This window comes from Mesoplodon bidens (assembly GCF_964165515.1).
Source record: "Mesoplodon bidens genome assembly, chromosome: 13".
Lineage (NCBI taxonomy): Eukaryota > Metazoa > Chordata > Mammalia > Artiodactyla > Ziphiidae > Mesoplodon > Mesoplodon bidens.
Genome location: NC_138169.1, coordinates 26551897 through 26688823, shown reverse-complemented (window position 1 = coordinate 26688823; position 136927 = coordinate 26551897). Strand labels below are relative to the sequence as shown.

Here is a 136927-nt window from a genome sequence, read left to right as displayed (position 1 = left end):
CCTGGGCCTGCCCCTCCCTCTTCCCACCTCAGCCCGGGGGACAGCACAGTGGAAACTTCTGGACCCCATTCACCAACTCCCCAGAGAACCTGCCCTTGGCTCCAATCCTTCTGGCCTGATGTTTCCAATCGGTTCCCCCTGCCCCCAGGGAAGGTGGTGCCCTTTCTCTGACAGCAGTGGGGACATGGGGAAAAGTGGAGCATCAAATAGAAGCAGAGAAGAATGAAGACCACCCTTGGTCCCCACCTTCTGGAGTGGGAGCCCCCAGAGGACCATGGGAGGAAGCAGCTCCGCAGCCCTGTGACCTGAGACAAAGGGACCCTCTGAGTCTCAGTGACTCTTCTGTATATGGGGTGAGTGTGGATACGCCCTCCCAGGGAGGCCCCTCAGAAGTGAGAAGCGCTGGGGAAAGATACAGAGGGGGACCCCCAGCTGGGATGCACCGACCCCACCCTCCACAAAGGGCTGACCCCAGGGACACAGTCCGCCTGCAGGGACACCCTGTGGGGCCCTGCTTCTCAGCCCTGGCTCTTCGCTGGACCCTCCGTGGCCCTGCCAGCCGACGCTGAGTTAAGCCTCCCTAAAGGGTTCGCACCCTCCCCCCGCCAGCCAGGGAAACGTCTGCAGAGGGAGGAGAGGCGGGCTTGGCTCCTTGGTTGTGCTTCCACTTCTAAAATATCCGTTTTCTTGTTTCTATGAACACTTTAATGAGGAGTTGAACAAAAGATAGAAAAAATAACATTCTGATGGCTTTTTTTTTTTTTTTAAGAGGCAGGCTTTTCTTGAGACTTTCATACAAGGCAATGGGTGAGTAAGGCTAAACTCCTAAAGAAAACGCGTACTGATGATGGAGCAGAAAAAGGCAGTTCTCCCAAAACCTGCTGGTTACCAGCCTGTCAGCCTCTCGGGGGCTACTTGCTCTGCTTTCTTCTGGAAACAGGTCCATTCAGACCTAAGCCCTGCTGCCCTCGAGGCCAGGAGGACTGGGACGGCCAAGTGTTCCGAGCATTGGCGCATGGAGCAGGCGCTGCGCACAAAGTGAGGAGGGCTTGGTGGTGGGTCCGCATGTGGGGCACAGGCGGCCAGAGGCCACCACCCCAGCAGGGAGCTGCACTCACTCTCCCTGGAGGGACATGTGATCCAGCAGGTGGACTGGGACAAGGCCTCTGTGGCCACCCGACTCCCCATAGTAGTATCCCTTGTTATCCTCAGGCCCATAGACAGTGACCACATCCCCCACCCTCAGTGACAGCTTGCCCTTCACCAGGCCCCCTGCCGGCCCATCCCTGGGGTCATAGTCCAGAGCTGCCACCATGGTCTTTGGAGTCCACAGTGAGGGCCTTCTGGGGCTCCCCTGCGGCAGGGGGAAGGAGTCCTGGGGGCCTCCAAGCCCCCCAAAGTCATCGAGGTGGGCCACGGAGGGCAGGTACTCTTGCCCCGGCAAATGCCACCTCCCACCAGTCCACTCCGTGCCCGTGTCCACCTTGTCCACCAGGTGCCCGGGGATGTTGCCCACTTGCCCATCGTGTTCGCCACGATAGAAGCCGTGGGTGTCCTGAGAGCCCCACACTCTCAGCAACTGCCCTTTCCGGAAGGCCAGCTCCTCCTCTGCAGCCTCAGGGGTGGCAGACATCACCAGGGGGATGTAATCAGAGAGGGCCACAAAGACCTTGGCTGGAGGGTCCAACCTCGTTCCCAGCGGTGGGGCGCCACTCCTGGACATCCTGATGACCCTGCTGGATGGAGCAGGACACAGCGCCAAGCTGGGATCCTGGAACCAGCCCTCTCTCTTGCCCCCCAGAGCCTGACCTGGCCCGCTCTGTCTCCTGAGCTCCTTCCTCTGCTCTCGCCCCTCTGTGCCCCACAGACCGAAGCGCCCTGCCTTCTCCTGCAGAATGTCACAGAAGTCAGACACGTATCGCTGGCTGGTGCCCAGCTGGGGAGGGGTGAATGCTGGGGCATCTTGCTTTTGTCTGAGGACCTTCTCAAGGGCAGCCTTCTCCTGACACGGCTCTTTCCTGGGTCCACACTCAGGGGACGGACAGATGACTCCTGCAGCAGGGCTTTGGCTGGTGCCCACGTGTCGGTACTGGTTCTCTTCCCCCCGAGACTGGCCCTGAGGCAGAGGTGATCTGTGGTTCCGGGGACTCTTCTGGAAGAGCTGGTCCTTTCCGGAGAGCTCCCGGGCCTCTGTGGGCCTCTGGGCTTGGCTGCCTGACCCTGCACTTGGAAATTCTCCGTCTGAACTCAGTCTGGGCGTCGGGGACTGCCTCCTTGGGGGTTCTTCAGGGAATGCTTCTAGAAACTTGGCCTTGGGCTCCCCACAGCTTCCGGAGCTGTGGGGACTGGCCTTGGCCTTCAGGGGAGTCAGCACCAGCCTCTGAGGGCAGATGGGGAAGGTCACTCTGCCGGTGGACGGGTCCCCACAGGTGCAGCTAAAGGGAGACATCTCTGGCAATGGGAGATAGGTGACGCAGTTGTGAGGGATCTGAGCCGGCACCGAATCCAGGGATTCTCCACAGAACAACATGGTTTTCACCGAGATCTTCTGGCACATCAGTGGCAGCTGGAGCTGGGAAAATTCCAACAGGATGCTCCCGGCGGTGGCATCGGCCACCTCTGCTACCTTGAGCCCGTCGGCATACACAGCATAGCCGGTGACCTGAACTCCGTTGGAGGACCCAGCTGAGTCGATGGTCACGGGGAGCCAGCTGACCACCAGGCCAGGTGAGGCGTGGCGCTCCACCAGCACGTCCAGAGGAGGGTCAGGGGGGCCCGCCAAGGGTGTGTTGAAGGTGATGGTGGAGGACATTGTTTCCCAGCGCACCGGCAGCGAGTCCCACGGTGGGTGCACTTCCACCCTCACCTGGTAACTCGTGCCGGGATGCAGGTGGTGGAAGGTGTAGCAGCTCACGCCCGCTAGGGTCAGGGCACACTCCAGGTCATCCAGGTACACCATGTGGGGGTGGCTGCTGCCAACCCAGGTGATCTCGGCCGACGTGGCTGCAACACTCTTCAGGTAAAGTTGCGTAGGGGCCACACAAAAGACACTGTTGGTCCCCAGAAGAGGTCTGGAGAAGCCCCGCTTGCCCATGCTCTGCTGAGAGCCCAGCCGACCATCTTCCATCTTGGCATCTGAGATTTCTATTGCCACTTCGGTCTTGGAGCCCACTCTCACCGTCATCGCGTGTGGCCCCCTGTCCACTGTCCCCTGGGCTTTCCCAGGTACTAAGCTGTGACCAGTGTCTTCCTTCGAAGCTTTGCCCTGCCCAGCCAGGAGCCGAGTGGGGCCAAGGTCAGAGAACTCATGGGGCAGGCAGCCCAGGATGTCACTATCTGGAATCTGCTCCACCAGGTTGGACGGCACCAGCCCCTGCCGGCCGTCCTCAAGCTCCCCTTTGTAGAAGCCATCCTCATCCATGTCCCCAAAGACATAAACGTAATCCCCAGCTGTGAGCAGCAGCTTGTTCTCGGGGTGCTCATTGGGCCCTTCAAATGGGTTGTAGCTATACCGAGCCAGGAAGACTTTGAGCTTGGGGGTGGTGGGGGCCTCCAAACCCCCCACTTCCAGGGTCGAGGACATGCTATAGGGCTCCAGATCCTCCAGCTCGCTGGCTGTGTCCATGTCCAGAGTAGGGCAGGATGGCACAGGGGCCCACATGGACTCCACCTCAGAGGAGGAGTTCCACTGGGAGCTGGTTTTCTTGGCCTGGGGCCTGGAGTCCAGAGGTCGGCTGCTTGGGACTCTGTCTGGTACTTTGGGGGCACTGGCTGACTCCCCGAGGGCAACTGGGTTCTCCAGCAGGGAGTCTTCCTTCTTCCCCTGTTTGGCTCTGCTAGGCTGAGACGATGCTTGGTCCTCAGGCCCTACCTGCAGCTTGGTTCTTCCACTGCTTCTCAATTGGGACTCCGGGGCTGGCGGGGCCTCGCGGGGTTCCTGGGGAGGGTGACCAGGCTGACACTGCAGTGCCCGCATCTCCTCCCAGGCCGTCTGGTGATCACACAGGGCCTTCTGCTGGTCGTGCTGCAGCTGTTGCTGCCTGTCCTGCCCTCGTGCCGCCTGCTGCAACAGCTGCCCCGCCAGCAAGCCGGCGGCGTTGCGCTCCGGGCACGCGAGGCCCAGCTGCCTGCGCACGTCTTTGTTCTCGGCCGCCACCTTTCCCGTCCAGTCGGCCTGGGCCTGCAGCCGCGCGTTCTCCTTCGCCAGCCAGGCGCCCTCGCGGAGCGCCGCCTGCAGTCTCGCCTCGGCCTCCTCGCCGCGTCGCCGCGCCGCCGCCGCCTGCGCGCCCAGCTCCGCGCACTCTCGCCGCTGAGCGCTCAGTTCGCGCTCCAGCGCCTGTACTTGGCTCCGCGCCTCCTCGCATGGCGCGCTCTGGCCGCCCGCCTCCGCCCGGGCGCTGCTGGTGGCCTGCTGCAGGGTCAACTGCCTCTGAAGGCGCAGCACCTCCCGCTGGGACTCGCGTTGCAGCCGGTACAGGTCGCTGACATTGAGCCACCGGGCGCAGGCGGCGCCCCCCGCAGCGAGCGGGGCGCTGCTGAGGCCTGAGGCGATGCGCGCCTGCAGTAGGTGGCACTCCTGCCGCAGCTCTTCGATCTGCTTGTCCTTGGCCAGCAGCACGCTAGCCTGCTCCGACAAGTCCCGCGCACGCTGGCCGGCGAAGGCCTGGCACAGCTCCAGGCCCGCGCGGCTCTCGCCGGGCACAGGCGCGCTCACAGCACGCTGGTTGGTCTCCTGCAGCTTGCTGGCCCGGTCCTCCAGGCGCCGCGCGAGGCCAGTCACCTCGGCGTGCTTCACCTTGAGCCGCTTCACCTTCTCGTCCGCCTTGTCGGAGAAGCCCGCGCGCCGCAGCTGCAGGTTCTCTTCGCGCAGTCCGGAGCAGCGGCACGCCAGCACCTGCAGCGCCTCGGACAGCTCCGAGTTCTGCTTCAGCAGCTCGCGGTAGTCCGGGCCCGGCGGCAGGGGGTTCAGGGCTTCGCAGGGCTGACTACCGGACTCTTCCCCTACTCGCGGGTCGCTAGGTCTCCTGCGCTCCGATAGTGGCGGCGGGGGTCTCAGGGACCCCGGGATGGAGGCGTCTGGAGAGGAGGATTCGGGGGCCTTGGGGCGACTCAGGGTGCTGTCGAACGAGAGGGAACGCGCTGGTGCCAAGGAATCGAGGGAGCTGGCGCGCGCGGGGAGCACGCTGTCCGGGGAGTTGGAGCACGCCGCGGGCACCCGGTCGAGGGAGCGGGAGCGCGCGCGGGCGCCCGCGCTCATGCCGTCAAGGGGTTCTAGTCGACATGAGGACTTGGCGGCGGCCTCAGGGGGTGGCTCTTCTGAAGAATGCGCGGCGTGGGGGTCGGGGGTGCCGGACAAGGCGGGGTGCCAGCGGAAGTGCTCCAGAATGTACTTGAGGAAGAGCTGGCGCTCCACGTCGAGTGCCGCCTGCAGGTGGCGGATGCGCGAGGCCTGCTCTCCGTCCGTTTCCCAGCGGAGCTGCGCCAGCACTTCCTGCAGGCGACAGCGGCACTGCGCTGCGGCGTCTTCGGGCCCCCCCGCACGGCCGCAGTAGCCGCGGTTCACCAGCTCCTCTGCCAGCTGGCGCTGCAGCTCCCGGGCCTCGCGCACCACGCCATCGCGCTCGCGGTGCAGCAGCTGCTGCAGCTGTCGCATCTCGGCCTCCTTCCAGCGCAGCAGCTGCCGGATCTCGGCTTCGCGCTCCCGCAGCACCTTCTCCTGCAGCTGCCGCAGCTCCCGGCTGCGCTGCGCCTCCCACTTGGAGCGCAGGTGATCAACCAGCTGTTGCCGCTCCTGTTCGGCCTCCTCCCGCAGCTGCCGCGCTTGGGCAGCGAAGCGCCGCCGCTCCTCCCTCCCGCGCACCCGCTCCGCCTCCAGCTCGGCCCGCAGCTTCTCCAGCTCATGCCTCTGCTCCTCCAGCGCCGCCGCCGCTGGGCCTGGAGTAGCCGGCTTCTTGGGTGTGACGCGGCCGCCGCCAGAAGGGCTGGGCGAGTCTTTGGTCATGGTGGTGGCGGCCGGGCAAGACGCCTGACCTCGCCTGGCCCAGGCCGCCGTTCGCCAACGGCCGCTGCCCTGGCCGCGGCCAACCGTCCCGCGCGCCCCTTCCGGAGTCCCTGAGGGTTCCGCGCGCCCCTTCCGCCTCTGGGCGCGTTCTCCCACCCTCTGCAGCGGGTGTGGCTGGCCGGGCTCCTCTCCCGGCTGCCTATGTTGGTGCTGAGCTCTAGACACCCAGGCTGGACACAGCCCCTGTCCTTCCCAGGATGCCCACGAGTCTCGCTGGCCCCAGGCCTCTCCCTGATCCTGGCACCATATCCCTTACGACCCACCCCGGCCCTCTTCCAGGCACTGGACAATCCCTTTCAGGCCAAGGAACCCGTGGGAAGCCTGAGCTGCTTCTCTGGGCCTAGAGAAAGGGGGCTCAGTGTTTGGCTGGAGATCACCAATGGATTCAGGTGGTGTGGTGGCTGGAAACTTCAACAGGATATGCCCAGACTTGGGGGTGTGCTCTGGGCTCACCCAGAGGAGGGGGCATCTGGCTCCTGCACCTCCACTGTGCCTACCCATCCAAAGACCCCTTCCGAGGACTTGCGTGCATTATCTGTTTAAACCTCCTATACCCATTTTACAGAGAAGTCTCGAGCCCATGGCCTGGGCATGGTGCCAGCCGAGACAGGAGACAAGTGCTCCTTCGAGGACCATAGCCCTGACCTGTGATTTCTTGGTTCATTTTCACAATCATCCCACAAGGACGCTCGGAGAGATAAGGGCCTCTCCACAGTCACACGGCCCAGAAGTAGCTAAGTTGGAATTCAAACTTGCAAAATTCTACCTCCAGATTCCATGGGCACTCTGATGCCATCTGGTCAATCTCAGGGTCGCAGGTGGGAGGACCCCTACCCAGTCTTTCTCTCAGTGGGGAGCCTTACATTTCACATCTGCAGAAAGATAAGAGGGTCAAGTGGAACCCGGAGTCTGGGAAGGCCAGTTGGAGAGGCAGGGAGGGAGGTGAAGGATGGGGCCACCATGAGGGCCCAACCTGCCCTTTGGTCAGGCTCAGGAGTGCCCGGGGCTACCTGCTTTCCCAAAATGTAAAGCCAAAGGCCCGTATGGGCCCTGCCCCTGCTGGATCCCCACACCACCTCCCTGGATACACAAGATCAGAGAACTTTCCATGGCTCTCCAAGGGGCAGTGTGTCAGATGGTTAGGGCTGGTGGGACTTGGGAAGCAAATAGTCCTTAAGCTTTCTGAGCTGCTCCCATGTTCTCATCTGTAAAATGGGCTAATAATACAGCTCCCTCCCTTGTTGTGTGACCTCCCAGAGTTTCCTGACCTCTCTGAACATCCATTTCCTCTGTGAGGTTTCAAGGAAGTAAGAGTATACAGTGCCCAGAGCAAGGCTCTCTAGTAGCTCACTGATTTTAATTCTAGTCCCTCTTTCACAGCTAGGGAAACTGAGGTCTGCAAGGTAGAATTTGGCTGAAGTCAGGCAGGGCATCCATGCTGGAGGCAGCCCAGGTACTCTCTGAGTTCCCTGGGACTCACTCCATATACCTCAGGGCAGGTGGGAAGCCTCAGAGTCTGGGGCGTCCATCCAGGCTTTGCCACTTTTTGGCTGAGGGACCACTGATGACTACACCTCTCAGCCTCTTCACAATGGGTATTGGTAGCACCAGCCTCCCAGGGTTGGAGGCACACCAGGACTCTGTTGGCCGAGCGCTGGGTGTATAGTAGGAGCTGCACTGAGGTCTGTGCAAGTTCTTGTCTCCCCATCTAGGGCTTGGCCTGGACCTTCACGATCTTCTTCCAGGAGTCTGAAGAATTCCCCGGCTCAAAGGCCTCTGGGCCTTTGCATCTGTTGTTACCCCTGCTGGGATGCCAACCTGGCCCGACACAAAAATAACATGTGCCATGCTCCATGCTAATGCTTGCCATTCGGTATTTATTTATTTGTTTGTTTGTTTGTTTGCCATGCCACCATGAGGCTTGCGGGATCTTAGTTCCCCAATCAGGGATTGAACCTGCACCCTCAGGAGTGAAAGCGTGGTGTCCTAGCCACTGTACTGCCAGAGAATTCCCTGCCATACAGTATTCAAACCACCCATTTCACAGATGAGAAGTCCCAAGCCCCAGTGGGTTAAGAGTTCTGCTCAAGGTGATAGGCTGATTAGTGGGTCCCACACAACCCTAGTTTTGTCCACTCACTTATTACTAACCTTATCTTATCCTTTGGCCTCTGCTTAGCAGTTTCTCCTCCAGGAAGCCTTCCCTGACTCTCCAGGCTGGGCTTGGGCAACCCAGGACTCTGCAGCTCAGATCACACCACATGGTGCCTCTCCTTTTGGAGCAGGAACATGTGTAATACACATGTGTCTCTGCCCAGAGTGGGCTCAGAGGAGGGGTAAGAAAGTCCCTCCCCAGAAAGGAGGTACCCAGGGCCAGGCAGGCAGGCAGGGCATGAAGGGCACATCCTCACCTGGCCACCTGGCCTGTCTGCCTCCCCCATTCAGGTACCACCTGGCAGCAAGGGTGAAGACCACAGGCTCAAGGCTACCCACTGGGGCCTTGGGCAGAGGCATCAGGCTGGGTCGGGAGTGAGGCTCAGGTCTCAGGAGAGGTGTTGGCAGGATCGTAAGCTGTGGAACATGCGCGTGCACGCACGCGTGCGCGCGCACACACACACAGAGCTTCCCTTAGCCTGGCCACCTGTGTGGTTGGGAGCTTGGGACCCCTACTTAAGTCCAGCTCTTCCCTGCCCTTCCTGCTGTGGTACCACACAGCTCCTGGAAAATGCGGATGGACATCTGGTACCCGGCCATTTGCATCCGGTCTTTAATGCTGTGATCCCATTAGCAACACCTCTGCTTCTCAGGGTATGGTGCCAACCTGGCCCGGTGGCACCTGGGCCTTCTCACAGCTCAGGCTCTGCTGCTCTGAGGATGGCTGTCTAGCCACGAGCCACCCACCGGACCCTTGGAGTGAATTTCCCACCTGCCCTCCCTAGCCTCTCTTCTGTGACTGACCTTCCTGGCTTGCTCCTGGTGCAGGACAGACAGACGGCCCTCTCACTTACACAGTACTTGCCTCAGGTAAGCAGGTAGATGACCTTGAACCCATCTCGCAGGTGGGAAAACCGAGGCTCAGAGAAGCACTTTCTGTGTTCGTTCAGCACTTGGCTCTATGGGCTCCACCCTTTTTGTTGTACTCATGTTTTTCTTTTTTGTTGTTGTTGTTTTTTGTTTTGTTTTCTTTTTTGGGGCCACGCTGCGAGGCTTGTGGGATCTCAGTTTCCTGACCAGGGATTGAACCCAGGCCCTGGGCAGTGAAAGCATGGAGTCCTAACACTAAGCCTCCAGGGAACTCCTAATACTCAAGTTTTTCAAACTAGGTTCCCTTGAACCCTGATGCACCATGGGAGATGCCACTGGGCAGTGGCAAGTGGCAAGAACACAGGGAATTTTGGTTCCAGATGTTCTCTGTGAAAGGAGAGGTGGATGGGGCGGAGCAGGGAGGTGAGACACAGGGACAGTCCAGGTGGTCGTGGAGCCATGGAGAGCATGTCTTCACGGGACCCTCAGCACTGCTCTGTTTGACAGAGGCCGAGGCCGCGAGGCTCAACAGGGGCAGGTGGCTTGCCAGGGCACGTGGGCAGCTGTGGCAAAGCTGGACGGTCGCCTCGGGGCACTGGGCGGGGCGCCACAGCCTGAACGTCCTGCTGCAGCCCCAAGCAAGGCTGCCAACAGTCAGGGCAGGAGGGCAGGCTGCAACCGAGGAGGCAGACCCCAGCCTGAGTCCCCGGGAGCCCCACAGTGCCATCCAAGGCCCATCGGAGGCATTCTGGAATGTGGCTGAGTGGAGGAGCAAACTGTGCTGCCCCGGTGCCCGGCTCCTGCCATCCCACACTTGTCACGTTGTGCACTGATTGTCCAGTGACCTGCCTGCCACCCCCATGGACTCTGAGCTCGGGGAACTTGACTGCTTTCTCTGGTCTCAGCTTTCTTCCCTAAAACATGAATGGGGTATATTATATGGGTAGTTTTCAAACTGGGCTCCTTTAGGTTCTGGGGCTCCTGGAAAATACTGTAGGGGTGGGAAGGATATGCCAGAGCTGAAGGGGAGACACTGCCCCTACAGGACACGGGCACTAATTCATGTCATTTGTCAGGTTCTAAGGAGGACTTTGGTTGAATAGTGTTTTTTAATAGTGTTTAAAGAGGTATGCTGGGAATTCCCTGGCAGTCCAGTGGTTAGGACTCAGCGGTGCTGCCACTGCAGGGGGCACGCGTTTGAGCCCTGGTCGGAGAACTAAGATCCCACAAGCCTCACGGTGCAGCCAAAAACAAAAACAAAAACAAAAGGTGTGCTGCTGGCAACAAGTTTGAGAACCTCTGGGTTAGAGAGCCTCCTGTCTATTATGGGCAGAGACACCACTGCCCCAACACCCCATGATTCCACTGATCCTGAGAGGGGGCACGTGCCCCTCACGTCTGGCTTCACCCCATGTCACCAGCCCTGTGCTCCATGTGTGACCTCTGGGTCGTGTGGGGTGCTGGGATGCTGATCTGCATCCCTCCTTTGCCACCCACACCCTGCGTTTTGCAGAGCTTGAGGCCTTGGTGAGGGCCCTGGGCTCCATCCTGAGAGCCCCCTGGAGGGTTTTAAGCCCCCAACCTCTGTGGCCACAGTAGCCCCAGCTTTCCAGCCCACTTCTCTTATGTGTGAGTCATCAATGTGTTTTCTGTCTGTTCTCTGATACCTCCTCGGCGTCTAGAACAGTGCCCAGTACATGGTCCACACTCAGTGAATACACGACTAAAGACGGAGGCAGGCTGACCAGATGTGGCCTCTGTCCTCGTGGAGTTTACAGTCCAAGGGCAGACACAGGCATTAAACACAAATATGGCAAAGGGACATAGTGAACTCGGAGTGTGGGCCAGTGCTGGGGGCTGAGGGTGGTGCTAACGGGGAGAAGACCCCAGCTGAGCTGAGGCAGGAGAGCAAGGGCTGCCCAGAGCTGAGACTGGATCTCGGGCGGAGAGACCTGCCAAGCTCCTGGCTTCTCTCAGTCTGTCATAGTCCTTGTGTGCCTGAGGAGGGACTGGGGCTCAGAGGGGAAGGGTCACTCAGCCGTAGCCCACACAGAGCTTCCTGCTCCAGGTCGTGGGAGGCCTGGCACCCCCAGCACCAGCCCTTCCTGGATGGATATATTCTCTGCCGCCACTCCTGGGCCCTGCTGCCTGCTCTGGCCAGTCCACACCCTCCCGGGCAGGCAGGGACAGCGTGTGCCAGCTTCCAGCTCTCCGGCTGGGGCTCTCTGGCCTGCTAGGCTGGCCTCTCACCTGGCAGCCTCAGCCTCACTCCCCACACGTGTGCCCCGTGGGTGGCCAGCCCCCCCCCCCCCCGCACATGACAGGCCTGACACCTGAGGTCCCACCACAGCTGGGGAGGCTGGCACTGTCCTCTTCAGAGGAGGAAACTGCCTTGGCCCGTGCGACCCAAGTCTGGGCTCTGAACTGGTGCCGTCAGAGCCTGCCCATGGGCTCTGGCCACCCGGGTGCCATCGTAATCCCCAAGCTGCTGCCTCCCGAGGACCCCGCGGGGCTGCCAGCAGCATCTTGACTTGCAGCTGCCCGCTGTTGCCAGGACAGAGCCATCATCCGTCTTCTGCATCTGCATTCCTCCCCACTCTGGGCCTATTCCGATCACGCTTCTCTCTCCATAGCCTGAAGCTCGAGGCCTTGTCCATCTCCCACTGACACTAGTGGCAAGACCTTTCGTCCAGTCATTTGGCCATTGCTCTAGGTCAGGGGATGGTCTTTCCTTCAAAAAAGGAGCACCCAGTCTGGCTGAGCACCCAGTCTGGTCTGGGCAGAGGGTGGGGGGCAGGTGCCATGTTAATTCCTTCATTCACTAAACAGAAGTCCTCCAATGGGGTTTGTGAAGGAAGGGAGGAAGGAAGGATGGAAGGATGGAAGGAAGGAGGGAGAGTAGGGGGGCGTAGCAGGGAAGGAGGGAAAGAGGGAGCCCTTTGGGTTGGCTGAGTCTCCCAGCCCTTACTTTACCCCACACAGTCCAGGAGCAGACTTGGACTGGACCCTTAGATGGCCAGGGGGCTGAGAAAAGCTTGATTGACCCCTTGAGCCTCAGTTTCTTCCTCTCAATGGGTCTGGTAACAGTTCTGACCTCAGAGGATGGTTGGGGGCGTCAAAGGAAGGCTTGTGCGTCGGCACCGGCAGGACCCAGCACACTGCAGGCCATCAAGTTCCCCAAGCAGGGTGGCAAGTCATGTGCTGAGGCCTGACTGGCACTTGCAGAGGGACAAGGCGGTGTTGGGGGAGGGAAGGACAAAGGCACCTTGGGCAGTGGGGGCAGCGTGGGCAGAGGCCAGGGCACAGGCTGTGGGCAGGTAGGGATGCGGGACTCGAGGGTTTGGGCCGGCAGAGGGAGGTCAAGGCAGAGCCTCACCACATGGACCACATCCGGGTCTACTCCTGGAGCCCTCTTCCTAGCTGGGCGAGGCAGGGCAAGCTACTTCTCAGGGTCTCAGCTTCCTCCCCTGTGAGACAGAACATCTAAGCGCACGGCCCTGTGGTGCCGATGAGCTCAGTGGAGGGTGTAGATGTCCGGCCCAGGGCCTGGCACCCCTTTGGCCCTATGGAGTGTGAATACCATTGCCAAGTCCCTGCCTTGCCAGAGACACTTCCTTCTTGCTGCAATGCCTCCTCCCTTTCCTGGACCCTCCCCTGTCCTCTGAAGGGCCCCTGTCTGAGCCTCAACAAACCCTCACACCTCTGTCATTTTCCTTGGTGCCTCCCCAGGGTGTAACAAGCCCCTTGAGGGCAGGGACCTGAATCTCCTCCCTGAACCTAGAGGTGAGCACCCAGGACCTGTGCTGACTGGAGAAAGGAGCAGCAGGTGGTGAGTTTGAGCAGAAGGGCCTGGAACCCAGAAGGAGGAGGGAGAGGAGGAAGAGGTCACTCTTTTTTTTTTTTTTTTTTTAATTAATTATATTTTTGGCTGCACTGGATCTTCATTGTTGCGCGTGGGCTTTCTCTAGTTGCGGTGAGCAGGGCTACTCTTCGTTACAGTGCACGGGCTTCTCATTGTGATGGCTTCTCTTGTTGAGGAGCACAGGCTCTAGGCGCCCGGGCTTCAGTAGTTGTGGCACATGGGCTTAGTTGCTCTGCAGCATGTGGAATCTTCCTGGATCAGGTCTCAAAGCCGTGTCCCCTGCACTGACAGGTGGATTCTTAACCACTGCGCCACCAGGGAAGTCCCGAAGAGGTCACTCTTGATGGGAGGCTTGGGGAGGTAGCACAGAAAAGTCAGGTCTGGATGAACAGGATGGCTGAGTAGAGGGGAGCTGGTGTGACCAGAAGCCAGGACTGCTATGCAGAACAATGAAGGTTTAAGACCCAGAGAAGGGTCCCAAAGTCCAGGCGGCTTTCCCACCGGGACTGTGTGCTTGTTTATGGCCTTCCGCTTTCCAGGGCCTGTGCCCACTTGCAAAGTGGGTGCCAGGGAGCCATCTTGCCATGGGGTTGAGGATACAGGAGATGCTGCAGCAAAGGTTAGCTCTTGGCACTCGGCCTCTTCCAATCCCACCCCTCTCTTCCTGGTTTAGCACGTCAAGGTGAAGGGTATGCACTGTACTTCCTCAGCTGGCTTGGGATTTCTTCAGGGCAGGGTCCCCTTCCCTCTGAGGAAGCAGTTCCCAATAGAACTGTGTTCTTTCATTGACCTGGGCCCACTAAGCACCAGGCCCAGTGCACAGGAGGACCATAGAGTCATTTCCCAGGCCAGGCTCCCAGGTCCCCTGTGGCTCTAGGGAGTAACTGATGGAGTCCCTCATACATTTGCCAAATGTGTCTTGTTGTTGTTTTTATTTATTTATTTGGTTGCACCAGGTCTTAGTTGCAGCATGTGGGCTCCTTAGTTGTGGCATGTGAACCCTTAGTTGTGGCATGCATGTGGGATCTAGTTCCCTCACCATGGATAGAACCCGGGTCCCCTGAATTGGGAGCGTGGAGTCCTAACCACTGTGCCACCAGGGAAGTCCCTTGTTGTTTTTTGTTTTTGGCCACTCTGTGCAGCATGTGGGATCTTAGTTCCCCAACCAGGGATCGAACCCGCACCCCCTGCAGTGGAAAGGGGGAGTCTTAACCACTGGACCTCCAGGGAAGTCCCACATTTGCCAAATGTTTAGGGGCACCCACTGTGTGCCAGCCCTGGGGGGAGATAAAGGACAGGCAGGGTCCTCATTGCATGAGGCTTATCATCTAGTTTCTTCCCCACTCTCTCCCTGTGTTAAGCCTGGGCTCTCAGGTCTCTGGGTGGGAGGCCGGCTCTATTCCAGGCTATCCATCTCCAGTGCTCTTTTCCTCTGTCTTCTAGTGGGAAACCAACTGCTCTCAGAATGGAGAAAAACTCCTTCACAAGGCCTGAATGATCTGAAGCTGCACCCTCCACTTTGCCTGCACTGTCACCGAGGTCCAAACCGCCATCACCTCTTTGCCTGGATGGCCACAAACAGCTTGTACATGGCCCTGCTCCCCTTCTTACCCCCTACCTACCTCATCCTCCATTCTCCAACCAGAGTCTTCTCCTTACACGCATGCATCTGACCATGGGCTTGCCCTTCCGTCCTCAGAGCTGCTTGTCCCCACCCTTCAGGTCCCAGTGGTGGCTGTGGAGCCAGCAGCCCCGTCTGGAACAGAATTGGGCTCTGCTCCTTGCCGGTTGCATGACCTTGGGCAAACCCTTGGCCTCCACTATGCTTCTGTTTCCTGTGAAATGGGGCTGTTCGTGGTGAATGTTGGCTATAATTACACTATTTCCTCAGTGAGGCTCCCTGACCCCACCCCCACCCCCCACCGCCACCCATGAGAAGCAGGTTCCCACAGTCACTTTCCCCTCACCTCGGCGCTGATTGGTGCCTGAAATAATCCTGCCCCTTCACCCATCTCCCGCGGCCAGTATCACTGTGCCCCTACTATGTGCCAGGCCCTGTTTCCCAGTGCCACCTCACTGGGCGCCCCGCAAAGGCAGGGTCCCTGCGCCCCGGCGCTCCCAGGCCGCCGGCGCCGTGCCCACACCGCGCCCGCACACAGTAGGCGCCTCGCCCGCCCGCGCCGCCGCCCTCCCCCGCTTCAGGAAGTGCGGGGGCTCCGGCGCCGGCCGCCGCGATGCATTCTGGGCCAGCAGCAGCACCAGAGCCAAGATGGCGGCCAGCAGGAGGCTGATGAAGGTAAAGACTATTCTCCGGCGCCGGCGGGCGGACTGGGAGTGGCGTCGGCCGGGGCCGCGCGGCCGCCCGGACCCCTCGGGGCGCTGCCGCCGCCCCCCGCCCCGCGTGGCGCCGCCGCCCAGGGCCGTGTGATGAGGGAGCTAAGGCGGCCGCTAGGCCACAGCCCAGGAGGGAGCGCCAGGCCGCGCCGCCCCGGCCCTTCGCCGCCCGTCCGGCTGCCCCGCCCGGCCCGCGGGCTCCCTCCGCGCGGCGGCGGAGGCAGCGGGAGGCCCACCGGGCGCCTGCGGAAGGCCCGAGCACCGATCCCGCGCCGCGGAGCTGCCCCGCCCTGGGCCATAGCGCACTGGGCTGGAAGCCGCCGGGACGGGCGGGCTGGGGGCTCGGGGCGGGGGCCGGCGGGCGAAAGTTAGGCCGGGCTGCCGCGGGCGATCGGGGTGCGCGGGGGCCGGCAGACTGTCGCTGCGACTGCTGGCAGACTGTCGCTGCGACTGCAGAGTCACACAGCGGCAAGTTCGGCCCCGGGGTGCAGGAGAGCGGGAGGGCGGAGAGCGGGGGGCGGCCGGCCGCGGCGCGGGCCTCCTGTCCCGTCCTCGTCATCCGTGCTCCGGGCCCTGCTGGAGCAAAGTGCCATTTTGGGGGTGGGGGTGGGAGTCAAAACCGACCAAAGTTTATAAAAATAACTTGGTACTTTGTATCTTGAACGCGGCGGGGTGCATTCTTGCTCGCTGGCTCCCCGGGTGAGGAGCACAGATGCCACCCGGGCCCAGTCCTTTCTCGAGTGTGTTTGCCGGCGTCCCCCAGAGCCGATCTCGCCTAGGTTTGCGAGTCGGCCGCCCTGCCGGTGGTGCTGCCGGGCTGCACCGGGCCGAAAATCAAAAGGGCCCAAGAGCTGGCTTCCTGGGGGGAGATAAAGGGCTGGGGTTCCTCCTGGGCAGAGCAGTGCTCCGGAGAGCCAAACGTTGAGTTTGGAGTCCCAGCCTCCGGGCCCTCCCTCCCTGGGAACGTTTCCTTTCTTTTGTTCCCTAAGGACTAGACACGACATTGAACTTCATAAGACTGGATTGGAAGTGGGCACAAAAGAAGAGTCAGCAGAGTCCAGACTTCTCTCTTCTCTGTCAGTGACACCACCGTCCACACAGTCGTCCGGATGGGAAGACTGTTATTCATTTATTTCCCTGCTCTACTTCCCAGAGGCAGTCATCCTTGCTGCCTTTCGTATTTTACTTTAAAGGTTTCTTGAGTTCCTGACTTCTTCTCTAATCTTACTGAGATTACTTGAATCCATACCCTCACCTCTCAGGTGCCTTTCTGAGTTCTCTCCTTCTCTGACTCGCCTTCTTGGCCACCACAGTTCCTTTTCTAAAGCAGATATTTAATCCTTTCATGCTCCTGACCTAACCTCCGTGATTTTATTGTCCTAACTTAATCCTAACTTCCTGGCAGCAAGACCCTTAGGCTGCTGGAAAGTAATCTGTTCAGCCACACCTCCTGCTCCTTGGTTCGACATCACTCTTGCACCTGATCACCGTAGCTGCCATTTTCCTTAGCCTTGACTTTGTGCAGCTCTGTACTTCATGTTCATGATGGTGTGTAATTTTCCCTATGAAGTAGACCCTATTATTCCCATTTTGTAGGTGAGAAAATGGAATGCAGGGAGAATCGCTGGCTTGCCCCAGTTTTCTAGCTAGGGAGAGAGTGAGCTGTGATGTGACTAGTTCTGTCTGACCCGAGAGCCCCCGGCCCTTAGGTGGCTTTTGCACTCGCTGTTTGCTCTCCCTGAGAAAAGCTACCTTCCCCTTGCCTTTCATCCCCTTCCAGGGAAGTCCTGGGTTCAACTCCGAGGCCAGCTACTCTGAGGCCTTGCCTCCCCCATCAGAATGAGTTGTTTCCGCCTTTGTGTGACCACAGCACTTTCTTTATGTTTCTCTTTGAGCACTTGTCACAATCGGATTTGTGTTAGACTTGCCTTTCCTACCAGGGTCTGAGTTCCTCAAGGGCAGGGATCTTGACCTAATTCATCCTGGTATCCCTTAGTCTAGGCCAGCTGACCCAGTTTGGGGCTCCCAGACTCCCAGGGGTCTGAGAGGGGAGTTACTATGGTTTTTCAATTATTTTTGTGTTTCAAAAAAATTAGAGTTTAGGAAAAAATATGTAACATTAACTGAGTACTTGTTAAGTGCTAGATCGTTTACGTAAGTTTTTTTTAATGTTTTCAATAACTCTTAAAGGTAGTGTGTTGTCATCTTTATTTTACCAACGAGGAGGTTGTGAGGCTTAGCAGACCATCCTGGAGAGAGATGAGATGCTACATCTCCCTGGCTCCCTATCCCAAGTTCCATGCCCCTTGTCACATGGCCTCCTTTCTTATTCCAAGGATGCATGGAGGAGTATGTTGATTCCTGACTCTTGCCTGGAGATTCTTTCAGTTTAGTAGGGGATGCTCGTTACAAGATGGTAATCATTGGCTCTGAGAGTCAGTGTTTAGGCCTGGTTAATTAAAAAAAAAAATTTATTGAATGAGGTTGATCAGTACATGGGCTGGATAATAAAAAGGATTTTCAGTGGTGAAAAGTAAACACGTTGAATAATCAAATGGATTACATCTTAACTGAAAATTTCCTCAAAAACCATTTTCTGAGACACTTGGAGTCAAAGATTTCTTTGTAACAATGGACTATCTGCAGATAGTGTAAAATACATTATTAAAAGTAGAGTGATTTGCATATATCAGGCTGAGAAGTTATTTTAGGCAAAGTGAATATGATAAAGTCTTTAATTTAAAAAGCAATTGCCAAAAGGATTAGCCTTTTTCAGAACACTTTAGGAATTACAATGTTAATAAAACATTAAATACATTTTAATTTGCAAGCAGCTAATCCAGCATGGATGGCAACTGCCAGATTGTAACCATTGCTTCAGTCAGGAGGGGAAATAGCTACAAAAGTGAAACCTGTAGGTGTGGCTGAGGGAAATTGATTGCAGTCTGTTCATTTCTTTTTAGCCTCTCAATTGCAGGCATCTCCTGGAAGGGCCCTCCAGCTGGGTATCTTCCCAGAAGGGCTTTTCTCAGTGGGGAAATTTGTAGATTTAAAAGAGGAGTGACATTTTATTATTTATTATGGCATAACTCTTGAGATAAGAAATTGAGATGTGTAGCAACCTGTTAATGCTCTTTAAATACTGCTCACTCAGAGCTCCATGTTGGTGTACTTTCAGCCCATAATCACATGTGAATGAGTAGGAGGAGTTGCTAAATAATAGTTCATTGGAATTCATTGTACTAAACAGTGAACTAGTTTGCTCTTGAGTGCAGGTGTAGTACTCCCTGAGGTTGGGTAATGAACACAAGGAGCGGTGAGTGTGTCTGGTGGGTGTGTTGTGCATGAGGGGAGTTTTACAGATGGTGTCAGTGTTCTGAATCCACTGGGTTTTTGGGACTCGAGGAAAGCACAGCATTTTTTACCCTAAATTCATGCATCGCAATGAGTTGGACTATTTTAGCCTCCCTTAATGATATTCTTTGTAAATGTTTCTCTCTTAAGAGGTAATTGGGACAGGCCCTGGGAAAGAGAGTATGCTCATTATTGCAATATTGGAACCTTTTCTTGAGGTGTACACGAGAACAAAAACACTTGTCTCAGGGTACTTAGACCTATTCAGATTTTGCTACAACTCTGAGTTAAGAGGCTGTTGATTTAGTGTTTTATTACATCAGGTCACTTGAAAGTATTCTCACTCTTGGAAAGTATCACTAAATGTTCTAGAGATAACTTCTCTTTTCTTTGATGCAACAGTAAGTTGGGAATTAAAGCTTACAGAACCATCCCTCCTTGGGCCTTGACTCCCCCCACCCCCACCCCACCCCTCCTCAGGAGTTTCCTTTGAATGGTGCTGGACCTGCAGGCCTCCGGGTCTGAGCCCCGCCTGTGCCCCCACGTCTCTCTTGCCTCCCTTAGTTAATGGACCACTTGTCTACTCCATCACCAAGGAAGAACCTGGGGGAACCTGCCTCACCCCTTCCTTCCACATTGAGCCACTTGCCAGATTTTGCTGAACTAGGCCTTTATCTCCTTTCTCCGCCTGTCTTTTCTGCATCTCCGCTGCCATGCCCTTCATGCAGGCCGTCCCTGTTGTGGTGGACACCTGCCTGGGATCGCTGAGTGGGTTCTTTGTGCTTGTCCCCAGTCAGCTCCTCACTCCCACGTCATCCCTAAGCGGCAGTGCATTGGAGAGAAGTGCTCACGCCCAGGCCTTGCCCCTAGAAACCGGATCCAGGTTCGGTAGGGCAGGACCCACACTCCTCAGCGTGTCCTGTCGGGGGTTGGGCTCGTCAGCCTCATCTCCCCCGCTTGCCCTGGGATCCCCTGGGCCCGTGAGCTCTGCACTCCCCGGCCTCCAGGGGCCACCCGGCTCGTCTCTCTGCACCAGGGCGACTCCTTGACTCAGCTCCGGGGGGGGGGTCCTCCTCTGGGCTGTGCCCTCAAGGAGTTGAAGGAGGGAGAAGAACGGCCCAGCCTAGAACAAAGGTCCTGGGCTGCCCGTGTGTGCTGGACACCTGCCAGCTGAGGAGTTGGGGGGGGGGGGTAAGCCCCTCTGGCGGGAGGAGGCCGAACTTGGTCTGGCCCTTCACTCTGAGCAGGGCTTTGGTAGCTTACTGGGCAGCTGGTGAGGGTGAGGAGCTTTCATCCTTCAGAACAGATGTAGTAACCCCTGGCCATGTGCTTCTGACCTTGCTCGGTCCCCTCTTTGAATTTTAGGGAGGCCACCCCTGTGGCGCTTTCCAGAAGCACTGGGGACTGACCTGGTTTTACCCTCCTCAGCATGCCCAGCGTGCCTGGCCCTCCAGGACAAGCCCTCCCTCCCTCGGCTCGGCCGCTGGCAGAGCTGCCTCTGCACGAGGGAGGCCAGCGCGGGTGGGTTTCAGGACAGGTGGCAGAGAGACGCTGTGCCTTTCAATTGAGGATCCAGTGGAGCCCCAGGTGCGGCGTCCAGAAGCGGCCGCTCGCTGGTGAGGGCTCTGCTGGCATGTGTCTCCTGTCCAGACTCCTTCTGTGTGTTCTCCAGGGCTTGGGTGAGCCTCACCCTCGCCCGGGAGAAAGGGGGAGGAAAGGGTCTTCCATTCAGGGCAGAGCTATTGAGAGTGGAATACTGCAGAGCGATTAAGAGCTCAGGTGCTGGAGCATGTGTCCTGATCTGCCGCGTCTTAGCTGAGTGAACCCAGGCAAGTTGCTTAACCTCTCTGTGCATTAGTCATGTCATCTGTGTGAAGATTGAGTTACTACATATCAAGCGCTCAGAAGAGCGCCTGGCATGTACTAAGTGTGGGTGTCAGCACGGGAGCCAGGAGAGTGGCCTGGCGGGAGGGAGGGAGGGAGGGTTTGGAGGAGATGGTGCTGCCCTCGGGGGTCATGGGTTGGGGCAGGGAGGACAGGAAGCCCCCCTCTCCACACGCCCTCCCGACTCTTGAAGTCACCTGTTCCTGAGGGTTAGTGAGAGGTTTCCTGAGACAGCTGTGCGAACGTGTCTTTGTTTAAAGATGTTTACTTTTTCCAGCAAAATTACACAGCTTTTGAATTCAAAATCAGTGTCTCAGAATCTCACCTGTGTGTTTTCTCTTCCTGTGCTGAGTGTGTGGGCCAATGAGGCCGCTGAGCTGGGCTGGCGGTCCCGTCAAGGATGCTGTGCCTTTGGTCTCCTGCTCCAGGTCCTCCAGGCCTTGGCCGCAGTCTCTAGCGTCCAGAGATGCAGGGCCCTGACAGGTGGGAGGCTGAGGCCCAGCCACCACCCACGGGCCACCACCCATGGGTGAGGCCAGCCAGGCGCTCCCTGCTCTCAGGGTTTCTCTCCTGCTTTTCACATGGCTGCCTGTAAGAAGGGACGGGATGGAGAGTAAAGTTCGTCTCAGGTTAGGTGGTGGTGGGGTTTGTGCTGTTTTGAACAGTTCCAGGCCTGTATCAGTTGGAGTTTTCCGTACTCCTTATCTTGCCAGATTTTGTTTCTGCTTCTCACTAGCAAGTTCGGCAAAGGGGTGAAGTGTGCCGGACAGCCCCTGGCCCAGTGGACACATGTGCAGCCAAAGCAGGGACTGGCATCAGGTCCAGTGCTTCTGCTGGTGCTCCCTGTCTGAGTGGACTGGGCAGTGGCTGTAGCTCCGAAGTCAGATGGCCCCTGAGCCCTTCCTGAAATGGTCTGTGAATGTGTGCGTCCGCCCCCCGCCCCCGTGCCAGTCATTGGAAAACTCAGCACAGGAAAGCCACTTTACAGGTGGATCTGCTGCATGGTCCACATGACTGTCCCTGTCTCCATTCCGGGATGCTGAACTCCAGAGTGTGATGCAGGTCAGAGTGCCAGGCCCACCCCCGTTCAGTTGGAGGCACATGTGCATCCCGGAGTGAGGCCACCGTGCAGAGTGGGCCAGAGCGTGTGGGCAGCGCTGAGTGTCCCCTGCAGCCGTGTCCTGTTGGCACGACCGTGCGCGGGCGGCCTGCTCCCTGGAGCAGCGTGCTGTGGTTGAGTTCTCCAAGACCTGGTTCAGATCCTCATCTCTGCCGTGGGCTCATCTGTGTCCTCGCCCTGAGCCTCAGTGTCCTGATTTTTCCAAAGGGACAGTGACACTCCCTCATAGAGTGAGGACCATCGCTGTGTGTGTCCATCCTGGCAGTAACTGAGTGTGACATAGCTGGCACGCCACTGGCTCGCTGTGGAGACGTGGTGGTGGGGGCCCCTTGGCTGAGCAATCACTGAAATAAGAGACTCATGTCCTGGAGCTTTGAAGCCTTATGTTTTAGATTTACAGTGTATTGAATTACATTAAGGTCATAATTGAGTGTCATTGCCACTGTTTCCTTTGTGCAAGCTTGGAAAGTGCATTTCTGTCAAAATTAGTCACTTTGATATAGTCCCACAAGCAGGAAGTAGCTCTTTCAAATTACTAACGTCCCACCAGTTGCGTGGCTGATTTGACAGGGATCTCGTACTTTCCCTTGAACGTCGGGCTCTACCTGCCGGGTTTCATTTTGCCTGGATGGGAGAGCCTAGAAGTGTTCCTGGCACAGAAGAAACAGTCGCGGGGTGACTTGCCGTAAATGGAGGGCTCAGGTGAAGGCTGCGTGTGTTCGTCCTTTTGTCATCCAGAGTCTGGGAAAGTGCAGTTCCAGGGCCGCCAGGCCCCCCAGGATCCTGACCAGGGAATGGGAGCCCCCACCCCCCTTGCCCACTGCTCTGTGGCTGGACATCCATGGAACAACAGCTCTGGCTCAGGCTCTAGTCCTGGCTCTGCCCTGTCCAAGGTCTGTCTGTGACTAGGTCCCTCTCAGCCTCTCTCCAGCTTTCCCTCCTGTCAAATAAAGCTGACGGGTTGGCCTGGCCCCCCTCAGGGGCATCGTGAGGCTCTGGTCTCTGCTTCTCACTCAGGGTCTGGCTCCTGCTGTTCACGTGGCTGGGTGGGGTGTGCGCCTCTTGCACAAATGCCCACATCTTCCCTAGCATGCCTCCTCCTGTTCTGCTTTGTTGGGATTTTGAAGGTGACAATGCCCTGTGGAGGGGAGTGTGATGCGCCATTGGCAGGCCCCTGTCTTATGCTTCTTTGTCTTTTTCTTTTTAATTGGATCAGGTCATTTCTGAAAGCTTTGTACTAACAACCGTAAACATCTTCATTTCTCCTTTAAGGCCCCTGTGAGCTCTGGTCATAGGCTGTCAACACCAATGTCATGTCATGTGTATGTCCTGTTATATAGAACAGATAGAGTATGTACGTTGGTGCCCTGACACTCTTAGATTTTAAGAAGTGTGGTGACACAGTTGTGGAGGGGAATGAACCAAACCCTAATTGAGTACCTCCTGCCAGCTTCAGCACCATCCAGCGTTTCTTGTAATTCTCAGCAGGGCCCTGAGGAGTAAGCTTCCTACCGTAAGACTAGACTCCTAGACTCGAGCTTCAGGTGGCGTGAAGGGTGGGGCTGGGTTGAGCCCGGGCCTGTCTGACTCCAGAGTCCTCTGCTCTTCCTGGTCCACTGATGATTTGTTGAAAAAACCACCTACCAAATCAAAATATTGTTTCTGTGTATTATATATAAAATAAGTGTTGAAGAGAATGGTTGGGGATTGAAATATTCTGCTTTTATCGCCCATAGGAAGGTTCAGCAGAGAAGGTTCAACAGTAGAATAAGCAATATAAGTCACAGACAGCATGCACCTTCTAAGAAAAGTTCAGACCGGTTTCCGGGTTTCTGTCGGCGCAGACTTGTTGCTGTCAGAGGGACTCCTCGCCTTGCTTCTGTGTGCCTGGCCCAGTGGGAGGCCTTTGCTCTGGTAGGAGCTTGTTTGCAGATGTGGAAGTGACACTGAGTCAGGGACTTGGTCTCTTCTTTGCTGGAAGGCTGGGTTGTTCTCAAGGAGGGGTGCCCCTCACTGTGGCCTGGGACCCCTGGCCCAGGTGCCTGGTGCTCTCTGGAGGTTCTCAGTCTGTGGGTCCACGGGAGTCAGGCACCCCTCACTCCCCCCTGCGCCTGGGACCCACACCCTGGCCGAGTCCCCAGAATTAGTAGCCTTTCCAGCCAAGCTCTGTTCCTGTTGCTTCCCTAACCACCCGGGGGTTCCTTCCTTCTACGGCTCTGCCTGCGTCTCCCACGGGGACACCTATTCTCCTCTCCACCCCAGGGTCCATCCTCCCCCTCCCTCAGGGCTGGTGTCAGCCTCTCCCGTGAAGCTGTTGGCCGCTGCTGTAGGCCCCCCACACACCCCCGCAGGTCCCCAGAGCAGCTCCTCTCTCTTAACCCAGCTTCAACAGCCAGGAAGACCTTCAGCTTTACTTTCTGTAGTTCTTTAGGGGCGCATTGTGCTTTTTTCCGTTTAGCAAATAGGAAATTACACCATGATATTAAATATGTCTTTTTTAAAAACTGTACCAGCGTCCCCTACCTTGACACTCGCCATCCACAGCATTGATTTGACATCTGAAGCAGCCGTGACTCAGACAGCTGATTTTTCCTTTCCTTTCTGGATTTCATTTTTCATTTTTCTTTTTTGTTGAAGTATGGTTGATTTACCGTGTTGTGTTTCAGGTGTACAGCACAGTGATGCAGTTATATATACACACACATATATATAAGTTCTTTTCCAGCTTCTTTTTTCTTATATGTTTTTATAAAATACTGAGTATAGTTCCCTGTGTTATACAATAGGTCCTTGTTGGTTATCTGTTTTACACATAGTATGTCTGGATTTCTTAAAGAGGACCATGGCCTCACACTGATTAGGAACCACTGGCTCCTGAGGGCTTCTCAGTGTGTGAGGATTACCCAGGGAGATTGTAAACAGTCGAATATCAAAGAAGGAAAGAAACAGAGACTTTGTTAATTCTTCCCCAGCTCAGATGTGTTCACTGCGTTGTGAGACGAGGGCGTGCTGTGTATAACGTGTCCTGCTCCCTGTCTCTGCTCAGGGACCAGCGAGTCTCCTGCTAGGGCCGGGCCGTGTCCCCTGCTGGTGCCCACGGGGCTGTCGGGCAGTGGTCGCTTGTGCCCGATGCCACGCTTTGGCCTGGAGTGTCGGCGACGTGCCGAGGTCCCCCTCTGGGCTTTGAGGAGTGCAGCCCTCTCTCTCCCTCGCCACTCACCCTGCCCAGGAAGCCCACTCCCCACCAGGAGGGGGACGTGTGAGTGTCTGGTTCTCCTTCCCTGGTGTCTCTCTCGGCCTGTCAGCATCGTCCCATCTGCCTGAAGCAGCTGATCGACTGCTCTTACACAACTGTCGCAGACATTTGTGGGGCATGTTTTGTCAGTCCCTGTGGTTCTTGGCTTTGGTCTTCCCAACTCCGTTCTGGAGCTGGGCCCCTCTTTCTCCCACCATCCGGCGGACGTTCCAACTCTGAATCTACGTGGCCTCCTTGCCATTCCTTCCCCCGTTCTTCATCTTCAGTTACAGGCTGCAGTCACGCTGGAGGGTTTGTCAGGCCTTCAGATGAACCGGTCTCTCTTTTTTTGTTCCTATAAATTTATTTGTTTAATTTATTTATTTTTGGCTGCATTGGGTCTGTTGCTGCACGTGGGCTTTCTCTTGGTTGTGGTCCGCGGGCTTCTCATTCTCTTTTCTTGTCGCAGAGCACAGGCTCTAGGCGCGCGGGCTTCAGTAGTTGTGGCTCGCGGGCTCTAGAGCACAGGCTCAGTAGTTGTGGTGCACGGGCTTAGTTGCTCCACGGCATGTGGGATCTTCCCAGACCAGGGTTCGAACCCGTGCCCCCTGCATTGGCAGGCGGATTCTTAACCACTGCACCACCAGGGAAACCCCCGTCTCTTCTCTGAATGACTTGAGTCGGTCTTCAGCTTGTTCTTGGTGGAGGCGTGATTGGTATTTCGGGCTGAACAGTTCATGTCTGCGGGACTGTCTTGCGCATCTCAGGACTTTCAGCGTCCCGGCCCCCAAGAGTGTCAGTGGTTCTCAGCAGCTGCGGCTCTGGAGGGCGTTGGGAAGCTGGGTGGAGCAGTGTCACAGGCCTGGCATCTAGTGGGCAGGGCTCAGCGCCATCCTGTTGAGAAACTCCCAGGGGCTGCCTGGCATTCCCTGGAGATGACAGGACTGGATGGCTGGCTTGTTTGTCTTGGTTTCTCTTACTTCTGCCTTATACCCACTTGTTGTTCTTTAGAACTATGCAAAGGCGCCTGCCTCGTCATTTTTGCTGAGCGTCACTTGACAGCAAGCTGGCTTGAGCTTACCCGGTAACCATGCTCCGGGCTTCCCAAGCATCCCAGCTCTGCTGTCACAGCATCGCCGTCTTCTCCTGCGGGTAGGGGGGGCAGGGTTGCTGTCCTTCGCGCACCGAGCGGAGCGGCTCCCGTCTTTGTTCCCGTGTCTCTTGATATCAGAGCATGATAGTTGCCCACCCTGCACCCCTGCCAACATGCCCACTCGCCCCTGTTTCTTGAGAAGGTTCAGTTTCTCACTGCCAAGTTACGGTGGACAGTCCTACCTGCCACGTTTTTGTAATTTCCTTTGAAATGTACCTTCTTGTGTTTATTACCCATACCTCGTGTTGTTAGTGTGTGGATTTCTGAAGCTGTAAAGTATATTTATAGATTATTTTAAAATTTATTTTGTCCTATGAATATTGCATCTATTCTCTGTTGTTTCTTCTTTCTTACTCTTTTTTTTTTTTTAATTTTTAAAAAATTTTTTGGCCTTGCTGCGCGGCATACGGGATGCAGGATCTTCCTGAGCAGGGATTGAACCCGTGCCCCCTGCAGTGGTAGCATGGAGTCTTAACCACTGGACCACCAGAGAAATCCCTGTTTGACTGTCTAATTTCACAATTCTATCTGGAATTTTTTCCCGTCTGTATTTGGTTTAAACATTTTTTAGCTTGGTAGGACTCAGCGCTACGGGACGTGGTCTCTTCTGTTTCTAGACAAGAATCTTACTCTAGTGCCTTGAGCCAAGGGCCGGAAGGTCACAGCACATAGAGAGCCCTGTTTACCCCAGAGCCTCGCCCCTCTCCAATCCCCTGCTTCCCATCCGATCACTCACCGGATCACTAAGCAGATATTGTATTTGCATGTGACCATGGGCTCCTGGGCTTTCTGACCCCTGCCGTGCGCCTCTTCTTTTGGAGCTTACGTTCTGTTTGGGGAGTGGACCAGAGTGGGAGTGTGGGTGTGAGATTTGTTTCTTCCCCTTCCTGAATGTGCCCAGGCTTCATAATCCCCAGGAGAGCCTTTCCGATGAGCCCTGGGCATTAGTAGGAGGACCAGCTGACAGCTGGCAGGTCGGGTGGTCTCTCAGGTTCCATGATTCCCCTCCTGCGGGTTCAGGAAGAGGAGCCAGGCCACCCCTTCCCCCACTGCTGGGGCCATGGCCACTAGCATCTTCCTCGTGGAAGCTGAGCATTGCTTAGAAATGGAGCTCATCCTCTCACTGTGCAGCTTGCTAAAAATCCCCATTTCTCTCCATCCCACACCTGCTAGACCAGAGTTTCTGGCCCTGGGGCCCAGGCCGACGAGTGTGGTGGGCAGCTAGGGCTGGCAAGCAGCAGTCTTCCCTGTGGGAAGAGACTCAGCCTGGCCCCTGCCACCAAGCAGCAGCGTGTCCCACCTGTCTCCTCTGTGTGGTCACTTGGCGTGCTGTCCTCCTCATCCTGCCGCGTGCCAGGCACACCTGTAACATTGGCTCAGCCCCTTTTCTCGGGACTCTTCTCCTTCCTTATCTCGTATCCCCCAAGGTGCCTTGTACACTGGCTGTTTGATGGGAATGTGGGGCGCAGAGGATGGGGGCGCTGGTTCAGAGCCTCCGTGCCATCCTGCGCCACGGCACCAAACATGAAGGGGCTTCCTGGTTCTAGAGGGCTGTGGGGGCTGGACCAGCGAGGAGGAAGCCCGGGCTGTGGGACGCCATCCTGTGGGCCCCGCGGAGGAGGCAGGGCTGGGCCAGGTGGTGCCGTGGGGTTGCAGAGAGAGGCATCCAGGAGATGCGGAGGACGCTGTTGTGTCGTGGATGAGAGCCGGGTCGGGGCGTGGTGAGGGAGCGCCTCACTCTAGGCTCTGATGATGGAGGAGCATGGGGGACCCAGGTGGGTGGGTGGCTGTGCAGTGGGTGGCTTGGGCCATAACGCCTATTGGACGGTCACTCGAGTTGTCAGGGAAGCGGTGGGAAATGTCAGGCTAGTGCAGGGTTGAAAAACAAGTGACAGACAATTCTAGGCTAGAGACAGGACAGGGCCCTGATGTCGCCTGGCCGGCCGTGCTTCCTGGATGAAGTGGAGTTTGTATGATAACAACCCCTCATATATTTGCAAGGCGTTCTCTTGCTCATAGCATGGTTCCCCCTCCTTGTCTACATCTTTGGGTCTCAATGCCCTTCTTTTGCAGCAGAGGAAACCGAGGCTTAGTGAAGGTTTCCATCCTCCCTCACCCCCGATCCAGCCCCAGCCTGGGTCGTCGTGCCCCAGCCATGTGCCCTGTGGAGGGAGAGCCCTTCTGAAACTGCACTCCGGCGTTGGGTGGAAAACTGTGGATTTGTTTGCTTCTCTTCCCCAGTTCCATTCACCTTTACACAGAGGCAGCGCTTCATAGATCTGGGTTGGAAGGAGTCAGGTCTGCAGCACCTGGCCTGTGCCCCTGCTGCGTGGGGACAGCCCATAGGGGAGGGGATCGTCCACTGGGGCTGTGGGTTCACCAAAGTGGTTGCTTGTCTTGGTCTGGGGTACGGGTCAAGGGGGCCACTGCGGCTCCAGGCCTCTTAACCAGGCCAGGGCATCCAGCCATGCTCTGAGATGGCCTTGGTGGCGGTGTTGGCACTTGGTTTAATTTGAGGGAGTCAGGAGGGTTCTAATGTGTGGTGCTTTCCCCTATTTGACACCCCTTTATGCTTTGTCAATCAACAGGAGCTTGAAGAAATCCGCAAATGTGGGATGAAAAACTTCCGTAACATCCAGGTTGATGAAGCTAATTTATTGACTTGGCAAGGGCTTATTGTTCCTGTGAGTATTGAACACCTCCACTTCTTACCAGATTATTCTTTACGCTGATGTGTGTGCTGCGGGCTTCTCTCTCTGCTCCCAAGGCGGCTATGACTCTAGGCGGCCAGCAGGTGCCCAAGGCGGCTGTCGCGGAGGCTCACAGGGCAGGGCCGTGAAGGGGAGCCCATCTAGGCTCTGGTCTCCTGACATTCTGGGGTCCGAGCCTTCCAGGCCTGTGGGGGTCAGCCCGGAAAGGACGTGTGTCTGTGCTCGTGCTCTTCCCTGGCTCCTCTCTGCCTGGCCGCATTTGTCCAGACGGCCGCTTTCTCCGACCTCTCTTGGGAGGTAGTAGGTGTTTCCATCCACGTCTTCTCTTGGCTCTCCTGCCTGGGTTTGCGTCTGTGTCTCTAACCCTCTGGACACCTGTGTTCCAGGTTTTATTCTTGGGACCCTCCAGTCTGTGCCTCCCATTGGTCTCAAGTCCCTTTGCCTAGTGGCCCCCCAGTGTTTCTCTGGGGCATCTGCCCCCACGCCCCACTCCCTGTTGCCCAGACTTCCTTTGGGCGCTCTGGCCCCCTCCTCACCACAGCTTCCTGTGGCCTCCCTGCCCTCTGGATTCCGCATCTGCTCTTTCTGCAGCCCTTCATCTCCCCCTCCAGAGGCTTGTCCCACGCTGACTCCAGCTGTGACCCCGGTTTCCCTGCCCTCCCAGAACTGCTTCTGGCAGCACCTGGCCCACGTCCTCAGCCCTGGCTCGGCAGGTCCAGCCCCGGCCCTGAGGTCCTCACTCCTGTCCTGCCACTTCCTCTCAACTCTTAGCCATGGCTCTTGTCCAGCCTCTTGCCTTTCTTTTGCTCTGTTTTGTCTCTTGGGGACCTTGCTTCTTCCAGTGTCAGGTCACTGGGTTCTTGCTGGACGTGGAGGGGTGCGTCTTGGCCTCTGCTCCTGCCCGCTTGCCAGAGGCAGCCTTACTTGGACGTCACGTGCCTTCCGTGTCCCCGGCTTGCGACAGAGACCCTCTGTGCCAGTGACCCCCGTTCCTTCCTGTTCTTCCCACCCCCCCGCCGCCTCCTTTCATCCCCCCTGCCCTGTGCCTCTCCCCCTCCCCCCGCGCCCCCCATGCCCACCCCACCGCCCAATGTAAAATCTCTCCTTATGAAGAGATGGGTCACTTTGCCAGAGCCGAGCAGAGGGCACGCTGACCGGAGATGCTTCCTTCTTGACACTGGTTCTAGGTCATGCTTTTTTAACAGTCCCTGGAACTTGAACAGCAAATATTGGATTTGTAGTTTATTTTTATAATCATTTGGATAACTAAGGAAAGATATGCTTTGTAGTGTTTCAGTGCACACCAAAAATTATAAACCTGGCAGCGTCCAGCCTGGTTTTGCCCCCAGCGCTTGCCCACTATGGGGACCTATTAGATGTTGAGTGGAAGGATGGCCAAGACCATCTGACCCCTGGCACTTTCCTAATTGAGATTTTGTTTCCTACTGATAAAAAATAGGTAAATAGTTAAGATGTGGATCTTTTGAAAAATGATAAGAACGACCGGGACAGTTTTAAGCGGTCAGGCTGGGCAGCCTACTGTGGGAGCTTAGTAGCCAGCTCCAAGGGTAGGTGGCTCTCTGGCAGGAGCCTCCCTGGTGTCGCATCGGCAGAGCCTGTGGAACGGGCGACTTCTCATTGAGCCCCGCATGGAGATGGCTGGTAGAGTCCCAGTGGCCTGGGCCAAGCCTCCAGGCAGTGTCTGGAGCATCTGGGGAAGCTGTGCCTGGAGACAGTGCTGTGGCCAGGGCTCCTCTCGCCCTGCTCACGCTGCCTCTTCCTACTTCTCTGGCTTCCTTCCTGTGAGCACGGCCTGGGCCCCTGGGTTGGCGTGAGGAGAGTTTCAAGGAGAAGGTTGGCAACTACTCTGTCCAGGGTCCCCACTAGTACCCCACACCTGGGCCTCGGGTCTTCCTGCTCTGTAGGGGCTGGGTCAGCAAGGGGTCTTCTCCCCAAACTCACCTGCGATCCATCCAGCTGGAGTGAAAGCAGGGCCAAGCTGATAAAGATGTGGCCCCTGGGAAGTGGGCCTTTACAGCAGGGTACTTGCTGGTCCTGGGGAAGCCACCTGGCAAATCCACCCTGGTTGCAGTTCAGAGAGAGGGCAGGCCCAGACCCCAGGGGGCGATGGCAGGGGCACTTCATTGTTACCATGGCAGTTCAGGTTGATTCCCTTTAAACACTTGTGTTTTTTTTGTTCGTTTTTTTTTTTTTTTTTTTTTTTTGCGGTACGCGGGCCTCTCACTGTTGTGGCTTCTCCCGTTGCGGAGCACAGGCTCTGGACGCGCAGGCTCAGCGGCCATGGCTCACGGGCCTAGCCGCTCCGCGGCATGTGGGATCTTCCCGGACCGGGGCACGAACCCGTGTCCCCTGCATTGGCAGGCGGACTCCCAACCACTGTGCCACCAGGGAAGTCCTAAACACTTGTTTTTATATAACATTTTTCCATTTAAAATTCAGATGTAAGGTCTAAGGAAGAAAAGAATCCCATAATTCCATTATGAAGAAATTCAGTTTAGTGAGTTTTTGGCACCTGCCCTTCAGGAACAGAGGCCTAGTAGTGAACCTTCTTGAGGCTTCTCTCCCAGTGGGCGTGTCCACCCCTAACCAGGTGCTCACACCCCTTTTAATGGGCCAGTTGCTAATGTCATAATTTTATCATTATTTGGTCATTGCCTTGAAACTCTTCATGAACATAAGTTTTAGTAACTATCCAATAGCCCATGTTTTATAAGTTATAGGTGTACAATATAGTCATCTTTATTTTAGATTCTGATCTTAAGATACAGTATTCTGTATTATATATTCCATTAGGGTCAGGGTTGTACTATATATAAGGAAAAACCATCTGTAGGGCTATATATGTTGTCAAATAATTTTCCGGAAAGGTTGTGCTACTTTATACTCCTACGGGTACTGTCTGCACAAGTGCCCACAAGTGCCCACACGTGTCCTTGGCTGTGGTGGAGGTTGCTGAGCATTCTTAAAGGGGGTTCTGAGTGGCACGTGCTTCAGCACCCAGGCTGTGGGGTCCCGCTGCCCAAGGGGAGAGCCCCAGCCCTGCCCCTGACTGGAGGGGTGGTGATCTTGGGCCAGCTACACAGTTAGTCCCAGCGTCCTCACCTCTAAAAGGAGCACTTCCCTTCTGGCTGTTGTAAAAGTTCAGTAAGTGCACATGTTAAATGCTTAGTCTCACTTGGGGGCTCTCTGGAACTCTGTTTACCCTAACAGAGGGTCCATGAAACAACGCGCAGAAAGAAATTCTTGTCAGTTTGATAGGTGCAAAAGTTCTCAGCTTGATTTGTGTCTTTGTCCCATTTGGGCTGTTGTATAACAAAATACTAGACAGCTGAGCTTATAAGCAACAGAAATTTATTTCTCACAGTCCTGGAAGCTGTAGGTCTGAGATCAGTGCTGGTTGGGTGAGGGCCTTCTTCTCACGAGTCACAGGCTGTTCCTCGCATGGCAGAAGGGGCACCAGTCCCATTCGTGAGGGCTCTGCCCTGGTGGTCTAATCCCCTCCCAGAGGCACCACCTCCCCACACCATCACCTTGCGGGGGTAGGTTATTGTTTTTGTTTTTCTGGCTGTGTTGGGTCTTCGTTGCTGCACACAGGCTTTCTCTGGTTGTGGTGAGTGGGGGCTACTCTTTGTTGCAGTGTGTGGGCTTCTTGTTATGGTGCCTTCTCTTGTTGTGGAGCACGGGCTCTAGGTGTGCAGGCTTCAGTATCTGTGGCCCACGGGCTTAGCTGCTTTGCGGCATGTGGGATCTTCCCTGACCAGAGCTTGAACCCATGTCCCCTGCATTGGCAGACAGACTCTTAGCCACTGCGCCACCAGGGAAGTCCGGGGCGGTAGGTTTTTTTTTTTTTGCGGTACGCGGACCTCTCACTGTTGTGGCCTCTCCCGTTGCGGAGCACAGGCTCCAGACGCGCAGGCTCAGTGGCCATGGCTCACGGGCCTAGCCGCTCCGTGGCATGCGGGATCTTCCCGGACCGGGGCATGAACCCGTGTCTCCTGCATCGGCAGGCGGACTCTCACCCACTGTGCCACCAGGGAAGCCCTTGGGGGGTGGTAGGTTTTGACATAGGAATTTGGGGGGGACACAAACATTCGGACCATAGTAATTTGCATTTAAACTTTTGTTTTTGCAGTTGAAGGTTTTTTCACTTATCTATTGACTGTTTATGTCTCTACTGTCTATTATCTAATAAGGTTTTAGTATGTTTTTCGAATTGCAGGAATTCTGTGTATTAATCCTTTGTGTCTGGGACAAATAATTTTCAGCTTAGTGTTTTCTTTTAAATTTTGTTTATTCAAACTTCCTAATTTTAAAGCTTCTCTTTTAAAAAATTTAAAAATTTTGCTTCATCAGTCTTTTTTATTGTGGTAAAATATATATGACATAAAATTTGCCATTATAGTACTTTTTAAGTGTACAATTCAGTGACATTAATTACAGTCAAAATGTTTTGCAGCCATCATCACTGTATTTCCAAAACTTATCACTCAAACAGAAGTTCTGTAGCCATGAAGTAATAACACTCCGCTCTCCTGCCCCCCAACCCCTAGTACTCCCTAATCTACTCTCTATGTCAATGAATTGGCTTATTGTAGATATTTCACATAAATGAATCATATAAAATTTGTCCTTTTTTATCTGGCTTATTTCACTCAGCATAATTTTTTCAAGGTTCATGTACATCATACCATGTATCAGAACATCAGTTTTATGGATAAATAATAATTTAATTTTCTTTTATATGTCTGCACCACCTTTTTTTTTTTTTTTTTTTTTTGGCCTCGCCTTGCAGCATGCAGGATCTTAGTTTCCTGACAGGGATCGAACCCGTGCACCCTGCAGTGGGAGTGTGGGGTCTTAACCCCTGGACTACCAGGGATGTCCCACTGTACACCACCTTTTGTTTATCCATCTGTTGATGGGCACTAGGGTCGTTTGCACCTTTGGCTGTTGTGGGTGATGCTGCTGTGAGCATTGGTATGCAGGTATCTGCCTGAGTCCCCATCTTCAGTTTTTCAGGTGTATATATGTAGAAGTGGAATTGCTGGATCACATGGTAACTCTGTGTTTAACTCTTTGAGGAACTGCCAGACTGATTTCCACAGTGGCTGCACCATCTTACATTCCCACCAGCAGTGCACAAGGATTCCAGTTTTTCCACATCCTCACCAACAATTATTTTCCTTTTTTTTTTTTTAAGTTATAACCATTCTAGTAGATGTGAATTGGTATCTCATGGTGGTTTCGATTTGCATTTTCCTCATGATTAAGGATGTTGAGCATTGTTTCATGTTTTTACTGGCCATTTATATATCTTTGGGGGAATGTCTAAAGTTCTTTAACCCCCCCTTTAAAAAAATTTTTATTTATATATTTATTTTTGACTGCATTGGGTCTTCATTGCTGCTCGCGGGCTTTCTCTAGTTATGGAGAGTGGGGGCTACTCTTCAGTGCAGTGCACGGGCTTCTCGTTGTGGTGGCTTCTCTTTGTTGTGGAGCATAGGCTCTAGGCACGTGGGCTTCAGTGGTTGTGGCACACGGCCTCAGTAGTTGTGGCTCGCAGGCTCTAGAGCACAGGCTCAGTAGTTGTGGCGCACGGGCTTCGTTGCTCTGCGGCATGTGGGATCTTCCTGGAGGGCTCAAACCTGTGTGCCCTGCATTGGCAGGCGGATTCTTAACCACTGCACCACCAGGGAAATCCCTTAAAGACTTTTTTTTTAAGAGCAGTGTTAGGTTTGCAGCAAAATTAAGAGGAAGGACAGATATTTCAGGTATACCCCCTCCCCCCCTCCCCCACATAGTCTCCCCCATTATCAACATCCCCCACCAGAGCCGGGCATTTGTTATAACTGATGAACCTATGTTGGCACACCATAATCATCTAAAGGGCACAGTTTACATCGGAGTCACTCTTGGTGGTGTACATTCTGTGAGTTTGAACAATGTATAATGACATGTATCCACCATTAGAGTATCATGTAGAGTAGTTTCACTGCCTCAGATCCTATGTGCTCTGTCTGTTCAATCCTTCCCCACTCCTGGCAAATACTGATTTTTTTTTTTAAACTGTCTTCATAGTTTGGACGTTCAAGACTGTCGTATGGTTGGAATCATACAGAAGCTTTTCAGATTGGCTTCTTTCGTTTAGTAATGTGCAATTAAGATTTCGTTGTGTTTTGATAAGCTCATTTCTTTTTAGCACCAAATAATATTCTGTTGTCTGAATGTACACAGTTTGTTTATCCATTCACCTCCTGAAGGACATTTTGATTGCTTCCACAATTGGCAGTCCTGAATAAAGCTGCTATATACATTCTGAGTTGGGTTGTTTGTCTCTTTGTCTTTGAGTTAAAGGAGTTCGTTATATATTCTACATATTAAACCCTTACTAGATATATAATTTGCAGATATTTTCTCCCATTCAGTTGTTGTCTTTTTACTCTCTTGACTGTGTCCTTTGATGCACAAAGATTTTAATATTCATGAAGTCCATTTTATCTATTTTTCCTATTGTTACCTGTGCTTTCAGTGTCATATTTGAGAAACCATTGCTAAATCCAAGGTCATGCAGGTTTTGCCCTATGTTTTCTTCTGAGAATTTTTATAGTTTTAACTCTTGAACTTAGCTCTTTGTTCCATTTTGAGTTTTTTTTAATGGTATAGGGTAAGGGTCCAGCTTCATTCTATTGCATGTGGATGTACAATTTTCCCAGGACCGTTTGTTGAAAAGACTGCTTTTTCCCGTTGAATGATTCTGGCATCCTTGTCAAAAATTAATAGAGCTAGATAACTAATAAGGACCTACAGTGTAGCACAGGGAGCTCTACTCAGTACTCTGTAATGGCCCGTATGAGGAAAGAATCTAAAAAAGAGTGGATATACATATAACTGATTCACTTTGCTGTACAGCAGAAACTAACACAACATTGTAAATCAACTATACTCCAATAAAAATTAAAAAAATAATAGAACATATATGTGAGGGTTTAATTCTGGACTCTCAATTCTGTTCCTTTTTATATTTATTTATTTATTTATTTGGTTGCACTGGGTCTTAGTTGCAGCAGGTGAGCTCCTTAGTTGCAGCTTGCAGGCTCCTTAGTTGTGGCACGTGGGCTCCTTTAGTTGAGGCAGGTGGGCTCCTTAGTTGTGGCTCCAGGGCTCCTTAGTTGTGGCTCACGGGCTCTTTAATTGCGGCATGTATGTGGTATCTAGTTCCCGGACCAGGGGTCAAACCCGGGCCCTCTGCATTGGGAACATGGAGTCTTATCCACTGTACCACCAGGGATGTCCCTCAATTCTGTTCTGTTGGTCTGAATGTCTGTCCTTATGCCAGTACCACACTGTTTTGATTACTGTAGCTTTGTAGTAAGTTTTTGAAATCAGGAAATGTGAGTTCTCCAACTGTGATCTTTTTCAAGATTGTTTTGACTATTCAGGGCCCCTGTGTAACTGGGCAGGACCCTATGGGGCCTTCCCGGAACAGACTGCTCCCCCATATCCTCTGCTTTAGCTCCTCCCTGAAGTACCTAGATAAAAGTATCTGATGCACATTTCTTGAGTTGTTTTACAGTTGCTAAAACCACCACCAAATGGAAGAAATTAACTACTTGATGACCATGAGTAAGTAGCTCCCAGACCTACTGGCGCCTAAGGATTGATAATGTTAACCCCTGTGACACTACCCTGTTACCTCACCATCAACCAATCAGAATTGTGCACAAGCTGATTACATACCCTGGGACTTCCCTCCCTCACCTGGCCTTTAAAAATGCTTTCCTGAAACCCATTGGGGAGTTCGGGTGTTTTGAGCACTAGCTGCCCTGGACTCCTTGCTTGGCACCCTGCACTTTCCTTCACTACAACTCAGTGTCAGTAGATTGGTTTTACTGAGCATGGGCAAACAGACCTAAGTTTGGTTCAGTAACACCTTGAGATCCCATATGAATTTTAGGATGGGTTTTTCCATTTGAGAAAAAAAATATTGAGGTTTTGATAGAGATTATATTGAATCTTTAGATCACTTTGGGTAGTATTGTCATCTTTACAATAGCAAGACTTGCAGTCCAGGAACCCAAGATGTCTTTCCATTTATTTAGGTTTTCTTTAACTTCTTTCAGCAGTGTTTTGTAATTTTTGGTGTACAAGTTTTACACCTCTGTATTTTTCAGCTCAGGATGAAAAAGCAAAACCGAAACAAAATCATAGCCTGGGTCACTTGAAACAACAATTCAATTTTCTCACAGTTCTGGAGGCCAGAAGTCCCAGATCAAGGTCTGGCAGTAATCAGTAATCAAAAACCTCCCAAAAAGTAAAGTTCTGAATTGGATGACTTTTCTTGGTGAATTCTACCAAACATTTAAAAAATTCGGTTGGTTTCTGATGAGGACTCTTCCATAGCCTTCTTGCTGTGTCCTCATGTGGCCTTTTCTCAGTGCACAGGGAGAGAGAGCAAGGATGCTGTCTTTTTTTTTTTGGCCGTGCCACGCAGCCTGCAGGATCTTAGTTCCCCGACCAGGGATTGAACCTGTCCCCTCAGCAGTGAAAGCATGGAGTCTTAACCACTGGACCACCAGGGGAGTCCTGGGAGCTCTCTTCTTTTTAGGATACTAATGCTGTCAGATCAGGACTCTACCCTGTGACATCATTTAACCTTAATTACTTCCTTACTCTCTAGCCACACTGAGGTTAGGATTTCAATATAAGAATTCAGAGGGGACTCAGACATTCAGTCTGTAACAGCCACCTCGGTTAAATTTATTCCTAGATATTTTACTCTTTTCAGTGTTACTGTAAGTGGAATTGTTTCCTTAATTTCCTTTTCGGATTCATTGTTGTTTACTGTTAGTGTACAGAAATGCAACTGATGTTGGCGTGTTGATTTTGTATCCAGGAACGTTGCTAAATTCATTTTTTCTAACAGTTTGTGTATGAATAATCTTTAGTTTTCTATGTATGAGATCAATTCATCTCTGAATAGAGGTAGTTTTATTTCTCCCTTTCCAATCTGGATGCCTTTTATTTCTTTTTCTTGCCTGATTGCCCTGGCTAGAACTACCACATATTGTATTGAATATAAGTGGCAAAAGTGGGCATCCTTGGGACTTCCCTGGTGGTCTAGTGGTAAAGAATCTGCCTTCCAATGCAGGGGACGTGGGTTTGATCCCTGGTTGGGGAACTAAGATCCCACATGCCACGGGGCAGCTCAGCCTGCATGCCACAACTACTGAGCCCATGCACCTTGACTAGAGAGCCTGCATGCTGCAAACTACAGGGCCCACGCGCCGCAACAAAAGATCCTGTGTGCCACAACTAAGACCTGACGCAGCCAAAAAAATAAAAAGCGGGCATCCTTGGGAATTCCCTGGCAGTCCAGTGATTAGGACTCGGGGCTTTCACCGCCGGGGCCCAAGTTTGATCCTTGGTTGGGGAACTAAGATCCCGCAAGCTGTGCAGTGCAGCCAAAAAATAAAAATAAAAAATGTTGGCATACTTGTCTTGTTACTAATTTTAGGAGAAAAGCTTTCAGCCTTTCACCATTCAGTGTGACGTTGGCTGTAGGTTTTTCATGTTGGCTGTAGGCTTTTTTCATGTTGAAATTTCTTTCTGTTCCTAGTTTATTGAGTGTTTTCATCACAAAAGTGTATTAGATTTTGTCAAATGCTTTTTCTGCATCAATTGAGATGATCTTTTTTCCTCCTTCATTCTATTAACATGGTGTGTTGATTGATTGATTTTTGTATGTTGAACTGTCCTTGCATACCTGGGATAAATACTACTTGGTCATGGTGTATGATCCTTTTAATATGCTGCTGAATTTCAGTTTGCTAGTATTTTGTTGAGGATTTTTGCATCAAAATTCATATACTTTTCTAATAGTGTCTTTGACTTTGATATCAGGGTTATGCTAGACTTGTAGAATGAGTTAGAAAGTGTTCCCACCTCTTCAGTTTTTTGGAAGAGTTCAAGAATGATTGATGTTAATTTTTTTAATGTTTGGTAGAATTCACCAAGAAAAGCCGTCCAATTCAGAACTTTACTTTGTTGAGAGGTTTTTGATTACTGGATTACTGATTCAGTTTCTTTACTACTTATAGGTCTATTTAGATATTTTCTCAATTCAGTTTTGGTAGATTGTGTGTTTCTATGAATTTGTCCATTTCATCTAGGTTATCCAATTTTTTGGTGTACAACTGTTCATAGTATTCTCTTGTAATCTCTTTCTATTTCTATAATAAATGTAATGTTCCCACTTTCATTTCTGATTTTAGTAATATGGATTTCCTCTTTTTTCCTTAGTCTAGCTAAAAGTTTGTCACTTTTGTTGATCTCTTCAAAGAACCAACTTGTTTTCATTGATTTTTTGTTTTCTCTATTTTTTTCCTGCACTGTTTATCTCCTCGGTAATTGTTATTACTTATTTCTTTCTTCTGGTTTTGGGTTCAGTTTGTTCTCTTCTCACTTTTTAAGGTATTCAGTTAGATTATTGATTTGAGATCCTTCTTTTTTGTTGTAGGCATTTACAGCTGTAAATTTTCCTCTGGGCACTAGTTTTGCTGCATCCTTAAGTTTTGATGTCTTGTGTTTATCATCTCAAGGTATTTTCTAATTTCCCATGTGATTTCCTTTTTGACCAATTGGTTGTTTGTGTTTAATTTCCTCATACTTGTGAGTTTTCCAGCTTTCCTTCCATTATTGATTTCTAGTTGTATTCCATAGTGGTCAGAAAGATATTTGTTGATCTGTCTTGTTCTGTTATTGAAAGTGGGGTATTGAAATCTCCAACTATTATTTTATAACATATTTCTCCCTTCAGTGCCATCAATTTTTGCTTCATGTGTTTTGGTTCATAATTTGTTAGTTGCATATAGGTGTATAATTGTCATATCTTCTTGATGGATTGAACCTTTTACCAATATATAATGTCCTTTGTGTCTTGTACTTTTTCCGTCATTTACTTCTAACCTCTTTGTGTCTTTGTATGTAAAGTGAATCGCTTATAGTCAGCATATGGGTGGATTGTGTTTTCTTATCCATTCAGGCAATTTCCATCTTTTAAGTGGAGAGTTTATTACATTCACATTTCAAGTAATTACTGATAAGAAAGTATTTGCTTCTGTTATCTGTTTTCTGGATGTCATGTATGCACTTTGTTCCTAAATTCTTCCATTATTGCCTTTTTGGGTATTTAGTTGATTTTTTTGTAGCGTATTATTTTGATTCCATTCTTCTTTTCTTTTCTGTATGCCTGTTAGTTATTTTCTTAGAGGTTACCTTGGGGATTACAATTAACATCTTAATCTTTTAACAACCTAGTTTGAATAATTCCAACTTAATTTCAGTAGTTACAAACACTCTGGTCCTATATATTTCCATTACCCAGCCCCTCATATTGTTACTGTCGCAAAGAGAAGTTACAAACCCAAAGTATAATAACCAATAATGTTGGGTTTTATATTATCTTGTATAGTTTCTTAACCATTTTTCTTTATTTCTTTTTATGGCTTCAAGTTACTGTCTAGTATCTTTTTGTTTAGCCTGAAGACTCCCTTTTGTATTCCCTTACAGAACATCTACTAGTGATGAATTCATTCCCTCTTTTTCTTTTAGATTTTTTAAATCTGGGAATATCTTAATTTTGGCTTCATTTTTTTTTTCTTTAAATTTTTTTCTGGCTGTGCCACACAGCATGTGGGATCTTAGTTCCTTGACCAGGGCTCGAACCCACTCCCCCTGCAGTGGGAGTGTGGAGTCTTACCACTGTACCACCAGGGAAGTCCCTCACCTTCTTCTTCTTTTTTTTTTTTTAATTATTTATTTATTTACTTATTTTTGGCTGCATTGGGTCTTCGTTGCTCCACGTGGGCTTTCTCTAGTTGCATTGAGTGGGGGCTACTCCTTGTTGTGGTGCTAGGGCTCCTCATTGCAGTGGCTTCTCTTGTTGTGGAGCAGGGCTTTAGGTGCACAGGCTTTAGTAGTTGTGGCACGTGGGCTCAGTAGTTGTGGCTCACGGGCTCTAGAGAGCAGGCTCAGTAGTTGTGGCATACAGGCTTAGTTGCTCTGAGGCATGTGGGATCTTCCCGGACCAGGGCTCAAACATGTGTCCCCTGCATTGACAGGCGGATCTTAACCACTGCACTGCCAGAGAAGTCCCTCGCCTTCGTTTTTGAAGGATATTTTTTGCTGACAGTCTTTTCCTTTTAGCACCTTGAATGTGTCCTCCCACTGCCTTCTGGCCTCCATGGTGTCTGGTTAGAAATCAGTTGTTTGCTGCTTTCAAGTTACTTCTCTTGCTGCTTTCAAGATCATCTCTTTGTCCTTTGATGATTTGACTATGTATCTTGGTATGATCTCTCTGAGTTGATCCTGCTTGCAGTTCCTTGAGCTTCTTGGATGTGTAGATTCATATCCTTTATGGAATTTTGAATGTTTGGGGTCATTGTTTTTTAAAATATTCTTTCTGCCCCTTTTCTCCTTCTTATCCGTTTGTGGGCCCCCATATTATGTGTGTTGGTGCGCTAGGTGATGTCCCATATGTCCCTACGCTCTGTTCACTTTTCTTCATTTTTCTGCTCCTTAGATGGGATAATTTCAATTATCCTAACTTCAGGTTTGCTGACTCCTTCTTTTGCTTGCTCAAGTCTACTACTGAATTGCTCTAGTGAGTTTTTCATTTCAGTTATTGTATTATTCTCCAGAATTTTTGTTGAGTCCCTTTTTATAATTTCTATGTCTTTATTGGTATTCTCATTTTGTTTAGACATTATTTTCCTAGCTTTGTTCAGTTTTTTTTTTTTGGCTGTGTTGGGTCTTAGTTGTGGTGTGCTGGCTCTTCGTTGTGGTAAGCGGGCTTCTCTCTAGTTGTGGCGTGTGGGTTTTCTCTTCTCTAGTTGTAGTGCGTGGGCTCTGTAGTTTGCAGCACTCGGGCTCTCTAGTTGAGGCTTGTGGGCTCAGGAGTTGTGTGCGGGCTTAGTTGCCCCACGACATGTGGGATCTTAGTTCCCCGACCAGGGATCGAACCTACATCCCCTGCATTGGAAGGCAGATTCTTTACCACTGGACCACCAGGGAAGTCCCTGGTTTTGTTTAGTTTTTTGCCCATGACTTTTTTTTACCTCTTTGAGCACTTTTTTTGGGGGGGTGGGTTTGGCCACACAGCTTGCAGGATCTTAGTTCCCCAACCAGGGATCAAATCCGGACCCATGGCAGTGAAAGCGCCGAGTCCCAATCACTGGACTGCCAAGGAATTCCCTCTTTGAGCATTTTTAAGACAGTTGATTTTAATTCTTTGTCTGGTAAGTCTAATGTCTGGGCTTACTCAGAGATAGTTTTTGTCAGTTTTTTTTTTTTTCCTTTAAATGGGCCATACTTTTCTGTTTCTTTGTATGCTTTGTGATTTTGTTGCTGCTGTTGAAAATTGGACATTTGAATATTATAACGCGGAAATCAGATTCTCCCCCTCCCTGCAGGGTTTGCTGTTCTTGAGTGTTGAAGGCTTTGCTTGTGTTCCACCAGTGTTTTGACTGAAATTTCCTTGAATGCCAGGAGCTTAAAAAAAGTCTCTCAGTCTTTGCAGGTTGGCTCTGTGCTAGGGAACTTCTTGAACATGTAGCCAGGCCAGTTACATTTCTGCCTTCTTCACTTCCTGCTTTTCTTGAGCCTATGGTTAGCTGGTGGTGAAAGCTTCAGATTTTCTCCGTTCTTTTCTTAGCGTGTATCCTGTCCTAGGCATATGTGTGACTTTCTCAGCTCCCCAGTGTACCTGGGTACTTCTGAATGCCCTGATATCCCTGGGTTTCTCTGTGGCTTTTCCTCCTTGGCTTTATGCAATCTGTTGTGTCTCACCTGCCATCCTTTGCTGTAGGCAGCTGTGAGTTTTTCATGGCCTTACAGTCTTTTATTTATTTGGCTGCTCTGGGTCTTAGTTGTAGCACATGGGATCTTTGTTGCAGCATACAGGATCTTTAGTTGCAGCGTGCGGGATCTAGTTCCCTGACCAGGGATCGAACCTGGGCCCCCTGCATTTGGAGTGCTGAGTGTTAACCACTAGACCATCAGGGAAGTCCCCTACAGTCTTCTTGAGCAGTTCCTGTGCTTTTCCCATGCTCTGTGGGTTTTGAGCGAGGCAAAACAGATGAGCACCTGTGTCAGCCCTCCAGGTAGCCCTGGACCGGTTAGAACAGACAGACAGTAATAAGGTCTGCTCTGCTTCTCTGGAATGGAGGGCCCGGGTCCCACATGGTGGTCATAGGTGGCCATCATTCACCCGTCTTCAAGATGCCTGTCGCCCAGCCAGGGAGCGGCCAGGCTAAGGGCAAGTAAAGTCGACACAAAGCTTTCCTACTGTGTTTTAGTTGCCTTTTTCTTGATTCTGCATTCACAGCCAAAGGTTGCTGTAAACCTTTGACTGTTTTCCAGAGTTCTGACAAAGTTGGTTCTGATGGTTTCTGCAGTATTTTGTTTGTTTGTTTCTACGGAGGGATGGGAGTTTGGAGCTGCCTGCTTTGCCATTTTGCTGATGTCACACCCTAAATTTTTCTCTTTTAATCAGGAATGAGTGGATTTCATTAAAGGCCATATTACTGTCAATTAGGTTTTGTGGTGCGGGTTTTCAAAGTGGCCTGTTAATTAAGCCCCTCATTGCTTTCTGGATTAATTCCCCCTTCAGTACAATGGACTGTTTTTAAATATTCCAGTGTATTAAATTTCCTAGTCTTTAGTGTGTTTGCCTCTGTGGTCATATGTGAGATTGGATTGTGTTTTCTGTGTTTAGTGGATTTTGATAGATGGTTATACTGACTTCATGTATCAAGAAGTAGAAATTCCATTCTTTTTTCTGTGTTCTGATTTGCTAATTTTTGCTTTTATGGTAATTTCTGCTTTTATGTTATGTCTTTTGTTTTCCTTGGTATTTGTTTGCTCTTTGCTCTTTTTTAAAATTTATTTTTAATTTATTTATTTTTGGCTGCATTGGGTCTTCATTGCTGTGCGTGGGCTTTTTCTAGTTGCAGTGAGCTGGGGGCTATTCTTTGTTGCAGTACACAGGCTTCTTATTGCGGTGGGTGCTCGTTGAGGAGCACGGGCTCTAGGCACGCAGGTTCCGTAGTTGTGGTGCGTGGGCTCAGTAGTTGTGGCTCGCGGTCTCTAGAGCACAGGCTCAGTAGTTGTGGCACATGGGCTTAGTTGCTCCGTGGCAGGTGTGGTCTTACCGGATCTGGGCTTGAACCCGTGTCCCCTGCATTGGCAGGCAGATTCTTAACCACTGCGCCACCAGGGAAGTCCCTCTTTGTTCTTTTCTAACTTGATGATTTGAGTGCTTAGTTCTTTGTGTGTGGGGGTGTTCATCCCCAGTTGAGTTCCTTTCTTGCCTGGGCTGCTCCCTACCCATGTCATTGTCACCCTGGACTTACAGGGGTGCTGCTGCTGGTTTTACCTTTTATTGAGAAGGTAAGACATGCACACGTGACAACGTTTCAACAACGACAGTGTCTTCTGTCTGTGCCCCTGTCCCTCATTTGTAAAAGGAGCTGGTAAATGCCTGCCTCTCGTCAGTGTGTAGTCAGACTGTCCTGGATTTCTTTGCCTTTGGGCTTCAGAAGCACAGACTTGGGAGTCAGCTTTGTACTCCTGAGGCCTTGCATCTCCAAAACTGTGTCAATAATTGTTTTTAAAATGAAATTGAGTTTCGTGGAGAGGCCTCGTACCGCCCTGGTGGTCACTCCACCAGCCTGTTGGGAGAGGACACAGTCTTTCTGCCATCACAGTGTCTCTGGCCTCTGCACTAGCCCCGAGGCTCGCGCACCAGGTTCTGCTGAGCAGAGTGTTTTTGGGAATGAGCCTCAGGTACACCGATCACATCCCGTTGCAGAAGCTGCAACTGCCTTTGCCTCTGTGCAGGCCATTCCGTCTCACAGGTTCTTTGAGCACCTCGCAGGCCCTGGCTCCCCGACCTGGGCTCGGGCCCCAGCCTCTTTCGAGGAGCTTTTGCTCCCCTGTCCTGGGGCTGGGCTGCTCAAAACTGACAATTGTTGAGGTAAATACCTGTTTGTTAACTTTCAGAGAGAGAGGCCTCCTATTCTGCTTGTGAAGCCGTGTGTGCCCCTTCCAACTGGCTCATCCTCCTGCACCTGCGTCTTTCTGGTGCTCTCCATTCCCTGGTCTCAGTGAATCACTCCCTCCTCTCTGTTCCCTCCACTCACCATTCATAGTAGTGAGGTCGCTTTTGACTGCAAGTAAGGAAACCCCCTACTTAGTGTGGCTTTGAAAAGGGAGAGTTGCTGCCCCTGACAGAGTCCTGTGGCAGGGGCTCTGGGCTGGCCATCCAGTGGCTCAGCGAGGGGAGAGCACAGACCTGCCTGGGCTTCACGGTTTCCCGGAAGGAAGAGACCATCTCTTCTTTTCTCTCTCTCTCCTTGAACTTTTTATTTTGAGATAATTGTAGCTTTTCATGCAATTGTAGGAAATAACACACAGATTCCCCAGTAGCCTTCACCTGTTGTGCAACTGTAGTGCAGTGCTGTAACCAGGAAGTGGACCCTGATCAGTCCACCAACCCCATTCAGACTTCTCCAGCTGTGACACGTGTGTGTGTGTAGTTTGGTGTGACCAAAAACAAAGACGCCCATCCCAGGGGCCCACCACAGACCCCTCACTCCTCATTATCCAGAACCAGGACGTATGGCCACCCCTGGTCTGTCACTGGCCGAGGTGTAGGCAGTACCATGATGGACTGTGCTGTCCAAAAGGAGTATACTGCAAGCCACAGCCATGCTTTTAAATTTTACAGAACTCCCATTAAAAATGAAAATGAGGGAATTCCCCGGTGGTCCAATGGTTGGGACTCCACGCTTTCACTGCTGAAGGCCCGAGGAGGGTGTGGGTTGAATCCCTGGTCGGGGAACTAACATCAAAGGAAGGAAAGAAGGAAGGAAGGAAGGAGGGAAGAAGGGAGAAAGGAAGGAAGGAAGGGAATGAAACAGGTGGAATTCACTTTGGTAAGTATTTTACTTAATACAGTATATTAAAAATATTCTTCTACATGTAATCAATATAAATAATTATTAACTAGTTTATTCTTTTTTTTTGCACAAAGTCTCAAATCCAGGTGGTATTTTATGCTTATGGCACATCTAAATTCGGAAGAGTCCTGTTTCAAGTACACAATAGGCACTTGGGCTGCTGGCCACCATATTGGGCGGGACAGGTGTAGACCAGTCAGGATTTACCCCTGGTTCACAATGAGGGGGCAACATGGACGGAAACAAAACTGGGATTTTGCCAGCAAGGAGACAGCAGGGAGCAGCCGTTGGCTGGACAGTCCGTTGGGGTCAGCTGTGGTCCAGCCCCCCTCTCTTTGGGGCTCCTCAGAGGGCTAATTCTGCTTTATAACTGGTGGTGTGGGTGTCGTCTCAGCGAGTTCTGGTTCAGGCAGAGACCTTTATCTGTTTCCCTCCCACTTCCTGTCCCTAGCACTGTGCATTACAGAGTAGGCGCCTCACAAACAGTCTGTAAGTTATTGAATTTGTAGTTCTCAGAGAGCCTTGGAAACTACATTTTGGTGTGTGCGGGTGGATTATTCGTACAGGGTTGTCTCTGTTTCTTGTTCATTAGATGCCAGTAGCCACCTTTGTCACTGGGACAACCTCAGGCATTTCTAAACCTCTCCAGGAGGGACAACACTGTCCTCAGTCGAAAACCCTGTTTCTGAGTTAGCTTTGATTTCCTTTTTAACAGTTTCATTGAGAGTCACAAACCCTGCATTTCATGCATTTAAAGTGTACAATTATTCAATGGCTATTAGTATATTTGCAGAGTTGTTTCTCCATCACCACAATTTTAGAACATTTTTTATTACTCCTCAAAGAAACCTCCCCTTGTTAGCATCACCCCCAGTCCCCCAGGCGTAGCCAACCACAGATCTACTTTGTAGATTTAGCTATCCTGTATATTTCATATAAATGGAATCATATAATACGTGATGTTTTGTGTCTGGCTTCTTTCCTTAACATAATATTTTCAAGGTTTATCTATGTTGTAGCATGTATTCATACTTCATTCCTTTTTATTGCCAAATAATATTCTGTTGTAATGGATATATCATAGTTTACTTATCCGTTCACCAGTTGATAGGTATTTGGGTTGCTTCCACTGTTTGGCTATTATGAATGATGTTGCTGTGAACATTCGTGAACAGGATTTTATGTCGACATGTGTTTTCATTTCTTTAGGATATTTAGGAGTGGGGTTGTGGGTCCTGTGGTCGCTTTATGTTTTTGGTAAGGAAGCGTTTGGGTCCAGACACTCTTCACGAGTGCAGCAAGTTCTCGCCCGGCAACGGGGAGGAGGTAAGGAAATTGTGCTGCGTCTGATGGTGGAATATGCTGCAGCCCTAGTGAAGGTGTGGGCGCGCCGAGGGCGGGCGAGTGGGTGCTGCCAGCAGCAAACCACATGCGTGTGTGCAGGGGCGCCGCGTGCCAGGGTGCTGGCCCACACCGCACGTTTTCTACAACAGACAAGGAATTCTCCCATGTTAGTAGCTCTGCGGCTGGGTCTTAGAAAGGGAAGTGTGATCTGCCCCACGCGTGGGCGGGCACAGGCTGTGTAGCCAAGAGCACTGCCCTCCCAGAATCCGGGTCCCTTGACCAAAGGGTGTGCTGACTGCTGTGCGCCGCAGGCTGTGTCGTGGACACGCTCAGCCCTTATCCTGGGGCGGAATGTCTAGTACTACTTTTTTGGTGTGAATGTTATATTTCGATGAGAAATAACAATAAAGCTACTTTTTTTTTTTTTTTTAGATGTTGGGGGTAGGAGTTTATTTATTTATTTATTTTTGCTGTGTTGGGTCTTCGTTTCTGTACGAGGGCTTTCTCTAGTTGTGGCGGGGGGGGCCACTCTTTATCGCGGTGCGCGGGCCTCTCACTATCGCGGCCTCTCTTGTTGCGGAGCACAGGCTCCAGGCATGCAGGCTCAGTAGTTGTGGCTCACGGGCCTAGTTGCTCCGCAGCATGTGGGATCCTCCCAGACCAGGGCTCGAACCGTTGTCCCCTGCATTAGCAGGCAGATTCTCAACCACTGCGCCACCAGGGAAGCCCCAATAAAGCTACTTCTTTTCTTGAAGGGAAGGTGAATCATGCCGTGAAAGGTGCCCATGAGTTCAGAGGAGGGAAAGTTTCTGTGGAATTCCGTTTTATTGGAGACGGTGATTTTTTTTTTTTTTGCAATATTCAGCGTGCTTTATTGGGTTTTTAAGAAATCATTTTGAAACTTAGTGACCAACCTAATTTCTTTAGTTTTTTTCTTTGTAATTTATTTTACGGAAGTGTAGTTGATTTGCAATGTTGTGTTAGCTTCTGGTGTACAGTAAAGTGATTCAGTTATATACATGTATGTATTCTTTTTCCTATTCTTTTCCATTATGGTTTAGAGATTGTGATTTTAAATTTAGGTGTAATTCAGAGGGTAGTTTGGTCATGAAAGATTGGAAAATCTGTTCTAAAAATACTTCCACAAATGTTTATTTTCAAAGAGAAAACGATGGAATTTTTTAATGTCAGAGTATTCATTGATAAAGAGCTGTACTGTGAAAAGTCCTGCGAACCCAATTGTTGGAAACAGTACAAAGAGGTCATCTTCAGAAAGCAAAGTTAGCAGACGATGACTCTGTTCACTGCGCAGACTTGGTAATTCAGGCAACCACGGAGAGATAAGAGAGAATGAACACTTAACAGTTACAGGGGGTGAGAAGACACAGTCTGTGCTCAGAGGCCAGGAGCTTTTCCTGCCTTTCGACCAGGCCCTCTAGTGGACTGTGAAGGTTAGAACGCAAGGAAGCCCACCTTCCCGTCCCTCTGTAACTGGACCCCGGGGCAAGCAGCCTGAGGGTGGGTCTGGGCCAGGCCTGGGTAGACGTCCTCAGGGCAGCCAGGCCGGGCTGTGTTCCTTGTGGGTGAAGGGTTACCCCGCGGAAAGGACACTGCTGAGGGTTCTCCACCGGTCGACACACGTGGTCGATCATCAGTGGATCCATCTAGGAGCTGCCTGTCCACATCAATCCAGCCACGAGTCCCGTGTTGTGTCAGATTGCCAGTTGGGCATGCACCACGGGGACTTGGTGTCGCTGCTGTCCAGGTCAGGGAGTGGCTGCCAGAGAGCTGTGTGGTGTCCTCCCTGAGCCCCAGGGAAAGCTGCCACAATGGTGACACAAAACTGTGACTGATGTACGATGGTGGAAGGACTCTGGGTCTTCAGTGGATTAAGAGATGCATGGGGTGTGGTGGGGTCTCGGGGTTCCTGAAGGTTGCCCTGGGGAGGAAAGGGCCGGCTTGCCTGCAGGCCAGGAGTGGACCCGTGGGGGAAAGGCCCAAGGGGTTTGGAGGAGCCTCCTCTTGGTCTTAGTTGCTCCAAAGTGGCTTTGTGCCTGGGGAGGGTGGGGTGAGAGCCAGGAGGGGCGAGAGGAGGCAGGGTTTGCACTGTCCTTGCCGGTATCCCTCCATGGCTTGTGGAGAGGACCGTCTGAGGCAAATTCCTGAAATTTTGAATACTATTTTTCTACCACAAAGCTGTGTTTTCTCATTGAGGCCCCTTCTAGTTTCTGAGCTGCCTTCCCACAGAATAAGTTTAACTCTAATGTGTGGAAAACTCACGTGTGGCACTTAGGCCTTTATCCACAGGGTAGGTCCTGTGTTGAATTTTTGCACACCCCCTTCCACACAAATCCCTGGGGTTTTGGAGCCACTCCTTTGGTCACCCCGAGCCCTGGACGGGGACAGAGTCTCCGAGGAGTTAAGACACGTTCTCTGTGCAGCGAGAGGTTCGGCCTGTCCTGTGTCCTGTAGTGAGAGAGCTGCTTCTCCTGACTTTTTGCCCATGTGCAGCATGCAACGTGGGTGGCTCCTACCTCCGGGTCACCCCCACATGACAGATGTTGGGGAATGTCCTGGGCTTGCCTGGCTGGCCTGGCTCGTCCTTGTCTCCAGCTCCTGGCACGTGGCCCAGCACGCGGCGGGCCCCAGGTGGGGTTGGTCAGTCCTGGGTGATGGTCGAACATACCTGGTGGGTCTCAGCAGCCAGGGTCATCCAGGAAGGCTCTTTCCGTGGCTGAAGCAGGTCCCTTCTTAAAACCCTGAAGCAAAATCTCCGCGTCCCCGTGGGCTCGTTGGTAATGGTGAGTCTAGCTCTCCTAGATAGTGAGCAGTCAGGACAAGGCCTGGGAGGAGTCCGCTGCCACTTTAACTTCTGGACAGTGTTCTAGACAATTCTGTGTTCCCTAAAGAAGGGATTAGGGAAGGTTTTGTTAGGGTGAAAATGATTTCCCGGTCCAGCCATGGCCCACCCCCTCCGGATGTGCGTGGGTCTGTCTCCTCACCCAGGTGCAGCACCCGCGGTGTTGACATCTCCTCCCTCACCTGCCCCTGAGGCACCACCTTCCTGACGCGCTTCCTGTAGGTTCATCTTCTGACCGCGGATCCAGCTGCTCGATTGGGTGGTTCAGACCCCTAAACTTGGCCCCAGCCTCCTGTCTTGCTCCATGCTGTCCCCTCCAAGCCCCTACCGTCCTAGTTTTTAGTCCTCTCTGCTGGGAAGGCCTCTCCCACCCCTCAGCCTTCCCTAATTTTACCCTTCTTGGGTGGGGATAGACCAGGGGACAGTGTGGGGACCTGGCGTGTGCCAGCCTCACTCCCCAGCAGAGGAATCCTACTTGCTGGAGAATATCTCATTACGCTGGTGCTTGAGGAGGCAGCGCTGTGCATTCCTGGGCACTCAGTGAAGCCGGGCCTCCTTTGAGTGGGCTGGGACCCCAGAGAGCTGGAGTCCGGGGCCGGGAGGCCGCAGACTGGAGGGCTGGCTCAGCTCTGGACGTGGAGGCAGAGGCTGGAGAGAGGCTGGCCTCTTTCTCTTGGGGCATCTCTCAGAGGCTCCTGGGCCATCAGTGTGCAGGCCCTGAGGGATAGTTCTCTGAGTGGTCCTAAGGACACAGGGGTGGGGCATGGTTCTGGCCCTGCCTGGCGACCAGCTAGGGGCCAGCTCAGTTCCTCAGGGGCCAGCCATCCAGCTGAGTGCTGGCTTTATTCTGGAGTTGTGGCCACCTCTTTGGCCTTTCAGCACTTGGTATGGTCTGGGTTGGGTTGTTATTTACCCCTGGTGTAACTCTTCATACCTTCAAAAAAGATAAAGAGATATTTGCAAAAGACATTATCTGAAAAAGGGCTGTTAACCCCAGATATACAAAGAACTCTTAAAACTCAATAACAAGAAAACAAAGAACCTGATTTTAAAATGGGCCAGGGACTTCCCTGGTGGCGCAGTGGTTAAGAATACTCCTGCCAATGCAGGGGACACGGGTTCGAACCCTCGTCCGGGAAGATCCCACATGCCACGGAGCAACTAAGCCCGTGTGCCACAACTACTGAAGTCCATGCACCTAGAGCCCATGCTCCGCAACAAGAGAAGCCACCACAATGAGAAGCCCGTGCACCCCAAAGAACAGCCCCCGCTCACCACAACTAGAGAAAGCCCGTGTGCAGCAACGAAGACCCAACGCAGCTAAAAATAAATAAATAAATAAATTTATAAATAATAATAATAAAATGGACCAAAAATCTGAACAGACTTCTTACTAAAGAAGACATACAGATAGCAAATAAGCATATGAAAAGGTAGTCAACACCATATCATTAGGGAATTGCAAATTAAAACTACAGGATACAACTACACACCTGTCAGATTGGTGGAAATCCAGAACGCTGACAACACCAAATGCTGGCGAGGACGTGGAGCAACAGGAACTCTCATCAGTGCTGGTGGGAATGCAGAATGGTGCAGCCACTTTGGAAGATAGATTGGTGATTTTTTACAAAACTAAGCATACCCTTAACCTACAATTGTGCTCCTTAGTATTTACCCAAAGGAGATGAAAATATATGTCCACACAGAAACCTGCACACGGTTGTGGATAGCAGCTTTATTCGTAATTGCCAAAAGCAACCAAGCTGACCTTCAGGAACTGAATGGATAAACTACATCGAGACAATGGATTAATATTCAGTGACAAAAAGAAGTGATCTAACAAGCCACAAAGGAATCTTAAATGCATATTACTAAGTGAAAGGAGCCAGTCTGAGAGGGCTGCATACTGCATGATTCCAACCATAGGGTATAATACTTTATAAAACCCATTCAGTGTCCAGCACCGAGAGTGAGCCCTGCTGTAGACTGTGGACTGTGGGTGATGATGTGTTGGTGTTGGTCCATCACCTGTAACGCGTGTACCACTCTGGTGGGGGAGGCTGTGTGTGTGTAGGAGTTCTGTACTTTCCTCTCAGTTTTGCTGTAAACCTAAAACTACTCAAAAAAAATAAAGTCTATTAAAAAAAAAAAAAGGTAAAGAGGCCAGGGCATCCATCTCAGACCCTTTCACAGGTTAGCAGACATGTTGCTCTAGAAATACAGATTGATTGTTGTTCCCCTGAAGGTGACAAGGCTTCAGTTGATACAACCTCTTGAAACAAATTAATTTTTCCAGTGAACAATTAGAACACTCCTGTCTCAGCTACAGGTTCACTCCGCCCTCTTTCCTTTCCCTCCAGGACAACCCTCCGTATGATAAAGGGGCCTTCAGAATTGAAATCAACTTTCCAGCAGAGTACCCATTCAAACCACCGAAGATCACGTTTAAAACGAAGATCTATCACCCAAACATTGATGAAAAGGGGCAGGTCTGTCTGCCGGTAATTAGTGCTGAAAACTGGAAGCCAGCAACCAAAACTGACCAAGGTAAGGCATCTCCTCGTGTCTTCTGGGGACACTGCTGCGGGCAGGGCCTTCTAGGCCCCTTCTGACACCACGTCGCACGGAGTCCAGAGAAATCCTATAGCGCTGACCACCGTGTCCACAGAAGGCTGCTGTGGTCCCGCTGTCCCATGAGCTTGGCGCATCTCAGCTAAGCTTCAACCCACGCAGGTGTTCTCATGCTTGCAGCCCAAGGGGGACCCCCACAGACAGACCAGACCAGCGCTCGCTCCCAGTGCAGGGAGGGGTGTGACCCTGTCCCTGGGAGTGTTCGTGAGGATTGTGGGCTGCCTGGAGTGGGGGAAATGGCCTCACACAGCAGTTAGCATGTGGACTCAGACTGGAAGGGGGAAGGGAGGGTGTTGAGGGCCTGTGGGCTTGAGCCGGAGCCACGTGGCAGGCCACAGGATGCTGGGGCTCACTGGGGTGTCTTGGGAGGGCACGGCCAGACTTGAGGGCAGTGTGCCCACGTGAAAGCACACAGTCGGCCTTAGCGGGCCTGGAACTCCCTGTGTGTCCCTGGGTCTGGGTGCCCTCATTTTTCTGGGAAAAGTACTTGATTCACTACTGTGGTCGCCCCCCTCTTTTCCACGGCAGGTGACTAAACTTTGTTATAGACTGTGTCTAGTTTTTATTCTTAATTCTAGAATTTTCTTTTGCAATCCTAACCTCATATTTTTGGTGGCTTTTTTGTAAGTAACTCCCTGAACCACTTATGGTCTTTTTAGATTAAGGAGAATGGATGAGGCTGGAATTTGAGAGGCTGCAGGTATTGGTTTTTTTTTTTGGTGACTGATATAAACAGTCATTTTCCAGTGGAACCCCTGAAAGACTCACTGAAACAGTCACCATGAAAGGCATCCACCAGGCTCCCACAGCTGAGCAGCAGAAAGCGGTGGGTACCAAGCGTGGAGTCACAGTGGAGGGGTCTCCATGGGGCTTGGGGCTTGGTCGTGCACAAGCTGATGTCTGTAAAAGATTGACAGAGTTGTTCTTAAGCACACAAACTCCTAGCTCTGTGTGGGAGCCTGCAGTTGCTGCATTTGCTCAGGTGGCCAGACCACAGAGAGTTAGGGTCTCCTCCCTCACCTGAGAATTGGGCTCAGGTACCTGTGCTCTGCCCTTCTCACAGGGCAGGCTGCCCAAGAGGGCCGTGGCAGCACCGGTCCTGTTTTCAGCTTCAGGTCTCGGTGAGCAGCCAGCATGCTCTGCTTTTCCGGGTTGTGGGTGCTTTTTTCAAATAGTCAGATAAATCTAAGATAGGTTTTTCATTCTTTTGTACTTGTTGACTTAAGTTTTGAAGATAAAACTTTTATCTTAAACACAGTGCTGTTCTACATGCAGCACCGGGAGAATTGCTATTTTGTGATCAGAGACAGGGTTTCTCTCTAGATCATTCTGTAGATTCCTCCGGCATGGCCTAGCTTATCCTCACACACTTCAGGAACGTTGTCCCTGGCACTTGACACCGTGTCCCCTGTCTTTCAGTTACCTGTTACTGTATTACAAACCATCTCAAAACTTAGTGGCTTAAATTAACAACAGTTTATTATTTCTCATTCTGTAGGTTCACTGGGCTCAGCTGGGTGATTCTATAGCTGGTCATTCCTGGGGTCATTCATGGTTCACTATAATTCAGCATTCACAGCAACTTTTTAGTGGGTAACTACTGTGAATAATGAGAAGTAACAGTATATGGAATGTCCAGAATAGGCAGATCTATAGTCAGAAAGGAGGTTAGTGTTTGTCTGGGGCTGGAGGAGGGGTCTAGGAAGTGATTACTAAGGAGAGTGGGTATTCTTTTGGGGATGATGAAAACGTTCTGGAGTTAGATAGTGGCGGTGTCACACGATTTTGTGAATACACTAAAAACAACTGAATTGTATACTTCTCAGAGAGTTTATTTTTTGGTATGTGAATTATATCTCAATTTTTAAAAAGAAAGTAAAGAAGCATTAAAAATTGAGCAAAAGTAGGAGAAAAGTCAAGAAACAAGGCAAACCTGTATCATACAGAAAGGTGGTAGGAGTTGGCAATAATAACAGTAACCAGAAGAAAGGATGTAAAAACAAGAGTTTTCCTCAGCAGTGTGTCTGGTTCTGGTACATATCTATCAACAGAGCAAGGGCTTTGTTGGGTGGTGAAAGAGATTCGCCATATGAAATACAGTCAGTAAGGAAGCCTGTATAATACTGACCTCTACACGAACCAGACAACACAGCAACAAAATTACATAAACAGAAAAGTCAGATTCATAAATATCAAATGTTTTAGTCCCCCCATACCCATTTGCTGTCTTATAACAAATCAAGTAGATAAACTTTAGAAAGAGGACTCAAATACAATAAACAGGATAAGATTAATAAACTTACCCTTCATAGCACAATCCATGGAAGACCACTGCATTGTACGCCTTCGTGTATGGGGGAAGGTATGGGTCACATTTTACTCTGTGAGAATGGAGCCCACTGGGTCCCCATGAAAAGGGATGAGTTACAGATACGGTTTACATCCTCCATCACAAACTGTCAGAAAGAACAAAAACAAGGAAATTTTATAGACTTTAGTCTCTGATCATTCATATACAGTGAGAAAGGAGGTAAGTTTTGATAATGTTTTTAAGCCCCTACATTTTGGAGGGGGAAAGATCCTTCTGAGTAGCATTTGGGTCAAGGAAGAGATCAAGAAGCCAGGGCTCGATCATTTGTAAAACATAATGAGTGTGCCCCCCCTGTATGTGAAAGTGATGGATGGGGCTGTGGTTGTGGTTTGGAAAGCGTTGTAGCTGTCGGTGTTCTCACTGTGGAAACAAACGAGCTCAGCTGGGGTTTCTTACAGTTTACAGGAGTAGAGAAAGAATGAAGCACTCATCAGAACTACTTAGTTAACTTGAAAATATTTAAAGCAAGTTCTCCGAAAAGAATTAGACGAACTGCAAACTTGCAAGGTGAATTATCTTTTGAAAAGCACGTCTTAACGATGAATGTATTTGATGCTAATACGTTAGGTATTAAGATGATCATAGTGAGAATCAGACAGCCTGAGTCTCCATAATGGAGGAAAACTTGAAAACTCATCAGTGTCAACTCTGCTTCAGAACCATTTCTAATCCTGGAAAAAGATGGGAAGCCACCTTATAAATGTGCTATAGGGCAAATGTGGTTCAGGTTTCCCAAAAGTTAAGAACAGCAGTCTCATGGCTGAGCGTGCTGTGGAGAGTCTTGGAGTGCATTGGGCTGGGGTGCCTCAGAGATGCTGAGAAAGAGCCACTAGGAAGAGTGTTTGTTCCGGTGGTTGCTTCCTCTGGCCGGGAAGGAGGCAGCATAGGTGCTTATTTCATGTTTATGGATGCGTGCCTTCCGTTTATGGCAAGTGAAAGTGATTTTCCGTAAGAGTTACTAATAGTTAACTTTCTTTAAAAAATATTTTTGATGTGATTTAAAGAAATATATTAAGTAAATAATCACTTAAGCGCCATGTGGATTTGTGACAAACAAGGAGAAATTGGAACAAAAAGCTTTTTTAACCCATTCCTTGTGATGCTGGGGTGAAGAGCGTGGGCTCCCAATAAAGGCACCTGGCATTGGCAGTCCAGAGGAGAGGGGCCTTTTTGCTAGGACAGTGGGGGTGCTGGTCCTGGTGGGGGTTGGGGGGAGTCAGGGGACGTGTGTGGGAAGCCTGGTGGCTGCATGCACCCCACTTCTGAGGAGACCAGGGGTTCCTGGACCTTCTGTACTCCCCCCTCCCCCACCCTCCACTCCCTCCTGGCCCTCCTGTCCAGGGCTCGCTGTCTAGCACATCTGGGCCTGACTGCCCTTTGGGGGAGCATTGTGGAATCCACCCTGAGCCATCCGTGTGACTTCCACCTCTGGAATGGACTGTGCAGTGCTGATGAGGGCTACAGCCTCCCAGTGGTTAATGCAGGGTGGTCGAGTGAACCTTTCTCAGCCGTTCAGAAGCTGCTAGGGGTCTTTCAGGGTGGGCTCATTATCCATTTACACGGTGCAGGCCTGTCACACACCCTGAACCGAGTGTAGTGCTGCGCACATTGCCCAGTCCCTGCCCTGGAGAAGCTTCACCTGCATGAGAGTGGGGGTGTCAGTGGTGGGCCTGGGTCTCCAAAGTAGGAGAGGGGTGAGAGTGACTGGGGACTGGGACATCCCCAGTGTGTCAGCACAGGAAGGCTTCCTGGAGGAGGAGGAGGAGGACGTGGCATCACTCTGTACGGTTAGTTATCTACTGTAGCACTGGCTGTTTGTCCTCCATCACTTTCTTCTCATCATGGGAATGATGGGTTGAGTGCTGGTGGTTAGAAATTTGCATGAATGGGAGGCTGCTCTGTCTGAGAAGCATATAGCTGTTTAATCAGAGCTGTGTTTCTTGCCATGCCCCTTCCAAGGGCCTTCTAACCAGCGGTGCCTTGTCCTTTTCTTGGCAGTCATCCAGTCCCTCATAGCACTGGTGAACGACCCCCAGCCCGAGCACCCGCTCCGGGCTGACCTAGCTGAAGAATACTCTAAGGACCGTAAAAAATTCTGTAAGAACGCTGAAGAATTTACAAAGAAATATGGGGAAAAGCGACCTGTGGACTAAAATCTGCCGCGATTGATTCCAGCAAGTGTGAGCAGAGATGCCGAGCAGTGCATTCAGACACCCCACGAAGCAGGACTCTATGGAAAATTGACATGTGCCACCACCGCCTGGCGTCTGCTTGTGGCAGTTACTAACTTTCTACAGTTTTCTTAATCAAAAGTGGTCTAGGTGACCTGTAAAGAAAGGATTAAAAATTTAAGATGTTCTAGTTCTGCTTTCTTTGTTTTAAAAATCACTGCTTCAGTCTACTTTAAAAGAATGGTGTTTCTTTTGCTGTCCAAATTTATCCAAAATCTTCAGTTTACATTTAGCCCATAAGGTTAAAAAAAAGTTGTGGTTCCCCTCTTCCCCTGCCCTTGCAACTCCCACTTTCTTGCGTTTAGTTTGTTCTCCGCTCACTTCCCCAAACCCAGGCCCTGCCTCCCGCCGGGAGGGGCAGCTGAGTCCTCTGCGGCTCCTCCGCTGCCCTCCTTGGCGCGTGGCCTGGTGTGGGAGTCAGTTAAGTTTCTCTTGACTCTGATTTATAATATCCTTTTAAAAAAATTAAAAAACAAGCAAACAACCATCTCCACTCCCACCCCCTCCCAAAAACAAAGCTGTGGAAAGGGAGGCCTAGCTCTGCTGTAAAACTCTGGCTAATGTTACCCCAGTAATGCTGACCAGATTGGCAGACCCTGCTGTCTGCGTCATGATGAACTCCACCTGGGCCGGCCTGCTTAGGGAGACCCCCCCAGCACCAGGTCTGCGACAGCCGCCAGGGGTGTGCCAGCCAGAGCACGGTGCACTTGTGGGAGGAATTTTTCACCAGAGAGGCTCCTGAGGCCACAGGTTGCCACTCCTCCCTGCGGCTGTTCTAGAAGATGTCCAGGTCCCTGCGGACAGTGCTAAAGCCAGAGTGTCTACTTGAAATGCCACGCTCACCGACGTGTCCACCCGACGTAGCTCAGAGCTCACCCTCTGCGTCCTCAGTGCAGCAGCCCCACCGCGGCCCTTCCTCAGCACGTTTGACCCTCTGGCAGACTCCTCTGTCACCGGCACCAGCCTGGGGTCACCAGCGCCCCACTGGCCCTTCCTCTGGAGCATCCACACGGCCCAGCCCAGGAACAGGATGGCCTCCCCCTCCCACTGGACTCATGGCCTTCGCGGAGTCAGGCTCCATGTGAAGCTCACTCAGTAATATCCTTTACATGTTTTATATTGTTTTGACTGCCTTTTTTTTGTAGAAATAAAAATTGACCTTAGAATTTATCATCAGATGAACTTGTAAGGATTTGAATGTTAATGTCTTTTCAAAGCAAGTGGGACTGTCCCTGAAGTAGAAGAGTCCTTGTCACTGACACCCAGGGGAAGCTAGTGGTCCAAGCACTGTGTGTCACCACTTCCACTTCTGCCACTGGTGGCTTCGCTTCTGGGCGCTCCAGGGGCTAGATCCTATGGGGAAGATGACTTAACCTTGGCTTTCTGTTTTAATTTCAGTTCTATAATTTGAGGTCTTTCCAGGCTTGCAGACCTGAGGTGGCTTGTGTGCAGAGGTGGGGTGATGGTGGGTGAGGCCGCATACGTGCAGCCTGCAGCGGGTCTCATGAACGCAACTTCTTTAGTCCCAGGTACGCAAGAGTCACGTTCTGGAGCCTCCCGTGCGCCCGGGCTGGTGAGGGCACCGGCCAGCACATCCACATCTGTCTCTTCATTAGCAGAAAGGCGATGATGGACTTTATTTCACTCACACACAGATTTGTAATAAAATGCCAAATTCTGTCAGAAGCTATCCAGATAAGTCACCATTTGTTCTCGTCGCTTCTCTGAATCCAGAAATATTGCCATTCCTGGAAACTGTCCCATTGCTTCGTATTTCTACCAGCGTAGCTCTGCCCGCCCATCGCCCCCTCCCTTCTCTGCTCACCACCAGGAGGACGTCCACCATGGTCGAAGCCGGCGGACCCTCAGGGACTTGCATCCCCTGGCATCACAGCCGGGGTTCACCCATCAGCAGGGGCCTGGCCTCCGAGAGAGGGGGGTGGTGGGCGGTCCCTCCCTCCAGCTGGGCTCCTGCTCCACCAGCGGGCACTCCCCGAGCCCTCGGGCAGGCATGAAGCGTGCCAGTAGGCGCCTTGCTCCGGGGCCAGACAGCTGGATCCCCCAGAGCAGGGGGGGGCTGTGATCACCACACCTCCGATGGGCCCCGTGGGAATTCACGCTCCTGCCCGGTCCCCCCGCCCCTCCCCCTATGGCGGGGACTAGGCTTTCTAAGATGCTGCGATCTACTCTGCTGCCCTTAATAAAAATGGTCTCGGACACTCGTCTGGTCGTGTGGGTCTCTTCTTTACTGGGGGTGGGCAGTGCCAGTGGCCTGGGGTCTTGGGCAAGTTCTTCTGGCTTTCTCCCCACGCCTGGCCTCCAGGAGAGGTGCACAGAGGTGTCCTGGCCATGCTGAGGGAAGCAGAAAGGGCTGCAGAGACACCCTCAGGTGTCTGGGGAGGGGAGAGTGACCTCTGTATACGTGTCACCTCAGCCACATTTAATGGAGGAGCAGACTGGGGCCCGGAGGAGGGTGCTGTCTGGAAGAAGGTCAGGGAGCTGGTGAGGGTGTGCCCAAGGGAGGGGCTGGGCCACCTCCTTGAATAGCTCCAGCCCAAACCCACCTTCTGTGACTGCAGCCCTAGTGCTGACTCAGCACCAGGCCAGCTAAGGCCCTGACACTTATTGTCAGCTGAGTCCCCTGCTTGGAGTCTGACACCAGCTGAGACCCTGACAGCTAGGTCTGTAGTCCAAGAGGGAATTTCCTGGGGCAAGTTTCTGGGGCACCAGAAAGCAAGGAGGCTGGGGGCCTTCCTTGATCATCAGTGGGGACTCTGCTCGTCCTAGCGCTGTCCTCTCAGGACAGACCCGCGGGCACCATTACCCTGTTTTCACAGAGGAGGAAAGTGACTCGGTCAAGGGCCCCTGGCCTGTGCTGTTACAGCCTGGTTCCAGTGCCCTCGCCTCCCACGACTGGCTCCCTTTGAGCCCAGACACAGCCTCAGACCCTCCCCAAAGCCTGTGAGACCCTCTCAACTCCCTCCACTCGGTGGCCACCGTCCTCTCGCCTTCCTCACTCTGTTCATTGTTCAGCTCGAGATACGCAATGACTGCATCACCTTGGCCTGGCTTCTGGCGCCCTCCTGCCCCCTGGGGCTCCTCTGGCCAGGGCCCTGGACTTCCCAGTGCCAAGTCCACAGGGGGTGGCCTCAGCCCTGCTCTCGCTGTCTTCCCTTGGCAGCATGTCCGTGCCGCACCCTGCAGGGCTGCACCTGAGCCTCAGTCCTTCTGCCGGTCTGCACTGGCTCCTCCTCGCCTGCTTCCCTCATGCACGAGGGGGAACGGCACACCTGCCCCAGGAGCAGAGCTGAAGGTCGGTTCTTGCACAGCACAGTGCCTGGCCCAGGCCACACTTGGTAGACGGCTGTTTCCTGGGTGCTGGCAGCCTGGTCTCCTGGGGGTGCCGTGCAGGCTGTCACCAGAGTGGAAGTCTCAACATCACAGAGGCTTTGTCCCCATGCTTTGCTGTGTATTCCCACCCCCCACTGCAGCCCGGTCACACGACTGCCCCCGTGTGTGTACCAGACTGTGAGCTCCTTGCAGGCTGTGTCCCAGCTCCCAGCCCCAGCCTGGCATGGAGCAGATCCTCCGTGCCTGATGAATTGGTGGCTAACAGTAAACCCCTAGCCTGGGCCGTCCTGGGCACAGCAGGTTTTATGTGAAAAATACCCCATCTCCCTGGTGGGATGCCAGTGGCCAGCCTCGAAATGGGCCTTCTGCCTTCTTGTCCCCTTCTCTCTGTTCTTCAGTGCCCATGGCCTAGGGCTGGTCTGGGCCCTCATCTCTGCTGCTCCCTCTCTGGCTCCCTGGGTGACAGTGGCCACTCCCACAGCTTCCTCCAGCATCTGTGCAGACCCCCCTAGTCTCTCCCTTGTCACCCACACCTCTCTCCTGGGCCCCAGAGCCATACAGCCAGCCCCTCCTCTCAGAACAACAGACCCACCTGGGGGAGGTGCCTCTGTGCTTGCTGCCCAGCTCCAGCCAGCAGCCTGTGGGAGCATGGCCAGACCCCAGCGGGCCGGGGCGAGGAGGCCAGGGCCACACTCACAGCCATTCCAGTTCACAGCTCTGGATGAAATGGGGGAGGAAAGGGCCTGCGGCTAGAGAAGTCAAGGTCAGAGGAAGGGTAGGGGTAGAGGATGGAGCCAGAAAGAGGGGGCTGAAGCCACCAGTCAAGGGGATGGGGCCCTACCCTCACCCCTTTAGAAAGTGCAGAACTCTTTTGGGCCTGGTTCCATGCTTGGTACAGACTAAGGCCCAGGGCATGTGGAGTAAATGAACAGGCAGCCTCACAGCTCTGCTCCCCTGCTCCCATCTCTAGGTCTGCAAAATGGGGGCACCGGTGCCTGCACACAGGCACTACGATGTGAGATTACATGAGACAAGAAGGACCACATGGGTTTCCATCTGCTCCTGGCATCGCCTTGATCCAGGCCACAGGAGCCCCGGTCACAGGGCATCTACACATCACCAGGGGTGCCATTTCTGTAGAAGACCATCCCTCCTGGAAAAACGTAAACACACTCCTGCAAGTTTGCAGGACCTCCTCAGACCCATCCCCTAGGATGGCAAAGGGCTGCTTACTTCAAACAGGTGATGTCTTTAAAGTCAAAATTGAGATTATAATATGCCTCCCAAAAAGTAGCCTAGTGAGACATTCTTCCAACCCCTCACTCCCCTCCTCCTACCCACCCCCACCAAAAGAAAAGAATGAAGAGAGCCTAAGCATGAGCAGCGGCAAAGGTGGAGGCACTGCAGATCTTTGGAACAGTGACCTCGGTGGGCCCTGAAGGAGTTTCGTGTCCTTCTTGTGTCTGGGAAGGTTTCCCGGGCACAGTCTATAAACACCCAAGTTTACAGGACACGTTACTTTATTAATACAGCCATCTCTGCCCTGTGCACCCAAACAAGGAAGATGCTTACACAGCACTGTGATGCCCCCCCACCCCCACCCAATGCTTGGCAGGCCCCAGGCCCAGAGGTCACAGCTGCCACCAGCAGCCAGAGGGCTTGCAGAAGCTCTGCTGCCACTCTGAACCATGAGGACCTGGGCACAGAGGTGGCAGCATCCAGCCCAGGAAGTCACAGCCTGCTCTGGGACCCAGTTCCCTTCCTGGGCACCAAGGGATGTTAATGCTTGGCTGTCTGCCAGGGTCACAGTGGGGAGGGCTCCAGAAAGGTTTCCAGAGTGGCTTCACTGGGGGTCCCCTCTCCGGGCCTCTTGGAGTCTAGCTCGTGGAGGGCGCAGAGCTGCACGCCGTCCTGGGCAAGCTGAGCCCACAGCACCGGTGCCGTGAGGACACGCAGCTCGTGCAGGCGCTCCCAGGAGCAGGAAAAGGCATCAGGACCCTCACCGCTGCCCCCAACCGGAGGCACACTCGGATAGCCGGGGTGTGCCATCAGCTCGGCTGTCACTGCGCGTCCAGTGGGTATACCCTCCAGGGCCCTAGCCAGTGCCCCTGACACGTGGTGAGCGGACATGTGCCGGCCGCAGGTGCTCAGGCCCACGAAGACATCGGTCCACCTGTAGATGCCGGGGCATCAGCGGCAGGACTGCACGGCCGCAATGGGCAGGGGTAGGGCAGGGGTAGGCCGGGGGCGGGACGGATCTGGGGTGGGGACACCACCAGTCGAGGATGAGAAACGGACACAGCTGGCCAAGGTGAACAGCCAGCTGGACACACTGGGACCTGGGCCTGGCAGGGGGCAGGGGGCCTTACCGCAGGCCGTGGCGGGCAAAGGGGCCCATGGCGGCGCGGGCGTCTTGCTCCACGGCGCAGGCGAAGGCGCGCGCTGGGGCCTCGAGCCAATTGCAGCCGCCCACCCCGCGCTCCATCGGCAGCCTAGTGAAGCGCACCCCGCAGGCCTGCAGCGCCTCAGCGAACACCTGGCACACTCCTGCGGGCGGGGCAGAGTCAGGGAGAGGCTCGTGCAGCACCCCCCCGACCCCAGCCTGGGAGCACCAACCCACGCACCTGGGAGCACGTGCACGTGCTGGTGCCCGTCCACGTGAGTAGGGTCCCTGCCCAGTAATTCCCGGAAACGGCTCAGCTGGGCCTCCAGCTCTCCTCGAACCTGAAGTAAGAAGGTGATTGGCACATAGCACGTCCGGAAGCAGCTACCCAGAAGGACCCCGTCCATGTGGTCCCCTGTGATCGCCCCTGTGTTTGAACCAGGAAGGCATCCAGAGCCCAATTCTGCGCACGGTACCCTCGGGGCGGAGCTTTGGGGGAGTCACCGCGAGCATCTTACTGAAGCCGCACCTCCGCACCTGGGGCAAAACCACCTCTCCGGCGGCCACCGCCTCCCGGAATCCCATCTTGCCGAGGAAGAAGCCTTCGGGGCCGAGCAGCGACGAGGCGCCGTGGCGGGCCGGGCCCACGGGGCGGCCCTCGGATAGGTTGGCGTGGAGGCCCGTGGGGATTCGGTGCCTGAGGGCGGAGCGCGAGCGGGAGCATCGGAGGCGCGGGGCGGCGGCCCCAAGCCCGCCCGGACCCTGCAGGGGGCCGCTGCTCACCTGTGGGCCAGCTCAGCCGCGCTCTCGGCGGCCGCGCCGTTGACCAGCAGGGACACGCTGGTCACAGCCCCCGCCAGGAAGGCTTCTACGATGCCCTCGTCGCGCCGCGGGCAGTAACCAAAGTCATCTGCCGTGACCACCAGCCGCACACGGGGCCAGGCCATGGTCCCTCCACCAGCTGTTCGGGCCCGTGGGGCTAGGGCCGGACAGTCCAGGCCCCGCCCCAGACGCGGCCCGAGGCCCCGCCCCGACGCACGCGCCCGGCGCGCCCGCGCTTTAGCCTTTGTTCTCGCCACCTGCTGGTTCCCGGGATCCCTGCAACCGCCAGCCACCCAAAGTGCCCCGCCCCACCCGGACCGCGGCCTGGTAAGCGAAACTTACAGTGACTGCAGAAATGTTTAATATGAAAAACGGAAAAATAAACCTGAAGAAAAAAAAATCTCTTACCCTCCCCCAAGATCACCACCGTTCACTTTCTGGGTACTGTCTCCCGGTATTTTCTCTAAGCAAATAAATACACCCAAGTTTTCTGCTCCTTCACCACAAACTTTTTTGTGTTGTTTTGAGAAGACAATGAACACATCAGTGTTATCTCATTCTTGTAGTGTTTCATTTTTTTGATAGTGACTGAACTTTTTCATGTTTTTATTAGCTATTTGTATTTCTTCTTTTTCAAATTGCCTATTTGTCTTTTGCTGATTTTCGAAGATGAGGCTTCTTCCTGATTTGTAAAAGCTCTGAACAATAAGAACATGAAAGAAAGCATGTACACCAATGGCTTTGTTTCAGAAAGCATGAGTCCCAGCTTCCATCTCTTGAGCTCTGTGCCAGGCTACAACTTTTACACTCATGACCTCTTTTTTTCCTCTGTGATCTAGAAAAGCTTTCCTTACCAATGACTTTACAAATAATCACCACGGTTGACGGCCAGGGTTTTCATTGTGATGTGGCTGTCTTGATTTTCCCAGTGGAAAGTGCAGTATTTGTATCCAGCCTATGAGGTTGGTCATGTCATTCCTGTTTTACAGATGAGGAAACTGAGTTGGGAGGGGCAGTGTCTTGCCCTGCGTGAGGAGCAGTGGAGCTGGGACTGACTCCGGAGCTCTGGCCTGCCTCTGGTCTGCTCGGCTCCTCTACACCCTGATGGCCCCCAGGTCAGGGGCCAAGAGGACAGAGCCGAACTGGAAAATAACAGATAATACCCACCTCCGTGGGGACGTTGTAAGAATTGGAGGCCTCAAAGAGCCCTTCACCAAGTTTTTGGCATAAGGACTATTGTGTTCAATAGTGGTGATTAAAGTGTGGGATCTCAGCCACTGGGAAGCTGGTCCTGGAAAGGCCAGAGGCCCTGAGGGTCCGCTACTGGAAGAAGGAAATTCACATTTATTGAGCACCTACTGGTATTAGAAAGATCATAGGTTAGGGGTGAGCGCTGCAGTTCCTATCTCCAAGGAGTGCGATCTGACAGTCAAGTAACAACAAGGTGTGGCAGAGTCTGCGATGGGGTGTGTTGTAATTCTGTTGCGGGGACGGGCCGTCTGGGAAGGCTTCTCTGAAGAGGTGACAACTGGGGGGGGGTGTTGCATTAGGAAGGCCTCCGGGGCAGAGAGGGAAAGGAGGGAGAGGAGGTAAAGATTTACAGGGTCTTATTAGGGTGTGGGTGTGTTGTAGGAAGATTTGATGTACTTTCCAAGCCCATGTGGAAGGACGCTCAGCTCCACTTACAGAGAAGGAGCAGGTGATTAAAGAAGGTGAGTCACACCGGCAGGAAAGAGCAAAGCTAGGAGTTGAAGCTCGTCTGTGACTTAGAGCCGGGACTCCTCCCACTGCGCTGGGGACAGACCCTGGGGTGTCCACACTGGGCGAGGGGAGGACCCTGGAAAGGAGCAGTCCGCGAGCAGGAGCCAAGGGCAACTCAGCGACCAAGAGGGGAGCCGAGGAAGGTGCTTGTGTCACCGGGAGAGGCCGTGGCTTTGTCCCTTAGGCTCCCCTCCAGGCCGGACCGAGGCGGTCAGCAGCAGCGACGTCCTCCCGCGCCCTCTGCGAATATGGGCGGGGCAAAAGCGTCAAAGTGGGGGAGGAGCCGCGTGGGCCCCGCCCCAACTATTGTGCCGCGGGAGCGGGCGGCGAACGGCGCGGCGCGAGCCAGTCAGGACGCGGCGTGCAAATGAGCAGGCCCGCCAGAGGCCTCGAGCGGCGCGGACGCCAAGATCCCAGTGCTGACCGCACCGGAGCGTGTGCCCAGTGGGCGCGGACTTGGTGAGCAGGTCTCCCGGGGCCGGGTGGCCCGGGGCCGGGGCACCAGCGCCGGGAGGACGGAGGGCGGACGCACTGGGCCCAGAGATGGACGGAGACTGGATGCGCAGTCCCTCGGGGGCCCCAGCCCCGACTACTCTGGACACAGACGGTGCTGAGACGCCCACGGGGCTCCGAGCAGAGGACCGGCCTGACATGTGAAGGACGTGGGGTGTGGGGAGCCATTGACCAGCGGCCCACGGACGGAGGGAGATGCAGACCCACAGAGGGCTGGGGGCACCCTCACACCATCTCCCCGACCGGTTCAGAGAGGAATCTGCGGCTGCATCGCGGAACCAACGAGAGAGGAAGAGGGCAGTGGGCCCAGCCACTTGCACCATGACCAGCTGTCGCCACCATTCGGGATACTTGGCGGACGACGAGGCTGGCCACACCACCTACATGGCCCGGGTAAGTGTGCCCAGCAGGGCCCAACTCTGAGCCTCCAACATGTTCCTCACCAGTTCTGGCGCCCACATCACAGCCCCCTTTCTCACTTCCTACTGATGTCCTCTCTGGACCTCTTAGTGACCTGTTGCCTTGACCACTCCTAGTTACCCCTGCTGGGCCCTACCTAGTCACCTCGGTCTCCGTCTCATTCCCTGTGTCCCCTGATCTCGGACTGGGAGGGGCATGGTGGACTAGAACCCCAGAGTGGGAGCATAGAGTCTACTCGGGGCCTACGGCTCGAGGGGCAGAAGCAGCCATGGGGCACACAGGGCTCAGGACCACAGGTAGTCTGTACGGACCAGCAGTGGGGACGGGGCTCAAGGGGTTTTGTGATTCATGTCCTGGATGAGGACAGAAGTGGACTTTCAGACTCCCCAGCCAGGTCTTTGGTATGTGAAATGTATGTGTCAGGGAAGCTTCAGGGCAACCCTGAAGAGATCCCCACTTTACAAGAGAGGAAGTTGGACCTCAAGAGGGGCCTTTGTGCCCACAGTCACATGGCCTGAAGCTGACAGAGCCAGGGTCCAAATCCAGGGCTGCCTGGCTCCAAAACCTAGTTCCTGGGTCTTCCCTGGCAGTCCAGTTGTTAAGACTCCATGCTTCCACTGCAGGGGGCACGGGTTCAATCCCTGGTTGGGGAACTAAGATCCTGCATGCTGCGTGACACGGCCAAAAAAAAAGAAAAAACAGTTTCTTCCACTGCCCACTTCCCACCCAGTTCCTGGTGCCCTAGGAGGACCCCAGGGGACCCCTCCCCCCATGGGGCATTACTGCCCACTGTGATATGCCTGTTTGCTCAGGTCCAGCCACCTAAGAAGTCACTGTTCCCGGAAATGGGGCAAGCCTCCAAGCTGGGCCACACACCACACCCCACTTCGACGCATGGCCTCTCAGGCAGTTCAGGGCTCTGCAGCCACCGCCGAAACCCCAAGGGCCCTCGACCCTTTAGGAGCTTCCTGGATTTCCTTGTCGAGGGTCAGGTGCTGGACAGCCTGCAGACAGTGGTGGAGGAGGCAACTGAGCGCATGGCCACCATAAAGACAGAGGCTGGGGTGCCGCTGGTGGAGGTGGAGGACCCGATGGAGGTGCCGAGGGGTGGGCGTCAGGCGCGGGCCCGGCCCATCCTCAGTACCGTGCACCAGCACTGCACCCGGCCGAGCCTCTGCATGGGGCGTCCCAACAATTACCCATCCTGCTCCAGCTCCACGTCCGACTCCCACAGCAGCTTCACGGCCAACTGGCCGGGCTCCCATAGCTGGGACAGCGACCTGGGTGCCCGCAGCTTGGGTGCACTGCCACCCATGAAGGACAGACTCCTGCTGGAGAAGAACCTCAAACGGCTGCTGCAGCTGGAGAACAGAGAGGTGAGGTCTGGGGCTGCGGCCCAGGTGGGGCAGGGGTGGACCCCAGCCCAGAGCCCAGGGCCAGGCCTGGCTTGGCTGCCCCTGGATGCCTCTGAGAGTCCTCCTCTCTCTGCAGAAAGGCCTGGGGCAGTCCTGCCCCCATGGGGACTCCCTGCCATGGGACTCCCTGGGCAGCCAGACCAGCAGCCAGTGGACCCTAGAGCAGCCCCTGTCCTGGTTCTCAGGCCTGCTGGGCTCGAGCTCAGGCACACCCGAAGTGTCAGAGCTGGGGCCAGCAGAGCGGGAGCTGATCTTCCTCAAGCTAGAGCTAAACAAGGAGATGAAGTCCTTGCTGAGCCAGCCAGGGTCCTTTGACCTGCCCGGCTACTGTGCTCTCCGAGAGCCCCATCGGACCCTAGACTTCCTGGCTGAGCACCACCTGTTCCCCGCCCTGCAGGACATGGTCAACCAGGCTGTGGACAAGCTCAGTGGTGCCTGCCGCCGAGACGGCTGCCCTCTCTTCCTGTCAGAATGGGAGCCCTCCCCAGAGTCCAGCTCCAAGCTGGCCACACCCACTGATGGGGAGGAGCCCTACGATTTGCTGCCCACCACAACCTCCAGTCCCAGGATGAAGCACAGAAAGAGCATCAAGTACAGGGGACGCGGCAAGGCCAAGGAAGGTGGCTCCCTGGTGTCTAGCACCCAAGTGGACACCAGGTTCCGGCTTGAGGTAACACCCACAGAAGAGCCCAAAGTCCCTTCACCCCACCCCAGGCAGGAGGGGCTTGACCAGGACCCCAAAGTATGGCGACTACCCCTGCCCACTTCTGGGCCCCTGAGCTCCAGCCAGAGGACCCAGCCCTGGTGGAGCCCGCACCTTACCCTGCCCGCCACCGGGATTGTGATGAAAGTGCCCTCACGACAGACCCATGTCACCACCCCGGTCTCAGCTCCGCTGGCCTCCTCCCTCCCGTCCTCCTCCCACTGCCTCCCCAGGTTCTCACCCCACGACACCTCCATGGTAAGGGGCTTCTTGCCATCTCCTGCTGTGCCGTATCCGGAGGTGGCCTCCTCAAGGTTGGGGCCAGGGTTCTTAGGGATGGATTTGCAGTGGTAGGGCTCCTACCGCCACCGCACCTAGCGGCCACTGTCACTAGCAGGTGCCCAGGGTCCAGGTCTCTTGCCCTGCCCTTGTGAAAACCACCTGAGTAGGGGATGAGCTGATGAGGGGACCAGGAATCCTGGCCTAGCTACTACCACGTGTTGTCAAAGATGAATAAAGGCTATTTCTTATTCTGGGTATTTATTTAACATTTGCATGTGAATCTCAGAGGCCCTCCCATGTGAGGAGGGTCCTGTCCCTCGTGGACAGTGGCCTGAGCCCAGAGTAGGGCCCTGTGTCTGAGGTCTAGCCCCCTCTGGTCCTGCTGCCCAGGACGGGACTCACCAGTGTGTCTGCCCCGCCGAGAGGGAATTGCTTGGGAAGGGTGCGGAGAGGACTTGGTGGCTTCACCCTGGTGGCTCCCCAGCGTGGCCCCTGACCCTGCTTTCACCCATCAAAGCCCAGGCGTGCTTCCCTCCTCTGAACCCTGGCCTGGGTGAGGGTTGTGCAGGCTCCCTTTTGGCTGATACAGTGACTGATGTCACTGGCCTTGCCCCGGGCCTGACGGGTGTGGCTGGCATGATAACAGGGTGGTAAGTGGGAGGTGGGCCAGCACGCAGGACCCCAGCTCAGCTCTCCATCAGGCCAGCAGAGCAGATGTGGTGAGGCCGCACCCTGAGTGGACTGAGCGCGGCGCCGCGTGGGTGACGCGGAGGATGCTCTGGGGGGGAGGACACCCAGGGTGGCAGGCAGGAGTGGATGACGTGTCTCCCTTTCCCTCCCTGCTGCTGCACAGCGCCCCAGTTACAAGTTCACCAAGAAGAAGACGCTGCCCTCCATCCCGTCCAAGTCCACCACCATGTCCCGCCTCTCCAACCCCTGGCACGAGGAGCTCGTTGACTACCTGAAGGGCCAGGCTGTGTCCTTGCTTGCCTGCAAGTACAGGTTTGAGAAGAACCTCACTGGGCAGCTGGGCTTCATCTCCTTCCCCATCACCGAGGCACTCCTGGACCTCTTCCTGGGCTTCAGGGAGGTGAAGGGCTCGCGCATCCGTCTGTCCTCCACAATCGACTGGAGCTGCCTGCTGCGCAGGCTGGAGGAGGCCGAGTTTAGCCAGCGGTCACCCCAGCGGGAATTCCGGCCCCCTTCCCGGCACACCTCCCAGCACAGCACCTCCCAGCACAGCACCCCCCAGCGCAGCACCCCCCAGCGCAGCATGCGGACACCCACCGCGCCATCCAAGCTGGCCGCCAGGACCCGCAGGGTCCAGGACAAGCCCACAGGGTCCCGCCTCAACATGAGGTCCCTGGAACCCCGGCTGCTCGCCTCACAGGAGCGCCTGGCAGCCCCGGAGCAGGAGCCCGCCAGACCGCCAGAGCCCAAGCTGTTCCCGTCCCCCGCCAACACCGGCGTGGCCTCCCATCAGTCCGACCAGGCAATGGACATGGAGGACCACCAGAGCATCGAGGAGGAGGAGGAGGACAAGGAGGAGGAGGAAGAGGACAAGGATGACTTTGGAGATGAGGGCGAACCCCAGAGCTCCCCGGAGCCTCAAGAGGAGGCCGTGGTCAGCGCCACGGTGGCAGGCTCAGGTGTGGTCCATGGTGACTGCCCATGGGGCCCCTGAAGTGCACCGAGTGCTCCATGCCCCACTCCTCCCGCCCCAGGGGCCACTGCCCTCGCAGCCATCCTGCCCCGAGCAGAGGTCAGAACAGCTGGTGCCCACGAGGAGCTCTGCTGAGCCTCTCAGGGGAGCCAACGGGAGAAATAAAGCTTGTGTTGATGGAACACGGTTTTCCTGTCAGAGATCTCAGCCATCCTTCTGACCACCTGCCCCCGAGGAGCATCTCTGGAGAGCTGGGCCAGGCCTCCACGGCAGCTGCCGGTGCCCTGAGCCCCGTGACCTCCTGGGCTCTGCTGCTCGCTCTTCTGCACTCCAGTCTGCACCTTCCTGCCTCTTCAAGCCTCTTAGGACTCATGCTCCCCACCCCCACGGCCCCTGTGCATCACACTCCCACTTCCCTAGGGCTCCTCCTCTGCCAGGGCGTATCCTCCCTCTCCTGATGCTCCCACGGCTACCTGTCTTCCTAATTTTTTTTTTTTTTTTTTTTTTTTCTGTACGTGGGCCTTTCACTGTTGTGGCCTCTCCCGTTGCGGAGCACAGGCTCCGGACGCACAGGCTCAGCGGCCATGGCTCATGGGCCCAGCCGCTCTGTGGCACGTGGGATCTTCCCAGACCGGGGCACGAACCTGTGTCCGCTGCATCGGCAGGCGGACAGTCAACCACTGCGCCAGCAGGGAAGCCCCGTCTTCCTAATTTGTATTTCTCAGCTCGTGCTCCTGAGGTCACCCAGGGGCTGCTGGTAGGTCAAGCCATGGATTGGCTGACCCAGCTGGCCGTGTGACTGACTACCCCTTCCGCAGAGGCCCTGGGCAAGGCAGCTCTCTCTCTTGAAGGGTCTGTGGGCTCGGCTGGTGCTGTGCTCAGAGGATCTCATGTCCAAGGTTCTCCTGGAGCTTCTGGCCATCCAGTGCCCCCAGCTCCTCCCCTCTGCCTTCCTCGGGCAGCCTGTTTGTTCCCCTTCAGGCATCTTCACCCAGGGAGCAGCTCCACCCCCACCCCCACCCTGCCCCTATGGTGGAGAGAAGATGCTCAGCCTCGCTGAGCAGGCCGCCATTTCGGGGAGGCTGGTGGATCTCTCATGCCTCCCCTGGAGCCCGCCAGGTGCGTGGAGGCCAGACCTGCTCGGCCCGGGCTGACGGTGCTCAGTGGCCCACAGGTGAGGACACAGCAACTACAGAGCTTCCTCTGGAACCAGGCAGGGAGGACCCTGCGATTCGGGGAGGAGGACCTGCTCCTCTGACTGGCAGAGGGGCCAGGGTCCTAGGTGGGGAGTCAGGGACCCATTTTTCCACAGAGTTCTTGTGACGAGGATCCTTCAGAGCACATGCTCGGTGCTAATGCCTATCCTCCGAGGCCACCACTGCCACCACCGCCGCCATGTGGGGCCACAACAGCCACTTTGTACATTACTGCCATATCACTTGGCCACAGTTGATTGGCCCTACTGGTGCATCCAATACCCTCTGGCTTCCAGGTCCTGCTGCCCAGTCCTCAAGGGAGAAGGGTGTATGTCCCCACCCCAGCCTCAGAGGCACACATTTAGGCCCTGCGGTGGGAGCAGCCCCTTTGGGCACCACTGGCACATGATGCTAGAGACAGCTCCCCTTAGCTCCTGTTTCAGGCATCTGTTGCCATGTAACAAACCCAAGATTTAAGTGGCTTCAAACAAAATCATCATTTGTAATGATTCTGAGGAGGTTCTACGGGCTCAGCTGCAGTGGTGTAGCCAGAGCGTCTGGGGTGGGAGTGCTGCTTTCGGCTGGGGGCTGGGCTGAGGCTAGGACATCCCTCCTGGCCCCTCCCCTTACATCATCTCTCTCCCTGTTGCCCCTGGCCATTCAAGGGTCTGTCTGGGCAGGGGCTGGCTTCCTAGAGGGAGGAAGCAAGAACCACCAGTGAGTGCTCTGGCAGCCTGTGCTCGGAAGTCCCCAAACAGCACTTCCGTGGCATTCTCGTGGTCAAAGCCAATTACGATGCGTGCCCAGATCCAAGCGGAGCGGGTAGGGACTCCAGGACTTGGGAGAGGAGCAGGTTGTGCTCACAGGGGTGGGAGGCATTATTAGCAGATGTATTTGGAGACTAACACCTCTCCATCCTCCTTGGCTGACTGCACCTTGAGCAGTCCCTGGAACTGAGTTGAGTCAATCACGTCCCCTCTTGAGAATCTGAACCTGGAGACAAACTGTGGTATCCAGGTGGAGGGCCCTGAGCATCTGCCCATGAGGTGTTCAGGAAAAAGGAACAGCTAGGAGAAGCCATGAGGCTCCAGAGACTCAGGGAGAGCCGTGTTGGCTTCCCAACTCCAGCCCTGGGGTCTCTGCTTCTCTTGGAACCCTTTCTTTGCCTGTCAGGGAGATTACTCGCTGTGTCCTTACCATTGTCTGCTCCCAGTGCAATGGGAAGCTGTTGGCAGCTTTCAGCAGGCACCTGGCATGATCCGATTTATACTTTTTTTTTTAAGTCTTTATTGAATTTGTTACAATATCGCTTCTGTTTTATGTTTTGTTTTTTTAGCCCCAAGGCATGTGGGATCTTAGCTCCCTGACCAGGGATCAAACCTGCACCCCCTGCATTGGAAGGCAAAGTCCTAATCACTGGACCACCAGGGAAGTGCCTTGATTTATGCTTTTTAAGACAGAAATCACTTTCCTGGGTGGAAAATGTCTTGGAGGGGCCCAAGTAGCAGGGAAATCTTCTAGGAGGGGTGGTAGATATCTGAAGGGGAGATGGAGTGGCTTGGATTAGGGTGGTGACGGGGGACGCAGGAGAGATGCTTTCCAATCTGTTTTGGAGTCAGATCCATCAAGACATTCTGGGGCTTCCCTGATGGCGCAGTGGTTGAACGTCTGCCTGCCGATGCAGGGGACATGGGTTCATGACCCGGTCCGGGAAGATCCCACATGCCACGGAGCGGCTGGGCCCGTGAGCCATGGCCGCTGACCCTGCGCGTCCGGAGCCTGTGCTCCGCAACGGGAGAGGCCCCAACAGTGAGAGGCCCGCATACCACAAAAAAAAAAAAGAAAAAAAAAAGATATTCTGGGGTAGATGTGAGGAGTGTGGTAAAGAGAGGAATCAAAGATGAATCCCAGGTTTGGGGCTTGAACAACTTGTAAATGGAGGTGCCGTTCCTGAGACTTGGAAGCCTCGGGGAGGAGCAGTGTGAGGGAGACCAGGGAGTCCTGCTTGGGGCATATGAGGTTCGAGATGCTTGTTGGTGTGTCCAAGAAGACACACCCAGATTGTACTCTAGCCCCCCTGCCCTGGGTCGGCAGCCCCTCAAGGGCGGGGTCTACCAAATCCAGGGCAGACTGTAAGCATTTTTTTAACAGACACACATTTATTTATTTATTTTTGGCTGCATTAGGTCTTCATTGCTGCACGTGGGCTTTCTCTAGTTGCGTCGAACAGGGGCTAGTCTTTGTTGCGGTGCGCGGGCTTCTCATTGTGGTGGCTTCTCTTGTTGCAGAGCATGGGCTCTAGGTGCACGGCCTTCAGTAGTTGTGGCATGTGGGCTCAGTAATTGTGGCTCGTGGGCTCTAGAGCGCAGGCTCAGCAGTTGTGGTGCACTGGACTTACTTAGTTGCTCCTCAGCGTGTGGGATCTTCCCAGATCAGGGCTTGAACCCATGTCGCCTGCGTTGGCAGGCGGATTCTTAACCACTGTGCCACCAGGGAAGTTACCATAAGCATATTAGACACTCTAAGCACTGAAAAGATCAAGACACCTTGACCCATATAGAATTCAAAATAAAGACAATGTTAAACATGAAAACCAGGACTTCCCTGACTGTCCAGTGGTTAAGACTCTGTGCTTCCACTGCCAGGGGCCTGGGTTCTATCCCTGGTTGGGGAACTAAGATCCCACAAGCCCCATGGCCCCAGGGGTGGGGGTAGGGAGACATGAAAACCAAAAAAGAACCCATTGCTGTAATTAAAATGGCTCTACCCTGGATTTTCTGAATGCAAAATTCTGGATGATTTAATTAAACACAAAATTTTCTCCCTGCTTTGCTGGTGCACCAAGTGCACGGGTAGTCAGCCTATTGAGTAACATATCCCAGAGCCGGTTCCTGGGCTGGGCTGAATTGATGGGCCTGGAGTGAAATCAATGTAAGAATATTCCACGAATGAATAAATAAACAGTGGTTTAAGTTTCCCCCCTTATACCGACTGAGCTGACAGCCCTCAGAGAAGGCAGTGAGTCCCAAGCCTGGGACACACAGTCACCCAGGCTTGGTTCCCAGTTGCTTGGTCTCCCAGGGCTCCAGGTTCCCAAGACAGCTCGGGGGCTTTCTGCTGACCACCTGCCACTACCCTCTACATCACAGCTCCCTGCTGCCCTCTGCTGCCCAGTGGCCTAGGGGCCATGAGAAGCCCTGGAAGGGGGCCATGAGAAGCCCTGGAAGGGGTCCATGAGTGGCTCAGGGAATTCAGAAACCCCAGGGTCCAGGGACTGAGGTGACTCAATGTCAGAGAGTAGTCAATGACCGAGCGACTGGGGGATTAGTTAATCCCGGGGTCCAGGGACTGAAGGACCAGGTGACTGAGTATCTGAGATGCGTCCACTTGTGACCACATAATCTAGTGGTCGAGCAACCTCAAGACCCTGCAGCTGAGGGCCCAGGGTCCGAGGGAGAGACCATGATTGAGGGCTCGGGGGTCTAGGATCAAGGGGCTTCGTGAACTGGCGAACCGAGTGTCCCGGGACCTGGCGGGCGCTGGAGGAGCGCCCTCGCCTCTGTCCGCACTGCCTCCGCTCGACGCTGCCCCGGCCTTCCCTTGCTACTCATTAGTGAGTCCTCGGAAGCGTGGACCAATCAAAACCCTCCTCGTATCTCCAGTCCCCTCCCAGCCGCCGCTCTGGAAAGCTGCGGGCGGGTCCTTTCCAAGCGGACCCAATGGAAGTGCGGGCGGAGCGCCGTGCAGGCTGGCGATTGGCTGCCGTGGCGGGCCCTGTGAGAGCCGGATTGGCCGGCAGCGGAGACGGAAGCGACCAGGGCCCGAGTTGCCGGAGCCCGGCCGGGGCGATGTGGAGCGCGGGCCGCGGCCGAGCTGCGGGCACGGCGCTGCTGGGGCTGCTGCTGGCGATCTCGGTCCCGGGCAGCTGTGCCGTCAAGACCGGCGCGGGGCTCGTGACCTGCGGGTCGGTGCTGAAGCTGCTCAACACGCAGCACCGGGTGCGGCTGCACTCGCACGACATCAAATACGGATCCGGTGCGCGGGCCGGGGCTGGGGTCTGACGGCGGGGTTCTGCGGGCCAGGGGGCTGGGTGTCATCAGGGGCTGGAGTAGTTGGGGGCCGAGGGGCACAGGCCGGCCGTTCGAGGGGGTCTTCGGGATGCCGTTCGGAGCTGCGGGCCAAGGGACTTGGAGTGCGGCCGGAGGCGGGCGGGGGCTGGGGGAGCCGTTGGATCCCAGGGTTGAGGTTGTCCGGGAAAGCTGATGGTGTCCGGGTCGAGGGTCGGAGTTCCCGCGTTGACAGCGACCCCGGGGGTGGGATGTCGCCCCCCAGGCAGCGGCCAGCAGTCGGTGACCGGCGTGGAGGCGTCTGACGACGCCAACAGCTACTGGCGGATCCGCGGCGGCTCCGAGGGCGGATGTCCGCGCGGGTCCCCGGTGCGCTGCGGGCAGGCTGTGCGACTGACGCACGTGCTCACCGGCAAGAACCTGCACACGCACCACTTCCCGTCGCCGCTATCCCACAACCAGGTGAGGCCCTGGCGTGTGTGCGAGCGTCCCGGCATCTGCTCGGAGCCCCAGCTTCCTGGGTGAAACGGGAATTACAAGTCAGAAGTGTTTGCCGAGCGCCCCCTCTGGGGATACAGAGGTGACTACGCCAGGGTCCTGCCCCCTGGAGTCCCCAGCCCAGCGGGGACACAGACTGGAAGAGCTGTCTGTCTGGATAGCTCCACTCCTGGGGGCGAGTTGGACACAGGAGGGGGATCCGCATGGCCATTGGGGCGGGGAATGGGAACCCCGCGGGGAGGAGGAACTGGGCCTGGGCCTGGAAGGATGAGTAGGAGTCCGCCAGGCCGCAGAGAGAAGGGCATCTTTCCAGGCCTGGGGAAGAGCCTGTGAGCGGAGTTCATTGGAACTGGGTGGGAGGTGGTACTGGAACAGAGGGTGCTTTGGGGAGGCTATCAGAAGGAAAGGATGAGATAATAGAACCTTGGCTGTCAGCCTGAAGGGTGGACTTGATGCTGAGTGAGGGTCAGAGGGGTTAGGACAGGAGAAACCCAGAGGAGGAAGGAGGGGGATGTCTTGGATCTGTGGGGGCCACTGGTCACCGTCCAGGCAGATGAGGTGGGGTGTGCGTGTGTTTGAAGAGCTGGTGTTGGGGGGGCCCTTCTGGATGCTGGGGGTGGGGGTGGTGGTGTCCCAGTTTGCAGCTGTGGAAGCTGAGGCTCAGAGAGGTGCAGGGAAGGACCTGGGTGTGAGTGCAGCTGCCAGGCAATTGCCCATGGGGGACTCAGTGTGCCCTTTGTCATGCGTGACCACTGTCCTCCCACACCACCCCCGCCCCCACAGGAGGTGAGCGCCTTTGGGGAGGACGGCGAGGGTGATGACCTGGACCTGTGGATGGTGCGCTGCTCGGGGCAGCACTGGGAGCGGGAGGCCGCTGTGCGCTTCCAGCACGTGGGCACTTCCGTGTTCCTGTCGGTCACCGGCGAGCAGTACGGGAGCCCCATCCGGGGGCAGCTCGAGGTGCACGGCATGCCTAGCGCCAACACCCACAATAGATGGAAGGCCATGGAAGGCATCTTCATCAAGCCCAGCGTGGAGGCCTCTGCAGGCCACGATGAACTCTGAGCGCCGTGGACCTGCGGGTGGAGGGCAGCAGGGTGGGTCATCTGCAGGGCCACTCTTGGGGGGGACTTTGAGTTTGTAGGGGTTCTCAAGTGCCTTTATGATTAAAGAATATTGGCCTGTGGTTGCATTTTGCTGTGAGCCTGGGGGCGACCAGGAGCTGCCAGCTGGCCCAGTTCAGCATCTCTTCCTCAGTGCAAATCCTCTGTCCCACAGATGGCAGCTGAACCCGTCCAAACCTCTCTGATGCTCTTCCGTGCACTCCCAACACTGCCCAGGGCCATCACAGCTCCCTCTCCACCCTCAGATGGTCCAATGGCCCCAGTGACCCCAGTTCCCCAGCCCCTGAGCTTCATGAACCTTCCTGATGAGGGCTGGGGCCTCAGAGAGGTAGCAGGAGCCCAACTCCCTACCAGCTGGGACGGGCACAGGCTCTCCAGCCCCTCATCCCTTGAGGTGCGCCCCCTCCTCCTGGCACCCCTCCACTGGCAGTTGTGACAGTCTGGACACTTGCCTTTGACCAAGCACTGGGTCAGGACTCTGCTCATCTGCTGGAAATTCGCATCGCAGGATCTCTCTCGGTGCAGATGGCACCCCACACACCCAGCTGGCCCAGACGTGTGGCATCTCAGGCCCCACTGTAAACTTCCAAAGTCCGGACGCCCTAACAAAACTTCAAAAGATATTGCAAGGGAAGATAACCACAGAGAACTGCCAGCTGCAGACATCTGAGAAGGCTTCCTGGAAGAAGAGGCACAATTTGAGCCGGCAAAGCATTGCAATTGAAAGAAAGGAGCAATAAATAGGCGGGCCCTGATAAAGGAAGGTAATAGCTATTTTGCTGGTGCGTGGGTGACCTCTAGAGGTTATGGTGGAGATTACAGTCAGAGAGGCTTGGGAAGCTGCCACTTTCCTGCAGGAGAATGAAAGAGCTGAAGGAGAGGCTGGGGGTGGCAACTGGTTGGAAGGGTCTTGGAGGAGGGTGAGCAGAGCACCTTACTTCTGAGAAATCAAGTGACCTTAGGGGGTGGGAGAAAAGCTCTAGCCAGTTGTGAGACCTGCCTGAGGGGAGGAGGGTCATAATTAGGCCCTTTATGCCCCTGTCCCCTCCCCCATGAGGTCCTGCTCTGCTCAAACCTCTTGAGCATCGTCTACAAGTCTCCACTTCTCTCCCATCACTCACCTGACCTGAGACAGGAGTCCAAGCAGATGGTTGGGAAGTGATCCCAGAAAACACTAGGGCAGAAGAGTGGGGCTCAGAGGAGCAGGCAAGGCAGCTGGTGAAGGTTGCATTACTGAGCAAGTCACCCCTGTGAGCAACTAGGGCTTCATCCCACCGGGGAGCGCTGGGCCCCCATGTAGAACATGCATCAAAGTTGTCCCAACCGGACTTCCCTGGTGGCGCAGTGGTTGAGAGTCCGCCTGCCGATGCAGGGGACACGGGTTCGTGCCCCGGTCCGGGAAGATCCCACATGCCGCGGAGTGGCTGGGACCGTGAGCCATGGCCGCTGAGCCTGCACGTCCGGAGCCTGTGCTCCACAACGGGAGAGGCCACAACAGTGAGAGGCCCGTGTACCGCAAAAAAAAAAAAAAAAAAAAAAGTCCCAACCACGGGGCAAGAAAGTGGGGGTACTTATCCAACCAGCATATCTTCTCTCATTGGCTGAGGGCTGCTGGGCAGGTGGGAGGATTACTCTGCAGCACTTCCCACTTGCCCTGTATTCTACAGCCAGAATGAAGCCCTCAAGCAGAGCCGAAGGTGCCAGCAGGGAACATCCTTTCGGTAGAGGTGAGTGCTAAGGGGGTGTAGGCGGGGCATCAAAAGTGTGGCCCACAGTGCAAATCTAAGGGGCATTCCTCTGATCCACCCCTGGCCCCTCTGGGCTCTAAGAGCCCACTTCTGCCTCTGCTACCTCCCTACCACCACACATACAAAAGTGAGGAGTGTTAATTAAGAGCAGACTCCAACAGTACACAGCATGTAAGAATCCTTGGGAAATCAAGGCCAAAGCTGTGGGAGCAGGTGAGAGGGCTGCAGGCAGAATGCAGTACAAGACCAAAAATTAAAACCGCAGCAGCAGCCGCGCTCTCATTTATTGAAAACTACGTGCCAGGCACTGGGCCAACGATTTACAGAGCATCTCATTTGCTCCTGGCAACAACCCTATGAAGCATAGCACATTCAATTGTCATCTTAATTTTGCAGAGGAGGCAACCGAGGTTGCTAAAGATTCAAACCCAGCTCTGCCTGCGTCCAAAACATTTGCTCTCAGCCACTGGACTGAGAGAATAAAAGAGGAGGCGGCCCAGATGCACAGTAGCTTAAGCACCACCCGCTCCAACACACACTTCAGCTCTATGAGGGCCAGGCGGGCGGTGTACATCCTTCCGGGTCATCAGCCCTGCGGAAGCATTTAATGAATGCTTATCCACAGTCACGCAGGGACCCAAGCGACGCCCCCTTCCCCGTGCCTCCCACAGATCCACAAGCCTCCAGGGGCTCCAAGACCGGGTCCCGCAGGCCAGGCCCACCCTTGGGCTTCAGACAAATCTCATTTGGGTCAAGTCGGGCGATGCGGTGGGATTGGGTGGGGAGGTGGCTACCTCAGCCAGGAAGTCCACCGCAGCCGAACATGCCATCCGAGAGGCACAGGGAGCAACTTCAGTTTGCAAAACGGGGCAGGCAGCGGTCGAGTTGGTGCAGGCTTGACCGCGGGTCCGGACATTTTCCTCCAGTCGTAGCCCCCTCCCCAGCGGGCTTGGCCGCGCGGCCGGCGCCCCCCACTGGGCTTCCAAGAGCGCTCGCCCGCGCGGCGAGAAAACTCACCGAGACTAGAGCTGCGAAAAGGCGGGCAAAGTTCCCTTTGATAAGTTATGAATGGGGAGAAAGTGTTTGTAGAACTCATTGTTAAAACCGCGGAGCCTCAGCCTCTGCCCGCGCCGGGCCAATCCGGGCCCGCAGGCTATTTTGAAATCGCTCCGGCCTCAGCCAATGGGCGTGCAGAAGGCGAAGCCCCCGCCGGCGCCGGCCAATGAGCGCGGCGCTATGCTAAGGAGCCGGGGGCTGGGCCGCCGCCTGTCAGCGAGTTAAAGATGGAGCCGGCGGCGGGAGGGCGCCACGAGGTGCGGAGTGGTCCTGGGGGGCAGCGCGGGCTGACGGCCGCCGGGACCTCTCCCCGCAACCTCCCGAGTCCTGCCCCGGCCCGGGGCTGAAAGGGAGTCCCGCCGCGTGAGTAACTGGGTCCGAGGTGGGGGCGCGGGCAGGGCGGCCCTACCCAGCGGGCGGTGTGGAGGGGCGCAGCCCAGACCCCGGGCGCCCCCTCCGGGCAGGTGACCCTAGAGGGACGGGAAGCCCCCCATTCCTCTTCTTCGCTCTGGGCCGCCGGGCAGGGAATCTGTTGGGACAGAATGCGGAGCCCAACTTGGGGGCCAGGAGCCACGGGCCAAGGATGGGGGCCTGAGTCGGCAGGGGCGCGTCGGCCCGGAGTGGGACCACTCTTCTTCTGCCGGAGCCTCAGGCCGCGGGAGGGCGCAGGGTCGTCGGGCTATGTCCACTCCCGCCCCAGGCGCGAGTGGGCTTCGGACCGCGTTGGAGCGCGGGCCCCTCTCCTTTGTGTGTGCGCCCTTTCCCGGGCGCGCTCCCGCTCAGGGTGTGGAGCTGCCCCTCAGTCTGGGGTCGCAACCCCACGGCAATCTGGAGGGTGCTGGGGAGGGTCCGGCCCCTCTGGGGTCCTGAGGACTCCGAGGACCGCAGACCCACTGAAATCCCCTCCCCGCCCTGCTGTCTAGGAATGGGCCCCTAGCCCCACCCACCCACGGTTGAGCTTCCCGCTCTGCGTGTATTGGGGGTGGTGGGGCTCCCCGCTGCTGGCCGCAGGTGCTCTGACGAGGTTGCACTACTGTGCTTTGAGGAGCAGTGCAATGATATTGTCAAAGCATCTGGGACCAGCCTTGGGGACCCTTTCCCCCACACTGCCACTTTCCCTCCCCAGGCCTGGCCCCTGGACCTGCAGGCCCTCCCCTCCCCCTTGCCCAGCTCCGATCCCTTCTCCATGGAAACTTGAGATCCTGGCCAGGCCTGGGCCTCTGGGGTCAGAGGGCACCCTTTCCCCAGGCAGAGGCCCCGCCCCAGGCCCCTGTGGGCCTGCATTCCAGGTCTCAGATCCCCACCTACCACTGGGAGAGGCACTGGCAGGCCTGCCTGACACTCTTTCCCTGTTGCACTACTGTGGGCCACTGGGAAGCAGTGCAATGATGAAAGGGCATCAGTCAGGCCCAGCCCACCACCCACAGTGCCTGGGGGGTGGGGGGGAGTCTTGCTGCCTCACTCCACTAACCAGCAGTAAAGCGCAGGTGTGGAGCTGGTCTGGACTCTCCATCGGAGGATCAGGTGAGGGCAGAGCTGGGAGGTCCTCCGCCAACCTGTCCATCTGGATCATGGCTAGGCAGGGGGAAGGGGCAGAGGCCTCCGACTCAGAAAAGCTATGGTTTGAAGAGGATCTTTACAACCAGCTCCCAGGTAAGCCTGTGGACTTGAGGTTTGGTCAGGGCCCTGTGGAGAAAGAGGCCCATTGCTTTGCACGGAGGGTCTGCCCAGGCCTGGCTCAGAGCCAGCTCAACAACCTTGACTATGTGGAGGTGCCCTGGGCCCAGCCCTCCTGGAAGGCCTGGGGAGGGCCAAGCTCTGGAGAGAATGTTCTCCTGGGTTCTCAGCAGGAGCAGCACTAGCTGGGTGGACAGTGGACTCGGGATACAAAGCCTGCAGCTCACGTCCTCCAACCATGCCCACTTGTTCTCTTACAGGGACATGTGCTGCCCTGAGCCTGCAGGAGAGACTGTGAGGTGCCTGGCATGCCCACCCTCACAGCTGGAATCGGGGGGAGTGGAGCCCAACGGCCAAGAAGCCTGGCCCCAGGCGTGCTTGCAGGGTCACCTCCAGCATCAGGACCAGACACAAAAGATTTTGATGTGCCCAGTGACAGCCACTCAAGCCTGTCTCCTTGAGAGGAGGCTCAGGTCTCCGGATGGGCATTTGGGAGTACCCCTCACCAATGGTTGAGCACAGAGGGACCCTGGCTTCACCCCCACCCTGGGCGTAGAAGCCCTGGCATCCCGGGGAGGATGAGGGGAAATGACACATGCTCCTCTGTCTCCCAGACCTGACCCCTTGGGGTTCCTCCATCCCAAGTTCACCTGACTTAGGCCCATGGCTGGAGGTGGCCACCTCTTGCTCTCGTGCAGATTCTGTACCCATTGGCCAAAGACCCCCATGCAGCTATCTCCTGCCCTTGCTGGGAGAGGCTTGTGAACTCAGGGCTCTGCTCAAATGTCCCCTCCTCTGGGAAGCCTTCCCTGGGCTCCAAGACATCCGATGTTCCTCCACCAGAGCATGTTAGATCACATTTTTCTCCCTGTGGCTGAAGCCCTCTTTAAATGGGGAGCCCCTGAAGGCAGGGAGCATGTAGTTTTTTCTTTCTTGGCAGCGCCTGGCACAATACACTTTAAAAGTCCAAATAAACAGAAAAAGTGTAAAGTATTATAAGCATAACATGATGGGGGTGTTAATCAGGGGTCTGCCTGACTTCTCAGAGGATGCTTGTCCTGTTTTTAAAAAGGCACCTACTATGTATTTTAAAGTCAAATCTGATTTTGTAAGTCATATGGACCCCGCCTCACATCGGGGGCCACCTGCCTGGGGCAGGTGGCAGAATGGTGGCAGAGATTTGGATGCAGGTGTATCTGAGTCTGCCTGCACCCGTAGGCGAGATGCACAGGCCAGACCTTCTCCCTCCTTGGTTGTGTCCATCTTGATCTGTGACATCAAAGCAAGAGGAAGTGAATGCTACCTCCTGTGTTGGGGAGAGCTGGAGCTGGCCGTTTGGTGGTAGGAAGTGAAAAAATCTCAGGTGCACTCCACGGATCACAGGGCTGATGGAGAGGGGGGTGGGTTAGGAGGGGACCTGAACTAAGCAGTCCAGGACGCAACCCCTCAGCGGCTGGGGTGGATGGTGGGGTCGGCCACTGACCAAGTAGGAGAGGGAAAAGAGAAGCAGATTTCAGGGTGGGAGGGAAGAAGCTGCGTGCCAATCCGGATGTGCTGAGCGTGAGATGCCCAGGAAACGTCCCCTGGGGACACTTAGATGTGGGTCTGTAACTCAAGGGACTTGGGGTTAGTTAAGTCAGTTCTAGGTTGGGACTAAGAAGTGGGTAAGATGTCTAAGAAGGTATGGTAAAGACAGGACCCTCATGAGGAGAGGAGACAGGATAGAAGCGGGAGAGGAAGTCAGAGGAGCGTGAAAAGTCCGGGGCTAGAGGAGTTGGGGGCAGAAAGAACTCCTGCGGCCTTGTCTACAGACGGTGAGGAGGAGTTGGGGGCAGAAAGAACTCCTGCGACCTTGTCTATAGATGGTGAGGAGGAGGGGAGCAGCCAGGATGGGAGGTACTGGAGTCCGGCCAGGGGCCGAGCGCCTTAAAGAAGTTGTGAAAGTTGACGTGGCCACGGGCAGGACCCTGGGGTGTGGGCCTCCGCCAGGGGTACCTGCGTCCCACCGGCCGCCCCGTCGAAGCGTGACGGCGCATGCGCAGAGCGGCCGGCATTGTCACGTGCGGCCGTCTCGCACGGATTGGCCCGCGGTCTCCCGAGACTGGCCGGAGTTGTCGGTGCGGCGGCGCGCGCGGAGAGAGCCTGCGTAGGCGTGGCGGAAGGGGGACAAAGGTGCGTCCCCGGGCCTGGCCTTCTGGGGCTGACCCCTCCTCTCCCTGACCTGGGCGGGTGGGGTGGGCGCGCCCGGATCCCGGTGGCCCCGCCTGGATGGTGACCCGAGCTCTGGCCCTCGGGGGGTCTCCCTCCTCTCCTCCTGGGGCCGGTGGAGTGGGCCGTCCCCGACGGCCGCTCCGCCCCCAGGCAGCCAGGCAGCCCGGCAGCCGACGCCCTCGAGAATGGAGGTTCTGGACGAGTTCGACAGCGAGTTCCCCCAGGGTGTGACCTTCTGCCAGCTCATCTCCGAGGAGGACTTCGAGAGGCAGGTGGCGACCTACACTGAGCGCGCGCTGCGCCTCCCCTTCCTCAGCCTCGACCGCAACCCGGCGCTGGCCGAGAAGGTGGTGCGCAAGGGCAAGCAGGCGGAGTGCGAGCGGCGCGGGCTCCTGTCCTTCCTCTGGGTGCGGGCCCGGGGGGGCGGGACCCCGGGGTTCCGAGGTGGGGGCGGGGGCGCCGGTGTCTGCCCTGCTTGAGCTGCTGGGAGGGGTCTTTCAGGAGGCGGCCCTGGCCAGGCGGCTCACGCGTCCGGCTTCCTCCTCCCTGCCTCTCCCGCTGTCGTCGCAGGCCAAGGTCTCGTGTGCCGTCCAGAGGGAGCTGAACTGTTGCAACAGCATGGGCGCCCTGGAGATGCACCAGCGCCTGGAGCAGCTCAAGAAGCGCATCCACCGCGTGTACTTATACTCCCAGGGTGAGGCTCCATCCGCGCTGGGCTCAAGCCGCCTGGCTGACCTGACTCACAGCTCCCCGGTGGTCCACAGAAGGCTGTCTACGCTCGGTCTGTCAATCAGGATCCGGCGAGGCCTGCACACTGTTTGGGTGGGAGGCAAATTCGTGTACACTCCGGGCCCCGCGAGAGTGAAATGAGAGGCGGCCTCATTAGTGGCCACACAGGGTGGCAGGTGGGGATTTTGTCCTCGTCTTTTGAAGTTCCTTTTGACGCGGGATGCCCTCACCTTTCCCCGATGCTATGGACTAAAGAACTGTGTTGTTCTTTGGGGGACCCACTCGATGGGTTTGTATCTGTTGTCTGGGTCCGCTGGTGTGTTTGCTCTTCCCCCTCTGCCTGTTTCTTGGATAGTCGTTCTAAAGCCTTGATGAGGTTTGGATTTGGTCCTTGGGAGTGTCTGTGTTCAGGGATGGATGGTGGTGTTGGGCTTCTTTGTCTCGCCTCACATTGGGGGGCCCAGCTCACCTGGGGGGGGGTCCCACGGCACCGTTCATCCAACAGCTGGACCCACAGCATGTGTACCTCTTACCGCGGCCTCCCAAGATGTTGGTGTGGTGTTATTTATCCCTGTTTTACAGAAGACGAAATGGAGGCCCACGGAGGTTGTCCGGCATGTGTAGGCCACACAGGTGTGGTGGAGCTGGACTAAGACTCAGGGGAGGCGCTCAGCCTCCAGCCAGTGCTCCCTGGCAGTGCTTATCTCACTCTAGATGAGCCATCTGAGAGGCTGCAGGAGGGGCTTGTTAACTCCTTCTTTGCTGGTGGGACCCAGCTTTGAACAGTAGAAAGACCCAGGCTCATTAGAACAGGAGAGAGGAGGTGCAGGCCCTAGGTTCCTCCCCAAGCCCACCTCTGCAAGAATTCCTCCCCGTGCACCCTTTGCACACCCCCAGGATGACCCGGGGCTGCGCGTAGTCGGTGGGCTCACTGTCTGGGGACTGGACACCCCACTGGGGTGCTGGCAGACTCCAGGGCTTTGGGCCATGCCTGGGAGGGTGGGTGGCAGGCCAACCTGTTCGGGCCAAGCCCAGCCCTCCTTGGCGGTGACACTCCATCACTTACTGTGAAATTCTGCCCTGGAAGGCAGACAGCCCGGCGTGGCCCCTGCCTGGGCCTTGTATAGTTCGAGCTTCCCGCTCCACTCGTAAGATAGAGACAAAAGTACTGTTTCCCTGTGGGGTGGTTTTGGGGCCAGTGAGGTGGCGCGTGTTCGTGCCCGTCAGTAGTGATGCCCTTTGTGGGCCTGCCTCCCTCCTTGTTGGAGGGCCTGTGTTTGGCGCCCCCCCAACCTGTTTGGGCCTTGGGGTAGGTGCTCACCGACACCTTCTGTCCCAGATGCCAAGAAGAAGAGAAGCAAGCCAAAACCGAAAACCAGAACCCATCCTCTTGCGGGACCGGTCGACCTTCCCGTGTCTGCCACCAACCCTGCTGCCACTGCCTGCCACCACCATGGCCTCCATGGTGGCCCCATCAACCTCTGTCTACACCCTGCCCAGGGTCTTTGGCCCCTTCCCTCCGCTGCCCAGCACGTCGGTCAGTGACCCTGGGAGGGGTAGCCTCTAACCCCCTGCTCAGAAGCACCCCAGCGATGCCCGGTCCCACAGCAGTGGTTCCCAGAACTTTCTCTGCAGGCAGCAGTAGATAGATGAAAGGGGGCTGCTCTGCTCGCAGAGTCGGGCTGGGGGAGGCACAGGGCTCCGCCTGCCTGGCCTCAGTGAACTTGGCGCAATTCTGGGACTCCCAAGGGACGCCTGAAGCCTGCCTCTCCCCGTGTGTGTCATTCTCCAGGCTGCCCTGTAAGTACCTCTGCAGTGCCCTTCCGACTCACCTACCCTTCCTGACTCCCGCTTATCTGTCACCTGTCCCCCAGGCGGGGCTGGGATCTCCTCTGTTGGCTCCCAGCCCCCACGCCGGGCCCCATCCCCCTAATACCAAGCTCCAGGTGGCACCGAGGATGAGCCTGGTGTGTTTGCTGATTGACTGGAAGGCACATCGTTCTCATAGTTCTTGGAGAAGGTGTTTCTCTTCACGATGAGGATCCCACCCTTGTCCTAAAGTTTCTTTTGTTTGCTGCAGATGGAGCAATTGGAAGTTTCGAGGTCTGAAGCAAAACTGAACTGGACCGGCCTGTCATCGAACCCGAAGAGGTGGGAGGATTTATCCCGGGCCCGAGGCAAATGAGACGGGAGGGTTTGGGAGAGCCTGCTTTGTGCTAGCTGGGCTGTGATTCCCTCCCCTCTCTTAGTGGATCCATCCTGCAATCCTGAGTGGTCCTTCCTCTCCTGGTCCCAGGGAGGAGTTGGGGCTCAGAGGTCTGCCTGAGTACGGAGCCCCCGTGCCCCCGAGGCTGGGGAGGCACCCCCCACCCTGGAGGAGCCCAGAGCTGAGTGTGTCCCCCGCCCCGCCCTGTCTTGCAGCCACGTAGTCGATCTGACCCCCTTGGTCTTCAATCCTGGAGGCTTCCACTTCTCGTACTTGGCCAGGAACAATGCACACAAGCTCCACTGCCCTGGCTTCCCCTGGTAAGTGTGCCCCCGAACCATCTGGCCTCTGAGCAGCCTGCATGAGGGCTGGAAGGATATTCAGTGTGATGGTCACTCCCACTTCCAGGAGGGACCCTAATGTCGTCAGGGGTGCTGGAAGGTTGCTCCCCCTTCCTAGTGTTTGTGCTGGTGGGAAACCAGAAACAAACAGCCCAGAGGCCAATAGAAGGGAACGATTCAATCAGCTGTGGGCAGCCCCGTGCTTTATCTACATGCGTGTTTTGCAAAGCAGGGATTTACTGAATATGGGTTTTTTATTACCGTTTTTGTCAAGTATTTCCCATGTCATTGAATGTTTAGTGCTTCATTGCATCAGATGACTTTTTTTTTTAACAGCTTTATTGAGGTATTATTCACATGGTATAATTCGCCCATTTAACATATACAATTCCTGGGACTTCCCTGGCAGTCCAGTGGTTAGGACTCTGTGCTTCCACTGCAGGGGGCCCAGGTTCCATCCCTGATTGGGGAACTAAGATCCCACAAGCTGCAAGGTGTGGCCAAAAACGATTAAATAAATAAATAAACACACAACTCTATGGTCTTTGGTATATTCACAGTTACGAATGCATCACCACAATTAATTTTAGCACACTTTCCTCACCCGAGAAACCCATAGCCCTCACTCTTCCACTCGCCCCTCTTCAGCACTTTCTGTCTCTATAGATTTGCTTGTTCTGGACGTTTGCTATAAATGGTATCATAAGATATGTGGTCTTTGTATCTGGCTCCTTTCAGTTGGTTAATGTTTTTGTGGTTCATCCATGTTGTAGCAGCACTCATTCTTTTTAAAATTTTCAAATAGATTTCGTTTTTTAGAGTAGTTTAGGGTTTACAGTAAAACTGAGCTGCAAGTACAGAGAGTTCCATATCCCTCTGCCCTCCCCCCCCAGCCTCCCCCCGCGATCAACATCCGCCAGAGAGTGGAACCTTTAATACAAACTATGACCTACATTGACGTGTCATTATGTAAAGTCCATGGTTCACGTTAGGGTCACTCCTGGTGATGTACATCTTATGGTTTTGGACAAATGTATAATGACATGTGTCCACTATTACAGTGTTGTATGGAATAGTTTCCCTGCCCCGAAAGTCCTCTGCCTGTTCGGCCCTCCCTCTCCCTCAGCCCTAGGCAACTACTAACCTACTTTCTGTCGCTATAGGTTTGTCAGTTCTGGACATTTTATGTAAATGGAACCATACCATAAATTGGTCTTTTGTGACTGGCTTTTCTCAGTTAGCATAACATTTGCAAAGTTCACCCATGTTGTAGCATGTGTCAGTACTGCATTTCTTCTTCTTTTTAATTTCTTCTTTCTTTTTAAATTTAATTAATTTATTTTTGGCTGCGTTGGGTATTCGTTGCTGCTCGTAGGCTTTCTCTAGTTGCGGTGAGCGGGGGCTACTCTTCGTTGTGGTGCATGGCCTTCTCATTGCGGTGGATTCTCTTGTTGCAGAGCACAGGCTCTAGGCATGCAGGCTCAGTAGTTGTGGTTCGCGGGCTCTAGAGTGCAGGCTCAGTAGTTTTGGCGCGTGGGCTTACTTGCTCCACGGCATGTGGGATCTTCCCGGACCAGGGATCAAACCCATGTCCCCTGCACTGGCAGGCGGATTCTTAACCACTGCGCCACCAGGGAAGTCCTCGATGGTCTCCTTTAAAGTACAAAAATGAAGGCTTAGTCCTGTCGAAAGGCAATCTGTCAAAACATATCAGGAGCCATGCCAGTTCTCAAATTCTTCAGTCTAGTATTTTTCATCCTGGAACCTGGCCCCAAGGAGAGGATTGAGGGAAAGAAAAAACGATTGTGTATAAAAATGTTTATGGCAGCGTCAGTTAGAAAGAGCGAGACTGGAAACAGCTCAAATGTGCATTCACATAATTATGGAATACTATGCAGAAATTAAAATGTTTGGCGTGATGACACACGAATGTATAGACCCATGAGTTGTGTCTAAGTGGAAGCAAGAGGCTCTCAGGTGGAAGGAGGCGGCGTGAAGAGGCGTGAAGGTGACTGACTGCCGGTGACAGAGCAGGGGGTGGCCAGTGGTGAGGTGACAAAGCCAAGCTTAGCAGTAAAGCATTGAGCACCGTCAGGGCCTCGAGAACAGCAGGGCCACAGTGGGGGCCAGGTCACCACAGGTCTTTGGTATATTCACAGTATGAACGCATCACCACAATTAATTTTAGCACACTTTCCTCACCCCAGAAAGATCTGTCGAGAGATCTGGCTTTTTCTAGGCATGGTTTAATAAAGTTATGATTCAGGGCTTCCCTGGTGGCGCAGTGGTTGAGAGTCTGCCTGCCGATGCAGGGGACACGGGTTCGTGCCCCGGTTCGGGAAGATCCCACATGCTGCAGAGCGGCTGGGCCTGTGAGCCATGGCCGCTGAGCCTGCGCATCCGGAGCCTGTGCTCTGCAACGGGAGAGGCCACAACAGTGAGAGGCCCGCGTACCGCAAAAAAATAATAATAATAAATAAATAAAATAAAGTTATGATTCAGTCGGACAATGCCATTTTAAAATCTTGCCTTTGGCACTTAACATTAAAGCCCTGGGGAGCTGTCCACTTCTTGACAGCCCTTTGAACGCCAGCTTCCTTGGCCGTGTGACAGACGTCCAGCATGTGCGGTACCCTCACTCAGCGTGTGTGTGTGCATGCGTGTGTGTCTATGTATGTGGTGGATGGGCATAAATATGTTATCTCCCGCTTCCAGAGAAAACGGGTGAAGGTCAGCATGCCCTTCTTGCACCTGCTGCTTCTGGGGGTTTTGTTTGTTTGGTTTTGGTTTCTTGTTTGTTTGTTTGTTTTGGCCCTGCTGCGCGGCTTGTGGGATCTTAGTTCCCTGACCAGGGATTGAGCCTGGGCCCTTGGCAGTGAGATGCGGGGTCCTAACCACTGGACCTCCAGGGAATTCCCTGGCATCACTATCTTCATGTGCTAAGCTGTTGCTGAATCTCAAGATGAATTTCCAGAAGTGAAATTACAAGGGAAAGGGTAGGAACAGTTTTCAAAAGCACTACCATTTTTCAGATTCTAAAACAGGATCTAGTTACTGTAGACAGTTTGAAAACTACCCAAAAAAGACACCAATCACTCTCACTCCCAAGGTCAGAAATAACCACTGTTGGCACATATCCCTGTTTCGCTGTAGGTGTTCCCCATGGACATGAGTGTATGTGCACAGGTAGTAGTTTGTTACATAGTCAGGAGCGTCCTGTGAGCAGCTTTGCAGCCAGTTCTGGAACATGTTGCTTCCCTGTCATTAAAAATACCTAGAAATTCACCAGTAATCATAGATGCAAAATACCCACCCCATTGTGTGGACGGAGCATCATTTACTCAACTACCCTTGCTTGTTGAAGTATTTCATTAATGGGGACAATTTTTAGCCTCCTGTTATGTATTGCTTTCTAAGTGAGCTGTGCTATCTTGGCACTATCCCCCAAAATGGATTATTTTAAATTGTTTTCTAAAAGTTTACAAAAGCATAACATACTCTATGGAAAAAAGGTCACAATATAGAAATGAATACATGAAATATGAGTCCCAATACATTGGTTAATTTTTTTTAATCAAATCAGGATTGTACTGCACGTACCTCTCAGCAACTTGTTCTTTCCATTACTGTACCATTGGGGTGTCTTTACTTGCTGGGATGTACAGACCAACTTTGTTCCTTAAATAGCTGTGGAATAGTCCACTGCATGCCTGTACCATGTTTTTTTTAGCTGTTTTCTGATGGACGTTTGGATTGTCTCCAGGTTTACACAATCACAAACATTGCTGCAATGAACAGCCTTGAGCAAACATCCATGGGAGGGATTTCCAGCAGCAGTAATGTATCGAGAGGCATCCCACAGCCTGGGTTTTGTCGTGTGTTCCACTGATGGCCCTGTGTGCCGTGTCCCCCTCATGGACCCATGTCTTTTGTGTTTCCTGAACAGGCCCTCAGCCTGTAGTGATTCTGCCAGCACCGAGGAGATGCTATCCCCATCTGTGAAGGCCTCCATCTTCACCCCACCTGTCCTGCTCAAGTTCCAGCCTGTGCCCAGATGCAAAGATGACTCAGAGAATGACTCTGGCAGCACAGAGTCCACGCCCTACCAGAGGGACCCATAACCTCTTCTGTACAGACCACGGCAGGAGAATGAATAAAGTTCCCCTGGTGGTGCCTTCCTCGAGCCACGCTCCCCAGGGGCTGTGCAGTCCCACGGGCTCTCTGCAACCCCAAGAGGTGGTCAGGGTAGTGCAAGCCTGAGGCTCTTTGGCCTGAGACTGCACACAGTAGGTGGTCAGGTCAGTGAAGTCCCCTCACTTGCACCTAACCTGGGAACTCAGTCCTGTGCACTTTGAAAGAGTGATGAGTGCAGGGAGTGTGTTGTCCCTCCCTGCAGTGACTCTGTGGCCCCTTTGGGCCTCACTTGACCCCACTGAGTCGCAAGAATACCAGTTTTTGCTACACCCGGCTCCTAAACACAAGGCTTATCTGGGTGCAAGTTTAGAAACAATGGTCTGTTCCCTCCTGGGAGGAAAATGAGCTGGCGTGTCAGTTTCCAATTTGGTGCCTCCCTAGAGTTTCAAAGAGTTTCAAAGACACTGACTCTGATTACCTCGCACGCTGACCTTAGAATCAAACCTGCATGTGAGACATGAGTCCTCACAAAGTGCCCAATGATGCTGGCCATTAGCAGATGTCGGTTGAGCCCGGTGGATGCCCTGTACCTTGCTTGCGACTGGAGATAATAGACCAAGCAGTTGGGGTCCTGGCCCTTAAGGAGCTTATGTCCCATCCATGTGTGTGTGGTAAGCCAGTACATAGATAAATTAGTACAGGATTACAAATTGTGATAAGCCCCTGTGGGAGCTGAGATCGAGATGTATGGGGTGACTGAGTGGACAGTGGTACCTTGAGGAGAGTGGACACTAGGGGTAGAAGGGGGTGGAGAATTATGCTTTTACCAGACATGTTAAATTTGAGCTCAGTCGGTACCCAGGTAGAGGTCAGGAGTCAGAAGTGCTGGCCATTTCGTGTTCGGAGACAAGGGATACAGGTGTTTAAAGCCATGAGCCTGGGCAAGGTCACCCAGTGCTTGAGTGTAGAGGGAGGTCCAGGGTTCTGCCGGGGCACACAAACGTGGTGGTCCAGCCGAGGGAAGGGTCAGTCAGAAAAGGCCGAAGGGATCATCAGGGCTTTGGACCTTCAGGCTTCATGGCCACCGGCCCCTGGGCCGCCCAGGAGAGGGGCCTGCAGGCGGTGGGGACCAAATGGGCAGTGAGTGGGCAGACGGCGAATGTGTACGTCGCTTTGGAGGTTTCGGCCTGGCGGGGAGCAGTGATGGGGCCGAGGCTGGGGGTTCTTGGGGCTCCAGGCCTAAGACCTGAGAAACCAGGGAGGGTTTGGGCGGGGATGGCGTTGAGCCGGGGCCGGGCGGGCGAGGCGGTCCAGCTAGAGGCCCCCCCGGGAAGACGGGGTTTCGAGGCGGAGGGAGCTCAGCTCGGACGTGGCCGAGCCAACCGCGAGCTCAGCCCAGAGACCCAGGGAGCCCCCTGCGCCGGCTGGTCATGCGCTTGGGCACCAGGAACCACAATTCCCGGCGTGCCCAGCGCCCGCTTCCGGGGCGGGTCCGAGGGACCCGGAAGTGGTTACGGAGCTCGGCCGAGAGGGCGCGGTGTGAGTTGTGTGCCGTTGTTTTTCCTCGCTCGCTGGTCCTGTCGCCGCCGCCATGGGGAAGCGACAGCACCAGAAGGACAAGATGTAAGTTGAGCCGCCGCCGGGAGCGGTCCTGTCCGCACTCTGCGCCGCGCCGAGTCCCTCTTGACGTCGCTTCCCCGGAAGCCTCCGCCGGCCCCCGGCGGGGCGGCTCCCTCAGGCGCGGGTCTCTTGGGGTCCCGTCCCCTCGGCCCCTCCGCTCGCCAGCTCTGACCCCGCCGGCTTTCCCCGGGCGCGGTTCTCGCTCCCCAGCCTGCTCACGGGCTACAGCACCTTCCAATTAAACCCACCTGGCACCACCAGCTGCCACCGAGTTTCTTTGATTTTTTTTTTTTATCACAAGAAGAGGAAGATCTGTGTCGACCGGCTGTTCTCTGTTTTCCCTTTGAAACCACTCCAGTCGGGCTCTGCCCGCTGCACTGTTCTTGTCGTGATCCTGTAACTTCCGTGCGTCTCCATCCGGGGGTCAGTCAGTTCTCAGTCCTCATCTTGTTGGGCTTCTCAGCAGCGTAGGACGCGGCTGACCGCCTCTCTCCCTCTGAAGCCCTTGTACGGTGCCTGGGACACCACACTCTGTTTTCAGGCTACCTCAGGGGTCTTTCTTTGTTGGTCTCCTCTGCTGGATCCTCCTCCCCACCGTTCCGGACCTCCTAGGTCTCCTCCCCCAGGCTTCCTCTCCATTTACATCCTGCCCCGGGGGATCTCTCCAGTCTTGCTTAGGACACCTCCACTTGGAGATCCGATAGGCTTCTCGAATTCAGTGTGACCCACGGGGAAACAACTCTTGATTTTCAGCACCTGAGCCTGTTCCTCCCCCATTTTCCCATCTCAGTGGTCACACCGCTCTCCGCTCGGTGGGGTCAGAAGCCCGGGAGTTTCCCTCAGCTCCTTCTGCCTCCTGTCCATCAGTACGTCCTGCTGGCTCTTCCAGGAATTGACCGCTTCTCACTCATCCACCAGTCCTCCCACAGGTGGAGTTGATGCCAGCTCTTTCTTGGACCTTTGTAGTCGCCCTCAGATTGGTTTTCTGCTGCCTATTGCTTGACCCTTTGCACACAGCAGCCAGAGTGATGCTTTGAGGACTTGTGCTGAATCAGGGTCCTTGCATCCCGCCTGAAGCAAATCCAGAGTCCTCCCGCGGCCCGCGAGGCCCCTTGTGATACGACCACCACCCGCGTTTCCATCATCAGTGGCCCCGTGCCCCCACGTGCACTCTTTTTCAGTGGCTTTGCCCTTCTTTGGGAACACACTAGATTTTCTTCCCTCAGGGCTTTTATACGTGATTAGTCGGCTTGGTCCCTCTGCCCGGAAAGCTCTCTCCCCAGGTCTTCATGTGGCCAGCTGCTTCTCATTGTTAACCCTGCTATTTGGAGCAGGACCGTTTGGGTTTGCTTACGAGTTTGCGTATCCCCGTGTTCTGTTGTGTTTTTCACTATGTGCCTGACACATAGTACGTGTTAAATAAGCATTTTCCGAATGAGTGAAATGATTTCGGTCATCAACTTCTTACTTCCAGCGACTATTCTTTTTATAAAGGGGTGGTAGTAAGATTATCTCTCTCTCCAGGTACATTACCTGTGCTGAATACACTCACTTCTATGGTGGCAAGAAACCAGGTAAGGCATGAAATCCTTCTGTTCCTTTTGGTGTGTGTGGGTATAATCAAGGAATGATGTCTTCACAATGCAGTAAGTGTAAAAATGAACAGTTAATAAGAACATGGAAACTACAGTAGACAAATGGGCTGAGGACACAGTTCACAAAAGAGGAAATACACTAAACATAGAACAAAATGTTTAATTTTGGTGGTGATTTTTTTTAACATAGGTTACAATAATATTTTCTCTGTCAAGTTAATAAAGAATGCAAAGAACGGGGACTTCCTTGGTGGCACAGTGGTTAAGAAACCGCCTGCCAGTGCAAGTGACATGGGTTCGAGCCCTGGTCCAGGAAGATCCCACATGCCGTGGAGCAACTAAGCCTGTGTGCCACAACTACTGAGCCTGTGCTCTAGAGCCCACGAGCCACAACTCCTGAGCCCCCACGTGTCACAGCTGTTGAAGCCCACGTGCCTAGAGCCTGTGCTCTGCAACAAAGACAAGCCACCGCTATGAGAAGCCCGCTTACTGCAACGAAGAGTAGCCCCTGCTCGCTGCAACTAGAGAAAGCCCATGTGCAGCAACAAAGACCCAAAGCAGCCAAAAATAAATAAATTTAAAACAAAAAAGAATGCAAAGAAAAATAATACCTAAAGCTATCAAGGCTGCAGTCAAAAGAGCACTGTCACGGTCACTGGTGGGAGCAAAACTGGCCCAGCCTCTTGGAAAGCAAAGCCAAGAGGGAGACCCACAGCAGGGGTGTTAGTTAGGGTTGTGGCAGAAACCCACCTGCAGTATGTACTTTTTCCTCTAAGCTCTTTCTTTTTTTTTTTAATAAATTTATTTATTTATTTTTGGCTGCGTTGGGTCTTAGTTGCTGCGTGCGGGCTTACTCTGGCTGTGGCGAGCGGGGGTACTCTTTGTTGCGGTGTGTGGGCTTCTCATTGCGGTGGCTTCTCTTGTTGAGGAGCACAGGCTCTAGGCGCGCGGGCTTCAGTAGTTGTGGCTGGGGGGGGCTCTAGAGCGCAGGCTCAGTAGTTGTGGCTTGCGGGCTTAGTTGCTCCGCGGCATGTGGGATCTTCCCGGACCAGGGCTGGAACCCGTGTCCCATGCATTGGCAGGCAGATTCTTAACCACTGCGCCACCAGGGAAGCCCTAAGCTCTTTCTTGATGTATCCCACGTTTTGGTTCTGTCTAGAGAAAGGTTTTAGTACACAGCAATTTTTGCAGTGGGTAATTTACATCAGTGTTTTCTTTTGTTTCTTTTTCCTCTTTTTTTAATCTTAGCAGGTTTTATTTTTTTATCGACGTATCGTTGGCCTATAACACTGAGTGGCTTCCAGGTGCACAATGCAGTGGTCTGATATTTCTGTACATTGCAAAACAAAACCCAAAATAGGTCTAGTTACCGTCTGTCACCACACACAACTATTATTATTTATTTATTAAAATTTATTTTATTTATTTATTTTTGACTGTGTTGGGTCTTTGTTGCTGCACGTGGGCTTTTTCTAGTTGTGGCAAGCGGGGGCTATTCTTTGTTGCAGTGCGTGGGCTTCTCATTGCAGTGGCTTCTCTTGTTGAGGAGCACGGACTCTAGGTGCATGGGCTTCAGTAGTTGTGGCGCACAGGCTCAGTAGTTGTGTCTCGCGGGCTGTAGAGCGCAGGCTCAGTAGTTGTGACGCACGGGCTTCATTGCTATGCGGCATGTGGGATCTTCCTGGACAAGGCCTCAAACCCGTGTCCCCTGCATTGGTAGGCGGATTCTTAACCACTGAGCCACGAGGGAAGCCCCACACACAATTTTTAAGATATCATTGACTACAGTCTCCATGCTGTGTGTTTCATCCCCGTGACTTACATGCACTTTTTCTTAAAATGTAGTTGACTTGTTGATAGAGCACATGTGTGAAATTTTTTACAGAGTAAGTCTTCTGTCCTTTATTTTCATTTTACACAGATATCGCACAAACAGATTTTCGTCGTCTACCTTTTGACCACTGCAGGTAAGAATTTGGAGAGTTTAACCTTGCCCTCGTGATTGTTCTTGGGTACTCAACTGTTTGACAGTGAATCTGATCCCTGGAGATGCAGGTGTAGCTTCTGTCTGCGTTCTCCCACCCGGATCTTCCGTGGACTGGAAGAAGGGACCCAGCAATGGAAAGAAATGATGATGGTTTTCTGCTTGTTCTGTGTCTCCATTTATGTGCATTGTCTTTTAACCTTGTTCTTACCTACAGAGGTAGGTAGGCTCTGTCATCAAGCCTGCCTTACAGTTGAGAGAATCAGTGCTTCGAAGAGTGAGCTCCCTCTCCCAGGTATCCCATCCAGGAAGTGGTATGACTCTGAGCCCAGGGCTTTCATGCTTTCCTTTTGGTCCAGAGTCTGAGTAGTAACAGCAGCCCCGATAGTTATGATACTGTGGCCCCTCCCCCTTCCCTGAGAATGCAGGTCACTGTGGGGGTGGGGAGGGACCCAGCTGCACAGCCACTTGGATGTCTCTTCCCACGCTCGTTAGACTAATGAACCCCGACACATTGGGGCTTGGGGGGAGTGGGCAGGTCTGGTGGTCCCCATGGGCCTGAGTTTCCCCAAGTTTGAGCCGTGGTCAGCTCTGTCCTGGACACACGTGTCTACACAGCATTCTCCCCACCTTGCTCTCCTCTCTCTCCGACCAAAGTTCTGATTCCATAGGTCAGGGTGAGCCTTGAGAGCTGACCAAGCTCTCCTGGTGATCCCAGCACTGTGGTGAGGCAGGTCAGCTGATACCACGGGGCAGTGAGGGGGCAGGGGAGGCTGAGGGCACAGCCGCTGAATCTGCCCAGGGCTCCCAGGAGGCTCCCCACATGGTGAGTGAGGGCTTCACCTGTTTCACTTGCTCAGGAAGTATGAACAAGTGAGACATCATCAGCTGCATTTCTCACCACCACCACCAGTTTTGTCATCAGCCTCCTGGAAATGTAGTCTTGTAAATTGGTTCTATGGAAATCTTTGGTTCCCAGTTCTTCCAAGAGGTCTCTGCTCTGTGTCTTGCCCATTTTGTAACTACCTTGGGTTCTGGGTAACACGTGCTTTGAGAATGTGCCCTTCAGGCCCTGTTGGGAGAAGACGCATGTTCACTGTCTTGCTGTTTGGAGCTTGCCTTGTTGTTGGGTCCTGCTCTGGTCGGTCCCCAGCAGTACTACTGGGTTAGAGTAGAAGGTTGGGCCAGAGGGGGCGCTGGTGAGGATTCCCCACAAGGGCTCCCTGGGGCAGCATCCGGGGAGGTGATCCTAGTGCTGCCAGGCTGTCCAGGTCCTGGTGCCTGACCTGTGCTGACCGAACTCGTAGGTGACTGATGTACAAACAAGTCATCAAGCCAGGGCTCTTGGTGACTAGTGATGGAGACCCCATGCCAGAAGAAAGGTTATTGGCTCAAGGAAGTCCACTGGATACCATCCTCCTCCACCTGTGGGCTCTGCTTTTCCTAAGCGGACCTTCCATGAGGCAGGAAGTGGCCTTCGACACCCATATCCCTGCACTGGAACTTACCCAGGGCTCCCGGGCGTCAGGTCTTGTCTGAGTCACTTACCCACTCCTTGGAAACATGGCGGGAACGGAGCCTGCTGTGCAGCCAGGAGCAGGCAGGGCTCCTCCAGACCATGGTAACCGCCCCCAGAGTCTCCTGGGATGGGATGGGGCAGTGCTCAGCAGTGACCCTGTCCTTCCTCAGTCTCTCTCTACAGCCCTTTGTCTACCCGGTCTGCACCCCCGAAGGCGTCGTCTTTGACTTGCTGTGAGTTTTCCCTTGACTTCTGACTAACAAATGTGGTGAGATTGTTGACACCCTCTCAGGAAGGGGCTGTGGGGCCAGCTGGAGTGTTTGGGCTCCAGGCAGTGCTGAGCCTGGGCACACCGAGGTCCCAGTAGCCTTGGGAGCCCTGGAAGGGCCTCAGGCATGAGGCGGCAGTGCTGCTGTGACCTCTGCCTGGAGGGGCGTTGGCCTCTCCCCCATGTGGGGGTCCCTAGTGCTCTAATTCTCACCCCATACCTGTTAGAGTGTTAATGAGCTGAGTAGCTTTCACGTCATGAAGGCAGAGCCATAGTTTAGGTGCATATACTTTTCTAATGCTTCCCTTTGAAGCTTTGTGCTCAGTTTTATGTCCCAACATAAGCCAGCTTCTGTAATTGTCTCATAGTTCAGACTCAGTTTAGAAGATTTGCAAAATACTTCAAAGGAAAAGGGAAAATTGGCCATAACTGCATTGTCCAGGGAAAGCACTGTCAATATCTGTAGTGCTCTTTTTCTGGGAGTGTATTTGTGGTAACCTTTTGAGATCATACTGTTGAAGATAGTTCAGGATCCATTTTTCACTCAGATGAGAGCTTTTCTCCCCTATGTCATTCAGAATTCTCTGGAAGTGTGATTTTTGTTGCTGGCCCAGTATCTCATTGTATGTACGTCTTTTTCTGTTAATGTTGTTTATCCATGTTTATGCATAACTGGAGTAAAAACCCTGAACGTACTTTGAAGCCCATGTAGCCAGAAATATTCCCCCATTTCCTCTGATGAGGCAAAAAGTAAAGTGGAGTGTAGCCCCTTCCCAGCTCCCCCTGGAGGCAGACCCCCTGCACTGTGGCCCTGTCGCCAGGCTGCACCTGCCCTCCCGCTGATGCACACTGTCCTCTTCCCTTCAGGAACATTGTCCCTTGGCTTAAGAAGTATGGGACCAACCCCAGCAACGGAGAGGTAGGTGGCTGTGCAGGAGCTTTGGTGATGCTGGTGAACACCAGGTGTCAGGTACAGGAACGTGGTGGAGGACCCACACCGGTCCTTTCTGGAGTGTTCCCCACTTGTGTACACGTGTGCAGGCATCTGTCTTACCTCGGTCGTGGATGCAGTTGCTCGGTGACCCCACTGCCCCTTGCTTCCACCCCCGAGGTGTCGGTGCGTTCGGCCCTGCCTGCGTCCGTGGTGGCTGCGTGCGCCCTCCTGTGGTGGCACAGTTCGGGGGGCATTTGGAGTTCTGCTGTTGCAGATGGTGGTCACACATGCGCTGTACCCCTGGGACTGCTGGACACTGGGGGCTGCGTTTTCAGCTTGGTAGCTCCCGGCAAGTTGCCCCCTGGAGGAGTCGCACTGTTCTAGACTCCCATTAGCGGCGTGTCAGGGGAGATGCACGTCCTAGACCCTCGGCAGCTCTAGGAGTCACCTGTCTCTTTGGGTGATGTAGCTTGTGGGCACCAGCGTTCTGTGACGTGTACTCTGTGGAGAGTTAGGTTAAGCAGCTGTTGATGTATCACACGTACAGGTGCAGGAGAGAATCTGGAGTCGAGTTCCAGTATACTTCCCTGCTGGACACACCCCACCCCTCCGCATGCCTTGTTGTAAAGCCCCGGGGCGCCCATTTTCCACTCTTCCCGCTGCTCTCTGTTCACTTCTCAGCTTGCCTTCCCTCTGCCACATTTATTCGGTTGCACCCATTCACTCACAGAAAGGGGTTAGCCATGCAGCATGAGGCCTGGTGCTGTGAGCAGAGTGGGATGGGATGCTGACCAGAGGAGGATGGGGGACCTGGGGATGTCTGTGGAGCAGTGCCATGGAAGCTGTGACCTGGGGACGAGGGGAGATGGTGGCAGATAGTCTGAGTTACATCGGGGGGGTCTTGCCAGCCCTAGAGGGAGCCTGGCTTCGTTCTGGATGGGCTGGAGGCCAGATGGGTTAAGCCGTAGCGAGCTGTGATCTGGCCTGTTTGGAAGCCTGGCTCTGGCTGCTGTGTCGGGACCAGACCTCAGGGAGGTGAGGTTGGAAGCAGGGAGGCAGAAGGGGCCATGTACTTCCTGGGCAAGAGGTGCTGGGTGAGCCTGGGCTAGGGTGCAGGCTGAGGAGGTGCAGTGCAGGGGCTAGAGGTGGGCGAGCAGGGAGGGCGGGGCCTTCTGCAGACCCTGGAAGCCAGGTTGGCTCCCCCAGGGTGTCAGCCTGATGGAAGTCCGGCCTGCGTTGGGGGAGTGGTGGGCAGTGTGGTGACTGGCACTGCGGAGCTGGGAGCTGGGCTGGGTGGTGGTCAGAGCCCTGTCTGCCGGGATGAGGCCTGGTCAGCTCTGTGACAGACCCTGGGGGCCCTGTGGAGAGTGGAGGCTGTCATTGTCATCGTCTTTGGGGAGGCCCAAGAGGATCCGGGTACGGTGAGGCTAGGGGGAGGGAGGGAGGCGGACGAGGGGTGTGAGCAGGGTCCTGGTCACCAGCCTCGGATGTGTGAAGTGTCGTGGGTTCAGTCTTTGCTCAGCTGTGCACTTGTTACCTGTGTTCTGGAGGCGGATGTGTACTCTGGGGCCCTGGGCAGTGGCCTTGTTTTCGGGATGCACCACCTCCCCTGGGATCAGGCTGCGGCTGTGTCGAGGCTGGGGCTCGCTCCTCTGTCGGTGGGGGCTGCGCTTTGCCGTCGCCCCAGCCCCCCGTGTTTCCTGGTCCACGTCTGGCCCCCCTGGCCTCGGTCTCCTCGGTTACTGTGGACAGCCGCTCCCTGGGTGCTCCCCAGCCCCACAGCACGCCAATCGCCTGCCCCCAGCCATCACCTCTGCTGCGGGTGTCCTGTCAGGGAGTCTGCGGTGTGTCCTCAAGCGGGGCCTGTGCCCCTCCCGGCCTGTGCCAAGAGTCCCCGCGGCCGCGGCCCTGAGGACTGTCCCTGTGGTGTCAGCTGCTGTGAGCTCCTGTCACCTCCTGGGACCCCAGGAGGAGGGTGCTGCGTGTGGGTCTCCCTGGGTTGGCTGTGCCTGGGGCGGGCACCCACCATCTGTCCATAGGTGTGTGTGGGGGGGTGGTTGGCTAATGAAGGCAGGGCCGAGGTGACTGTCGGGGAGCAGGCACTGGGCTGGGTGCGGGGACTGTGCCAGGGGAGGGAGGACGTGGGGCAGAACCGGGTTCGGCCCTGGCGGAAGGATGCCCGGCGTCTCCTCCAGGTGGCCCTTGGAGCTGGCCGGTGCTGCAGGGCCTGTGCCTCCCCATCCAGGGTCTGCCCGCTGCCCCCTCGCTTCCTCTGACGGAGGCCGCCCCACTGGGCGGCTTTCCTCCGGCTGCTGGACTTTGCTTTATTGTCCAGGTTCCTGGAGAAGAGGTGAGCCGCAGACGAAGTCCAGAAGTTTTGAGAAAGGATCCCGTCCCATCCCCTCTTGGCATTTGCATGCATTGACTCCTTTTCCCCCACGTTGTAGTGCCCAGTGTTTCTTGGGTCGTCACACAGCAGAACAGCAGGGCAAACGCCTGGGTCCCCACTGCCCAGCTGAGGAGATATTGATTTGGCCAAAAAGTTTGTTCGGATGCCTCTGCCCTTCTTCACGTGAGTTACTTGTTATTATTAATTACGCTTCTTTCAGAAACTGGATGGGAGGTCCCTGATCAAGCTGAACTTTGCAAAGAACAGTGAAGGTGAGTAATCCTTTACAGCCAGTTCTAGGATTGGCTTGCAGGACCCGAGGCCCCCGCCTCTCACCAAGTTTTTGTTCCTTTCTGATCAGGCTGGAGGCTTGCTTTTGATTTCTCAAAGGCTAATAATTTTTTCTTAAAGGTCCAGATAGTTTAAAGCTGGGGTGGGGATGAAACCTCAGGCTTGGGCACTTCTTCCCACAAGGGCACTTGGGCCGTGTGGGCCTCCGGTGGCCTTTGTGGGTCCAGCTGGGCCCCACGGGAGACAGGCCCTGCCTGGCCGTGGCTCTGGTCCAGTCATCGCTGGAGACAAGCTGCTCAGGCTGCGGCCCAGGGCGGGCGGCCGGGCAGTGGGCGTGGGGGGTCTGGCGGATTTGCCAGGTGGCTCTTGGGCTGGTTTCTGCTTGGCACTGGTCATAAAGCCCCAGTCCAGTCCTGGGGTCCTGCTCTGCACCCCTCCACACCCTCCACTGTTCTCATTGGCCAGACGCCTGCACCGAGGCAACCTCCGTGGACACCCACCTTGTTCTCGGTTCTCTGTGGGCCTGGCGCCGTGCCCTGGGCGCGTGTAGGTGCCGTGGTTGAGGTCGGTGTCGGGGCTCGCTGGGCGGGTGGTTCCGGGAGATGCTGGAGCAGCTGAGGCTGGCCTGGCTCCCAGCAGGTGCCAGATGGCAGTGAACGAGCAAGCAGGCCTTGGTGGCCGGGAGCACAGCACCCCATGGATGGTCCCTGGGTGCCGTGTGGCTCCCTGCTCTGAGAGTGGGTGATTCGGGGAGGCCCTCGGTGTGTCTCCTTCACAAGTGTTTACTGAGCGCCTGCTGTGTGCGGAGAGCAAGACAGGCCGGGTCTCTCCCGGAACAAAAGGGAGGGAGGAAATTGGAAATGAGATCACTGTAGTGTGTCAGGTGCTGCGTGTACCAGGTCAGAGGTAAAGCAGGGTGAGAGAGGGTCACAGGATGACTCGCTGACAGGGTTTGAGTGTAAATCTGGGGGGAGGGGGAGGAATGGCGGGGGAGGGGAGCCCTGTGGGGATATGGAGAGACCATTCCGGGCAGCGGGCTCAGCCTGTGCAAAGGCCCCGAGGCACAGCCAGGAGTCCAGTGTTGCTGCATCAGGGTGAGCGGAGCGGGAAGCAGGGTCTGTGGTCCAGAGTCAGGTGGGATGGGGTGCAGAGCAGTCATGCGGGGCCGGGGTGGCCATGGGAGAACTAAGAGATTCCAGCAAGAAAGATCTGACCTAACTTTGCCTTTTTAAAAATTTTTACTAACTTTGATCTATTGATTGCCTTTTTTTGGCTTTGTTTTGTCTTTTAGTTGAATTTTTTTTTTTAATTTATTTTTGGCTGCGTTGGGTCTTCGTTGCTGCGCGTGGGCTTTCTCTAGTTGCAGCAAGCAGGGGCTGCTCTTCGTTGCAGTGTCGGGCTTCTCTTGTTGCAGAGCACGGGCTCTAGGCGCGCGGGCTTCAGTAGTTGTGGCATGCAGGCTTAGTAGTTGTGGCTCGCGGGCTCTAGAACGCAGGCTCAACAGCTGTGGCACACGGGCTTAGTTGCTCCGCGGCATGTGGGATCTTCCTGGACCAGGGATCGAACCCGTGTCCCCTGCATTGGCAGGCAGATTCTTAACCACTGCGCCACCAGGGATGTCCTTTTTTTTTTTTTTTTAAAGAAAGCATTATTGGGCCTCCCTGGTGGCGCAGTGGTTGAGAGTCCGCCTGCCGATGCAGGGGATACGGGTTTGTGCCCCGGTCTGGGAGGATCCCATATGCCGCGGAGCGGCTGGGCCCGTGAGCCATGGCCGCTGGGCCTGCGCATCCGGAGCCTGTGCTCCGCAACGGGAGAGGCCACAACAGTGAGAGGCCCGCATACCGCAAAAAGAAAAAAAAGAAAAAAAAAAAAGAAAGCATTATTTATTTTCTTTCTTTTTTTTTTTTGTTAATCAATTTATTCTTGGCTGCAGTGGGTCTTTGTTGCTGTATGTGGGCTTTCTCTAGTTGCAGCAAGCAGGGGCTACTCTTCATTGCGGTGGGCGTGCTTCTCATTGTGGTGGCTTCTCTTGTTGCGGAGCATGGGCTCTAGGTGTGTGGGCTTCAGTAGTTGCGGCACGCGGGCTCAGTAGTTGTGGCTCACAAGCTCTAGAGCACAGGCTGACTAGTTGTGGCACATGGGCTTAGTTGCTTCACGGCATGTGGGATCTTCCTGGACCAGAACTCGAACCTGTGTCCCCTGCCTTGGCAGGCGGATTCTTAACCCCTGCGCCACCAGGGAAGCCCCTAGTTGAAATTTTCGGGGATGTGAAAGTAGAGAGATTTAGGGACTTCACTGGCAGTCCAGTGGGTGGGACTCTGTGCTTCCACTGTGGGGAGGCCCAGGTTTGATCTCCGGTCTGGGAACTAGGATCCCGTGGTGCGGCCAAAAAAAAAAAAAAGAAAGAAAGTAGAATTAGTGTGTGACTCCCTGCCCCGTATCCATCCCCAGCTTCAGCTCATTTTCAACGTGTCTGATTCTACCTGTGCTCGCATTCTGCACCTGCTCAGGTGATTTTAAGCAGATCCCTGACATCATACTATCTCGTGCTTAAGTACTTCAGTGTGCATCTCTAAAAGCTAAAGATTTAAGAAATAATAACTACAATACCATTGTCACATCTAAAAAGTTAGTAGGAATGCCGTAGTATCTTTGACTACCAGCCAGTGGTCAAGTTTCCAGAATGCTCTCATAATTTTTTTTTTTTTTTTTTTTTTTTTTTTTTTTTGCGGTACGTGGGCCTCTCACTGCTGTGGCCTCTCCCACCGCAGAGCACAGGCTCCGGACGCGCAGGCCCAGTGGCCACGGCTCACGGGCCCAGCCGCTCCATGGCATGTGGGATCTTCCCAGACTGGGGCACGAACCTGTGTCCCCTGCATCAGCAGGCGGACTCTCAACCACTGTGCCACCAGGGAAGCCCTCATAATTATTTTTTGTAGTTTTGAAATCAGGATTTTTAGAGTCCATACGATTCAAGGTCTCTCATCTCCAAGTGTTCCCCTTTCTGCAGTGTTCTTGCTGGGACTTGAAGAGGCTCCCTGGCTGCGGGCGGGTGTCGGTGGGGTGGGGCAGGGCACGGAGGGCAGCTGGGGCTGGTTGCAGTAACCCAGGCGAGGGATGCAGGAGGTACGGGTACGGGGCAGCGTCTGAAGGACGGGCTACTGGTGGGTGGGCAAGGGTGACAGACACCTGAGGTGGAGAGGGAGGCCAGGTGGGCTGGGGGCTGACAAGGCCGACTTTGCTGAGGAAGGCCCTGCAGGGGTTGGTTGGGTCTTGCAGGATGAATGGGAATTCATGCTCTTGGAGGAGGAGCTTGAGCTGTGGGCTGTCCCTTGGGTCCGCCCTGGGCGTGCTGACGCAGGGTTCCACCTCTCCCGCTCTCTGACCTTGGCTCTCTGACCTTGGGCGTGTGCCTCCTCTCCAGGGAAGTACCACTGCCCTGTGCTGTTCACCGTCTTCACCAACAACAGCCACATCGTGGCCATCAGGACCACTGGCAACGTCTACGCCCACGAGGTGGGTCCTTGGGGAGCCCCAGGCCGGCTCATGGGCTGAGAGCCGCCGGCGCAGCCAGGAGATGGCAGGGCCTCCTCGTGCCCTCCAGACTAGACCGGGGCAGTTCTGCCCACTGAGCAGGTCCTTGTTCCCTGGTGCCCCCCCACAGGCATCGGCAAAGACCCTGGAGGGACCTCAGCTCCTAGTGCCACCCCAGGGGATCACATGTTGTGGGGGGGGGGTCCCGATTTCCACACCCACCCTGCTCTGGGCCTGCGTTGGGCTGGGTGCAGATGGCAGGGCTATGGCCCCGTGATGCGGGAAACCCTCCCTAAGCCTTTTTCACGCCCATCTGTGGAGGTTGGCCCCGCGGGGCTCTGGGGTCACGGATTCGGGTGGCTCATTGGGAGACAGATGTGTGACAACAGCAACCTGTCTGGGACACAGGAAGCCCCGCCCCTTGGTGGCACACACTTGTCCCCCCCCTTGGTCCTTTCCCTACCTCTGGGTGGGCTCTGGGCTGCCAGGTCAAGGGGCAGGCAACGTGACAGCAGACTTTCTCCTGGGTTTAGGCTGTGGAGCAGCTAAACATCAAGGCCAAGAACTTCCGAGACCTGCTGACTGACGACCCCTTCTCCCGGCAGGACATCATCACCCTGCAGGTGGGTGTCCCCTTCCCTGCCTGCCCGGGGACCACCCGCCCAGGACCTTGGCTCCTCCTGCCTCAGTGGTCTCGCAGCCCCCTGCCTGCGTAGCTCCCAGCTGTCCCGGCTGTTGGCAGAGCCCCTCCCGCCCTCCCTGCCCTCAGTCACCCTGGGCCTCCACACAGGCAGCCTGCTCAGTCCAGGGCTCACCGCTCCCCTCCGAGGCCACCCCTGCCGTGTCAGGGCCCTCATCTCTGCCCCCAAAGCCACCTCCACGTCCCGGCAGCCCCGTTGCAGGCCTGAGGGCCGGGGCTGGTGTGCTCGGGACCCAGGAGCGAGTGTAGGGTGTGCCTGTAGGTGTCAGAGCCCCGAGTGAGTTCATGAGAACGCGGCCCTAGAAAATCAGGGTGTCTAGATCCTCCTGTGGCTCATCCCATTCTAATCAGAGGCCGGTGCCTGGCTCTCCCCAGTGATGGGCTCGCTGTCCACAGGGCAGACCGTGGGGTCAGTCTGGCAGCCGGGCTGAAGCGGGGCGGCCTGCAGGAGGCCTGGAGGTGGGCACCTCACGTCCCGCGCTAACAGCCAAGGGTGTTCGGCTGTGTGCGAGGAGAAGGGGACGCAGCTGGCTGAGCAGCCATCTGTGCCACTGTCCCCGCCCCACCCCTGCTCGTCACCCTGCGCAGGGCAGAGTCCCTGCTGACCTGCAGTGCCCATGCAGCCCCCAGCCTCTCCCCTCCAGCCTGGTCCCTCTGCCGGTCCACCTGTCCTTTGTTGCCCAGCAGCCACACAGCCCAGGATGGGTCTGGCTGTGGTGCCAGGCTCACTGCCACATGTGTTCTTTTTGCCATAGGACCCCACCAGTTTGGACAAATTCAATGTCTCCAACTTCTTTCATGTTAAGAATAACATGAAAATAATAGACCCAGGTATGTATGGCCAGGGCTGGCCCGGGTGCCAGGGACTTGGGTAGAAGAGCCTGTGCTCCTGGGTGAAGCCCCCACCTCCCAGGGGCTTGAGCGTCTGGGAGTCTCACCCAGGTTTTCACAGGTCTTGCATTTCCTGAGCCCATGCTCCATTGTTTTGTGCTGGGGTTGGCAGACCACGTTGGCTGATGCCTGCCATCGGGGGCCAGACATGTCGGTGCCAGCCGGGCCATCACCATGGTGCCCAGCCTGGCCATCTCCCCGCCACCCCCGCCCCGTCAGGACTTGGCTCTAGGTCTCTCAGAGCTGCTTCCTTTTCCACATGTTCGGGGGCCTGGATGGGCCTTCTCCTCAGAGATTATCTGTGTCCCACCACAGGGATGGGCCATTCGTGCTGGCCGCTGGGTGGGTACGGAGGTCCCATGAAGGGTGGTGAGTGCTCGTGGCCACTGGGTCCTGTGATGCGAGGCTGTGACCCCTGAGGCTGGGGCCGGTCTGGGGACAGGGCAGTGGCCTCGCTCTTTCTTCCCCCACTGGCTCCTCGCTGGGTTGTTGTGACCAAGAGGCTGTGACTGTGACAGGCTCTGGTCACTTCAGACTCGTGTTCCGGCTGGGGCTCTCAGTGGCTCTGGCCTCCTGTCCCTGTCACAACATCTGGGGATGCTGCTGGGTCTCGGCTGCTCAGGGCGACTGCGCTGTTTTGTAGATGAAGAAAAGGCCAAGCAGGACCCATCTTATTATTTGAAAAACACGAACACGGAGACCCGAGAGACGCTGCAGGAGCTCTACAAGGAGTTCAAAGGGGACGAGATGCTGGCAGCCACCATGAAGGTCCCCGAGAAGACAAAGGTTGACAGGCTGAACGCTGTGAGTAGGCAGCGGGCCTCGCCGCTGCCCTCTTTGCCGCTCAGGGCACTCCTGGGGATGGGGCTGCACTGAGGCTGGCCCGGCAAGGCTGGGGCCACGGACAGGTGTGGCCGGCCCGGAGCAGATGTGCTAGGTGGACAGCTGCCCAGTAGCTTCAGTGGTTCCTCGCCCCACAGCTGCCTGGGGTATGGGCAGAGTCACTGCCCTGCGAAGCTGGTTACTCGGTGCTCAGAGCAACCTCAGGGGTGCCAAGCTGCTGGAGGGAGGGAGCCAGTGGTATTGGGGGTACCTGGCACCCGCCCTCACCTTCTCGTCCTACACAGCCCACGGTTGTTCCTGGGACCCCCAGTTGGCAGTGAGGGCACCAGGGTTTGCACCCTGGCTTGTCAAGCCCCAAAGCTGCCCCTCCCCTATTCAGGCAGGACCTGGTGAGCTGGGGCTGGGGGACCCTGGTGGGGGGACCTCTGAGGTGCCCCCGTAAAGAACTGTCCAGAAAACTAAGCGTGCTAAAAGAAGGTTTGTTGTTCATAATCTAATCCCACCTCTAACACGATGGTTCTTAGCATTTTGGTGTATTTCTTTCTCATGGGAAGAAACTTTTTTGTCTTTCTGTTTAGAAGGAAAAAAAATCGTTTATTGAGGCTTATTTTTTCCTGTAGGGACTTAACACATTTAAAAAGAAGCTCAAGTTCTTGGTGCTCTGAACCCCAGAGATGCCCAGGCTCTGCCTGGTGTGTTTTTCTGGGTTTCACTTAACGTGAGAGCTTTGGCAGCGGGGCCTTCAGCCCAGTTGAGGCCCGTGGGCTGCTGGTTCACTGTGCCCCTGCTTCCTGGGCCCTTGGGGAGAGGCCAGTGTGGGCTGGGCTGTCCTGTCCCCCTTGGTAGGCCCCTGCAGGCGCCTGTGAGTGGTGGTCAGGGACACCTTCCTGGAGGAGAGGCACCAAGCAGGGCCTGAGCAGCGGGGTGGCCTCCCGGGGCTGAGGAGCCAGCGTGGTTTCTTGGCAGGCCCACTATTCCACCGGGAAGGTCAGCGCCTCCTTCACCTCCACTGCCATGGTTCCCGAGACCACGCATGAAGCAGGTAGTGGCCTTTGTCTCCACCGCCAGCGTTAACAGCAGCCAAGGGTGGGGTGCCCTCGTCCGTGCCCTTCTCAGCACCGCTCTGTCGCGCCTGGGCTTTGTGGGCTCATGGGCAACTCAGGAGTGGCCAAGCACAGCCCCTTTTGAAAGTGGGCTTGTGCTTGGGATAGGGGCGGCTGTCCAGGGGACTCCCTGGTGGTGGGAGGCCCTCCCCATGCTGGGGCCACCCCACCTCAGGCCACCCCACCTCAGGCTCCAGCCCAAGTCCCACCTTGGCGTTGCCCCCAAGCCCCCTTCCTCTCCTGTTCTTGGCTGGTCAGGCTCCCCTCCCCCCTCCCCCCAGCCCTCCCCTCCCCACATCGAGGAGCTGTCAGGCCCCGCTGCCCCACCCTCCCCAATGCCCCTGGGGGCTCCGGGCCACGGGCAGGCAGGCAGGCAGCTCAGGCCTTTGCTTGCAGCTGCCATTGATGAGGACGTGCTGCGCTACCAGTTCGTGAAGAAGAAGGGCTACGTGCGGCTGCACACCAACTTGGGTGACCTCAACCTGGAGCTGCACTGCGACCTGGTGGGTGAGGTGGCCGCCTGCGAGTGCCTGGCTGCTGGGCCTCGCAAGTCCTTCCTCACTGTCGGGGCCACCTTCCACTGCCCAAGGGCCCTGGGGGTCCTCAGGACCCTTCCCTGGCTGCCATGTGCCTCAGGGAAGCACCTTGCCTTTTTTGTAGACGCCAAAAACCTGTGAGAACTTCATCAAGCTTTGCAAGAAGCGGTACTACGATGGCACCCTCTTCCACAGGTCCATCCGCAACTTCGTGGTGAGTGCCGTGCACCGGCCTCCCAGTGCCCACGTGCGGAGCCCTGCAGTGACCCATGTGTACCCGGGGGCCAGCTGGCCACACCAGGCCTCTCGGGGGTGAACCAGGAGGGCCCCATTCTCACCAGGAGCAGCTGGGGGAGGGGGGGCAGGGGTGCTGAGGCTCATGGGCACGGCTTCTCACTGGCTGGTTCTTCCTGCAGATACAGGGAGGTGACCCCACGGGCACAGGCACAGGTAGGTGCTCGTGCTGGGCCCCCGGGAGCTCTGGCTGTGCAGCAGGCTCTGAGGGCAGGGATGTGGGGACTCTGCTAGCCCCACGTGCTGTTTCCTCGTTCCAAGGTGGTTGTGAGCCCTCAGCCACAGATGAAGGGTTGGGGGCACATTACCTCCCGCTGGGCCTCCAGGGGCACCCTCTCTGCCCACAGACCAAGGGGGCCCACAGTGGGCGGAGGTTGGGCCCCACCCTGGACGCTGCCCCTCCAAAGCCCCCCTTAGCCTGCCAGCTGCTTGGGCCAGCTCATCCCTCACCCTGTGTGGTGTGAGCAGGAACCACCTGTCTCCTTGGCACTTTACTCCCTGTTCTGCGGGCCGGGCCCTAACCAGGGGCTCTGAGGGCCCTGGGGCTGCGGGGGTGTCCTGCAGGGAGTTGGTAATGAGGACTCCAGGGATTGCGCACGGGTTTTTGAGCTGGGCCGAGTCCCAAGAGCTGTGCTCAGCTGGGACCTGGTCATTCTTGCTGCCATGTGCCCCCTCCTCCTCCAGGGGGGGAATCGTACTGGGGAAAGCCCTTCCAAGATGAGTTCCGGCCCAACCTCTCGCACACGGGCCGCGGCGTCCTCAGCATGGCCAACTCGGGGCCCAACACCAACAAGTCTCAGTTGTGAGTCAATGGGCAGCCATGGGAAGGGCCCGGGGAGGGGGTGGCTCCTGCAGGTTCTCCATGAGCCTCGCCCTACATATTGTGCCCCCCACCCCGAATCCAATCCAGAAAGTGTGGGGACATGCGCAGACCTGCCTGAGCGCTGGGCGTGTACACCTGCACATAAGACGAGTCAGCCGGCAACCCCACGCCTCGTGGTGGTGCCTGCGACAGGCCAGGGCAGCACCAGATGTGAGTGTGGATGTGGATGCCCGGCCGGGGGGCGGAGACCCAGTGAGGGGTCGGGAATTCTGTGAGTGTTTCGGCGTTAGATGCCCAGGACACCCACCTTGGTCCTAGTAGGTCTAAGTTTTGGTGCTGAGAGGGTGAGAACAGGCTAGACGTACAGGCTTGGGTGGCCTGTGTCCAAGTGTCTGGGGGGTGGGGGCCTCCAGGAGCAGTGGAAGGTGGGGGGCGGCGCAGGGGAGCTGCAGGGCCGCAGAGGAGAGTGTTTTCCCAGGAGCCACACGCTGCCTGTGGAGGTTGGTTTGGGCCACATGGCCACTGATGGCGCGTTGAGGACCGTTTGGGTGGCGGCTTGCATGCACGTTTGCTGGCTTCACCTGCAGAGCCGCCTGGCTTGGTGGAATGGGGCCCCAGGTGGAGTGTTTCTCTCCCGCTCAGCCTTCTCTAGGAGCTTTATGAGTTCATCTACGTTTCTTGATTTATGATTCTTAAAAATCTTTAATTTTTTACCTGTGTTCCAGATATTTTCCCAGACTTTAAAAATTTTGTGGAAAGGTGGCACATGTTTTTACATCTCTCCTGTGGCATTTCCACTTGTGCTTAAGGAGTCCCCAGTGCCATCGTGCATGTGTCTTGGGGAAGTTGTGGAAGGCTTTGGTTTTGGGATCTCGCTGGTGATTGTGTGTGACGTGGGCACAGTGTTTGTTTCCTCCCAGTTGTGCTGGTGTCACTCAGAGCACTCCCCTCCCCAGGTGGATGGTAGCCTTGCTGGCGACTGAACAATCAGGATGCCCGTCACAGTCTGTCAGGTGGCTAGTTGGCACCCCGGCCATCGCGGGCACCGGTGTAGTGGGGAGGGGCCCCCGAAGGGCGGAACACACCCTCCTGCCTGATGGGTGGTCCCGTCTTAGGTGACTCGTTCCCAGTGATTTCCCTGCTCATCCTCCAGCGGAGCCCCTGAGAGAGCTTCCCACAGAGAAGGCACTTCCCGCCAGCCATGAGGGCCTCGGGTCATCCTCCTCGTGCCCGGCACTTGGCACCTTCCTGTGGGAATTGGCTCTCACTCTGTTTGTTGTTCCTTCTGCCGACGTTACACTTAACCTGCTCACACTAGCTCCGCCCTGGGCTCTGTAGTGAGTTCCAGAAGGAGGTCCACACTCACTGTCTGTTTGCACGTTGCTTTGGCTTTGATTGCTTATTCTCTAATCTGGACTTTATTCTAATTGGAGCGAGGTGACGTGTGTTTTATTTATTTAATTAAAAAAATTTTTTGTGACGTGTGTTTTAGAACAACGGACGTGCGTGGGGTAGTTTCCATCTAAGGATGTGCCTTGACTTCTTGGATGTCTTCTATCTTCTAATGCGATTTTACAGTTTCTTCACATGGGTCCTTTGCCTTCCTGGATAAAGCTCTTCCTTAAGGATTTTGTAGTTTGTGATATTTTTGCAAACAGATTTTTTTTTCCCTAATTCTGGGTGGTTATTGTTCATGTAGAGAAAAACTATTGTTTAGGCACTTTATCAAATTCTCTTATATTTCCAGTAGTTGTTTACTGAAACTGTCTTAGGCTTCGTAGACATTCACGTTATCAGCTTGAGGGGATGTCCTCTCCTTCCTGGTGCAAACATGGTCCCCTCACCGTCGGGCTGTGCGGGGAAGGACATGGGCTCTTTTGCGTCACCCAGTCACGTTTGCTGTTGGGCCTACTTTTTCAGGAGAGGTTGCTGAGTTTGCAGATGCTTTCCTGTAGCGTCTGTCCCTGTAGCGTATGCTGTTTTTCTCCCGGAGGCTGTGGGCCAGCCTTTCTGCTGTGTCCGTGTGTCTGTCCTGGCCAAGATTGTAGACTGCTGCTCCCTCCACATGGGGGCTGGCCTGGGTCATCTGCGCTGGTTTGATGGGGTCCGAGTACCGTGGGCGCTGCCCATGGGGCGAGGCGGCCAGCGCCTTCTGGTGGGACAGCTGAGCAGCTTTGGAGGCGAGGCAGCTGTTGTGACCTTGCTGGGCAGGGACGGCCGCAGAGCGTCCTGCTGACCCTTAGGTGGGCTTTGCTGCTCTGGCCAAGCACTGATTCACATTTTGCCAGAATGGGACTCACCCATCTCTGGATTCTCAGCCTGTGTCCATGCATCCCCCTCTCCCCATCCCTGACCACATCTGTGTCCGTTCTTCCTCAGGGCTTACAAGGGTTGTTTGCTGTCACTTTCTCTGTAGTTATTTTCAGTTTCTACCTCGAATTGCTTCTTCCTGGTTTCTGTTCTCTCCTTTCTTATTTTCGTGTCTCTCCCCCTGCAGCCTCGGCCTGTGTGTCCCCCGCCCAACTGCTTGCTGGTGGCTGGTGGTTCCGTCTGTCTCATCCTGGCAGGGCTATGTGGCGGGTTTCTTAGCCCCACAGGGCTGGGTGGGTGCTCTGCGTGCTGTTGGCAGGGCCGGTGGTGTCACCTTTTTTTATTATTTCCGACTCTGCTTAAATAGCCGGTAAAACTGCTGCTGGATTGGTGGCGGTTTTCTCTTTTTATTTCTAATATTATCGGGTGTTTTGTCTTTTCAAAGAGCTAACTTTAGACTTTATTTCCTTTCTGTTATGTCTTGGTCTCCCTTTTGTTGTTTTTCTGTTTTCCTCCTGTTACTTTAGGCTTATTCCATTCTCTCTTGAGTTTCTTTAACTGTGTTAGAAGTGAGAATAGGAGACCTGCCTGGCGGCCGGAGGTCGGGGATGGACAATTCCGCGATTTTCGACGTCTGGCAGCCCGATGGGCTTGGAAGGGGTGCGCTCCCTGGGCGGCTGCTGACGCGTGTTGATGGAGCTCGGTCCCACACGGGCTGTGGGGATGTGGGAGCATTGCTGCACTCCTCTGGGGACTGCTCCGTGTTGCGACCATCGCCACACTTGCTGCCTCTATCCCTTCTGCTTCCGTCCTTCTGCTTTTAGCCTTGTAGATTGTTTTGTTTTGTTTTTGCAGTACGCGGGCCTCTCACTGTTGTGGCCTCTCCCGTTGCGGAGCACAGGCTCCGGACGCGCAGGCTCAGCGGCCATGGCTCACGGGCCCAGCCGCTCCGTGGCACGTGGGATCTTCCCGGACCGGGGCATGAACCCGTATCCCCTGCATCGGCAGGCGGACTCTCAACCACTGCGCCACCAGGGAAGCCCAGCCTTGTAGATTCTTGAAGTCTTAAAGCAGTATCTTACACAGCACACACCTAGATCTTGGTTTATTTTAATTCAGCCTAAGTGTGTATTTAACTGTCCAGTCACTGTGCTGCTTCTGGTGATCTTGTTTTCTACTTCGCCTTTTCTTCTATTTCTTTTTGTTTCCTTCTTTTCGCTGTCTCCTGGTTTGGAACTTAGACGTTTTCCTTGTGGCTTCATGTCACGAAGTACATCCATCTAATGTCTGAAGTTACTGGTTAGCGCCCTCCCCCCCCCTCAGTCAACCCGCCGGCTCTCACATCCGTGTCCTCGGGGAGTTTAATTTGCCCTTTAAAATTTTTTTTTTAATTTATTTTTGGCTGTGTTGGGTCTTCGTTGCTGCATGCGGACTTTCTCTCTAGTTGCAGCGAGTGGGGGCTACTCTTTGTTGCGGTGCAGTGGCTTCTCTTGTTGCGGAGCACAGGCTCTAGGCGCGCGGGCTTCAGTGGCTGTTGCTTCTGGGCTCTAGAGTGCAGGCTCAGTAGTTGTGGCGCACGGGCTTAGTTGCTCCATGGCGTGTGGGATCCTCCCGGACCAGGGCTTGAACCTGTGTCCCCTGCATTGGCAGATGGATTCTCAACCACTGCATCACCAGGGAAGCCCCCTAATTTGCCCATTTTTATACCAAATTAGACGTGAAGATTTTTGAGGTTGGTCCTTGTGTCCCTTTCCCGCGTGTGTCTGTGTCCAGACCCCTTCCTGCTCGTCGCCTCCTTTCTTCCGGGCTACAGTCTGTGGTCCTGTAGTCAGTGTCTTGATGGGACAGGCTGTGGGCACAGCATCGGCCCAGGAGGAGGTTGGCGGCGGCCAGGCCTGGAGGCAGAGCCCCTACCCCTTCCTGGGCGGCTTGGTAGGGGGCCGAGGCAGGCAGGTGGGGAGGCGCAGGCTCTCCCTGACCATCCCTCTTTCCCCAGCTTCATCACCTTCCGCTCCTGCGCTTACCTGGACAAGAAGCACACCATCTTCGGGCGGTAAGGAGCTGCACGTGAGGTCTGAGTGTCGGGTCGGGCGGCTACCTTCCCCTGGGCTGGGCCTGCTCCCGCTTGCCCCGTCTGTGTCTCTGCACAAGTGGGGGCTTAGGGCTTCTCTGGGGGAGGATGGGGATGGGCAGGGAGTTGGGCCCTCTGGACCTGAGACCCGCCCCAGTGGCCTACCCAGCGCCCTGCCTGACCCCCTCAGGCTCTCCCCCTTGAATGGTCCCGAATCTTAAAGCTGGGCCACATCCTGTCTCTCTCCCCATCTCCTGTCTGGGGCTTGGCACCCATCCTGTGAAGGCTCAGATGGTATTTCCAGCTCTGTGGCTTCATGGTCTCTGCCACACCCCCGCTCTGGTCATAGCACAAAATCAGCTACAGACATTACGAGGGTGGACGGGTCCCGATCAATCTTTGTTGACAGAGCTGGCAGCCAGCTGGACTTGGGCACCAGCTGGGCCCGGGGACCCTGCCCCTCATCTCTGGGTCCTACTGGCTCGTTCTGGAGCCACTCTGTGCCCCTGGCCTGCGCAGGGACATGGCCTTTGGGGGTGCCCTGCCCTGGGCACATTCTCAGGTGCCCTATCGCTCTGCTGCAGGGTTGTTGGAGGCTTTGACACACTGACGGCCATGGAGAATGTGGAGAGTGACCCCAAAACTGACCGCCCTAAGGTATGTGCCCGGGAGCATGGGGGCTGCTCCTCAGGCTTGGCACTGGGCGGGCCCTAGGCGGGCTGGGGGCCTGCGCCGGCTCTGCTCACCCCCTCCCGCCCCCACCAGGAGGAGATTCGCATGGACTCCACCACAGTGTTTGTGGACCCCTACGAGGAAGCCGACGCCAAGGTGAGGGGGGCACTTGGGGCCCGTTCTGTCCCCAGGAGCCCCACCCGGCCCAAGGGCTCCAGGCCAGACACTCCCCTGCCTGCCACAGATCGCGGAGGAGCGGAAGAAGACGCGGCTGGAGGCAGCGGCCCTGGAGAGCACAGCCAAGACCAGCCAGCCCCAGCAGGGGAGCCAGGGCCCCCAGACGTATCGCCGGGGGGTGGGCAAGTACATCAGCCCGGTGGTCACGTGAGTCTCCATGGTGCTCTCCCTGCACTTACCGCCGGGGAGTGGGCAGCCAGGGGCAGGGGATCCTGTCATGAGCTGGCTGCTGAGGGCGCCTTGGTGCAGGGTGAAGGAGGGGAAGTCGGGGCTCCCAGCTCAGGGCCTGGTACTCACACAGCAGCTCTCGTCTGCTGCTTCTCTCCCCAGGAAACGGGTAGCAGAGGAAGAACCCTCCACCAGTGCAGCTGTCCCCGTGGCCAAGAAAAAGCCCAGCCGAGGTTTTGGGGACTTCAGCTCGTGGTAGCAGCAGGCTGGCAGCTCTGGATTCTGGTAGGGACTTGGACTGTGTCCCCTGAGTTGTCTGCCCTTTGAGCTGTGACTCAATAAAGCTCTGGTCTATTGGCCTGGGTCCTCTTTCCTGGCCTTGGGAGTCCACGGGCCACCTCTTCTCTCCCTGGGTAGGACGGCCTGGCCCTGTCTCCACGTCTGTTCCTCTGCCTCAGTCAGGAGGGCGAAGCCAGCTGGCTCCCGCTGTTGGCAAAGGGCGAGCAGAGGCCCTGGGAGCTGGTGTCCGTCGTCCCCCCACCCCCTGCCAACTACTCTCCAGCCTCAGGGCCTGGCCTTGTGCTCACACACGACCTGGGGACCTGCTCGGGGGTGTCTCTTTCTACTGAAGATCTTCAAAGTCTGCCCTTTCTGCGCCCTCCATCCCACAGTCCTCCTGACTGTGACACTGCTCCCTTGGCTTCCAGAAGCTCCCGTGGAAGCTCAGGGACAGCTGCCTCCTCCCAGGACCCGTCTGCTCCCTCTGCGAGGCCAAGAGGGTCATCGCTGCCCTTCCCTACTCTCAGCACTTGTGTCCTCGGGTCAGCAAGGCCACCACCCCCTTGGGCTCTGGTCCCATTTCTCTCCTTTCCTGCCTCACCCGAAACCTCACGTCAGTGAGTGCCAACAGCTCTTACCTCTAGAAGGTACTGTGGCTCTTTCCGCGTCTCTGCTTCTGAGCCCTGGTCCTGTCTCACCTGCCTCCTCCGAGCCTCGTGTGCAGGTCCCCACGGATGGCGGCGCCTTCCCTGTGCACGGACTCGCTGTGCAGCCTGTCCTCCGAGGCTCCTGCCCATGACCGTCAGCTGGGACCTGGACTCTACGGTGACCTTCCCACTCCCCCAATGCCTTGGGCCAGGCTGCTGTCCCTCATGTCTTCCCAACCCTCTCACCATTGAGGGGCTTACACACCCGTGCTGTCTCCTGGAGCTGGGGTCACGGGGAGGAGGTGGCCGGGCCTGGTGACGGCCAGCCTAAGTGCCCTTGTGGGCCACGCGGGGACGCTTGCCTAGGGCTCCTGGACTCCCGGATTGGGGGCTCCGCCCTCGGCAGCTCCTTGGCTACCCCATCAGGCTGCGAGACCCGTGATGCTGCTAACTAGGAGACATTGGATGCTGGAAGCTTTATTTTTAAACCTCACACAGACAGAGGACGGAGAGCCAGACGTGGGGCCAGAGGAAGCCTGTGCACATGAGCTTGGCAGTCCTGCTTGAGGGGCAAACCTTCGGGCTGGCCTGGGCTTCTGTCCATCCGTCTGTCCGGCAGCCATGCCCAACTGCCCTGAGGGAAGGCCAGCCACCCTGGGCTGCAGCCCCGCGGCACCACCCACAGCGGAGGACAGGCCTGCCCAGAGCCTTTGACAAATGAGGGTTTACATTTCTGTAGGTCGTTTTGAGCTTAAATTGTAGTTTTCTAGACATTAAAAACATTCAGATTTTGTTAATTCCCTGGTGAGGTTATCAGGTAAATTAAAGGACTTTTTAAACAATTCCCATTTCTCATCCCTCCTAATATCTGACAGATGCCATCAAGAATAAGCGTTAAGGTATAAAAATACTGTATATGTACTGTGCAGAAGACATTACATAGTTTAACTTAAATGCATTTATATTCCTGGCATCACCTCCCACTCTTCGAAAGGAAAAAAATATCTTAAATAAATAAAAGTCACAGGGTGATATTTACTGTTTAGGAATTTAAAAGGGTGGCGCATCCCAGCACTTGACCAGCACATCTGGTTGTGGTCTTGTGAGTGTCCGTCCTCGAAGCTGCTCACGGTCAGTTCATTTGGTTTCAAAAGGAGCTCGGATTTTGCAGAAGACTAACAAGAAAAGTGTTAAGAGTCTTTGTTGGTGTCAGCTACAAAAACACAAAAGTCGTCATGGACCACTGGTAAAACACTTCGATGCCACCACAGAGACGGCACAAAACCAAAGTGCTCAGAGCCAGAGGAGCAGTAACTGTGCCCAGAACATACAAAAGCTCTAAATGTCAGTTGAGTGTATAGGATACAGAGGAATTTTAGGAGGTTCCTCAGTGTCAGGAAGCATCTTTTGGAGAAGCAGCTGGGCCACAGGCTGAAGCTTGGGGAGGAGGCCCGGCTGAGGAGCCGCTGGCTCAGGTGGGGTCTCAGGGATTCGTACTCACGTCTCAGGGAAGGTGCTGGCCGGGCCTTCACGGGGCACTGAGGACCAGGCCCGGGGCCCAGCTTGGGAGGCGGCAGAGTGCCTGCAGTGGAGGCCTGCGCCGTGCCAAGCACTTCCCTTGGCAACTTGAGATGCATTCAGGCCCACTGGGCACCCTTGTGGACGACCCAGCACCCAGGGCAGGCAGGGCACTCCCCACGATCCAGGCTGCAGGTCCAGGCAGAGACGGTGTCAAAGGGAAGCCCAGGTGAGTGGCTGGGGTCAGGGGAGGGCCACCCACCAACTGGCAGCCAGTCCCTCTCTGTCCCCAGCCAGCTCGCGCTTGTGGCCATAGGACTAACCTCGTCTGAAGGAGTTTGGGAGCCGGCCTGTGCCCTCCTCTCTTCCCCCCTCCCTCAGCCCTCTCTCTGACCCTCGGCACTGGGGTCCCGGGAGTCTCATGCCCCGGTGACCACACTGAAGGCCCCCAGACGCCCAGTGGCAGGCTGGACCCACTGGCCGGAGCCAGGTAGAACACTGAAAATGAAAACTGTTGTGGGAATGCCTTTTGGCCTCCATTCTCTGCAAAGTGGCCAAAACCCGTGGGTGGTGCACCCACTCCCTGCATAGGCATGGTGAGTCAGAACTTGAACCTGTGGCAGAAACGCAGGACTCGGGAGGCTGGCTGCTGGGCCCTGCCTGTGTCGGCCCACAGGACAGAACCAGGGAGGCACGGGGACCTGCTGAGCAAACCAAACATCTTCACTGCAAAGTTTAAACCTGTCTTCTGACTAACCTTTTCCAAAAAAATTTTAAAACTATCTGGCAAATGTTAAATTTGGAAGCTTAGCCCACTCTGGCCTCTTTCAAATATGCAAAAAATAATTCTTTTTCTTCAAGTGCATCAGAGTAGAAAAGGAAACCCGATTCCCCTTGGTCCAGCGCATTCCACTCTTAACTCCATGGACCAGCCGCCCAGCGCCTGACCTGGAGCCCCTGTGGGCCTGCGCCTGCACACTGGCCCAAGACCGTCTCTGCTAACGACTCGTTCATTCACCTGTGAGATAAGGAAGCTATTGGCTTAAATAAACAACATGTTCCATTAGACACATTTCTCTATACAGCTTATCTAAAATGTTATCACTGGTGGCCTCTGTTTTTGAACAAGGCTAAAAAACACCCTTGGTGCATAGATTCATAGATTTCTGAGAGATTCCTAAGTAAGCACTGCCCTCACAGCTCGTCTGCAAGAAGAATAACCAACGTGTTCTGCGAATCAGGGAGAAGTTACCGTACCTTCTCTCCAAACAAGAGGGGAAGCTGGCTCTCCGAAGAGACCTCCCTGTGGGCTTTGGGGCTTCGGTCTGGTTTTCTATCAAACACGAAAGAGCACAGCCAAACTATCTTAAAGGCATTGGTTAAAGAAGGTGTTAACTGGATGGATAAGTCACCAGTTGGTTAGGTCTTTTCTCTACATCTTGAGAAATTAGAAAAAGGTCATTGAAACTTTTCAGAAATAACCGTGTTATTGAAGAAGACACAGATCGGAGGGACGCCTTACCCAGGGGGTTGGCCTGGAGAGGCCGCCTGTGAGGCTCGAGTTCAAGAAACACTGCCATCAGATGTGCCTATGTTTCCATTACTTTTACCGTCTCTTTCACAAAATCGTATTCAAAAGAGAACAGGAAGTTTTCACTTTACTCCCAACCATTGTCTTTGATCATGTGAGCAAGCTCAATGATAAATTTTCCTTCCTTATATTTCTGACTGCTCTCAAAGGCGTGTTCCTTGAAAAGAGAGAGACAAGGTTTCAGGACAGAATCGGTTTTGTTTTTCAACTTCATTTTACACTTTGCAAAGAAAATAACTGCAGTATCACGTCTCCCCAGATGCCCCTTGTGCCGTGTGGTCCAGGGCGGGGGAGGGGTGGCTAGCTGGGTGACCAGCCCTCAGGAGCAGGGCAGGTCTGGCCTGGACTCGCAGAGTGATGGTGAAACTTGTCGGGAACTACTGATTCAAGTTTGTTACTGAGCACCGACCACGTGCAGGGCAGTTTGGGAAGGGAAGCCAAGCAAAGGCCTCCTTCCGGGACTCCAGGTACAGGGGAGTGAAGTCCTCAGGGTAACAGATAGTGGAGAGGGGAAGGCCCTTCTCGGGGGCGAGGGATGCAATGGCTCAGACACAGCCCCCCCCGCCGCCCCGTGCTGGAGTCTGGGGGTGGGTGGTGTGTGGGACAGGTCCTGGGGGTGGGGCCCCAAGGGGTCTGCTGTGAGTACAACTGCAGGGTCATGTCCAGTCCCCCACCTCCCACCTGGCTGGTGACCATCCCTCCCTCCCCCAGTCCATGGACTCTCAAAGATGCAGTTTTAAAATGTGTTCCTTGACTGGCAGCACCTATCCCGCTTCCTGGCATGTTTTGTTTCCACTGGGAACGTGTTCTTTATTACAGCGGACCCGCGGTCACTCACGTATTTCCACCCGAGCGTGGTCTTGCAGTTCTCACAGTAGATGTCTGCCACGGCATGCAGGCCGGTGAGAAGGACCCGCTCCTCCGCAGGGCCGCAGCCCACGTTCACCCTGTGGGGAGGAGGCGCTGGGACCCTCATGGGGCCCCGGGCCCACAGTTCCGCCCCCACCAGCTGCTCCCAGGTCACAGGGTATCCTTCCTGACTCCCCTCCTGTCCCTGCCTACCCCCACCTTTGATGAGAAGGAACACCTTCTTGCCTCCCCCGAGAATCCAGGATGGGACAGGCTGTGGGGAGGGGCCCACAGTCCTGCCGTCTCGGTGGAAATCAAGATCTACCCCAGTGGGAAACAAACCACACCCAGCCTGGGAAAAAAGCATCTGCTTTCCCGAGCCCTCGATGGCAGCGAGCACTGGCAGGCTCTCAGCAGCAGCACGCGGGGCCTGGTGGCAGACACGGCACTGGCGAGGCCACGGCAGCGATACTCACACTGAGTTGAAGAGGTAGGCTCGTCCCTGACTTCCCTGAAAGGACTGCAAAGAAGAAAGAGGGGTTAAAGGCTTTGTCGTGGTCAGATGGAAGTGACGCCATTCATCACGAGCTGGAACGAGAGGCCACGTCGGGGCGGCTCCACCCAGAGGGCCTCTGTGCTTGATTATTTTAAAAAACAGCTTACTACTGGCTTTGGGGTCCTTTGAAAGAAGTACCTCAAATTCCTTTTGGACACTAACAACCCACTCCCCCCACCATGTGGCCAGAGCAGTGCCTGAGCTACACGGCCGATCTGGAGGCCCCGGAGCAGCTCTAACTCCGAAGCTGGTGCTGAGGGGCTGCCCTTCCACTGAAGCTTCTGGACGCACAGAGGGGACACAGAAGCAGTGATGGCACAGACACCACCTTATCTGACGGCTTTCCCTTAAGATGATGGACCCAGGACTTCCCTGGTGGTCCAGTGGTTAGGACTGTGCACTTCCACTACATGGGGCACAGGTTCCATCCCTGGTCAGGGAACTAAGATCCTGCAAGCCGCACGTGTGTCCCCCCCAGAAAAAGGACCCTGTCACTTCCTTACCACAAGTACAGAGATGTTCTTCTAGCTGCCTGAAACAAGAGGCCTAAGCATGGATTCCAGAAACTTCTTGATGACTTTGTTTTCAAAGGAGCAGAAGGCTTCTGCCCAGGGAGGCAGACTTAGAGGACGGGTGGGGAATCGTGACCCACAGCGCGGGGAGGGAGGACAGTCACTGTCTCCCGAGGGATTGTTTTAAATGTTCCCAAGTGGTTGGTTATAAACAGGACAAACTGCTAGTCAAGAGTTCAAGGCAATGACGCGGGTCCTGCCCTCTTCGCCCCCAGGGGGCTGCTCGTGGCCCCCACAGCGCGCGGCCCTGGCTGAGCTTCCCTCCCAGGCTCTTTCCTGAACGATCCAATTTCCCCCAAGGCAGCCTCGCCTCTTCTTAACCATTCTGAGTTTTAAAACTTTCTTAATTCCCTTATTATGAAACTATTTCCACAGATTTTCCAGGCTTCCTTCTTTGTACTGTCCATGTCCTCTGGCTTTACATGAATTTAACTGCTCTGACAAGTCACTGACTCATCTTACTGTGGGATCTTCAGAGGCCTGTGGCCTGGCCCCCAAAACCCACCACTTGGCAAAGACCGCGGCCAAGACCACGACGTAGCTGCCCTCACTCACACACACAATTTCCCTCAGTGCCGTCCAAAGGGCTCCAGACATTCTGGGCCCAGCAAACCCAGAAGGCCATGGGGTGGTGCAGTATTTGTCTACACTTAGGCTCAGTGATCATGGCTGAGGGCAGCCTGCCAAGTTCTTGACCAGACACTTGCCTTGGAGATCAGCTCATCGTGATTGGCCAGGTGGGCCCGGCAATGGACACAACTGTACGTTCGATGGCAGTTTGGCAGATACGCTTGAAAAGTTTTGGACCTTGTCATCTTCACCATCTCTGCTGGGCATTCCTGGCTCAGCTCAGGGCTGGCACGGGAGGCGCTGAAGCTCTGCTGGGCTCTCTGACAGAAGAAACACTGGAACATGCACGCAAGAGCCGTTGTTGTTCGGAGGGTGTGTGGCTCTGTCCACACAGCTGGGGTGAAAGAAAAACGCCACAACCTGTCAACAAGTCAACACAGAGCAGAGGGTCACAGAGAGAATGAAACACAAAAAGTGTGTTTAGGAAGCCTGTTGTAAAGAAGGGAAGGGCAGGCCTAGACGTTAAAGATCTAATACTTCAATAGTAATATGAGTACATAAAAAACACTAATAGCTAATCATGGCTTAGCCATTCTAAATTTAGTTGGAAGTGGCAGGTGAACTACTTTTACACATAAATAATTTGAGAAAACTTTTGCCCAAATACATCTTATATCGTGTGGCTTCAGAAAACGTGAAAGAAAGAGCAGCCAACACGACTCCCATCTGAGTGAGGCCAGCAGCACTGCATACATCTCGTCCCAAACAATGGAACTGGTGACTCAAAGCATCATGACATTTATGAATACGTGTGTGATGGATCCAGTATTCATCTCTGAGAAATTACGTATCGGTCCAGAAGTAAACCCTCACATATATAGTCAAGTGATTTTCAACAAGGGTGTCACAACCATTCAATGTGGAAAGAACAGTCTTTTCAACAAATGGGGCAGGAAAACAAGATATTGACATGTGAAAGAATGAAGCTGGACCCCTGCCTCACACCATATACAAAAATGCACTCAAAATGGATCAAGGAACTAAATGTAAAAACAAACTATAAGACCCTTGGAAGACAATGCAGGGAACAATCTTCATGATGTTGGGTTTGGCAGTGACTTCTTGGACCTGACAGCAAAAGCACAGATGTGTATGGATTCACAGAAGGTGGTAAAGTGAGAGGAAAATGGGGCAGAGGCACTATGTGAGGAGATGAGGAGGCGATTCCAGAACTGAAGAAGACACCAATCCACAGACAAGTCCAACAATCCCAAGCAAGATAAATAAAAAAGCCACACCTGATCACATAATAGCGAAACTGCAGAACACCAAAGAAAAAAGAAAAAAAGTCTTAGAAGCATCCAGAAGGGAAGGGAAAATTACCTTTCAACAGCAACTTCCCAAGTAAAACAGTGGAACCCAGAAGGCAGTAGGGGAAGGTACCTGTAAAGTCCTGAAAGATAATAACTGCTATCGCAGAATTCTACATGCAGTGAAAATATCTTTCAAGAAATCAGGAAATGGGGGCTTCCCTGGTGGTGCAGTGGTTAAGAATCTGCCTGCCAATGCAGGGGACACGGGTTCGAGCCCTGGTCCGGGAAGATCCCACATGCAGCAGAGCAACTAGGCCCCTGCGCCACAACTACTGAGCCCGCGGTCTAGAGCCCACGAGCCACAACTACTGAAGCCAGCACGCCTAGAGTCCGTGCTCCGCAACAAGAGAAGCCACCTCAGTGAGAAGCCCACACACTGGAATGAAGAGCAGCAGCCCCTGCTTGATGCAACTAGAGAAAGCCTGCGTGCAGCAACGAAGACCCAACACAGCCATAAATAAATAAACAAACAAACAAACAAATAAAAAGAATTCAGGAAATGACATTTGCAGACAACTAAAAAGTTTGACTTCTGCAAAATATCTCTAAAGGAAGGATATGATTCAGACAGAAAAACAAAACAAAAAACCCCACTAAAGTCTAAACTTCAGACTCTAAAAGAAGGCTTCAATGGTGAGTAAAGAAAATGGTCAATGTGCAGGTGGGCAGAGCAGCAGCGTCTCACAGAACTTTGAAGAGATCCGCTCATGATATGTGAGCAGGAGAAGCCAGGGCGAAGGCGCAGACCAACGACTCCCAGAGTCTGGGTTCTGTATCCAAACAAGAAGACCCACATATGGATTAAATGCAGATCCTGGTACATTAAGGATAAATGTTGTAATTTCTGATGAAACTTCTGTAAGAACAAAGAGCAGGTGTATAACTTCCAAACCTGTAAAGGGAGGTGAGGAAGGGAGGAAAAACACCATGGGAAGAACAGGAAGCACAACGACAGAAGGAAGATTTAAACCCAAATATTTCAATGCATATATTAAATATAAATGAACTAAATGTTAGAGTTGAAGGTTTCAACTAGACATAAAACAAACTTTATCTAAATGCTACTTATGAGACACACACCTTAAACAAGGACGCAGAAAGGATAAAAAGATATGGCTAGAACCTGGGTGGTGGCAACACAGACCTATGAATCATAATTATTTGCTAACAGTATATTTGTTTTATGGATATCTTGTATGTATGTGATTCACACTAAGAAGTTAAAATAGAAAAATGCAAAACTACCATGAGATATCACCTCACACCTGTCAGAATGGCTATCATCAAAAAGAACACAAATAACAAATGTTGGTGAGGATGTGGAGAAAAGGGAGCCCCCCTACACTGTTGGTAGGAATGTAAATTGGTGCAGCCACTACTGTGAACAGTATGAAGGTTCCTTAAAAACTAAAAACGGAGCTACCATATGATCCAGCAATCCCACTCCTGGGCAAATATCCAAAGAAAACCATACTCTGAAAAGATACATGCACCCCAATGTTCATTGCAGCACTATTTACAATAGACAAGATACAGAAGCAACCTAAGTGTCCATCAACAGATAAATGGATAAAGAAGATGTGGTATATTTCTACAATGGAATATTACTCAGCCATAAAAAGAATGAAATAATGCCACTTGCAGCAACATGGACTGACTTAGAGATGATCATACTAAGTGAAGTTAAGTCAGACAGATAAAGATAAATATTATATGATACCACTTACAGGTACAATCTAAAAATTGATACAAATGAACTAATTTACAAAACAGAAACAGACTCACAGACTTAGAAAACAAACTTATGGTTCCCAAAGGGGAAAGGTAGGGCAGGGGGTTGGTGGGGAGGGATAAATTAGGAGCTTGGGATTAATTTACACACACTACTATATATAAATAGATAACCAACAAGGACCTGCTGTATAGCGCAGAGAACTCTACTAAATATTCTGTAATCTTTCCCATATAGGGAGAAATATCTGAAAAAGAATGAGTATATGTGTATATGTATAACTGAATCACTTTGCTGTATACTTGAAACTAACACAACATTGTAGATCAACTATATTTCAATAAAAATTAACAAAAAAAAAGAAGTTAAAGTAGCAAAAGGATAGAAAAAGATATTTAAATAATAAAGTAAAGGGACTTCCCTGGTGGTACAGTGGGTAAGACTCCGCACTCCCAATGCAGGGGGCCCGGGTTCGATCCCTGGTCAGGGAACTAGATCCCGCATGCCACAACTAAGAAGTCCTCATGCCGCAACAAAGACCCAGCGCAGCCAAAATAAATAATAAAAACAAATATTGAAAAATAATAAAGTAAAAACTATATTAAATATATTCATATTTTGCTTACATAGTACCATTTTTAAATTTTTAAAAATTAATTATTTTTGGCTGCATTGGGTCTCTGTTGCTGCGCACAGGTTTTCTCTAGTTGCCATGAGCAGCGGCTACTCTTCGTTGTGGTGCGCGGGCTTCTCACTGCAGTGGCTTCTCTTGTTGCAGAGCACGGGCTCTAGGTGTATAGGCTTCAGAAGTTGTGGCACGCGGGCTTCAGTAGCTGTGGCGTACGGGCTTAGTTGCTCCGGGGTATGTGGGATCTTCCTGGACCAGGGATCGAACCCATGTCCCCTGCATTGGCAGGCAGATTCTTAACCACTATGCCACCAGGGAAGTCCCTACATGGTAACATTTAATGGAAAAACTTTATGAGATAAAACAGCAGGGAGATAAACAGCAAGCGTAAATCTTGTTACCTAATAACACAGTCTCAAAATATGTAAGTCAAAAACTGGAAAAACCTTAAGAGATAAATTTATAATCAAAATAGGACTAGTAATTGTAGTATATAAATAGTTTACACAGTAATTTATATATTTATAGTATATTTAGTAAATATAAATACATTATTTATATTTGTATAAAATATAGTATATATTTTACTGCATCTTTCACTAACTGGTAGAACAACACAAATGAGGGCAGATATACAGGATTTGCACATTGTGATGAAGAAACTGGAATTAAAATACATGTAGAAAACTGTATCTAAGAACCACAGACTCATTTACTGCACACATACATTTACAAAAGTTGACCACACAGCACATCTCAACAAATTCAAGGACTGAAACCACAGTATATTCTCTGATGACCACAATACAATTAAATTAGAAATCAATAATAAAGTATAACTAGAAAAATCCTCGGGCTTCCCTGGTGGCGTAGTGGTTGAGAGTCTGCCTGCCGATGCAGGGGATACGGGTTCATGGCCCAGTCCGGGAAGATCCCACATGCCGTGGAGCGGCTGGGCCCGTGAGCCATGGCTGCTGAGCCTGTGCGTCCAGAGCCTGTGCTCCGCAACGGGAGAGGCCACAACAGTGAGAGGCCCGCGTACCGCAAAAAAAAAAAGAAAGAAAAATCCTCATATGTTTATAATTTAGGAAATGTACTTCTATATACCCATGTGTCAAAGAATAATGGAAATTAGAAAATATTTTGAACAGTAACAAAATAGGTACTTACCAGAACTTAAAGGGAAATGTAGACTCTTATTAGAAAATAAGCAGGTAGAATTAATGAGCTAAACACCTATCTTTAAGAAGTTTGAGAAGTAACAGGAAAACAACCCCCAAAAAATATAAGGAGGGAAAAAAGTAGGAAAAAAATATTGAAACAGAAAAGGAAAACTTGGATCCACCAGGGGGGATCGACAAGGCAAATGTGTGTTCTCGGAAAAGACTAATGACCTCTGACAGCAGAGCCAGCCATCAGAAATGGCTTCTGGGGGCAAGACTCATGGGGAAGAGGTGCTGCGGTCAATTTAAGTCAATATATTGGAAAATGTAAACCAGATAAATTCCTGGAAAACATTAAGTTAAAAATATGATTCAAGAAGAAATAGAAAACCTGAATAATCCTATAAACATTAAGGAAATCAAATCACTGGTAAAAAGTCTCCTCCCCCAAGATGCACACATATCAATGCAAATCAAACACACCTACAGGCAAGGAGGAGCTTCCCTGGAGAGCTCCACCATACTTCAAGGAAGAATTCATTCCAATCCAACACAAACTCTTTCAGGAAAGAGAAAGGGGAAGCACTCTCCAACCATCTGATGTAGCTTAAACTGACACAAAACCTGGGTCAGGGCAGTACAAGAATGGAATTCAGGGGAGTTCCCTGGTGACCTAGTGGTTAGGATTCTGGGCTTTCACTGCTGTGGCCCGGGTTCAACCCCTGGTCAGGGAACAGATCCTGAAAGACCCGCGGTGCAGGGGAAAAAAAAAAAGGGAATTCACTGTAAGTTTCTTCAAAGAAACCAAGATGCAAACATCCTAAGTAATATGGCCAAACAGGGTCTAGCAGTATTTTAAAGGATGGTACAATATAATTAAGGTGATTTTATCACAGGAATGCAAGATCATTTAATATCAGAAAAATTTACCACCAATTGTTCTGTTTATCTCAATAGATGCAAAAAAAAAAAAAGCATTCGACAAAAATTTAACATCCATTCACAATTTAAAAAACATTCCACACAAACTAAGATTGTAAGAGAACTTCCTTACCTTTTACGAGGCATCTACCAAACAAATAAAAAAATCCCAAAACCACTCACAGCAAACATCATGCTTAATGGTAAAACTTAGAAAACATTATCTTTGACATCAGGAATAAACCAGGATGCTCTCTACACCGCCACTTCCATTCAAAGGTACCAGAAGTCCCAGCCAGCTGGTAAATCAAGAAAAGGCTTATAAGGGAAAACATACACTCATACAACAGTGTAACAATAAAGTATCTAAGAGCACATCAAAGACCGGAAACACCTTTACAGAGAACATTAGAAAACTCTGAGGGGTATAATAAAAACCTAAAGCAATGGAGAGCTAAATCATGACCAGGACTGGAAGATACTGTAAATATATGAATCGTCCCCAAAGTAATTGTTAAATGCAATTCAAATCACAATCCAGGAGGGTGTACGTGTGTGTACAAATAAGCCAGGGAGTCAGCGAGACAAAGAGAGAGCTTTGAGTCTAGAACTTATCTTACAAGTGTCTGCAGGGGAGGGAAAGTTTTCCTTGACCCTCTTAGGGTCCCTGGCTGGGTCTGAAAATGAAACTAACAGAGTAACAGGAGCAGGAAGCTTTTATACCTTTTAGACAAGGAATCAATAAGTTTGTGAAGAACTGACGAGGCTGGAGAGGTTTGGGCTGGGGTGGTCCATGGTGAAGGAGTAACTAGGAAGACAAGACAACGTTTGTTTATACAGATTTCTCAGCCCCAATTCCCTGCCTTCCCTCTTCCTGGTGCAGGGAGGGGGCCCTCTCAAAGGGGAGTTTCATGGCGGGGTTCAAGGAAGAAGGTCACTCTGACCACCCCCCTTCTGCTGTTTTCTCAAACTCCTTCAAGCTTAAGATACTCAGGAAGCCTAGGTGCCACACGTTGGGGTGGTGTGTCCTGAACTCCATCACGTCAGAGGCCAGAAGCAGCCAGAGGGAAGCTCGTGCTGCGGCGGAGTCGGCCTGGGAGCGGTCATTTCAGGGTCATTCAGACTCACCAAGGCTGGGGTATCCCAGCTCAGGACAGAAAAACCAGCCTTAGCAAGGACGGAAAGCGCTTGTTCTGACTGCAGTGCTGACTGAACACATGTTGTCTGTTTCAGTATCTTCACCTGAGTTTTTCTCTTTGTATTTAAAGGACCTTTAAATGAATAAACTCTCTTAACCCTGGTGGTTCAGGCCTTCAGAGTCCTGGGCCCCGTTAGTGGCAGAAGCACAGCTCCCAGTGACCTGAACAGAGACTAAAGAAATGGCCTTCACTTAACCCATCCTTTAGACAAATGACACCACTCTGACTCATAATTAGAAAGCAGGACACCCCTCGTCTCTAAATCGGAGTGGCCTCTGATGGGGCGACTCTATTTAAAGGGGCAACTTAGGACGTCCCCGGCAGTCCAGAAGTTAGGACTCCGTCCCCCATTGCAGGGGGCCCAGGTTTAGTCCCTGGTTGGGGAACTAAGATCCCGCAAATAAAGTGGCAACTTGCCAGGCGTTTCTGTTTCTTTGAATTTCTCCATGACGTGAATGCCCCCCACATGCCGGGGGCCTACCTGAACGCCCCTTCCCTCGGAGCAGCCCCACTCTTGGGCTCCTGTCACCTTTGTGGAGCCCGGTCCATCCTCAGCACCCACAGTCACCCTTCAAAGGCTGGGTGTGCCTCCCACCCTGGCGTCCTGCCATCTGTGTCCTGCCGTCCGCCCCTGTCACCGCCCTCCCGGGGGTCCTAGCGGAGCAGCGGCCCAACCTGACTGGATCTCAGTCACAGAGAAGCGTGTCGTGATTTAACTAGGTTTCAGGCTGGATATCCCCGAGGCAGGGAAATCCTGGCCAAGTGCTCCAGCCACCAGTACACAGACAGGCTCTTCCAACCACACCTGCTGACAAGTCAGGACCCACCTTAGTACCTGAGGTGAAATGCATCACGTGCCTCACTTCTACTGCAGCCGCTGTGTCCCCTGAGTTTGGGGAGCAGCCACCACCCCACGAAGATGTTAGTGTGGGGTAAGTTCTTAGGCCAAAAACAACATTCTGGATTCCAGAAGTTTCTCTCCTAAAATAAGCATGGATATTTATTTTAAGAGAGCGTAAATCAGGCCCATGTCCATATGGTGCTGTTACCACGCTTCCAAAGACAAACCCTGAGAACCAGCACCCAAGCAAGCAGCTGACACTCCCAGGAGGGCGTGGGCTCCCGGCCCTTCTCGTCCTGTGTGGGTTCACTTGTCCTCCCAGCCCTGCCTCACCCACCTGGCTGCGGGGAGGGACGGAGGCACAGGTGGGCAGGGAAGCGGGTCTCCCTGGGGCTGGTGCACAAGCTCCGGCGCTGGCAACAGCGGGGAAGAACACAGCTCAGAAGGCCGAGGTGATTCCCACGCGCCCGCCCCATCCAGCAAGGAGAGAGCCGCCCATCCAGCACCATCACGAGGTGCCCAAGAGCCTTGTGGCCCAGGCTGCTGCTGGTCTATGAGAATCCCATGAATTAACATCAGCCCTAAGACACGAGTGGTCTGATTAGTCCCACCGTGCGGAGAGGGAAACGGACACCCCGAGAGCTAGTAAGCAATCTGTGCAGCTGGATTCAAAGCTGAGAATCTACACCCTGGACCCCTGTAAACACGTGTCTATAGACACGTGAGCAGGTGTGAACATCACAAACGGATGCAAACCAAAGGCGCACTGTACCTGTCTTACAACCTAGTAGGCTGGCAAAGATTTTTAAAAGTTGACAACCCCACTGGCGAAGACACCTGGGACATCCCTGCCATCTGGCAGCACCCAATGGCGCTCCCAGGCGCAGGCCCCAGGCCCAGGGTCCATCCCCAGCATTTCCCCCCAGGCTGCTTGGCCCCTTTGCAAAGTAACCCGGAAAAGGCTGTTACAACATTGCCTGTAATAACTAGAGATTAGAAACCATCTCCCGTCTCACCAAGAGGGACTGGCCAAACGCACTGATCGACTTATCAGAACTGTTTCTAAGGTGGGGCCTCAGCCACTTCTTTCTCATCATCTACTTTTTTGTAACTTTTGATTTTGATACCAAGTGTAGGTAGTGATCACAAACACACACACACAGCACATGGGCCCACAGGCGGTAGGGGGCCTGGAAGGTGTCCATCAAAGAACAACAGCACGTGTACAATTTGCTTCGGGCAGTACCAGCTTCCCTTCGCACACATGGACCTCCTACTTAAATTACAGGGTGAAAAGCTTTTTTCCACGTCTCTGGAACCGCAGCCTTCCTGGACCGCTGGCCGCTGGGAGGGGCGAGAAGACTCCTTCAGTTCTCCCGGCCGCCTCCTGTGCCCTCAGATGAAGCCCCCTCTGCCCTCATGCCCCACCAGCTGCCCCCGCGTCCCCCCGTAACCAGCCCCCTCGTTCCCCCAGCGTGGCCTGCCTCCACCTCCTCCCACCAGACTGCTGAGGAGGGCGCTGGCACTGAGCCTTTCTTTTCTAAGAACCTGTGATACATTCTTTTTAATTTCTCCCACTAACTAAGTTTCCCAGCCGTGGCCCTGGGATGCCTCCTAGCAGAGGTTGCCTTTTTCCTCACTAAGAAGGGAAGATGCAGGCATGATAGAGGGAGTGCTGCCCTGTCTTCAGCTGGAAGTGGGAGGAAAGAGCCTGGGAATCTTATGCCATTTTATTAACCACATGCTAATTGAAACATAATCAAGCATCCCTGTGTTGGGGAACGGAAGGGAAAAAACAGAGAGGCAAAGAGAAGCCAGAATGGGGCCGGTACTGGGGGTTTGGGGGCCATATGGCTGCGGGAGCCAGGCTGCTGAGGGGGCTCGACCCAACCAAGCCACATACACAGAGCCTGTGGGGCCTCAAGCCGAGCTGGTACCCAATCTGTAAAATGGGGGTGAATCGTGAGTCCCATGGAGGACCCAAGAATCACACCAGGTGTCAGGTTGCTGTTGCTGTTGCAGTGGCCGAGGGTTGGCAAGCTGTCTCAACGCCTCACAAACCCCACGGGGAGCCCTGGTGCTGGTTCTCAGGCTTCCTAGGTGTGGACTACGTGGCTTGGCTCCATCACCGGCGACAGGCTTTCAGCAGTGCCGGTGCCACTATCACAGGAATGATTTCGCCGGCAGCTGACTGGACCTCATTCTCTCGACTTCTTTCCTGAATCCAACTCACACTGCCCTCCCTGGACCTTCAGCCTCCAGTGACCTGGCGGTTCAGAACTTTCTCCATCCTCCCCTCACTCAACTCTCTGCTCACAATTCCCACTCCCTGCAGGTTTTGCTGATTAGCAGATCTAACTACTTTCTAAAAAGTTAAATGACTTGCGAATAAAGTGTCAGAGATGAGAAGGTTTTAAAGCAGCGGACTTCTACTGCTTCTTCATATTCGAAACTATGTTCCACTCATCAGCCTACCAGGGAGAAAAAGACTCTGCATGGAAAGTCCTTGCCCTCTGTACCCGCCACCCCCGCCCCTTGAGAGGATCCTGGCGGAACCTGGTGAAGGCAGGTAGGGGTCAAAGGCTCTCAACATAAAGAGCTTTATACATTTTAGTGGTTCAAAAACGGAAAAAGTAATGTCTGGAGTTTAGTCAAAGGCATATACCTCTATCAGTTTTTAATTTTGGCAAACGTACCATGGCAACATGGGATGGTAAAACCGGGGACACGGAGTGCGGGGCACATTGGGACTGTCTGTACTATCCTTGCAACTTTTGTGTAAATCTAAAGTTTCTAAAATAAAGAAGTTGATTTAAAAGCAGAAAGATGGGGACTTCCCTGGTGCTGCAGGGGTTAAGAATCCACCTGCCAATGCAGGGGACACGGGTTTGAGCCTTGGTCCGGGAAGATCCCACATGCCACGGAGCAACTAAGCCCGTGCGCTACAACTACTGAGCCTGCGCTCTAGAGCGCAAGAGCCACAACTACTGAGCCCGTGTGCCACAAATTCTGAAGCCTGAACACCTAGACCGTGCTCCGCAACAAGTCACTGCAAGAAGACCGCACACCGCAACAAAGAGTAGCCCCCACTCTCCACAGCTAGAGAAAGCCCGCGCGCAGCAACAAAGACCCAATGCAGCCAAAAATAAATAAAATAAATTTATTTTAAAAAATCAGAAAGACGATTAATCAGATTGGTGATTAAGATTTCAGTTACTTTTTTAAAGTGCTCACTACAGGCCAAGCCTTGTGCTACAGCTGTGCTAAGATGGGGTCCCCCTGGTCCTGGCTGAGGGGCTCCCACACGCAGAAGACACTCTAGTCTGAGGGGAGTTAGCTCCCCTCAGACCAGATCCCACAGCGAGGGTCGGGGGAACCCGGGCAGGATCGCAACACTCAACACCAGAATTAAGCACAGCTGCCGCGGAGGGGCAGGGGCTCAACCAACGTGTGTTCCATCTCTTGGAGCAGAGCGGAGGCCGCAGCAGGCACAGGTGCAGGGAGAGCAGCAGCTTGCTCAGGGACGCACCTGAAGGCCATCCCCGGAGGAAGGAGGCCTGGGTAGGAGTTCAGGAGAGTGAGGGTTATGGGTGGAAAGAATAACATTCTTAGCAAAGGAAACAACAGGTTGAGGTGTGTATATTTCATATAGAAGAAAAATGCAACTGCACAGAAAAAGCTTGGGGTGGGGACGCCAACGTCGTCCACACCGTGGTCCATCTAAGACGGAACTGCAGCCCTTTCCCACGCAGAACTCGGCACGTAACCTGGACTCCGGGCGATTCCCGTTGGAGGCCGGCCCCGCCCGGGAGAGGAGGCTCAGGCTCCTGCAGGCTCTGCGCCCGTGAAGCTCAGTCGGTGCCACAAGTGGGGAACGAATGCGGGGCGAGGCATTTCGGCCTCGCCCTTCACGTGGGCAACTTGAAACGCCCCCCTTCCGTGAACACGCTGGGAGGCCCCTTTTGTCCTCATTTCCCTCCCCAGGCGCGACCTTTCTTTTAGGGGAAAAGCCTGTTACCGTCAGGCGGGCGGCTCCTCCCGAGCCTCCTCCAGGGCGGGGTGGGGAGGGGCGAGAGGAGGGAGAACCGGGGAAACGCTCCTGACCCGGCGTCGCGGTCCGCGCCGAACCCAGGTAGTCCCGCCGCAGCGCGCCCCCCGCCCCACGGCCGACACCGCCCGGTGCGCCCGCCGGGCCCACCCTACTCACCGCCGCCCGCCGGTCCGCGCCCCAGCCTGCAGCGCCCATCGGCCCGGCCTCGCTCAGCGCGGGCGCGGCTCTCCGGCGGCCCCGGCGCGGCCCGGGACGCGCTGCGGCCGTTGGCTCTCCGGCTGCGCGCGAGGCATGCCCGACGCCGCCGTCCCCGGGCCGCCTGCCCTTTGTTTTGAAGCCGCTGCCCCGCCGCGCCGCCGTTAACGGCCTGGGAGCGCGGCGCCAACCAATCAGCGCGCGGCCCTGCCCCCGGACACGGCACGCGCCCCGCCCCTCGCCCCGCCCCGACGGCGCGCCCCCGCCCCGCGCGCCCCCGCCCACAGCTCGGCCGGCTCGCCCTCGGCTGGGCAGGGCAGGGCGCACGTGCCGCGGGGGGGGAGCGCAGCGCTCCCATTGGCCGGCCTGCCGAGCGCGGCCTCGGAGCCCGCCAGTGAGGATCGAGGGGAGCGGGGGCGGGGCCGCGCGGGGCAGGGCTGGGGCGGGGCTAGGGCGGGGCGGGCTCAAAAGAGGAGCGCGGCGCGCAGGCGCGGGTTGCCGTGAGCTGAGATCTCGGGCAGCTGAGTCTGCGGCGGTCGGAACCACGAGTCCGGGAAGCTGGCGGTCTCCCGCTCTTCCCGGCACACGTGGGTCGGCCGAGGCCACGCCGGCTCACAGCCCCGGGGGCTAGGGGAGGGGGCGCGGGCCGGGCTTCCTGGCCGGACCCCTCGACGACCCCGTCCCGAGGGCGGGTCCGCCGCGTCGCCACCCCGCCCCCCTCCCGGCCGCTCAGAGCTGCTGGACCTGAGCGCCTTGGATGCACACGTGGCCCGTGGGGAAGCCCCGGACAGCCCGCCCCGCCCCGCGTCCGCACTCCACCCCCAGGCCTCCCCTGTGTTCATTGTGTGGGTGCCCCGGCCTTTCTCCCTAGATTGATGTTTAAATCCCAGCATCAGCATCAGCCCACACCGTTTGGGTCACAGCGTAGATACCCTCTCTATACATGGTAGCGCCCTTGATCTTGTTTCCTTCCTGCGATGCAATGTGTCCGCACAGCTCTCGGTGCCTCTGGGTGAGTCCCATCTGCTGTTGGAGCGCGGCCGTTCTCCCAGCCGCGTCCCCAGCTCCCACCTTCCACAGAGCCCGCTGCTAAGTGACTTGAAGACGGTTCTTGAACCTTTTCATGTACTGTTGAGCCTTTCAGGTCTCCTTCCATTTCCAACTGGGTTTCCTTTTTCTTGTGAATTTTCAAGATTCCTTTGATTGTCTAAAATATTAAGCTTTGGTTGTTTTTGCTATTGCAAATATTTTTTCTCAGCCAGTCCTCTGCTGAAAAAAAAATCCTAATTTTGATGTGAGCCAAAGTTTTATAATTTTGTATCCTGCTTTTTTTCTGTTATTGCAGGTTTTTTAACAGATATTTTTCCTGGCTGCTCACTATTAACCTAAATATCTAGCTATGAGTGGTAGTTGGGCACTTCGATTAGTTTTGCACTATTTCTTTAGACCCCTTAATTCTTTGAAAAATTTAGCACCAGATTCGCTGTTGTTCTTTGCATTTCCTGGCTTCCTTCTTGTAGACACAGCTTTCCCTTAGAATGGAAGTGAGTGCAGCCACAGTGCCCTGGCCTGTCAGTTCACTGGCCCTTTCCTGCAAGGATCTTGCCCTTTGCGTCACCCCAGACACGAACCCCCTCGCTGGCCACTGACCAGTGCCTTTCAAATGTTTTTAACTATGACCACAGTAAAATTTACATTTTATGGGTACAGTTTCTGTTTCGAATGATGAAAAATAGGGGGGATGGTTGCACAAGAATGTGCATGCACTTAACACCACTGCATTACAAACTTAAGAATGGTTAAAATGGCAAATGTTATGTTGTTGTGCTTTACTATAGTAAAAAATAGTACAAAACACATTCTACATTATGATCCAGCACCCACATGTATAGGACAAGTTTCATGATCTAATCTGCATCCTTGTGCAAGGCCCTAATATTTTC

The 136927-nt window shown here is 54.2% G+C and overlaps 7 protein-coding genes and 1 pseudogene across 12 annotated transcripts; 5 read left to right on the top strand and 3 right to left on the bottom strand.

The window, feature by feature from the left end:
* Nucleotides 1–1114: 1114 nt before the first annotated feature.
* Nucleotides 1115–6168, bottom strand: LOC308626520 (RIMS-binding protein 3C-like; the record flags this gene model as incomplete). The annotated part of the gene is made up of 1 exon (XM_081251692.1): nt 1115–6168. Exon 1 carries the CDS (start codon nt 5999–6001, stop codon nt 1115–1117), a length of 4887 nt encoding a protein of 1628 aa, XP_081107818.1. The 5' UTR covers nt 6002–6168.
* Nucleotides 6169–15144: 8976 nt separating this feature from the next.
* On the top strand, nt 15145–57347 carry UBE2L3 (ubiquitin conjugating enzyme E2 L3). 2 transcript variants are annotated; one of them, XM_081251693.1, is made up of 4 exons: nt 15145–15243; nt 28616–28711; nt 52345–52531; nt 56985–57347. In XM_081251693.1, exons 1-4 carry the CDS (start codon nt 15217–15219, stop codon nt 57137–57139), a joined length of 465 nt encoding a protein of 154 aa, XP_081107819.1. In that variant the 5' UTR covers nt 15145–15216; the 3' UTR covers nt 57140–57347. The 2 variants fall into 2 exon arrangements, with proteins under 2 accessions (XP_081107819.1, XP_081107820.1); XM_081251694.1 differs by lacking the exon at nt 15145–15243 and adding an exon at nt 23376–23553.
* A 4737-nt stretch (nt 57348–62084) lies between these two features.
* On the bottom strand, nt 62085–63943 carry YDJC (YdjC chitooligosaccharide deacetylase homolog). Its single transcript, XM_081252954.1, has 5 exons — nt 63735–63943; nt 63489–63648; nt 63193–63292; nt 62938–63115; nt 62085–62741 (listed from the first exon to the last, which is right to left on the bottom strand). Exons 1-5 carry the CDS (start codon nt 63896–63898, stop codon nt 62372–62374), a joined length of 972 nt encoding a protein of 323 aa, XP_081109080.1. The 5' UTR covers nt 63899–63943; the 3' UTR covers nt 62085–62371.
* Nucleotides 63944–65670: 1727 nt separating this feature from the next.
* Nucleotides 65671–75340, top strand: CCDC116 (coiled-coil domain containing 116; the record flags this gene model as incomplete). Its single annotated transcript, XM_081252124.1, is given in 7 exon segments — nt 65671–66440; nt 67280–67864; nt 67866–68552; nt 69721–70516; nt 71349–71399; nt 71512–71649; nt 75213–75340. Coding segments are annotated over 7 exon segments (2583 nt in total). The 5' UTR covers nt 65671–66242.
* Nucleotides 75341–75515: 175 nt separating this feature from the next.
* On the top strand, nt 75516–77477 carry SDF2L1 (stromal cell derived factor 2 like 1). Its single transcript, XM_081252883.1, has 3 exons — nt 75516–75761; nt 76059–76255; nt 77075–77477. The coding sequence occupies exons 1-3, from the start codon at nt 75575–75577 to the stop codon at nt 77354–77356; spliced, it is 666 nt and encodes a 221-aa protein (XP_081109009.1). The 5' UTR covers nt 75516–75574; the 3' UTR covers nt 77357–77477.
* Nucleotides 77478–83742: 6265 nt separating this feature from the next.
* Nucleotides 83743–91558, top strand: LOC308626716 (annotated as a pseudogene). Its single transcript, XR_014017909.1, has 8 exons — nt 83743–84068; nt 84258–84457; nt 84678–84801; nt 86176–86392; nt 86560–86636; nt 86917–86987; nt 87258–87362; nt 91330–91558. The product of XR_014017909.1 is annotated as an uncharacterized misc_RNA (transcript).
* Nucleotides 91559–93016: 1458 nt separating this feature from the next.
* Nucleotides 93017–117112, top strand: PPIL2 (peptidylprolyl isomerase like 2). 3 transcript variants are annotated; one of them, XM_081252714.1, is made up of 21 exons: nt 93017–93140; nt 94662–94711; nt 96654–96699; nt 98406–98468; nt 99371–99422; nt 102047–102098; nt 105542–105633; nt 106185–106274; nt 107107–107182; nt 107886–108046; nt 109052–109127; nt 109585–109691; nt 109849–109938; nt 110141–110174; nt 110703–110820; nt 115148–115204; nt 115807–115879; nt 115988–116050; nt 116139–116278; nt 116462–116584; nt 116717–117112. In XM_081252714.1, exons 1-20 carry the CDS (start codon nt 93109–93111, stop codon nt 116556–116558), a joined length of 1569 nt encoding a protein of 522 aa, XP_081108840.1. In that variant the 5' UTR covers nt 93017–93108; the 3' UTR covers nt 116559–116584; nt 116717–117112. The 3 variants fall into 3 exon arrangements, with proteins under 3 accessions (XP_081108840.1, XP_081108841.1, XP_081108839.1); XM_081252715.1 differs by having other exon boundaries at nt 117007–117106; XM_081252713.1 differs by having other exon boundaries at nt 116462–117112.
* A 263-nt stretch (nt 117113–117375) lies between these two features.
* On the bottom strand, nt 117376–135100 carry YPEL1 (yippee like 1). Of its 2 annotated transcripts, none has more exons than XM_081252716.1 (5): nt 134946–135100; nt 123019–123301; nt 121660–121703; nt 121173–121281; nt 117376–120491 (listed from the first exon to the last, which is right to left on the bottom strand). In XM_081252716.1, exons 2-5 carry the CDS (start codon nt 123223–123225, stop codon nt 120402–120404), a joined length of 450 nt encoding a protein of 149 aa, XP_081108842.1. In that variant the 5' UTR covers nt 123226–123301; nt 134946–135100; the 3' UTR covers nt 117376–120401. The 2 variants fall into 2 exon arrangements, with proteins under 2 accessions (XP_081108842.1, XP_081108843.1); XM_081252717.1 differs by lacking the exon at nt 134946–135100 and adding an exon at nt 129422–129495.
* Nucleotides 135101–136927: the final 1827 nt, after the last annotated feature.

Coding starts and splice junctions, on each gene's coding strand:
- YDJC (XM_081252954.1), bottom strand. CDS start 63,898: ATGGCCTGGCCCCGTGTGCGGCTGGTGGTCACGGCAGATGACTTTGGT. Junction 63,293..63,488: donor GAGAGGTGGTTTTGCCCCAG/GTGCGGAGGTGC, acceptor TTCTTACTTCAG/GTTCGAGGAGAGCTGGAGGC. Junction 63,116..63,192: donor GCACGTGCACGTGCTCCCAG/GTGCGTGGGTTG, acceptor CCCCGCCCGCAG/GAGTGTGCCAGGTGTTCGCT.
- YPEL1 (XM_081252716.1), bottom strand. CDS start 123,225: ATGTTCCAGTGTTTCTTCTGTCAGAGAGCCCAGCAGAGCTTCAGCGCC. Junction 121,704..123,018: donor ACGATGAGCTGATCTCCAAG/GCAAGTGTCTGG, acceptor TCTTCTTTGCAG/TCCTTTCAGGGAAGTCAGGG. Junction 121,282..121,659: donor GCCTACCTCTTCAACTCAGT/GTGAGTATCGCT, acceptor TCCTCCCCACAG/GGTGAACGTGGGCTGCGGCC.
- SDF2L1 (XM_081252883.1), top strand. CDS start 75,575: ATGTGGAGCGCGGGCCGCGGCCGAGCTGCGGGCACGGCGCTGCTGGGG. Junction 75,762..76,058: donor CGACATCAAATACGGATCCG/GTGCGCGGGCCG, acceptor GTCGCCCCCCAG/GCAGCGGCCAGCAGTCGGTG. Junction 76,256..77,074: donor CGCCGCTATCCCACAACCAG/GTGAGGCCCTGG, acceptor CCGCCCCCACAG/GAGGTGAGCGCCTTTGGGGA.
- PPIL2 (XM_081252714.1), top strand. CDS start 93,109: ATGGGGAAGCGACAGCACCAGAAGGACAAGAT. Junction 102,099..105,541: donor CTTTGCAAAGAACAGTGAAG/GTGAGTAATCCT, acceptor CCTCCTCTCCAG/GGAAGTACCACTGCCCTGTG. Junction 115,205..115,806: donor AAGCACACCATCTTCGGGCG/GTAAGGAGCTGC, acceptor GCTCTGCTGCAG/GGTTGTTGGAGGCTTTGACA.
- UBE2L3 (XM_081251693.1), top strand. CDS start 15,217: ATGGCGGCCAGCAGGAGGCTGATGAAG. Junction 15,244..28,615: donor CCAGCAGGAGGCTGATGAAG/GTAAAGACTATT, acceptor GTCAATCAACAG/GAGCTTGAAGAAATCCGCAA. Junction 28,712..52,344: donor GGCAAGGGCTTATTGTTCCT/GTGAGTATTGAA, acceptor CTTTCCCTCCAG/GACAACCCTCCGTATGATAA.